Genomic DNA, 128,516 nt, shown 5'->3' with positions numbered 1-128,516 from the left:
GGAGGGAAGTTCCAAAGCCTCCCAGATGCAGATTCAGCTAGTGGGATCTTCTCAGAGATCAATACCTATTTTATTGTGTGTGTCCATTGCTAAGTTAGTAAAGAATGCATCTAATATGTCTTTTGAGGTGAAAAGGATTTGCCTCAAGGACTATTAGTTTCTCTAATGGAAGTTCAAAAACTCAAGAAGAGTTTATGTATCTTTGTATAGCATCGATAGAGTCGATTGATGGTCCATTGACTAGTACTAAGATGGGGAGATGGCCAAGTTGGCTAATCAGATTGTAGAGGAGTTCTCTGACTATTTTAGAGATGAGTTGCCTTATGGTTTACGTCCAGAGGGGAATGTTTAGCGTAACATTGAACTTATTCCAAGCAAAGGTGCGAAGACAATTGGTAGAATACTTCAAGCTGGGGCAAATTCAGCCCAATTTCTCACCTTTTGCTTTTCCGATGGTATTGAAGAAAAAGAAAGATGATACTTTTTGTCTTTGTATAGATTAGAGAGAACTGAACAATATCACTATTAAGCACATATATCCAATGGCTTGGATTGACGGCTTGCTAGATGCATTACATGGAGCCATATTTTTCAACAAGATAGGTCTTAAATGTGGCTACATCAAATCTAGATTAGAGCCGAGGATGTGCATAAAATCATTTTTAGAAGCAAGTTTGAACATTATGAGTTTTTGGTAGTTCTGTTGGGACTCTTGAATCTTTCGGGTACATTCATCATGCTTATGAATGATTTACTATGCTCATATATTGTAGTATATTTTATTGACAATATCCTTGTTTTGAGAAAAAGTGTTGCTTAACATCATGAGCACTTAAGAATAGTGTTTGGTACTTTGAGGAAATCTTGTTTATGTGTAAATAAAAAGAAAACTATGTTGTTCAAGGTAAGACTTGAATATTTAGGGTTCATTATTACTCCTGAGGGGCCAGAAATGGATCCAAAGAGAGTGGTTGTGATCCTAACCTGGCCTAATTCTCAGAGTTTGACCACTTTGCTAGGGTTTGTCCAATTTTATCGAAGGCATATCAAAGGATATTCTGAGATAGTATCGCCATTGACTGATCTAACCTCAGATAAAGTACCTTTTATATGGGGACAGAATCAACAAGAAAGTTTAAACGCCATAAAATAAGCTATGGTCTCAGGTCTGGTGTTGAAAATTGTTTATCTCCAAAAACCGTTTTCATAGAAATCGATGTAAGTGGCATTGCGGTAGGAGTAGTTCTCCTCCAAGAGGGAAGGCCAGTAGCCTTTGGAACCAAGAAGCTTTCTCTCTCTCAAATGAAATTTGCCAACTCATGAATTAGAGTTGTATGTTGTTGTCCATGCTTTAAAAATAGGCATTATTTGTATGGTTCAAAGTTCTATGTAGATGTAGATCATGATACTCTGAAACATTTTTGTAAACAACCTAATTTGACAAGCCGCCAAGCTAGGTGGGCAAAAATCATGCAAGAGTTTAACATGATGATTCAGTACCAAAGGAGGAAGGAAAATAAAGTTGTTGATGCATTGTCATGCATTATGCACAATATGAGTTTCACAGTATTAGAGAGTGCTCTAATGATCGAGATTGTAGACAAGTTCATCTAGAACCTTTGATCTAAGGCTTACATGGTTAAACTTGGGGAAAAGGATGACCTGGCATCTAGAAAAGACCAAACCTATGCACGATATACCATAGCGACCGGTATGCTGAAACAAAATGGAAGGTAGTAGTACCTATTCAAAATGATCTCAAATAGAGATTCATTCAATAGTTTCATGATAGCCCATGTGCGGGACATCCAAATGTCAAGAAGACATGATCTCATGAAGCAAGATTTATTTTGGCCAAAGATGAAAAAGCATATTCATGAATATGTGACACGTTTTTCGTGTCAAGTAAGGCAGAGCGAGTGAAGTCACTTGGCCTTTTACAGTACTTAGAAATACCATTAGGTAGATGGGAGAGCATTTCCATGTAGTTTATAGTTGGCCTGCGCACAACACAAGGTGAATATGATTCTATCCTCATGGTGGTTGATCATCTTACCAAGATGGCTCACTTCATTCCAACTAGGGAGTTTCTTAGTGCTCCGCAAGTTGCGGATTTGTTTATTAAACATATATTGCATCTGCATAGATTACTCAGATCCAAAGTGTCAGATAGGGATGTTAAATTTACCAGTCACTTTTGGATTGTAGTGTTTGAGGTACTAAGGAATGAGTTGGGAATGAGTAGTGGGGATCATCTTGAAACAGATGGTCGATTAGAAATAGTCAACCAGACTTTAGAGGATATGCCTAGAGCATATGTTTCATTGAGGCAACATATGTGGGACAAGTAGTTGCCACTAGTGGATTTTGCCTACAATTATAGAAAACCTTCCTCTACAGGAATGAGTCCGTTCGCGGTGAACTATGGTTATAGGCCAGCAAATCCAACTATAGTTGGAATACCTCAGAAAGTGCCTAGTGCCATGAACTATGTGGTTCAGATGCAAGAGATGCTAGCACTTGTGAGAGCTAAGATCCGCCAAGCTATGGATAGAGCTAAAGCATATGTAGATGAAAACAGATCTTTTAGAGAATTTAAGGACGGGGGAAAAGTTGTTCTCAAAATTCCTTCACGTTTTAAGTCTTTGATTGCAGGAGAGGGTGCTAAGTTATCACTCCAATATTGCGGGCCATGGTTAATTCTTAAAAGCATAGGCAAGGTGGCATCATAGGCAAGGTGGCATGTAAGTTGGAATTACCACAGGGTTGTAAGGTGCACCCAGAGTTTCATGTTTCTCATTTAAAGAAGTTTTTGCACCCAAGTGACTCACTAATCAAGGGTGTTGTTTTGTTTCATAAGATGAGGATAATGCAAGGTGCAAACCAATAAGAATCCTGCATGGAGGAACAATGCAAGTACGCAATCTCGAAAGATATCCACAGTGTTGGATGCATGGCATGGTTTACCTCGATTCGAGGCTACTTGCAAATCCATATACTAGATACAGAGAGCATTCCCAGATTTTATTATCGAGGATGATGATGCCTGAAGAGGGAAGGAATGTTATGCTCAAGCTGAAATAACATACCTCGGAAGGGTCAGTGGAAATTTTCCTTTGGGAAACCAACTTTCATATTAGTCTATTTTATTATTCTTTAAATAAACGATTAAAGGAATCGATGTTAAGGTCCTCAGTGTGGGTGACATGGCATCGACTAGACAAATCTAAGGTCAAGGACCTAGGTGCACCTAAATGTGTGAATTGCCAAGGGGCAAATGGAATTAATGTTTATCCCAAGAGGGGTAATAGGGTGCATGCTAGGGCTTCCAGCTTATTACATGTGGCATCCAGATTCGTCTAGGGAGATGAGGGATGTATAAAAGGTTGCAGGAGTGAAATCACATATATCTATTTTGCGCTTCCTTTTACAGAAGTTGGCTAGGTGGATTATCATTGTGCCATCACTTGTGATTTGTATCAGTTTAGTAGTTGGTTTGTTGCACTAAATGATGCCAAAACTTTATTTAAGCATGATGTCAGTTGAATGGGGTGGCTAATAAATGATCTCACCCATGCTAAAAGAAATGGGTAATGTGCTCTCCAAGAAAACAAATGTGCATGTACTCCAGTTATTGAATCCTTGATGCAATTGTCATTCTCATATGAAAGCCATAAATCTTTAGATGGCTACCATGGTGCACCATAGATCTTTGAATGAGGTTGCCAAGCCTAAAGTTTAGCCAATGCTAGCCCATGAAGGGTTGATAAATATGATGTGAAGCAACAAGAATGTGCCTATGTGAATCCCAAGAAAGGTTTATTGATGACCAAATTCAAACCTTTCATTTGAGACAAAGTAGTTTATCAAACCTTCTCATTCTTTAGTCTCATGTTAGTTTTCTAATCTAAATCTTTCATCTCACATTAGTTGTCTAATCAAAATTTTTTGTGGTACAATAGTTCACTAATCGAAATCTTTCAGTCTCACATTAGTGATCTAATGGAAATATTTTGTCTCACATTACGTGTCAAATCGAAATCTTTTGTCTCATTATTATCACCAGGCTGGCATGGATCAAAGGACACTATCTAGTCACTGAGCTGAGAAAACATTGCCCAAGTAAACTCTGGAGAAGATTAACAATTCAATAGATTACAAATAGATTACATAGATTACAATCTCAAAGACTCCTTCCCTTCATGCCACTTCCTCTTTCCTTGATTTTGAGCTTCCTAATTGTAGGCTCGACCCTTCACTCAAAATCTCACTTACACTCATAAGACAGGGCAACAAACACATGATTCTTGAGTTGCCATATTGTGAATACAAAGCTCAAACTCCTTGTGGGCTTGAGCCAAATTCAAGAGTAAGAAGAGCTCTGTAAAAATGATACAAAAGTAAGAAGAGATTCGTTGACATAGGTATTAATACCACCTCGACTTACACTATTTAGAAAATAAGAGAAAATGGAAGATACACACCTCTATGGATAGCTTTGGATCCCATACAAAACCTGTGTAATCTTGTGGCAGTGGAATTTAGTGCTATAACATTAAAGAGATGCAAGATAAGAAATTCCTTTGATGATGGAATTGATTGATTGGTTGAACATAAGCATGCATCCTGAGGCATGAAAATTCTTTTCATCTTCTTTAAGATGTTCTATTAATAGCATATAAAATATCTCATCCCACAAACCTTCAAGATTGTGTGTAAATGCATTTAGAAGCATCTAATTAGCAACATAGACAATAAGAACTAATGAAATGGTTGGAAGGTGAAGGCAATTAGCCATGAACATAGTATAACAAAGTTTCATTACAATATCACGAGTGTTCTACAAAGACTAAGAATACATATATCAAAAGCATGATCACAATCATTAAATCCCAATGAGACATTTCCCAAAGGGTGCTTTCATTGCATATGGAAACTTGAGTGGGCTAAAATCTCAAATTTGGAACAAGATGTTGCAGTACGTGTGAATTTAATTTCCTTGCTCACCATGAAGCCTTTTCTATTTTGTGAACAAAATGTTTCTCAATAATAGAAAAACGAATCAAACTATTCTCCACCCCCAAAACTAGTTCACCAACTTTCCACCACAATAGCTTAAACAACCTTATGGTTTCTAGAACGAGACAAAATATGAAAGAGTTCTATAGGAGAGAGTTGTGGTTCATGGAGACACATGTTATGGTTTATGTCAAGACCCAAGATCACTATGTAAACAAAGTACATGTGCTTGCAAGCCGTGAACTTCCCATTCTCAAACCTTTGGTCAAACTCCGCACAAGTGCATTGCAAAATACCAACTATAGTCACATTGTAAGTACTACCGAAGGAGTTGTTGCATAGCTTTCAATCTAAAAGACAACCTTCCTATTTTGGTTCATGACTTGCTCCCACACAACCACCAATTTCAAATCAATTGCTTTCGTGATCTTGTCATTCACTGTAGTAAAAATTATTCTTCTTTGTCTTCTTTTTTCCTTATTGCAAGCTCACCTATGTCGGGAGCACTATTTGACACCTCATTATTGGCTTGCACATCGTGGGCCTGCAACATGTACTCTCTTTTGTTCAATGCATCCATTTCCTCTTGACTTATATTAGTTCTATTGTCAACTGGCCATTGCTGTAGTGGCACTGTGGGTGGATTCACATCGTTCTTGTTTAGATGAGTCACATCATGAGGACAAAACTACATGAATGCAGCATTGTCTCATCCCTACTATAAGCCCACTTTCAAAGAATCTTGGGGCTACAATTTCTCCATTGCCTTACCCAAGGTGATGGCCTTCCCATATTTTTTCTTGCACCACCTCTGCCCATGCAACCTCTATGCATATGACTATACTACCACCAAGAATGCAGCTAATTGCCCAAAATGTTTTGTGAATCTACATCAATCATGTATCCATGTTTATACATAGAAATAGTGCATGCTTTTGATTAGAAATAATACAAAATGTACAATTGTTATACATACATAATACATGGTTTTGATAGCACTATCACTTTCAATGATGGAAGGTGTTACGGATGTCATTAACAAGTTGTGCTCTTTCACAAGGTGTGGTTCTATTTGTTATTGGCTTACAATTTGTACATAAAAGTATCACCCCCAAAGATGAGAATTCATGCCATTGAGAAAGTTTATTTGATTGAGGTAGCTTTTTTAACAAGTATTATGAATATACCTCATTTGTATCTTGTTATCCACTTATTGTGGAGCTAACAAGGATTGTACAAAGTTGATGCATGTTCTTCTTGGAAACTTCATGTTCACGTGCGAAAGTCATTTGTAAGACAAAGGTGTGGACCGAGGAATGTAGAATAGAAGGGCAGTTGTGTACAAGTCAACGTTTTAAAAAAAGAGTCAATGTTCTATGTCATAGAGTTCCTTGCCTAATTAGATCCATCCACACTACACTTCTCAAATGATCATGATGTGCTGATTCATGATAAAATTAAGGCACTCAACTTGACACAATAAACAAATCAAACATATTTTCTATTAAAGTTTATAGCATAGAAGTCTAGAAGGCATCAATAGATAGACATTATAAACAAATCAAACATATTTTCTATAAAAGTTTAAAGCATATAAGTTTAGAATGCACCAATAGATACACATAAAAAAGTACTTTTAGTTTGGTTATTGTTTGACCATGTTCATTTGTCCACCTAGCTTACTTTATGCTAATATTCCATGATTTTGTGCTAATATCCTTGTAAATGTGTCATTTACTGTGACTTGTCTTTCAGTATTTGTTACATCCTTTGTACTTTTGCACCTGAAGTGATAGCATGCTATTGTCACCTCTTGTCTAGAGATTGGACATCAGTTGCTCAATCCATAGGGCCCCATATGACTCTAAAATTGGTCGGAAATCCACCCTAGCCAGCTCAAAGTAACCCCAAGCTGGCCTGGTTGGAGACACTATGGGAACCATGCGGCCAAACCATGTCAGCTCTCAATCACCAGTCTCGGGGCTTCTTCCCCCACGCCAGTCATCTATGAGTTGTGTAGCTATTTACTTAAGTCTGACGGCTTGCAGGAGCACATCAACACTTGTTGCTCTTGTATTCAGCCTGCGTTGGGGCAGCTTCTATGCGATCTCCTTCTGTTCACCCCCTATTGTCTTCATTTTGTGAGCTATTTTGTGTGTACTAGTTCCTCTTTATGCATATGTGCATGGTGAATCTCTCCCACGCAGACATCTGAAATTTAAGCTTTAATAAAACAGTCGCAGTCCTATCTGAAAAGACCAACCAACAATTGCTGCCATGGGCACTTACATTGTCTATTATGTCATTTGCACTCCTGTCCTGAGTGTCGAAAGGTAGGTGCTTGTCACATATATATGCTTGGTCCACTTGTTGTTCATGGATTGTACACACAATGACATGAAGAGCCTCCAAGATGAAGAAGAAAACGAACAAAATGTACTCTTCACTTTTTTATTCAGCGTTGAATCTGGTCTTTGTTTTCTAGTGTGCCGTATGTTTGTCATCAAAAGGGAATCATATGTTGGAAAAGATGTTAAATTTGGCCATCTTTCAGGCAGCTTGAGGCAGGTTCAATGCACTGTGAAAGCCTAAAGGAGAACCTGCAATTGCATTGCTTCGAAGTCCTCATATCATTCATGATTAATATCATTGCTTAACAATTTCTATCGACAAATGAATGCAGCTGATATTTTGGCCTGCACAAAATACCCGGTCCATTGAGAATATGAGCAAAAGATTTTGGCCAGTAGTTTCATATTGAACTTCATCAGTCAACCATCTGACAAAATCCATAACAATTTACTTCTGATCACTCCCGCACAAGCTTTTCAACAATGCAACGGCAGTCCCCTCCACAACAAGAATCTTCTCGTCTTTTAACCAACAAGATGTTGAGAACTCAACCCTGTCACAAGGACAAGCCAATATGATGCAAATTAGCAGCTCTGAAAATTAGTTTCAAAAATGCAAGCTAATAGCATTTGTACTACATCACTTCTTCATAAAGGCTACAAAAAATAAAGGTGATTGTAAAATAGACTAGTATTACTGTCATACTTAACAATGGTCAAACTCACTGAATGGCAGAGCAGTGCGTTGATTAGCGTCTTGTATATGTTGAGTCCCTTCGCAACACTTGATTTGGGTGAGGATTAATTTACATTGTGAAGTTATGCTAAAATTCAAGCCTTTTGTGGACCTTAAATAGATGAGATTGAAATTTGAAAATCCTGCTGATCATTTTATGGGTGGCCATAGACTGCCTTGTCATTGTGTCTTTCTTATTTTGTTCTCATGTTCGCTTGCTTTGATTCCTTTGAGTCAAGATTTGCACGATTGAAGTACGCCTGGTGTGCTATTATATATTGTTAAATATCAATGCTCCACCCTCTAATATGTAAGGCTCTATGCCAGGACAGATTCTCAGACAACCAGGCTGATTCAAAGATCAGCCATAGGCAGAGGCATGCCACACATTCAGATGAGCTAGATCTATGCCTTAATCTAGAGCACCAGTGTTTGGTATCCTACCATGTGTCTTCACATTTAATGACAAGTTGCTTATGGCATGTGAGCTGCATGTCATCTGTTACTTGGCCTCAGGTTGGCTGAGTTCTCGGTCTGCCCCAGTTAGCCCTGGCTGACCCAAAAGTGCCAAATGTCTGGTCAACCAAGTGGTGAGGGAACTGACGCACTTCAACCCCAGGTCAGCCTCCTAGTTAACTCACGTAGAGGGCACTCCCCTCTAGTAGAAGCAGAGATTGCACCCTATGTGTTATGGACAAAGTAATAGGACATAAAGTCATTATTCTTTTTTATTGTGGCAGTTCGGTGGATTTGCTTAATGAACATGTGGTTGCAAAATTCCCCACAGAATGTCAGTAAAGGTGCTTTGCTTCACAATGCGTTCGGGCTCAACATCTTGTGCTGCTTCTCTGGTGTTGACTGGCTGCAATTATATTAAACATGTTAAGCAGCAAAGGATGTTGAGCCCTACGTCAATTGGATGGCAAAGAAGTGGACCTCAATTGTTACCGAGTTATGGTGTTCTTGGAGCACCTGGCTTGCAGACCACAGTGCAATAGTCAGTTGGTGAGACCATGCCATTACAGTGCAGGATAAAGTAAGGTCTCGGTGTGCTGCATATCCTGCAGCCTCCAGCCTGCTCCAGCCACTCGTATCCTTTCTGGTCCTGCTGCAGCAACTATGCATGCTGCCTGCATGGCAGAGGGTGGGTCTGCAGACCCTTTCTAAATACTTGCTGTATTGGACTGCTGTATGCTGTGGATTGAATAGTAGGCACTCGACTTGAAGGCCTTTTCTCTCTTTGGCTCATACCACCATATCTCATCTCTGGCTAACTTTGCATCCATCAAATCCTGCCACGTGTGATAAGATAGAGGTTGGTGTTAGGTCATCATAGACTGGCTACTCTCCTTGTGGGTAAGCTCAAGCACCGTCTGACTGGAGCAGAAGGCAGGTCAATCTGGACAGCCATATGACCACACAAGGGAGCATAATAGGTATAGCATGCATTGGACATAGTTGACAGACTGCTGGGAGCAGTCGGGTCAGTGCAGACAGTGTGCTGACGCACAACAATACCTCATAGATTAGACAGGAGCAGCAAGGGGGTCCTCAATCAGCATGTATACAGTACCTCACCATTGGCTGCAGTGCATAGCAGCAAGGATGTTTGGCAAAGCGGTATTTGAGACATTGAAGCTTCATAGGGGCACACAGGCTGACAGCTTTGGAGGTGCCAGAAGGAGGTAGAAACAGTTATGAAGTGCAAGGGATTTACATCTAGGCAATGCCCTGTCTGCTAGATGGTGGCACACTAAGCATACCTTTTGTGTGATTTTTTGTCCATCTTTGGAGCAATACATGTTTATGTTTGTACTCTACAGTGCATGGTTCAATATCCATGTCTGCATCTATGTCTATCTACATCTGTGTGCACAAAGAAAAAGAGAAGACTTGAATTGAGCACTGTGTGTTTCTTAGGCTACATTTCTGTACACATTCTCCCGGTGTGGGAATGTTGGCTACAGCAAGCAACCTCTGGCTCTGATTTCTAACATGGTATCATAGCCCTATGGAACCACAAGTACATGGAGCTTAGAAGTGAGAGCCTTTGGAAGGAGATCTCAGTTTGAGCTTGTAATAATCATCTCCTATGTCTGAGGGACAGGTACCTTTGCAAGAAGGAAGATGACCAATAATCATCTCCTATGTCTGAGGGACAGGTACCTTTGCAAAAAGGAAGATGACCAAGAGTCAAACAGGTGTGTCCTAGTGAGGGATTGCTTGTTGTTGTGTCAGTTGCATCTGTCTCGAGTTTATTCCAAGAACTTCAGTTCAGATGGCAGCACATCCGCCAATTCCAAATTTTGGAGAAGCAGACTACCCTACCTGGAAAAGCTGAGAAGCCACCTGGTGGCAAGTTGCCGAAGATAACGATGAGAGAGGATCTAAAAACAAAGTGGATGTGATAGGCTCAGTAACAAAACAAGATGACCAAGACAAGGTAGGAGTAGGAAGAGAAGGATGCTGAAGCGCTGTCAATTCTCATCGGAACAACAGTAGACGGAGTGATTCCGCACATTCAATTCGCGGTTACTTCGAAGGAAGCATGGGAAATCTTGAAGGACTTGTATGAAATGAATAATACGTCAAGGATCCTAAACCTTAAGAATCAATTATTCACCTTGAGCATGGAAGAGGGTGACTGTGCGGGACTACCTCACAAAATTGAGAGTATTGAGAGATCAACTCGGAGCAGTTGGGTCATGAGGTGGACCCAGTTTAGTTGACGATGCTCATGCTCAACATGTTGCCAAAGAGATTCAAGACATTTGTAATCGGCATAACATCAAGGGTGCTCACCTTTGAGGACCCAGAAGCCATGTTGGTATAGGAGGAAGCTAGGGCAAGAATCTATGATGAGGATGCAGCAAACATTGATGTCTAGCAACCAAGACTTCCGCTGTCGTCTGCTAGGAAGGTTTTCACCCCAAACGATTCCTTGTTTGGTGTATACACAACCACATCATATCTTCACCTGCGAGCTCCCTCCCTCCCCGTCGCTCCCCGTCTACCTCCCCCTCGCCGTCTGCGCGGCCCCTCCCCCTCCTTCCACTAGCTGCTGCCGCGCAGCCAGCCACCCCCTCTCCTCCACACTCCTTATTTCCGCCACGCTCCCCTCCCCCACTCCTCACAACCCCTCCGCTCGTCGCTCCCCACCCTCTCCGCTCCACGCCCCCACCCTCCCGCTCACCCGCTCCGCTCCACGCTCCCCACCCCCTTTCCGCTCCACTCTCCCCACCCACCCGCCTGCTCCACACTCCCCACCCCCTTCCGCTCCTCGCTTCCCCACCCACCCGCCTCACCCGCCCGCTCCTCGCCCCCACCCTCGCCGCTCAGCCCAACTCACTCCCTCTCCTCTCACCTCACCCGACGTCCTTTCCACTCACCTCACCCTACCCTCGCCTCACCTCACCTCGCCTCACCTCACCTCCCCTCACCTCACTTTTGTTTTTTTTTTTTTTCACCTCACCTCACTTCACCTCCCCTCCCTTTCCACTCACCTCACCCTACCCTCACCTCACCTCACCTCCCCTCACCTCACCTCACCTCACCTCACCTCACCTCACCTCACCTCACTTCACTTCACTTCACTTCACCTACCCTCTCCGCTCGCGCTTCGCTTCCCATTCCTCCCCCTTCATCTTCCTTTCCTTCCCCACCTTGGGAGTTCGCAGTTAGTCAAGCGATATGGCGGCTACGTGCCCGGAACCGGTGGCCCAGACAGACCCCCCCCCTCCATCAGCCTATCGCATCACTTTGACAGAGCACCAGGTCTCCTTGGTGAAGCAGGCCGCCACGGACTTCTCCCAGACATCAGTTTATGGGAGGGTCATTGGCTACTCCCCTTCACGAGCAGACATCAGGGACTGGTTGCAGTAGTCCACCCTCTACCTCGAGGACAGTCACATTGAGGAGGTTGCACTCATGGGACGTGGCATTTTCTGGCTTAAGCTCTCCTCAACACAGGCTGCGAGCGACATGGTCAGACGATCCCCTACCTCTGTGGGTGGGAAGATCATTCTCATGGTCCCTTGGTACAGGGGCTTCAGTGTAGCGGACTTCGACGCCCGCTTTCGTATTCCTCTACACCTAGTTACCCTTGTCTTCCCAGGTCTCGCAACCGAGCTTCGCCCGATCATCAAGGACCTAGGGGCGCACTTTGGTTGGCCTATGCACGACACCTACATTGATGCGGTGGCAGCCCAAGGGGTGCCACGTGTCAAAGTGGCAGTCCTTGATCCGCAGAGCATCCCCTCGGAGTTCGAGATAGAGACAGACACAGGTGTGGTGACACAGCGCATTCTAGTCACTGGTCGCCCAAACCAGTGTCTGAGATGCCACGGCTTCAGGCACCAGGCTCGCTCATGTCCTCGCTTCACGGATACAGAACCTCAGAAGACCCCCAGTCAGGCAGTTCAGGATACTCCGCTCCAATCAGCGACATCCCCTCCCGAAGGGGAAGGCTGGACGGAAGTCAAACGAAAACGGAAGGGCAACAAAGCAGGCTCCAAAAAACCTTCCCAACCACAGCAAGAGCCCCCTCAGATGATCCCTACCCATCAGCAGCCCGGTAAGGGGAAGGAGAAGGGTAAGGAGAAGGTCAGCCAGCCTCCCCCTCAGCCCTCATCCCGCCCTCCCCCCTCCTCCTCGATTCTCCGACCCCCACCCCCTCCAGGTTCCCCTCCCGCACCAGTGGCTTCTGCGCCTCTCTCTTCCTCGAGCAGATACAGAAGGAATCCCCCCCCCCTCCTCCACCTACACCACCTGCAGCCCCGAAGCCAGCACAGACCTCATCCTCGTCCATCCCTCCGGGCCCGACGACGGGGAGAGGCTCTTCCCCACAGGTGGCCAGCTCCCCTCCCTCCGGTTCAGACTCCTCATCTTCATCCCCAAGCCCAAGGGCTGCTCCTAGAGCTCTTCCATTGGAGTTCTACCGAGCAGGTCCTTGGGACTACTTGGATGCAGCAGGTATTGGCTCCTTTCCCGCATGCCTAGACATCAGCATCTTCTTCCTCCGCAAGGGGGCGGAGGGTAAGGTGTCCATTCTGGCTCCGCACGATGGTCCTAGCTATTCCTTCACTATCTCCAGTGAAGGGAGTGAGCAATGGACGAATGAAAATGTTTGGGAGACGATACGAGACCAGACCCAGGAGCAGGTGCAGGACTGGATTGGTAGCAGAGCAGCGGAGCTTCTTCAGCAGCAGTGGCGGGAGGGTGATGTTCGTCTGCGTTGGCGCCACAGTGCCAAACGTTTCCGACTCTTGGTCATTATTAGGCCACCGCTGGAGTGGGCCTACGCGGATGGGCTTCGTCCCTGGAGGACTTCAGAGGTTGCGGGTTTCTACGACATCTCCCTGGCAGAGGCGTCGAGCTGGTTAGAGAGAGCTTACCACCACGGGACGAAGGGCCTTTCCCCTCTGCTGAAGGTTTTAGAGGATGGGTCCGATGATCCGACATCCCCTTCGAAACCTTCACAGAAGCGCCTCCGCCTCCACACAGGACATCCCCCGACCACTTCGACCTCGACCGCAAGCAGACAGCTGTTTGTGGCCCACCTTCCCTCCTCATGAGTTTACGCATTATCTCTTGGAACGTTAACGGGTTCCACTCATCAGGCACCCGTGGCCCCAGGAAGATGGTGCTTAGACAGGAGCTCCAGCCAGCCTTGGTGGGAAAGGTAGATGTGCTCCTACTACAGGAACACAAGCTTTCGGCATCACAGACCAGTATTTGTGGGAAGGTCCTCACAGGACGCTCCCACACTTACTGGGAACCTTCGATTGGCGAGCAGGGGAGAAGCGGGGGTGTCTGCACCTCCATCGACGCTTCTCTAGTTCAGCATGTGTTTGGTTTTGGCACTTTGATCCCAGGACGTGCGCTTTGGGTGGGCCTGCATATTGAGAGATCCCGCATCGGTATCCTCAATATCTACGCACCGACTGATCTCAGACGTAGATCCGTTTTTTGGAGATCCTTGACAGACCTGTTGCCAGAGATGGAATCTTGGATTGTAGGAGGGGACTTCAACAACCTTGAGACCTTAGAGGATCAGCAGGGAAGGGGCCCAGAGTTCCTCAGTATAGCTCAGGCAGAGCAGGCAGATTGGGACTCCTTCCTCTTTGCAGTGGGAGGTCGGGACAGCTGGAGGGAGCCATCCTTTCGCAGATGGCCTGGGAGTCTGGACTTCTCTTGGGGCTACAGGAGGGAGGAAGGCAGACTCCTGGAGCGGCTGGACCGTTTTTATGTTAGTGATTGGGCGCTTGGCAGAGGAGGAGAGTCAGGAGTGGTTCCAGGGACGACACTTTCAGACCATGCCCCAGTCATCCTAGTCCTGGACTCGGCCTCTCAGTCCTCACCTCCACGCTCATGCCGGATCCCAGATTCCATCTACACCAGAGCAGCGGTTTACAGCAGGATAGTGGACCTTTGGGAGCAGGAGTGGGACCCCACCAGGGATTTGGCAGCACAGGTAGTTCAGGCGCTTGCTGAGTCTAGCCGCATTTGCCAGCAGGAGGCGATTCAGATCAGACAACGGTGTTGGGCACGGGAGAGGGGTCTCAGACGTGATCTCGCCTCGATTCAGAGGATGCAGCAGTCCTCTCCTGGCTCTGAGGAGCTCAGACAGCAGGAGGTTCGGGCCCGAGCCATGCTAGAGGAGATTACCCAGCGTCGATCAGAGTTTTCATTTCATGCTTCCAAGTCCTTCTGGGCTAGGGAAGGCGACAGGATGTGCAGCGAGTTCTTTAGGACTCATGGACAGAGGTCAGCAGGGGAGCAGCTCCGTTCCCTTAGGACGCAAGATGGTAGTGTCAGGACAGATCCAGATGAGGTCCGGGACTTGGCGACAGACTTTTACAGATCATTATTCCAGCAGTAGCCCCCAGACCCTCATGGCCGCATTTGCAGAGAGGAGGTGTGGAGGTCTATACCGAGACTCGTGCAGCCCAGCATGAGCGACACCCTTCTCGCTCCTTTCACTGTTGCGGAGTTGCAGGATGTGGTGAGTGCTATTAATGGGCAGAAATGCCCAGGTGAGGATGGCCTCTCTAGAGCTTTCTTCACCACCTTTTGGGAGCAGATCCACCGACCCTTGCTCGCAGCCTTCTAGCACATCTTCTCCAATGGGCAGATGCCAGAGAGCCTTGCGACAGGTCTGATTTGCCTCATCCCCAAAGGGGGGGACCGCCAGGAAATCCGACATTGGCGCCCAATCACCCTCCTTCCGACCGCCTACAAAATCCTCGCCAAGATGATCAGCAGTTGCATCCGCCCCCTGCTACACGACTTGATTCATGACACCCAAACTGGTTTTGTCCAAGATCGCAGCATCTTGGACAACATCTTCACTTTCTCAGAGGCGACGGAATGGGCCCAGCACAGTGGCCAGCACCTTGCCATACTCCTTCTCGACTTTGAGAAGGCGTACGACAGGGTAGACTGGTCCTTCTTGGAAGGTACACTCGCTCGGTTCGGTTTCCCGGACGAGTGGATCAGAGGTATTGCTAGCCTTTATAGATCGGCCTCCAGTCGAGTTATCAATAGCGGCAGGATGGGGGAGAGATTCACACTCGAGCGCTCGGTGCGACAGGGCTGTCCATTAGCGCCTTACCTTTTCCTTTTTTTTGCGGAGGCCATGACACACTTCCTTCGAGCTCGTACCACTGGTCTTCGCGGGATGCGTCTTCCTATTCGAGAGGATGCCGAGTTGTTGGACTCCGAGTATGCAGACGACACAACTCTATATGTGCAGGATGATGTCGAGTCACTAGAGCGAGTGAGACTATCCCTAGAGATTTTTTGCCTTGCGGCTGGGGCGAAAATCAACTGGCATAAGTCAGTTGGTTTTCTTACAGATCCGGGAGCCAGCTCACAGTGGGGTATTTTCTTGGGGTTTCGCTGGATCCCTAGAGGACAGACGACACGTTACCTGGGACTCCAGGTAGGCCTGGACATCACACCGGCTCAGCAGTTCTTGCCGGTCCTAGCCTCCATACGACGGAAGCTTGCTTTCAGGAGCACGGCTCGGCTTTCCTTGGCAGGCAGGGCCCTTGTGGTCAACCAGGTCCTTCTTGCCACTGCTTGGTATGTGGCCTCTTGTTGGTGTTTTTCGAGGTCTTGTATAGCCCAGCTGAGGAGATTGGTGCGGAACTTCCTATAGTCAGGTTCAGACGGTTCCGCACCACCAGAGCTAGGGTCGCTTGGCAGACGGTCATTCTTCCCCAGGCAGAGGGCGGCCTTGGCATTATAGATCCAGAGCTGCAAAGTCAGGCACTTCTTGGCAAGCTAGTCATTCGCGGTCTGACCCCAGGAGGACAGACGTGGAAGCTCTTGCTACAGCATGGTCTCAGTGGGTGTACTCCCCAGAGAGGGGGTGTTTGGCAGCCTTCCATTAGATGGATCTTCACTTCAGCTCCTTTGACTCAGCCCCGTTCCCCTTTCCTCCGTAGCCTCATCTCGGTATGGAGGAAGCTGCGACACAGCCTTTCTCAGGTTCCCCCTAGCTGCCGAGAGGAGACAGACAGACAGCCCTTGATCTGGAGCAGCCAGGTGACAAATGATACAGGTCGTCAGCTTGGAGAGAGATCCCATATCCCTTGGGCACTCTGGGCGCATGGGCCCGCACGCTCGTTCCGGGTTTGGAGAGACGTCTACAGTAGGATGAGCCCAGGCGAGCTGGCAGCAGCAGTAGGTACGGCACGTGGGATCCAGGCTCGGCGAGCGGAGATTGATGCTGCCATCCCTGCATGTTGGAGGATTCCCGTAGGCATCGGACAGCTTTTCTCAAGAGATGAGAGGTGGCTAGGACAGTTCACTCCACGAGGCATTCCTTTGGTGGTGGCAGGCCTCTTCTCGGATTCTTCGGTACATTTCTTCTCCATCACTGATGACAGTCGCCTACAGAGCAGAGAGGCCGTGATCGACCCCCAGCTTCCCTGGCAGCGCCTTCGCATTGTAGGGCTGCAAGGGAAGACTTGGCATATAGACCCCCTGATTATGCAGGACCAGGATTGGAGACTGTGGATATGGGAGGGCCGTTCCTTGTCAGAGGTGGAGTGGAACCCAGGGAGTGGCTTTGGCCACCGTCGGAGACCTCAGAGACCTCTACCCCCTTCTTTTCTTACAGTACACGCACGGGCCGGCGTGCTCTTAGGGCTCTCCAGCGTGGGCTAGCCACACAGGCACATAGGTGGTATGCCCAGGGGATATCCTTGGTCTTTCTTCGCACCTTCTGGAAGACTCTTTGGGCCAGTTGGCGTCCGAGGAAGATCTCCTACTTCCTTTGGATGGTGGCACACAAGGGGCTTCCAGTTGGTAGCTGGCTGAGAGAGATGGGGCAGGAGGGGCATTGTCAGATGTGTCTTCAGGAGGAGTCGTCCTTGAAGCATTGCCTTTGGAGCTGCTCACACGCGCAGACGGTTTGGAAGGGAATCATGGGGATCTTAGCTAGGGCTACACCCGAGCTAGGACCGATCACTTGGGGAGCCGTTTGTTGGTGCAGCACTGAGCCGAGACATCACTTGGCCTATGAGTTCTCTAGACAGGATCCCGTCTTTTTCATCACGCAGGCCACTTGGGCATACATGGACAGCTTCCCGTGGCATTTGACAGAGACAGATGCAGGAGCGACGCCTCGGCACCCAGTTTGGGAGATCATAGGGAGCATCACAGGCTGGCATATCTGGACTTCCACATGCGCGCAGACTGTAGGAGCTCAGACTTCTTCTACCACCCAGACCCTCGCAGATATCTGGAGCACGATCATTCACACGCTCAAGGGTCAGTGGGATCAGATTCAGGGAGAATCCCGGGCGGGGAAGGAAAAGAGACGACGTTTCCTTCGCGACTGGGACCACCGGGAGCTATTCTTCCAGCACTCCACTCAGAGTCTTCAGTGGCATTACGCCCCTCCACCGTGGCTGTTTGTCCACTCTCCGATGATTATGCCCTAGGAGGCTTGTATTTAGCTTTTTGACTTCTCGGGCTCAATCCGTTTTGTGATTACAGCCCGCTGGCCTTCAGGCCTTCTTGTACTCTCGCTTTCAAGTAATATAACTAGCACTACTTTTTGCGCAAAAAAGGAAGGTTTTCACCCTTTGATTTACTTGGCACCTGAGAAACACAACGCAAACACTTTGCCCATATCAAAGACACTATCTCTTCCTCATAATCTCTATTTCTACGTTGACACAGATCACGGGCGATGGCATTCAATTGTTCCACCCAGCCTGACTCTCGTGGATCACAGATATTCGAATTTTTTCGTTCCTTTTTTTTTCTCATGCTTATCCACGAGACCCTCATTTCCCTAGATAGTTCTCCTTGCCAAATGTCATCATTTTAGTCTCTCCACTTGGTGCACCTTTTTACCTCTCTCTTGGGCACATTTAAGACCACTTGCCCCTTGGCATTATTGCACATTTAGGTGCACCTAGGCCTTAGCACTCAGAACTACCTAGTCAATGCCATATCACCCTCACCTAGGACCTTGGCAGTTACTTCTCTTGACCATTTCAATTACGCACATTAACTATTACAAAAGTTGGTCTTCTAAGAGAAAATGCCCACCGATCTTTCCGAGGTCAGCTATCTCGGCTAGAGCATAACATTCCTTCCCTCTTCAAGCATCAGCGTCCTCGATGATAAAATCTGGGAACACTCTCCGTAACTGGTATACGGATTCCCAGGTAGCTTCCGATAGAGGCTGACCATGCCATGCAACCAATACCGTGGGTATCTTCCGATTTCGTATTTGCATTGTTCCTCGGTCCAGGATTCTTGTTGGCTTGCGCCTTGCAATATCCTCTATCTCCTGAAACAAAACCACACCTTCAATTAGTGAGTCACCTGTATGCAAAAATTTCTTTAAGCGCGAAACATGAAAAACCGGGTGCACCTTACACCCCTGTGGCAATTCTAATTTATAGGCTACACTGCCTATTCTCTTTAGAATTAACCACGGCCCACAGTATCGAGGTGATAACTTAGCACACTCCCCTGAAGTTAACGACTTCGAGTGCGAAGGAACTCTAAGAAAAACTTTTTCTCCTTCCTTAAATACTCTTATAGACCGGTTTTCATCCGCATACACCTTGGCTCTATCCATAGCCTGGCGGATATTAGCTCTCGCAAGTGCTAGCATTTCCCGCATCTGAACTACAAAGTTCGCGGCACTAGGCACTTTCTGAGGTACTCCAACTATAGTCGGGTTGGCTGGTCTATAACCATAGTTCAGTTCAAACGGACTGAACCCGGTAAAAGAATGTTTTCTATCATTGTAGGCAAACTCCAACAATGGCAACCACTTGTCCCATGTATGTTGCCTCAATGACACATATGCCCTCAGCATGTTCTCTAAAGTCTGGTTGACTCTCTCCGTTTGACCATCCGTCTCAGGATGATCCCCACTACTCATTCCCAACTCAGTCCTTAGTGTCTCAAATACCGCTGTCCAAAAATGACCGGTAAATCTGACATCTCTGTCTGACACTATGGATCTAGGCAATCCATGCAGACGAAATATATGTCTAATGAACAGATCCGCCACTTGCGGGGCACTAACAGACTCTCTAGTCGGAATGAAGTGAGCCATCTTGGTTAGACGATCAACCACCACAAGGATAGAATCATACCCTCCTTGTGTCGTAGGCAGCCCTACAATAAAGTCCATGGAAATGCTCTCCCACTTACTTAGTGGTATTTCCAAGGGCTGTAAAAGTCCGGGTGGCTTCACCCGCTCGGCCTTGCTTACCTGACACGAGAAACACCGTGTCACATATTCATGAATATGTTTTTTCATCTTTGGCCAAAAGAAATCTCGCTTTACGAGATCATACGTCTTCTCGACTCCTGGATGTCCCGCACACGGGCTATCATGGCATTGTCGAATGACTCTCTGCCTGAGATCATTCTGACTAGGTACTACAACCTTGCCATTTCTAACTAGCATACCATCCCTTATGGTATATCTTGCATAAGTTTGGCCTTTTCTGGATGCCAGGTCATCCTTTTCATTTTCCCCGGGTTTTAACACATGAGCCTTAGGCCATAAGCTCTGGACAAACTCGTCCACCTTTTGAGTTTCTCTGATCTCGATCATTAGAGCACTCTCTAATACCGTGAAACTCAGGTTGTGCATAATGCGAGACAACGCATCAGCAACCTTATTGTCTTTTCCTCTTCGGTACCGAATCGTTAGATTAAACTCCTGCATGAGCTCTGCCCACCTAGCTTGGCGGCCCCTCAAGTCAGGTTGTTTACAAAAATGTTTCAGAGTATCATGATCCACATCCACATAAAACTCTGAACCATACAAATAATGCCTCCATGTTTTCAAAGCATGGATAACAGCATACAACTCCAATTCATGAGTTGGCCAATTCCTTTGAGAGGGAGAAAGCTTCTTGCTTTCAAAGGCTACTGGCCTTCCCTCTTGAAGGAGAACTGCTCCTACCGCAATGCCACTTGCATCGGTTTCTAGGAACAACGGTTTCTGAGGATCAACTATTTTAAACACCGGTCCTGAGACCACAGCTTGTTTTATTGTGTTAAAACTTTCTTGTTGATTCTGTCCCCAAATAAAAGATACTTTATCCGAGGTCAAATCAGTCAATGGCGATACTATTCCGGAATATCCTTTGATATGCCTTCTATAAAACTGGACAAATCCCAAGAATGATCGCAACGCGGTCAGACTCTGAGGGATTGGCCAAGTTAGTATCGCAGCCACTTTCTTCGGATCCATTTCTACCCCCTGTGGAGTAATTATGAACCCTAAATATTCAAGCCTAACCATACATAGTATAGTTTTCTTCTTATTCACATAAAGACTCGCTTTCCTCAAAGTACTGAACACTATTCTTAAGTGTTCACGATGCTCAGTAACACTTTTACTGAATATCAAGATATCGTCAATAAAATATACTACGAACTTTCCGATATACGAACGTAGTAAATCGTTCATAAGCATGACGAAGGTCGCTGGAGCATTGGTAAGTCCGAAGGGCATTACCAAAAACTCATAATGACCAAACCTGCTTCTGAAAGCGGTTTTATGCACATCCTCGGCTCTAATCCGGATTTGATGGTAGCCGCACTTAAGATCTATCTTGCTGAAAATCACGGCTCCATGTAATGCATCTAGCAAATCATCAATCCGAGCCATCGGATACCTGTGCTTAACAGTGATATTATTCAATGCTCTGTAATCTATACAGAGGCAAAACGTATCATCCTTTTTCTTCTTTAATATCACTGGCGAAGCAAAAGGTGAGAAACTTGGTTGAATCTGCCCCAACTTGAGGTATTCTTCCAGTTGTCTACGCACCTCCGCCTCTTCAGTAAAACTCATTCTATAGGGAGGTCTATTTACAGGTTCTGCCCCCGGGATCAGTTCAATCTTATGCTGAACTTTCCGCTCTGGAGGTAACCCATAAGATAGTTCATCCCTAAAACATTCAGAGAACTCCTCTGTTATAAGATTAGCCAGCTTGGCCATCTCACCACTTTGCGTAACATCCGTGCTAGCCGAAGAATCATCAACTGGCTCTACCGATGCTGTGCAAAGGAATAAAAACTCTACTTGAGCTTTTCTGATTTACATCACGGAAACCAACGGTCCCTGAGGTATATCTTTTTCACCTCGCAAGACATAAAGCACATCATTCATCTTGAATTGATATACGTGCTTTTTCCAATCAATGGCTGGATTCTTCCTAGAATGCCACGCCATACCCAGGGCTATATCTGCATGAGCAAGCTTGGTCATTTCAAAATCAAGCTTCTCAGCATAGTCCTGAATCCGAAGCTCCAACTGGGTAACCCTTTGGTCCCATACTTCAGTTGAACTTCCATCTGCCATTCTGACTGTATATGCATAGTCAGATGGACTTGTCTTTAATTTCAGCCTCTTCACGAGCTTGGAGTTAATCACATTGTGAGTTGACGCTGAGTCAAACAACACAATGACATCATGACTAGCCACTTGCCCTTTCATTTTAATTAACTCCGTATCATTAAAGGCCGTATACCCCGTTGCTGCGGGCTTAGATAGGATGTTATCAGGTGCACTCGTCACTAACTTAGCAACAGATACACATAACAAACAAGGTACTAACCTCTGAGAAGGTCCCGCCAGTTGCATCTGCATATGTTCCGCATTGGGACTCTCCTGCATTTCCACGTCGCATTCAGATATTATCATATTAGCCGTGCGACGGTCTTTATTCAGTGGACAATCCTTCCACTAATGTCGCTGAAGGCAGCCGAAGCACAATCCTTCTTTTCTAGCTTTTTCTTTTTGTTCAGGGGTCAACGAGGACTTTGACCAAGCCCGGGCTGCCATTGGAGTTATTTTCCTTTTCACCCCAACGGTGGTACTTGTTTTTACTGGTCCCTCAACCGGCTTCACCTGCTTGGTTTGGCCACTTGGCTGCGAGACACTTGTCTTTGAAGTCCATTTCCTCTGAAATCCCCCTTTTTTCGGATACTCATACTGAGTCCCTGCCTGCACAAATCCACCAAATCTACCCCTAGCATCCTCATAGTTCAGGGCTACTGCAATAGATTCATCTAATGTAGTCACATATTTAGCCCGAACTTCCATTTTGATTTTGTCGTTCAGTCCATAGATATAGTCTTTTAACTGAACCGACATAGGGAGAGGGTCTGTTATTTTCATGACACATTCCCTGAATTTGTGGGTGTACTCTGCCACCGACAGACTCCTCTGACGAAGATTTCTATAAGCATCCCAAGCTCGGGACTCTTCATCAGGTGGAAGAAAGTGTTTCTTAAATTCAGCTTTAAACCCTTCCCAGGTGGTAGGAGCAACTTGATCCTTCTGTTGCTTTATCCACCATCTATCCGCTGCCTCAATAAACAGGTGTGTGGCCTCACGGATTTTCTTTAGATCGGATCTAATTTCACAAATGGCGAAGGCTTCTTCCGACTTGTGTAACCAAACCTCGATCACATCAGAGCTGCGCTCGGTCATCCGACCAGCGTACTTCTCCGGTCTATAATTAGCGATATTAGGCACTTTGACCCTTGCGCGCTCTAAGAAATGTATACTGGGCTCTGGCTCTGCTGGAGCTTTGCCCTTATCAATTCTAGACGGTCCAGCCGACAAGGCTTGTACCATCTCCCTAATCTCATTCTGACCAGCATTCACTTGAAGCTGCTGGTTCATAATCTGCTGTAAAGCATCTTCTAATATCGAAATCCTACCGATCAAAGTAGGTGATGCATGATGTGACATCTGTTGTGTAGACTGTACTCTAGACTCACTAGGATTCACCCTAGAATTCTGCCCTTCTGCCTCCATAGTTTCACAATGGAAAATGGTTTTTTTTTTTTTCCAGTCTTTTCTAAAACCCAACGGCGCTTTTCCCTATACTAGGGAATTTCCTGCAATCTGATCCCGACTAAAGCACACAGGCATAATCTGTCCCTGCTACAACATTAAAGCCTCATGCAGGCTGATTGCCATCAAGATCCGTCCATGAAAGCAAAGCATCGCCCGACTAATCGAGGAGAAAGGAAAAAAAACAAAACAAAAGTAATGAAGTTCGAAGAGAGCTCCCTGGTCGTTCGACTAGCGTTAACGAAAGAGGCGGCCAGATCCCGTGACCGTAACAAAATTTGCACGTGTCTCTGACTCCCCCGTCGATCCTCGTCCAACTGTGCTCCAGTCCCAATTGAGAAAACGTCGTCAATCGTTGACGACCTCCATCGAAGTAATCCAGCGCCCACGGATTTCGTAAGCCAATTGCGCGTCAGCGCGCTACGGGACCCCCAGGTCACCCCGCTAGCCTTTTACGTTGACAGTCCGAAACGCCATCGATCAGGCGTCGCCAACAGCTCCGTCACCGCCTCGTTTCGTCACGTAAGGTTAACTTCCCCACTGTCGTCGCTACCTTACGGGACCCCTAACTCCAGCCACGAACAGTCAACACTTCGTTGCGGAGCCTCGCTGCGATCAGTGCGTCGCCTACGCCAGTTGTCGTAGCAGAACACCAAACAAAAATGCCCGTCCACCTGGTCCCTTCACGCACAGCCTCCGTCACTTGTCCCTTGCTCTCTCAACAAGGCTCTGATACCAACTATCAAAGACACTATCTCTTCCTCATAATCTCTATTTCTACGTTGACACAGATCACGGGCGATGGCATTCAATTGTTCCACCCAGCCTGACTCTCGTGGATCACAAATATTCGAATTTTTTCGTTCCTTTTTTTTTCTCATGCTTATCCACGAGACCCTCATTTCCCTAGATAGTTCTCCTTGCCAAATGTCATCATTTTAGTCTCTCCACTTGGTGCACCTTTTTACCTCTCTCTTGGGCACATTTAAGACCACTTGCCCCTTGGCATTATTGCACATTTAGGTGCACCTAGGCCTTAGCACTTAGAACTACCTAGTCAATGCCATATCACCCTCACCTAGAACCTTGGCAGTTACTTCTCTTGACCATTTCAATTACGCACATTAACTATTACAAAAGTTGGTCATCTAAGAGAAAATGCCCACCGATCTTTCCGAGGTCATGCTATCTCGGCTAGAACATAACAGCCCAGAGCAAGAATATACATACTGTTGGATCCACCTGTTTGATTGTCTACTTTAAAAACAACTAGGTGCCTTCCGGAGGCATCCACAGCATCCATGTGTTCACAGTCCCTCTACTCTTCTGATTTTGCTATTGGAAGCCTTCCCAAGACACCTCCCTTGTGTAAGCGGTGTAAGCCTTGTTCTTTCAACAGCCATCTGAGCAACCATTGTTGTCCTCCACCTTCACAAAGGCCTCTTGTCCTCTAGCTCATCAGACCGTCTCTCAATGTCAGACATAAGGACAGTTACACCTATATCTGCACACCTAATTGTGGCAACACTCGGAGTCATGACCAAGAAATCTCTCCTATTGTCGTTACAACATTTGCTGCTGGTTTTGACTCCTTTGATTCTTGCTTGGGCTCCTGATGATCAGCCCTATTCTTTCTGTAGTCCCTTGCATAGTGTCCTACATGAAGCACTTCTTCGTTTCCATGCTTCCTCCACTAGAACAGTCCCCAACATCATCATTTTTTTAATCTTTCTTCTTGTTGGGCTTGCCATTGCCACGCTTGCTCTTTCTCGTGCCCTTGCTCTTGCCTTGTGCAACAGAGGCTGTCAAGGGCGAACCTGTTGAAGCCTTTACGGTGGAGACGGGGACATCTACAGATCGAGAGAGTATATTGTTGCTGGTGGGTTACTTAGTTGTGAGGTCATTTGGAGCCTATGGTCAAAGATTTCAGGAGAGACACGTTTGGCGATGGGAATCTACATAGATCACCCACAAGAATCTCATTGTTCAGGTGGTATACTGGTTGTGGATGGTGGGCATGATCTGTGTAACAAGATTGCTTGAGTATACCAGCATGTTCGCGATCGAGGATGGTGGTGCCATATTCTACTAGGATTGTACCTCTGTTCTGGGATGGCTTGCCTGAGTGGAGCTGGACCTGGTGGAGCATTTGCATCGGCGAGTGGGTGGTTTTTAGTTAAGTGTGCGTCGCGATTATTGTGGTCACAGACCCACTTGTGAGCCCCCAAATGAGGATGACATGGTGGACTCTACCAACAGCAAACTCTGGGTCTGAGAGAGGCCACGTGGGCAGGACTAAATATTGCCACATGGGCAGATCGGAGAGTACAGGCAATCTGCCATGTAGACAGCATGCATAAGTGCTGTAGTAGGACCTGCAGAGTATACCAGGCTGGTACAGAACTGGTATGGCTGCACGGAAAACAATACAAGACCGTTCATGCGCCTATACCTAGTCGACAGCAGCGTATGCAGGCAGCTGGAGCAAGCTGGAGGCTGCAGGATATGTAACAGATGACTAGAGCAGAAGGTGGGTCAATTTGGGACTGCCATATGGCCATGTGAGAGTGCTCTCAACGGAAGCAAGAACGGAAGAAGGAGAAAGAGAGAAACAGAGAGCCACACAAGTTTTGGTGGGTGCAAGACCACCCTAATCTTCTTTTTCATTCATTTATATATGTGTTTGAGTATTGTACATAACCGGGGTAAAGGCACAGTGACCTTTAACCCCCACAACCTCCCACTTAAAGGACAATGTGCCTTTAAGGGAGAACAACCAGTGAGCATACTATCCAATGCCCATCAATACACGACAATACTCAAACCGCTGACTAGGTAGACTCTTCGTCAGCATATCTGCAGGGTTATCATCTGTATGAACCTTGACAAGCTCTATGCGCTTGTCCTCAAGTACCTCCCTGATGAAATGGTACCTGACCTCAATGTGTTTGGTCTTTGCATGAAAGACCGGATTCCGTGGAATCACTATGCAATGTCGGTACACCTGTATGAATCCCCAAATCTCCCACTAGCCGATCAAGCCATATAGCCTCCTTGCAACCCTCTGTGGCTGCAACATACTCAGCCTCTGTGGTAGACAAAGCAACGCACTTCTGTGCGCGAGACATCCACGACACTGCACCACCTGCAAAGGTGAACACATAACTAGAAGTGGATCTCCTACTATCCACATGCCCTGCATAGTCTGAATCTGTGTACCCAAGTACACGTATGTCTCCTCTACCAAAGCAGATGCATATCTCCTTGGTACCCTTCATGTATCTCATGATGCACTTAACTGCCTCCCAATGCCTCTTTCCTGGATTAGCCATATACCGGCTAACAACTCCCACTGCAAATGCAATGTCTGGTCTAGTAGCTATCATAGCATACATAAGACTCCCAACTGCTGATGCATAAGGAACCTTGGCCATCATGGCCCTCTCCTCATCTGATTTGGAACTATCTGTGTGACTCAGTTTCACATATGGAGGCAATGGAGTACTCACTGCCTTCCCCCCCTCCATATTGAAACGCTGCAATACTTTTGTAACATACTCTTTTTGTGAAAGCCAAAGGAGTTTCCTACTCCGATCACGCGTGATGCGCATACCAAGAATATGACCTGCAAGTCCCAAATTCTTCATATCAAAGGCCTCATGCAACTTGGCCTTTAATGCATCTAGCTCATAAGTATTCTTGCTAGCCAATAGCATATCATCCACATATAGTGCTAGGATTATCAGGCTATTATCCTTAGCCCTTTTAGTATAGAGGCAGTGATTAATTTCACTCCTTCTAAAACCCTGGAACCGAATGAAAGCATCAAACTTCTGATACCATTCTCTAGGCGCTTGCTTAAGACCATAGAGACTCTTCTTCAGCTTGCAAACTAAATGCTCTTTGCTCTTTTCTTCAAAGCCTTCCGGCTGCACCATGTAAATTTCCTCATGCAAATCCCCATGCAAGAAAGATGTCTTGACATCCATCTGCATAAGCTCCATATCCTCTAATGCCACTAGTCCAAGCATGCATCTAAGTGTGGTCATCTTCACAACCGGAGAGAATATCTCATCAAAGTCCACACCCTTCTCTTGCTTGAACCCTTTAGCGACCAAACGGGCCTTGTACCTAGGCACATCGTCACCTGTGACCTTCATTTGGTAGACCCATTTACATGGCAATGCTTTCTTTCCATGTGGCAAAGAAACCAAGTCCCAAGTCTTATTCTTCATAAGTGAACTCATCTCTGATTGCATAGCATACTCCCACTTGCATTGATCCTCGCGCATCATAGCCTCTCTGTACCAAGAAGGCTCCCCGCAATCAGTAAGCATCACATAGTCTACCCCTGGAACAAACCTATCAGGCGGTCTAGACACTCTAGATGATCTTCTCAAGGGCATTTCAGCTTGCTGTCCCACCTACATATCAGCCACATTTGGCTCATCATTTCCACCAATAGATAATCCATCATTTACCCTTGATTGTATACATGTGGGAGTACTTGGTGGTACCATTTCTTGCACATTTGGTGCATGGACAGCTTGCTGTCTATCAACATATGCAGGTGGATTCACATCCTGAAAAGTGATTCTCCTCATTTCCACATCCCTCATGGGTGTCTTATGCATCTTCTTCTCATTGAAGACTACATCATGGCTGCGTATGATCTTCTTTGCTTCTGGATCCCAGAGACGATAGCCCATCTCTCCACTTTCACCATAACCCAGAAAGATGCATTTCCTAGACTTAGGATCTAGCTTCTTTCGAAGCTCTTTTGGCACATGTGCATATGCCTCACACCCAAATATACGCAAATGAGAGTAAGAGGGCTTCTTGCCACTCCATGCCTCTTCAGGAATACCGCCATCCAAACTCTTACTAGGTGATCTATTGATCACATGCACTGCAGTCTTCATTGCCTCAGCCCAAAAACCACCAGAAAGACTTGCATTGGAAAGCATGCATTGCAACCTTTCTTGAATGGTACGGTTCATCTTTTCTGCAACTGAATTTTGCTCTGGAGTACGAGGGGATGTGAGCTCCCTCTTAATCCCACGTGTATCATAGAAATGCTGAAAGTCATGAGAGAGATACTCTCCACCATTGTCAGTCCGTAGGCATTTAAGCGTTCTACCTGACTGATTCTCAACCAAGGCCAGCCATTTCTGAAATACCTGGAACACATCACTCTTCCGAGCTATAGCATAAGCCCACACTTTCCTGGTTGCATCATCAATGAATGTCACATAGTATTCAGCCCCGCCTAATGACCGTGTAGGCATGGGACCACATACGTTTGAATGCACTAATCAAGCTTTTCAAACTCTTTCTTTCCCCTTCTTTTATGGGCTGATTTAGTCTGCTTCCCATAGAGACATTGCTCACAACATTCAAAATCAGAGAAACTCTGCTGGTTTTCACACCACTTTTGGCTTTCAGAGTTGGAAAATTCAGAAGGGCATATATTTGGGTGACTCTCAACGGAGGGCTGATTTAGTCTGCTTCCCATAGAGACAGTGCTCACAAAATTCAAAATCAGAGAAACTCTGCTGGTTTTCACACCACTTTTGGCTTTCAGAGTTGGAAAATTCAGAAGGGCGTATATTTGGGTGACTCTCAACGGAAGCAAGAACAGAAGAAGGAGAGAGAGAGAAACAGAGAGCCACACAAGTTTTGGTGGGTGCAGGACCACCCTAATCTTCTTTTTCATTCATTTATATATGTGTTTGAGTATTGTACATAACCGGGGTAAAGGCACAGTGACCTTTAACCCCCACACCATGCAGGGTGGTACAACAGGTGCAACATGCATTGAACAAGTCAGCAAACTGTAGACGGTGTGAAGACTGACAAGCACTTGTCACATGGCAATCTTGGAGGTGAAAAGCCTGCTGCAGGTTGGTTATCACAGACTGAGTCAGCCCAGTTTGTGGCCTGCTAGCTAGGTTTACCCTGTATGGGTCAGCCAGTTCAGAGGGAATAAGGGCCCCATTGGGGACCTTGCAATGCTATTCAAGTGCCTCAGTATTGGCTGCACCTTGGAACAGCAAGGAGGCCCGGGATCCATAGAGTGTCTGCAAACAGGAGCAACAAGGAGGTCCAAGATCTGCATAGCAGCAAGGAGCCTGGCAAAGCCCACTGAAGCTCCATAGCGGCATGCAGGCACACAAAGTTTTGGAGGTGCCAAAAAGAGGTAGAAGACAGTTCTGAGGTGTCAAGGGCCCATGCTAGATGGTCCCATACTGAGCACAGCTTTTGTGTGATGTTTTGAGCAATAAACGTTTACTGTTTCTCCTCTAGTGTGCATGAAATAATATCTATGCCTGCATCTATCTCTGTCTCTATGTGCACAAAGAAAAAGAGTGAGATTTGAATTTAGCACTGTGTGTTCCTGAGCTACGTTTCTATACACATTCTTTTGCTGCGGGAGTGTTAGCTACAGCAAGCAAGCTCCGCCTCTGTTTTCTAATATGTGTAGGATCAGTTCCAGCCTTGAGGCATAGCCAGATTCTGCCATGAACAGCAAACCCTAGCCTCTAAAGTCAACAGTTCCAGCCTCTCCATTGAGGATCCAGATGTTGTATCCAGAAGCAGACTGACATCTTGGTGGGATCACAGGTCAGACAGATCTAGAGCCAGCCCAGCCTATAGAAGGCAACCAAAGCCTCCATTTAAAGGCATCATTCCAATGCAGCATTTCCGCCCCATCCTCAGCAGCAAGCAAGCCTTTCCCAAGAGCCCCTATAGACACTTCAGCATCTCCATATACAGTGCATGTGTGGGATTTGTTCCCAGCCTTCAGCCATAGCCAGATTCGGCCATGACCAGCAAAGCCTATCCTCTACACTCAGCAGTTCCCAGGCCCAATCATTTGAGAGAAGCCAACAGTTATATCAGCCATACTTATCCTAGAATAGCTGTAGTCTAACTCTGGCTTGTTACCAACACCCCGTTAAACAATACCCGTACACCTAGATTAAAATGGACCTTGATTAAAATGGACCTTAGATACGTCTAGTCCTAACCTAGAGCCCTACTTGTACGAGGTTAGACCAACAGTCCTTAGCTTCAAGGGTTAATTACCCTGGTTAGTACGTGTTACACATAGATTCTCAGCATCAAAACCAATGCTAGCTGAATGAAGCAACTGCCACGGCAGGGCAGGGAGGGGAGGGAGAGAGCGGCACGAAACGTGCTCTTGATAGCCTTCAGAGCATGCAAAAGCGCTTCCCTGCTGTAGGCGGGGGAAGCGCTATGCTTAGTGGGACCCTCTCCCTCCGGTCTCGGCTCCCTCCGGGACCGTTTAACTTACCCTAGGGAACCCAAGACACTTATGGGGGTTTTCTCTTTTTTCCCAATAGAAACAAAGGCAAGCTAAGGCAAAACGCGCTGAGGTCTGAGTGATACACGTTGATAGGACAGGTAAAGCAACAAGAAACTGCCTTTATAGCTGCATATACATGTCAAAGTTTCATATATTTCTTGGGTACAGAGCACACAGAACCTCTGAAAGTGCCCTAGTTAAAAAAACCACCCCTTCCTCACAACTTGCTCCCACAAGTCTGCACAGACTTCACAACAAACAACTGCTCCTCAACACATGAAACCTTTGGCATAAACCGGCAACAACCTGCAAGCCAGCAAGCTGCAAAAAACAACGGAAAACTCTTGGCACCACCAAGACGCTCCTCACTACAACAATTGGAAACCTGTGCCAACCTCGCAAAAAAACCACCCCTTCCTCACAACTTGCTCCCACAAGTCTGCACAGACTTCACAACAAGCAACTGCTCCTCAACACATGAAACCTTTGGCATAAACCGGCAACAACCTGCAAGCCAGAAACCTGCAAAAAACAACGGAAAACTCTTGGCACCACCAAGACACTCCTCACTACAACAACTGGAAACCTGTGCCAACCTCGCACAAAATCTCAACACCACCTGCCAGTCCTTGCAGAAGTGATAACTTTTGCTACAGAACTTGGATTGACACACTCTAAAAACCAAAATTGTAGCCCTTGAACTACTCTACAACTTTCTTTCAAATAATAGGTCGAAATTCGGTGCGTAAGTCCATATATGGTCGCTGCATCCCTCGCAAGTCTTTGAAACTACATGTATAAGCTGCCTTGGCTCTCTCGGCTCTCTTGTGCAACCTAGCTCTCAAAACCAGCCCCCCCAGGACCTCTCAATCAGTTGCCTCTTACAAAAAACGAACTCTCTTGGCTTTCGAGTGCCAAACTACTCTAAAAGCAGCCTCTACATGCAAAAAACGACCTACATCTCTATTTTTAGCTGGAGGGCACGCATGCAGACTCTACACCTCCAGTTTTGCAAAAGTATGCTTCAACTCTCTAAAGCATCCTTTCATAGCATCTGTCCAAACAATCCGTCTATACTTTGAAATGCTTGGAATTCCTCTCTCTCCTCCCTTTCAAAAGATTAGATAGTGCAACGTGTGCATATTCATAGATGAAAGTTCAAAAATTTTGACAATTGGCCTAATTATGCAAGTCAACTTGTTGGCCGGTTTGCTATCGATCGGCCGTTTCAAAAGGGGGCGAGGGCTGTCAGCCCTACATATTTACGTAACTTTCAAGCATCATCCCTACGCCAGACTGTGTGTCCTTGAATGTCGGTGCTGCACTAGCCCTCCTCCAAAATCGTTCATCGGTGATTGGAGTGGTGTAGTTGAATATGGCAATGGATGAAGAAGCAAATGTCAAGGGTAACCCTAGCGTGTCCAAACACCACCACATGGAGATGTCCCTACCCATTATGGCCGAGGGATTTGAACTCATAATGTCATAGTTGTGAGCCCAAAGCCTAACAACAGCACTACAACTTTGGGACAAGAGCCTTACTTTTATAGGGCATTCCTGCCATAAACCTAAACGAACAAGTTCATCCAACCAACTGACTAGATTTGAAACAGATCCAACCTACCATACTAAGCAGACTTGGTAAACCGTCTTGGTCAATGCCATGACCTGACCATCTAATTGACCCTACCTGTCAGTTTTGCTAACTGAACAGTTCCGTCCTGCACGCCTTCAAGGCGCCTCCATCTGCAACAAATCTATTCAAGATCTATTGCTCTTATTGGTTGCAATCCGCAACCCTAATGTGTTGGCAGTCATATCTGCTTGAGGATTGCATTAGTTTCTCATCATCCCTGCCTAACCTACTCCCTTTGTCCTCCTCATTTGGGGACTATCTCTAACATATGTTTCGGTAATTGTTCTCCTCCTCAAGGAGACTTTGTATATTCATGGCCATTATCTAAATGGAAATTTACTTACCATGTGCAACTCATATATAAGAATTTCAAAATTGAAAAAAAAAAAGGGAAAGTTTTTGTTGTTATTTCTTCTATTTTATCAAATACTATATTAAGGGTTCATGTTGCCATGTATATGTTTTTGAACTGCTTTTGCATCTCTTGCTTTAATTCGTTTTTCAGCTCGGGTGTTAACATCTTTATGAAAAAGGACATGCATCTGTGAAATGATTCAGCCTTATACAACATCCATTGTTAATTTTGGAGCATCTATTTCAATTATGAAGTCATCTTGAGCTACGGGTTCCCAAATGAGTTGATGAATAGATTGAGTATCTTGTGTGTGTGTGTGTGTGTGTAAATATATAGCTGTTTTATCTCTTTCATATCTGTGTTACTGTGGGCTCATCTACAATGTACTGTTGGGTGTGTTTTGGAAAGAGTTCGTGTTAGTTTTTTGCTGCGTACAGGTGCTACAGCGAGCGTTTGGCCTCTTACATGGTATTAGAGCCTTGTCTACAACTCTCATGATACAACCCTCATGAGAAAGAGGTGACTGTTTTTCCAGCAACATATGACACTCGTCAGTTTCTGAAGAAGTGTTCACTCTCCTCCTAAGCCTTTCACATCCTTGTCATGGGCAGCAGACCACCCATATCAAGCTTTGGGGACGTGGGAAAGCTTGATGTTACAAATTGCCCACTCTGGAGATGAAGGTTTGGAGCCATCTTGTGGTGAGGGTGATTTGGGAGATAACGACAAGAGTGGAGCTGAGGTCCTAGGCCATCAAGAATGTTGTCGGGGTAGTGGTGACACCAGCAGATCCTATTACTGTCAGAGATTCAGTGCTGCGTGGTGCAACGGCCCTAGCCATAATCATTGGTATGACTGTATACTCGGTCCTTTCGCATATTCAGCTTGCAAATACGACATTTTGAGCATTAACCATTTGAAGGACATGTATGAGATCAGAACATAGCGAGAGTCGTTGGCCTTGAGACAAAACTTTACAACATGAAGATGGACTAGGGGGACTTAGTGCAAGACCATATCATAAAGTTGAAAATAATATGGACCAGCTCTTGGCAATTGATCAACAATTGGATTCGTCTCAAGTAGCTAGGCTTTAACTTGACATGCTCCCCCGAAGCTACAAAGGTTTTGTACAACCATGATTGCAGGGCAACGGTCGGCGCTAGTTTCATTTGAAGAGCTAGCGCCCCTACTCTTATAGGAAGAAGCTCTGGAGAAGAAGTTGAAGGGCCAGAAGGGGGAAGAAGAGCAAGAGGGAGAGAGAAGACTCAAGTGTGCGGGTGTGAAGTGATGAGCCACACCACAAACTCATTAGTTTTATTAGGATTAGGTTTTACTCTATGACTGTCTTAAGACAGTCATAGGTGTCCTATCTTTAATAAAGGGGTGGCAATGTGCCTTTACCCCAACAACCTCCCACCTAAAGGCCAATGTGCCTAAAGGGGAGAAAAGAATAAAAATTACAGCAATATACAGTTACTGTACAGTTACTGTATACAAGACCATAAAATAAGAATGGTCTTATCCTAATCCCATGATGTGGCGGCAATGTGCAAACCGCTCTGTAGGCAAGCTCTTAGTGAGCAAATCTGCAGGATTATCATCAGTGTGCACTTTCACAAGCTCGAGTCGCTTGTCTTCCAGTACCTGTCTGATGAAATGATATTTCACATCAATGTGCTTGGTCTTTTGATGAAAGACCGGATTCTTTGCCAACATGATAGCACTCTGACTATCACAATGCAAAACTGGCATATCTCCTGTAATGCCCAAATCTCCCACCAGCCGAGTAAGCCATATTGCTTTCTTGCAAGCCTCAGTGGCTACAACATATTCAGCTTCAGTGGTTGACAGTGCAATGCATTTCTGCAACCGAGACACCCATGATATAGCACCTCCTGCAAATGTGAAAATATAACCAGTAGTAGACTTCCAGTTATCTGCATTCCCTGCATAGTCTAAATCTGTAAAACCATGCACCAATGCATCCTGCCTACCATAGCATATGCACAAGTCTTTGGTACCCTTGAGATACCTCAAGACACCTTTCACTGCTTCCCAGTGCCTCTTGCCTGGATTTGCCATATACCTGCTGATGACTCCCACCGCAAAAGCAATATCCGGACGAGTGGCAACCATGGCATACATCAAAGAACCAACTGCAGATGCATACGGAACCTTGGCCATTTCAGCCTTATCATCATCTGATCTGTCCTTACTGCTGAGTTTTAAATGTGGAGGCAACGGGGTACTAATAGACTTCCCCCCCTCCATTTTAAACCGTTGCAGTACTTTGTCAATGTACTCCTTCTGTGACAGAAACAAAAGTCCCTTGGACCTGTCACGAGTAATCCGCATGCCAAGAATATGATTTGCATCACCCAAGTCTTTCATGTCAAAAGACTTATGCAGTTGTTTCTTCAAAGCACTAATCTCATGCTGAGATTTACTGGCAATAAGCATGTCATCCACATATAGAATGAGTAGCATCAAACTGCCATCCTTTGCCCGTTTGGTGTACAAGCAATGATCGGTCTCACACCTATGATACCCTTGGGACTGCATGAAGGCATCAAACTTCTTGTACCATTCTCTTGGCGCCTGTTTGAGTCCATACAAGCTCCTCTTGAGCTTACACACAAGCTGCTCTGTCCCTTTAACAGCATATCCCTCTGGCTGACTCATATAGATCTCATCATGGAGATCTCCGTGAAGAAAAGCTATCTTCACATCCATCTGACATAAATCCATGTCGTCATGAGCAACAAGAGCTAACACTGCTCTCAAAGTAGTCATCTTGACTACAGGGGAAAAGATCTCATCAAAGTCAATGCCCTTCTCCTGCTTAAATCCCTTGGCAACCAATCTGGCCTTATACCTCGGTAAAGCATTTGAATCCACTTTGACTTTGTAAACCCACTTGCATGGCAAAACCTTTCTGCCTGCAGGTAGCTGCACCAAGTCCCATGTATCATTTTGAAGTAGGGAGTCCATTTCTGACTGCATGGCTTTCTCCCACTTCTTTTTCTCTGTTCTTCCAATAGCTTCCTTGAAGCTGGAAGGCTCACCACAATCTGTCAGCATGATAAAATAGCCACATTATTGGCTCCTGGAACAAACCTGGCAGGAGGCCGTTGTACACGGGTGCTCCTCCTAACAAAATGTTCCGGATTAGGCTGCTGTCCAGCCTGTTCGTCATGCATGACGGGTGGCTGTACCACCATATCTGGCTGTTCTACAGCCCCATCTGTTGGCATATCCAGTGGTGCATCATTGGCAAAATTATCTGGCTGATTTTCAGCCTGTATACCCCCTTGAACAGGGTTATCTGCAGCAGCCTGCTGCTGCATATAAATGGGCATTCTTTGCTGTCCAACATCATCATAAATAACCCTCCTGTAGTCCACAGGTTGCACGGGTTCCTTGTGTACACTATCCTCTTTAAAGATGACATCATTGCTGCGTATAATCTTCCGTTTAGCGGGATCCCATAACCTGTACCCCATTTCACCTTCGTCACCATAACCCATAAAGATGCATCTGATAGACTTTGGATCCAGTTTGGTGCGCAGTTCTTTGCGTACATGAGCAAAGCACTCGCAGCCAAATACACGTAAGTGCTTATATGAAGGTGGCTTGCCAGACCACACCTCCTCTGGCACTTTCAACTCCAAAGCCTTGTTTGGCGACCTGTTAATAATGTGAACTGCTGTTTGCACGGCTTCTGCCCAAAAGCCATGGGGTAATGCAGCATAAGACAACATACATCGAACCTTTTCCTGAATAGTTCGATTCATCCGCTCACTTGCACCATTTTGAGATGCATTATGAGGGGCTGTGAGTTCCTGTTTGATGCCCTTAGCTTCGCAAAACTGCACAAAAGCATGTGACACATACTCACCCCATTATCGGATCTGAGGCATTTCAGCCTACGACCTGTCCGATTCTCAACCTGAGCGACAAACTTCTTGAAAGCATCTAAGGCATCGCCCTTATGCTTCAAGAAATAGACCCACACTTTGCGTGTGGCATCATCAATGAAAGTAATAAAATATTTTGCACCCCCTAGTGATAACTGTGGCATCTCACACAAATCAGTGTGCACTAGATCAAGCGGTGCTCTATTCTGGGGAGTTCTCCCCTTATGAGGAGTCACAGAATGCTTGCCAAATATGCAATGATCACAAGTAGGCAAATCTGAAAAAGAAAGAGACGGCAGATAACCCAAACGTGACAGTTCTTGCATTCCTTTAACAGACATGTGTCCCAACCGGCTATGCCACAATGAAACCTTTGGCAGCTCGGTTATGGCAACAACATGATTACCCCCACTGGAAACATAAAGAGGGTACAAGGTATCACTCTTAAAACCCTCAGCCACTACACCCTAGCCATCAGTAATCACCCATTTGGAATCCCCAAATGTGGTGTGGTAACCACTGTCATCCAACAAGCCAGTGCTAATCAGATTTTTCTTGATTTGCGGCACATGGCGAACACCATCAAGCATAAATGACCGTCCATCAGGGAATACTATCTGTATACTGCCAATCCCTGCAATCTGACATGCATAGTTGTTCCCAAGATGAACAACTCCATGAGTACCTGTGTAGGAAGTAAACCACTCCCTATGAGGAGTAACATGAAAAGAAGCACCTGAATCCAAGAGCCAGGTGTGCATGTCATGGCCATCAATAACCAAAGTATGTGCAGTTACAGCAGAAGAGCATAAAACATCATGTATGTCACTGTCACTATCCTCTGCTGCAACATTCACTGCATCCAAGTCATCTGCCTTGGCCTTGCCTTTGCCTTTGCTTCCACTGCCTGCATCCTTTGTTTCAGCCTTCTTGGCTTTCTGATCCCGTATGAACTTGAAGCACTTAGACTTCACATGTCCCTTCTTGCCACAATAAAAGCATTCAATATCCTTTTTGCCACGGGATTGACTGCGGGATTTGGACTTACTAGCAGATCTCCCCTTCTGCTGAGTCCTGCCTCTATCCTATACCTGCAAGGCATTTGAAGACTTGCTGCTCGCATTATTCTTCCTGCTCATCTCCTCCATAAGGAGAGAGCTCTCTACATCAGCATACATAAGAGTGACATTCGAATTTGACAGGGTGGTCTTGAAAGTGTCCCAACTCTCAGGGAGGGTACACAACAAGAAAGTAGCCTTGAACTCCTCATCAAGGTTCAATCCCTGTGCAATAAGCTGTGTAAAGATGGCATTGAACTCACTCAAGTGTGAGGTCATAGCTGTACCTTCCTTCATGCGAAGATCAACCAGCTTCTTCAACCAATAAACCTTACTGGCTGAACTCTTTTGGGCATATAACTCTGCTAGCCTCTGCCATAGGCCATAAGAGGTCTTTTCAGCCTGAACATTGAACACAAGAGTATCAGAAATAGTAAGCATGATAGCTGCCCTTGCGGACAAATCAAGCTCTTCCCAGTCATCATCTGCCATGTCAGATGGCTTGACACCCTTCAGCCTTATGGGCTTAGAAATCTTCTTTAACAGAAGTACATTCAAACACTGTTCTGCCCATAATGCATAGTTGTGTGCTCCTTCCAATTTCTTTATGTTCAGAATTGAAGATTCACTTCCCCCTGATGCCATATCAGATAAGGAAAGTTCCTGTCTCCCTGTAAGTCAAAAAATGACTGAATAAAGTTCTGATTTCTCAGAAAAAAAACCTGCTCTATAAAGAGTCAGGAGCACTCACAATAGTGCTGTTTTTACTGTCAGAAAATCTGCAGCAAAACAGAAAATTCCCTCCAGTTACTGTACCTTCTGACACACTGTACCGTGCTCAAATAGGCATTAAAAAACAGTAATTTCAGAATGCTGCAGATGCTCCACAAGTGCTTTAACAGTGCATCATCAGCTGACAAAACACAAACACTGCTGACCTGATCACTTCTCCCACCTCAGATGAGGTATTGCACTGATTTAATATGCATAAACCACTTGGCATACACTGTTTTGTTCACCAAAAAAAAATCAGACACTTCAGCCTGTCACAAACCTGCAACAGAAAATGGGATAAATCCCAAGCAATCACCCTTCTGCCAAGGGGATAAAAGGCATCTGAAGATCTCTGACAGTAACCCAAGTGTTCTCAAGCAAAATCTGGGCAAAATCCCTTTGATCTGACACCTGAACCAAGTGAAGAACACCTCAACTCTGAGGTAGCATACAAAATGTAGCGCTCTCCTGGCACTTTCACCTGACAATGCAATGCATAAACAGCCCTGTGTGCACAATAACAACACAGATCCCAACGTACAGACACTGAAGAGAAAATCTTTTGAGCACTGTCAACGATGGACAGTTAGGGACCGAGTAAACTCGATGCGCCCTGGCCAAGCGTGGCTCAACTGAGATTTTCAAAAGGTGTCGTACACAAAATGTGACCTGCAAGAAATGTCACTGAGTACACTGCGGAAACAAGACTAATGTGGGCTCCTTGGCTCCACACTGCCTCAAGGCATACACTGCATAAGCTTCCAGGCAAAAGCCCTTTGATAATGTCACCCAAAAGCTGAGATTTCACTCAGCAAAGGCATAAAAGTCCTCTTGCAAAATCAAGGCATTACCTTCCCAGAACAAAATAACTGTGCACTCAACCACACACTGTGGTTCTGGTCACCTCAAGCACGAGGGAAATGAAGGTACTTGCTGTACTTTCAAGAAAAAACACAGTTTTTAGAACTGAAAAGATGATCCTGAATGAAGAGCAGAGTGCTCTTTCTCCTTCGCTTTCTTCCCCAAACAAAAAGGTGTACCTGCTGTACTTTCGTGCCTGTGTACCTGTGCAAAGTACAGATCCAAGGAGAAATGTACTCCTCTGACTCAAATCCCAAAAAAATGCACCTCCCTGACGCAAAAAAAAATCGGAAGCAGCTCCCTGCTCAGTTCCCTGTCAGCGTCCGTACGGTAGTCCGTACTGTACGGCAGAGGGCTGTCCGTACGGATGTACGGCCGATGTACGGATGTACGGCCGACGTCCGTACTGTTGTACGGCGTGTACAGATGTACGGCGCGAAATGGTGCCTGCACCTGCGCGTGCGCCTGCTGCACGCCTGCGAAATGGCGCGCTGCTGCGCCCCCCCCCCGTGCTGCCTGCTGCAGCCTGCGCTGCTGCCGCAACGCTGTCGCCCTGCTCCTGCTGCCCGCTCTGCCTCGCTACAGCCCCGCTGCCTCGCTGCAGCGCTGCTGCCCCTGCAGAGGCTAGGTAGAAGTCGAGGGGGTGGGTAGGCTAGGGTAGGGAGTGGAGAAGGAGGGTAGGAGAGGTTGGCTCTGATACCAGTTGAAGGGCCAGAAGGGGGAGGAAGAGCAAGAGGGAGAGAGAAGACTCAAGTGTGCGGGTGTGAAGTGATGAGTCACACCACAAACTCATTAGTTTTATTAGGATTAGGTTTTACTCTATGACTGTCTTAAGACAGTCATAGGTGTCCTATCTTTAATAAAGGGGTGGCAATGTGCCTTTACCCCAACAGAAGTTTGACGGATCTAGTGGCAGGGCTTTTCTGGCAAAGGGGAAGCCAAGGGTAAGCCTCAATCTAATGGAATCCAAAGAAGACAAGTTAGGAGATTCGAAGAAAAAGAAGAAGATAGGACACTTTGCAAAGGACTGTTGAAAAACAAGAAGACGGACAAAAAAGAAAGACTCTGACAAGTCGAAGGGAGAGACCAAATCAAAGGCCGCCAATGTCATTATAGAGGAACTCTTCGTAGTCAAATTATTGAGAACACTTGCAGTGACAAATGGAGGAGATGATTGGTACGCCGACAGTGAAGCCTCAAAGCACATGTCAAAGACAAGCCATGGTTCAAGAACCTGGCTAGTGTTAGTGTTGGATCATTTGTTACATTGGGCGACAATCGAAGTTGCCTAATCAAGGGTATTGGGAGTGTTCCATTCACAATGAGTATGGGTGAGGATAAGGTATTGAGAATTGTCTTGTATGTACCTAATCTGTGTAAAAAATTATTTTTTGTCATGTAGTTGGCTAGGATGAGAGTCATTTTTGACAAGGATGAAGCGGTCATGAAATCCCAAGCGATGGATAAGGTGATTGCTTGAGGCATTGAAGAAGAGAGACTCTACAAGACTAATGCAACAATGGTACAAGGAGACGTAGGGATGTCTAGACTATGGCAAGAGAGATTCAGGCACATTGGACACTCCGCTCTAGAACAAATACGCTTGCTTCTAGGCCCACGAGGACATATAAATAATTCTCAATTGTAAACGTGGATATATATCAAACTTCTGATACCATTCTCTAGGCGCTTGCTTAAGACCATAGAGACTCTTCATCAGCTTGCAAACTAAATGCTCTTTGCCCTTTTCTTCAAAGCCTTCCGGCTGCACCATGTAAATTTCCTCATGCAAATCCCCATGCAAGAAAGCTGTCTTGACATCCATCTGCATAAGCTCCATATCCTCTGATGCCACTAGTCCAAGCATGTATCTAAGTGTGGTCATCTTCACAACCGGAGAGAATATCTCATCAAAGTCCACACCCTTCTCTTGCTTGAACCCTTTAGCGACCAAACGGGCCTTGTACCTAGGCACATCATCACCTTTGTAGCTTGTAAAATGGCTATGAAAACCTCAAGGAAACATAATTGGCTATTGTAGAAGCTTCGAAGAATTCTTTCCAATTTCTTTCTCACTTAGAAACACTCGTAATCTCCTAAACCACTCACACAAGCTCAAACAAGGGATTTCTCTCACACTCGCATGGAAGCTCATTGTAGCTAGAAAAAATTCATTCAAACTCACAAAGCTCAATCATGAGAGCTCAATGCTTGCAATGCCTTAGAAGACGGGAGCTCCCAACCCAGCTGATTCTTTTGAGAAGTTCAGGACATGTCCTCTAAAGGAACATGGTGGAAAGAGGGAGAGAGAGAGGGTAGGCTAGGGAGAGATGAAGTGATACTCAAAAGGAGACATAATGAAATGGAAATGAAATGACTAGAGCAATGAACAAAAATGAGAATACTCACATGTAGACCAAAGAGCTTGTAGCTTGATACTTGATTGATTTGACACTAGACAAGTACAACTCTTATATAAGAGCGCACACACACATATGAACACCTATGCATATGGGATAACTCCCAATATGACACGCAGCATCCATAGGACACACTAGACTAGAACTCACACTAGAACACACATTTTTGACTCACTTTGGCTTCATATTCCAACACCCCCCCATGAAGACAAGATGAGAGACTACTGGAATGGAACCAAGAACAGAACATGACAATGACGGTCATCAAAACTGTGCATGCTGGTCTAGAACTAGACATGGCTCCCACACAATCTCAGAGGCAAGTGAGCATGGCTCAAAGGCTAGTGAGCATAACATAGAAAGATCATCTAGCATGGCTCAGAGGCCCATCATGCATGGATGCATGATCAACTCAGAGGTCTAGGAGACCAATGCACCAACATCCTAAAACTCATATGCCATGCCTGATAACTAGACCCTATCAATGCCAATACATGGCTCCCACAGTGCATCCCCCTCTTGACTCCAGGGACTAACTAGAAACATGGAGTCACACACCATAAAGAAATACATCACTTTAGGAGGACAATCCAAGGCAGAGGACCTTTATTAACTCTTCAAACATTCTTTTTAGAGGGACTACTACCTTAAGAGGAGAGGGGAGCTTCTATTTGCAAGCTTCTCTCATCCTCTAGATAGAGCAAGAAGAAGGGTAAGGTAGGAAGGGAGACTCTGATACCACATGAAGGAACATGGTGGAAAGAGGGAGAGAGAGAGGGTAGGCTAGGGAGAGATGAAGTGATACTGAAAAGGAGACATAATGAAATGGAAATGAAATGACTAGAGCAATGAACAAAAATGAGAGTACTCACATGTAGACCAAAGAGCTTGTAGCTTGATACTTGATTGATTTGACACTAGACCAGTACAGCTCTTATATAAGAGCACCACACACATATGAACACCTATGCATATGGGATAGCTCCCAATATGACACGTGGCATCCATAGGACACACTAGACTAGAACTCACACTAGAACACACTAGACCACACATTTTTTACTCACTTTGGCTTCATATTCCAACATCCTCCTCTACAGGTGAGGCCTTGCTGCCATAGTTGAATTTTGCTCATGTCCAACCTTTGGTCCTGCTTTGTGAGTCTGAACTCTCTCCTGATTTCCTGCCAATTCTTCCATCAGAAATCATTTTTGTGCGATAGTTGTTCCCATGTATGCAATCCTTTTTTAAAAAGCACCCATGCTTTAAATATATCAGTATCATTGAGAGGATTTTGTTTGAAGAAAACAGAAACCCAAATAGTGTCTAGCCCCATAAAAGCTCCCTTACCAGAGAATACTAGCTGACAATTTATTTGTTCAAAAGCATACCACCGGGATTTCCACAGCTGGATCCCCTTGGTCTGACAGGGCCTAGGATTGCAAATGGCCGAGTGTCCTTGGATAATTTTTCCATTTGGGCACTCTCCTGATTTCCTGCCAATTCTTCCATCAGAAATCATTTGTGTGCAATAGCTGTTCCCACGTATGTAATCCTTTTTTAAAAAGCACCCATGCTTTAAATATATCAGTATCATTGAGAGGATTTTGTTTAAAGAAAACAGAAACCTAAATAGAGTCTAGCCCCATAAAAGCTCCCTTACCAGAGAATACTAGCTGACAATTTATTTGTTCAAAAGCATACCACCGGGATTTCCACAGCTGGATCCCCTTGGTCTGACAGGGCTTAGGATTGCAAATGGACGAGAGTCCTTGGATAATTTTTCCATTTGGGCACTCTCAGAGGTATGACATAGTTGAAGTTCCTACGAAGGAGACCTGCCAACTCCAAAGCAGGTTGCAGTACGACTTTGATCACCCAAGTGGCAGCCGGTTTGTAGGCTACCTGTTGGATATCAATTACCCCCCAGGTTTTGGTCTTGTACAAAAAGACCATTTTACCTTGGAAATTCTCCTCCTAGTATCCGTACCTCCCAAAAGAAAAGATCTGCACAACCTGATAAATTTCTTGAAACCAGTTTTTGGAAGGGCACCAGCAAGAAAGATAGAAAATGGATATAGGGTAGATATGATGATTCGATACCACTCTTCTTCTTGCCAAATTAGCTTGGAAGCCTCTCCATCTCTCAAGTTTTCTCTAAATCTGTTCAGGAACCAATCCCACCTGTCTTTCATAGTGACATCAAAACCCCCAGGTATACAAGTCTGAAAACTTTACCTTTGGGAATTTTTTTACACCCTAGCTGCTCCAATATAGTCTAGTATTTGCCTGACAACTGCATACCCAGCTTTGGAATAATTTACTATGTTACCAGAGGCTAAACAGAAAGTGTCCAAGCATTCAAGGGCCAAAGTTGAATCTTGAGGAGAATTCCTCAGAGTAAGGTTTGTGTCATCTGCAAATTGTTGATTAACCAGTTGTTTGCCAGATGGGAGTTCAATCCCCCTAAGAGACCCCTCGTCACCTGCTCTTGAAGAAGCCAGCCCAATGCATCAACAGAAATTGCAAAGAGCAAGGGGGCTAGGGGACAGCCCTGTCTAATTGATCTTTTAAGCAGAAAGGGTTGGGTCATTTCCCCATTAACATAGATTTCGGCAGATGCATTGCAGAGGAGTAATTTGACAAAGGAGGTGAATTTCTTGCCCAGTCCCATCTTGCAAAGATTGAACTAAGTAGTCCCAATTCAAGCCTTGTCAAAGTCTATATTAAGAAAGCATATGTCCTGATGTGTTTCTTTTGCATACTCACAGCCTTCCCACACATTAATGATTGCTTCAAAAAGTTGTCTCCCTTTAATAAATCCTTTTTGCTCCTGTAGGATCCATTTGTCCATTTTGTTCTGAAGCCTCAGAGCTAATGTTAGAATTATTGCTATAATTTAGCAGTGACCAATGTAATGTAATAAGTAGGTTAGGGGCACTTTTCCCTCACTTAGAGGTTTTTCCCCCTAACCACAGTTAGTTCACTAACTATGGTTAGTGAAGTGATAAGGTTTTGTCACTTAGACGAAACCCATCACTCCTTTCAATTGTAACACTCATCTATTTGCAACTAAGCTTTCAGCTCTCTCTGTCTCCCGTTTTCAATTCTCACCTTTGCTCTCTCTCCCGATCTCATATTTGGTATCAGAGCCTCGTTGAGCTCTTGCCTCCAGCCCAAGCTCCTCGTGCCCGTACAGTTCATGCTCCTGCTGCTACATCCCGTCCGTACAGCTCTGCTTCCGTACCATTTCGTACAGTCTCCGTTGGCTGCATCGTACGTCCGTACAACTGCAGCGCCGTACAGCTGTAGCGTCGCCAGCCGTACATCGTCACCAATCGTACACCTGCAGTTCGTCCGTACATCCCGCACGTGTGGCGCCATACAATCTCTGTCTCCGTACAACCGTACAATCCACGACCATAGTTGGTCGTTTAGCAGGTACACTTTGCAGGAAGCCATTGATTGGATTAGAATGATTTCGGTTTCAGTGGGCTCTCATAAGAGGACAAGCTGGATGGTACCAACTACTCCCTCTGGAGTTTTATGGTACGCAATATTCTGATTTCTCGTAATTTGTGGGACTATGTAAGTGGGGATGAGTTCCGGCCAGCAAAATGTGGCACCTAATACCCCTCCCCAAAAAGGAGGAGGCAGAGGTCGTGCACAGGGTACAGCTACAGCACAAGTTATTGGTGCAGTTATACCTACCACTCCAGAGCATAAGAGATGGGATTCACGTGATGCTTTAGCTTTGTCGTGTATTTCTCTTTCAGTGAAAAGATTCATCATTTCGCATATCCGGTCGTGTAAGACCTCAAAGGCAGCATGGGATATTTTGGAGAGCATGTATGTAGCTCGGAATGATGCCAGGGTGTCTTTTTTAAAAAGAGAATTGTCTCATACACATATGGAAGAGGGTGACTCCACGTCAATGCACCTCACAAAGCTACAAGACTTACGAGAGCAGTTGCTGAATATTGATGAGATCCAGAGATGATTACCACTACTCTGAATTCTCTTCCTGAGTCTTATCTCAGCTTTCATACCTCACTGAATTTGTCTTTGAGGGGGGGTGCAAATCCTCTCACTTTTCATGAGTTGATAGGACTTCTGCTGCAGGAAGAGCAGACCAGGAAAAACATGGCTTCACGAGCAAGTGAACATGCCATGCTCTCAAAATTCAAGCCTAAAGCAAAGGGACAGGCAAAGACTTCAGCAAATCAGCCTTCCAGTGGTTCAGGACAGCCTTCCCAAAAGGCTAAGGGTGATGCAGGTAAGCCCAAGAAGAAGGGAATATGTCATTACTGCAAAAATCCAGGTCACTACATTGGAGAATGCAAGAAAAGGCTTGCAAAAGAAAAGAAAAACAGCTCCGGTATGGCTGTCTCAGATTCAGCTCCTCATGCATCTGACAATGAGCAAGCTACAGCCAACTTTGTGGAGCACGACTATGCCTTCTTGTCTTGCATTTCAGACTCTCAGTTGGCTGCTCGAGATAGTACAACCACTTGTAATGATGACACTTATGCTTTTCTGACATGCAGTTATGATTCTTCCAAGGATGCATCAGCTTTCAGTGTCAATGAGACACATAATACATGGTATTTTGACAACGGTGCCTCAAAGCATATCACTTCCAGGAAGTCTCTCTTCACATCTCTGCATCCACCACCCGTTGGTAAAAAGGTCACATGTGCCAACAACTCCTATTCAGTTCGTGGTACAGGAGAAGTTGAACTTACAGCCATTGATGGCTCAACATTCAGAATTTCTGATGTCTTGTATGTGCCTGGTATCACAAAAAATCTACTTTCAGTGTCCACTCTTAACAGAGCTGGATTTCATGTCATTTTTGAAGATGACAAGTGTGCAGTCCATGATAGAGAGCATGACTATGCCTTGAGATTGTCTGGCACTCTGTTGCGTGGTCTTTTTCAACTTGACATGTATGAGAAAAGACCAGCACATGCTCTTGCAGCATCCACTCCTACTGCGGCTATGCAGTATGCGGAGTTATGGCACGCGAGATATGGACACATGCATTATGGCAGCTTGATGACGCTTCAAAAACATGCCATGGTTGATGCATTGCCTCCTCTTGAAACACCTCCTCCACATGCCTGTGAAGGGTGCATTCTTGGTAAAATGCACAGATCTCCTTTTAAGAAGGATGGATCAATTAAAGTTGTTCGAAAATTACAGCTTATCCATAGTGATGTATGTGGTCCCATGAGGACTCCATCATTGGGTGGTCATCTTTACTTTGTCACTTTTATAGATGACTACTCCAACTACACTTGGGTTTATGGGCTGAAACGCAAATCAAAAGTGTTTATGGTCTTCAAACACTTTGCAGCCATGGTTGAAAATGAATCCGGACTCAAGATACAGACATTACGCACAGATAGAGGAGAGGAGTACTTGTCTGCAAATTTTGATGCATTTTTGAAAGACAAGGGCTGTACATCAGCTTACAGTGAGGCTAACTCCTCAGCAAAATGGGAAAGCTAAGAGAAAAAAATCGTACTCTTATGGAGATGGATAGATGTATGCTGAAAAGCAAAAAATTGCCTCATAAATTTTGGCTTGAAGGTCTCATGTGTGCCAATTATGTTTTGAATCGGGCACCCACAAAAGCTTTGAAGACCAAGACTCCCTATGAAGTTTGGCAAGGGAGAAAGCCTTCTGTGGATCATTTCCGTGTCTTTGGATGCCTTCTTATGCTCATGTGCATGTTGAGTTTCGGCATAAGTTGTTTGATAAGGCAATCAAATGCATTTTTGTTGGGTACAGTGCAGAAAGCAAGGGGTACCGTCTCTACAATCCTGTCACACGCAAGATCATTGTCAATAGAGATGTAATATTTTCAGAAAACACTCAAGCTGAATTTGATATGCCTTCTTCTTCCGATGATGTCTTTGAGGAGTTACTACCCATTGCCTTGGGTTCCCCTGCTGATATATCTGATGAAAATCAGAATTTTCAGATACCTCCACATGCTCTGATTCAGCCACAGGATGCCATATCACCTCCACAAGCCGTGGAAGAGGTTGTTCAGCAAGAAATTGCAGATATACATGCAGCAAAAACAGTCCCAAATTGGCTGTTACAGACTCTCAGGGAGAGTAAAATTGATGCTCCATTACCTGGCAGAACTCGGAGTGCAATAAGGCATGGGGGATGTGCTCTTTCAGTTGAATCAGCTTATGCAGGTACTCTTCTTGATGAGGAGGAACCTGAGACATTTGAAGAGGCACAGGATAATGTGCATTGGATGAATGCCATGCACGATGAGTTGCAGTCCATTAAGAAAAATCAGACATGGGAAGTTGTCGATTTGCCACCAGGTAAACATGCCATAGGTACACGGTGGGTTTTCAAAGTTAAAAGAAAGCCCGATGGCACCATTGACAGGAACAAGGCAAGGCTGGTCGCAAAAGGATATGCTCAAAAAAAGGGCATAGACTATGAGGAGACTTTTGCTCCTACATTCAGAATGACAACCATCCGGTCAGTCATAGCAATGGCTGCAAATTTTCAGTGGAATGTTCATCAGTTGGACATAAAAACAGCCTTCCTTAATGGAGACTTGTTGGAAGAGGTTTATGTCAAACAACCTCCAGGCTTTGAAATTTCAGGAAATGCACTTCAGGTATGCAAGCTGAATAAAGCTTTGTATGGGCTGAAACAGGCCCCACATGCATGGTATGCCAAGATTCATGCCTTTCTGACCAGCAAGGGGCTGCACAACAGTCCAACTAAAAGCACCCTCTACATCAAGAAGGATGGGGGGGATATTTTAGTCATCATTCTTTATGTAGATGACTTACTGCTCACAGGGTCAAATGAAGATAATATTGCAGATTTTAAAGCTGAATTGCAGACCACTTTTGACATGTCAGATTTGGGGCTGCTACACTTTTATTTGGGGATCCAATTCACTCAAGAGCAAAGTGGCATTGGTATGTCTCAATCCAAGTATGTGCAAAAACTCTTGGACAAATTCAACATGCAGGATTGTAAACCCATAGCTACTCCCATGGAGCCGGGGCTGAAGCTTACAATGCATGAAGCAGGTGAATCATTTGATGTCACACTCTACAGTCAGGTTGTTGGATGGCTCATTTATCTCTGCAATACACGACCTAACATTCAGTTTGTAGTTTCTCAGGTGAGCAGATATATGCACAGCCCAAAAACTGCATTGGCAGGCTGTAAAACGCATCTTCCGTTATTTGCAAGGTACCAAGTCTTTTGGCTTGATGTTTCTCAGGGGGGGTGACTTGCAGATGCATGCCTATAGTGACTCAGATTGGGCTGGAGATTATGACACTAGGCAGTCCACAAGTGGCACTTGTTTCTTTTTGGGTAAAGCTTGTATTTCTTGGTTGAGCAAGAAACAATCTACAGTGGCTACCTCTTCATGTGAAGCTGAGTACAGGGCAGCTTTCACAGCGACAGTTGAATGTGTTTGGCTGCGTCATTTATTTGCTGATCTTCATCTTTCATTGGAGGGTCCTTCTCCAATTCTCACTGATAGTCAGAGTGCTATTGCAGTGGCAAAGAATCCTGTGTTTCATGCTCGCACGAAGCACATTGAGGTTCACTATCACTACGTCAGAGAGAAGTTGCATGCAGGAGAGATCAGCATGATCTATGTGTCAACACATGACAATGTTGCAGATGTTTTCACCAAAGCACTTCCACGTGAAAAGTTTGAGGCATTTTGCAGTGCCCTGCACTTATCTCCTTTTGGTGATTGATCTTTTCCTTGTACATGACATTGGCACTGCAGGGGGGTGTTAGAATTATTGCTATAATTTAGCAGTGACCAATGTAATGTAATAAGTAGGTTAGGGGCACTTTTCCCTCACTTAGAGGTTTTTTCCCCTAACCACAGTTAGTTCACTAACTATGGTTAGTGAAGTGATAAGGTTTTGTCACTTAGACAAAACCCATCACTCCTTTCAGTTGTAACACTCATCTATTTGCAACTAAGCTTTCAGCTCTCTCTCTCTCCCGTTTTCAGCTCTCACCTTTGCTCTCTCTCCCGATCTCACAGCTAAAGCTCTAGCAAGTATCTTGACTGCAATTTAATACTATAAGAGGGCTCCAATTTCTTAACTCAGATTTATCCCCCTCTTTAGGTATGAGTTTAAATGGAAAGGGAGCTGTTCCATAGTTATAATTTCATTCATAGACATAGACCTACAATGTCCCAGAAGCACTTATAAAATTTGCTTGGGAGTCCATCTTCACCAGGTATCTTCCCATCTGCCATGGAGAAAACAGCTTCTTTGAGTTCATGTAAGGACAAATCATTGTCCAAATGCAATCTATCAAAACTGGGTACTGTGTCCTTTCTAGCCTGTTTGCATTTACTCCTTGCCTCTAGAATTATGTCATTGTTCTCAGTAGTTGTACTAAGCAAGCCCTGGAAATGTCGAAAATGATTTCCATGTTCTCTTCATTGGATCCAGCAACTATGCCATTCCCTTTTTTTAGGAAAAGAATTTCCTCCTGGATTCTTTTCCTTCTAATGCGCTTGAAATTTTCTCTAGTTGGTCTATCAACCTTCCCTGCCCACCATTCTCTGAAATAGATTTTAGCTTGCCTAATTTTGATCTACTCTTGTTGCCTTGTCTCTCTCTTTTTTTTCCAAAAGCAAAATCTGGGCTTCAGTATCCTGTTGTCTGGCTCTTTTTGTTCCAAAAGTTCCAGTTCATCTCTGTGTTGATCCATCCTCCTAGCACGTAGAATTGCCCTATTTTTTCTGGCATCCTTTAGTATTTTTTGAGTGCTGGAAATTGCCACCAACAGCCAAGCCTTTGAAGTAGAAGTATCAAAAGAAAAGCCATGTATCCACGCTCTGGTGATATCTTGTTGTACTACCTGTAAAAGAGATTAGGGTCTGCTTTGAACCAAGAGGGGCTTTTTTTCCCTAATCCAAAATCAAAGGTAGATAAAACTGGTTTGTGATCCAAAATTGTTGAGGAGGCCATTACAGTACACTTGTGGGAAATGACCTGGTCTAAGAGACCCTCAGGAATATAAATTCTATCTAATCTTGCTTCCCTCCTAAGTTCTCCCACCTATCTATTGCACCAAGTAAACACGCCTGGCGAACCTAAATCGACCAATTATAAATCCTGTTTGAGATCCTTCCAAGAGTGGAGCTCTGTGCCGCTCAGGCAGAAGCCCTTTTTTGACCATCTGTCATCTGCATGTTCAACCATATTGAAGTCCCCAAGCAAAATAGTGTTGAACCCCAGAACATTTAGTGAATTCCAAGTACTTCTTCTTGATTGTGATCCAATGGGGACATAGACTGAAGCTACTGTGAAAAGATTCTTAATTTTACATCTAACTGCAACCCACCTACCTTCTGTCTGTCTGACTATCAAGAATGCCTTTCTCGTAGTGAGGCAGTACACCCAAAGCCATACCACCTCTACCATCCTCATGTTTGGTGAGGAGCCATACCCTTCTGTTGTCAACTGTCCTCAGTCTTTGTTCTCGAAGAGCATCTGACTTTCCTTCTTGCAAAGTTAGAAAAGTGGGAGAGAGAGAATTTTCTCTAAGACAACTTGAAAGTTCATGACCTCTCATAGGGTCAGTGAGACCACACACATTGAGTGTGAAAAAAGATATGAGCTTACTTATCATTTTTATTTTTTCCCTTTTTAGCCTTGGGGGCAGGGCTTTTGGGGGGGACACTCTGGCTATAATCTTCTTTTGTTGAGGACAATAGCTTGAGCTTTCTTCAAGTGAAGTCTTTCTCAGGTGTCTCAGCTAGAGGGGGGAGCTCCTCTTCATAGTTACAAGCTTTACTCTCACTCATGATGGTATCCTGCTGGTTTATTTCATTTCCAAATTCCTGACACCAACCTGGTTTGACATCTTCCTCTTCGTGGCAGGAGGTCTAGGACCAGGAAGGAATCCAATGAAATGCATACGTTGACAACCAATCTATCAACTCCTCATGCATATCTTCGTCCAGCAGCAACCTTACCTTTAGAATATGGTGTTGCGTCCTCCTGAGATTCCTCTCTCTCTTCAGATATCTTTCATGGAATCTTTTGTGATTCGGTTCTACGTCCACTCGATTGCTCATTTCGTTCGTAGCCGGCTGAGGCGTTGCGTTTGTGACCGGCTATGGTGCCTCATTCCTGGGGATACTTGACTCATTCAGTCCCTATTGAGATGCATCACCTTCCGACATGGTTGGGAGAGGGGGTCGTGGTCTTTGAACAACCCTCTTCTTCCGAGGTCTAATGACTCGTCGCAGCAAGACTGCCCGGTGCTTCACTAGAGTGTTCAGCTTCACCTTTTCTTCGTTGAGTTTCTCCGTAGCCTCAATGTCCGCCTGTGCCTTCTTCATTCGCGGTATTCAAGCTGCAAGCTTGAATACCGCGAATGAAGAAATTTTTCCAAGGCTCATCCCCAAGCATAAGTCCTCTAACCACAAACTTGCAAAGCAAGGCCCTGCATTGCAAGTCTGGATCTATGATGTTTAGACCCCCCTCCTGTGTGGGAAGGATCAAGGTGTACACCCCTCTGAATCCGCCCCCCAATCTGGAGTGTCATCGTCACAGATCGAAAAGCCTTTGGAATTATTCCAATTGATGTGAGCACCTGCTGCAGTACAAAACAAATCCAAAGCTGTCCTGAAGGAAGTGAGAGTCTGAGGAGAGGCCTCCAAGAAGATAGCAGTGTCATCCGCTAACTTGTAATCCACAAGGTCCTCTTCCCGTCTGAGCGGAAGCCTGAGCCCAAGAATGCCAGCTTGAGACTTAATAAAAACGCTCATAGCCTTAGGCACAAAGAGGAAAAGAAAAGGGGCAAGAGGGCATCCCTGATGGACTGATCTGGAAATCTGAAACCTATCTCCCCTAACCCCTCCTATGAGCACCAGGCTGTGGGCTGACCTGTACAAGGCTGAAGCCTGAGACCCCTCTGATCCATGCATCTGAAAAGCCAAAGTGATGAAGGGTGCCCTCCAAGAAGTCCCAATCTACCTTGTTATAGGCTTTTTCAAAGTCCAAAGTAGAGTAGCAAGCTTTTGACCGCTTTGCATGGCCCACTTAGAAGCTTCCCAAAAGGAGAATATATTATCAAAAATGCTTTTGCCATGAACAAACCCTGTCTATGTATCATGAATAAGATCAGGGAGTAAGGGATGCAACCGCGGGCAAATTGCTTTTGTCAAAATTTTGTAACAAATGTCCAATAGAGTGATGGGTCTCCACTGCAACACTAAATTTATGCACCATCCTTTTGGGATTAAATGTATGAGACCCTCCATAAGTGAGCCAAGCATCTCACCGGACTCCCAAACGCCTTGCAGGGCTGAGGTGATGTGATCCCTAATCATATCCCACAAGATCAAGGAAAAGGAGGGTGTAAGCCCATCTGAACCTGGGCATTTACCCTTATGAAGGGCAAGAAGAGAAGTCTTGAAATCTAGGTTGGTAAAAGGTGCGTCAAGAGAGACTCACATATCTCGACCTAGGAATACATTGCCAAATGGCCTGTCTGGCATCATCTGCAGCCACACTACCAGGATCTACTAAAAGAAGGGAGGCATAAAAATTTGTAGCTATGTGCATGACGGTGTTTGAATCTGTTTGCAAAACTCCATCTGAGTCAATAAGCTGAGAGATCCTCTCTCTACTATGTCTAGGGCCATGAGTAGAGAAGAACTACTTATTGACTCTGCCTCCCATCTGTATCCAGAAGAACACTCGTGCATGAAAACCAAACTCTGCTCTCTGATCCAAAAATTTTTGCTGATGAGCCCTTGCTGCAACAAGGCACTCCTGATTCCAAGCATCAAGTGGCCTACTCTGCTCTTCCCTCTGCGAAGCTGCCAACTCCTGGCGAATACCAATCTCTCACCTAAGATCTCACGTCCCCTGGTACTAGGAACTAGATGATAAAAGTCGCTAATATCACAGAGGGCTGCTGCCATATGTGAAGGGGAGGGCACTCCACCTTGCACATGAGAAACCCAAATCCGTACAACTACCTCTGAGAGGTCCTCCTTTGCATAAAGGGTATCAGGAATCCTAATGCCGACAGACCGTCCTCTCAAATGCGGCTCAGAAACCATCAAATCATCAGAAAGTGATCCAAAGTGGAAACCCCAGGGGCAATGCAAACTGATCCTCCTCTATCCAAGGCCTAATCATCAACATAAAATCGATCAATCCGTGCATGGATAGGCATATGCGGCCTCCTGTTCAACCAAGAAAATAGGAGTGACTATGACTGAGTGTGAAAAGCATCGTCAAGCCAAACATCTTTGTCACTACTAAAACTAAAAAGAAAGGCATCCCAAGCTGCCCCCTCCAAAGAATGGATACCGCCCTCTTTGCCACCTTTTTTATCTGAGGTAATTCTACCATGTTGAAGTCCCCTCCTACAACCCATGAATCTGCAACGGGGGCCCATGAGACCAACTCCTTCCAAAATAGTACACGATCTCCTCTGTTATTGGGGGCGTAAAGGTTGAGGAGTCCAACCTTGCGACCCCTAATCAAAAGAAGAACCCACTGGGCTCTAAAGAGTAAGATCACACCATGTCCGACAACCAAGGGTAGAAAAGAATCCGAAACTCAAATACAAGTACTTCCCCTAGTACTAAAGGCCGGTGACCAAAAGATGTGACCTGAAAGGCTGAAAGTAGCTTGCTTGAATTTGTACAATCATTGGCATCAGGTTTGTGCTCTTGCAAGAGTAAAACGTCAATAGAGCCACCTGTAACACCTGGATAAAGCTGATTCCGAATCAGTTGTCTGCGGCGCCGATGAGGGACGCCACCAAGGCTCGGTATGTACCTGCCACCAATCCTCAGTGGCGGGAGGATGTAGAATGGAGCATCTTAACCGACCTAGTGGCGGAAACAAACCCCTCAACAGGGGAAGACCTCCTGTCCAGCGAGGGGGGGGATCTCAATGACCATACCAAAGTGCTCCCCAATCCCATGAAGAAGGCGATGGTAGACCTAGGGGAACCCTAGAAATCTGATGAAGAGAGAAAATGCCTCCTTATCCTCCTCCACAGGGTCGAAGCCTAGAGAGAAGGCAACAAAGAAAATCTTTCTGTGTCCTAGGTAAAGAAAGGCTTGGAGCACGGCGCTCGAAGCCTTTGGAGAGTCAAAAACAACTTGGAAAAAACCTTGTCCCCAAGGCAAACATCTTTAAATCGAGGGGTGACGTCTGGGGGAAGCGCCGCGAGCATGCAATCTCTAGCTTGCGACTTGGAAGGGTGAGACCCATGGATGCGTGCGATCAAAGTGGTCCAGCATTCAATCTCTACATCCTTCTTGAGCTGCTGCAACTCGTCTTTTGAAAAAGTGTGAGTTTTCGCGGCCCGTGGAGGCAGAGTAGGATTGGTTGAGGAAGGATCCATCGCCAATCGAGGTGACAAGGCTGACTTGAACCGAAGAAAGCTCCGTCTGTTCCAGAAATGCTGCGGGAAGGGAGAAAGGCGGAGAGGGGCAGGAAGAGGAGAGAGGAGGAGAAGGGGTCTGAGGAGGAAGCAGGTAGGGAGGGAGGTAAGAAAAGGGGGAGAGGCAGGGGAGAGGGGAAGGGGGAGGGAAGAGAGGCGAGAAAGGCCGGGGGGAGAAGGGGCTGAGAGGCGGGGAAGGGGGCGGGAAAAGGGGAAAGAAGGAGCAGGGGTGGAGGCGAGGGCGGGGGAGGAGGGGGGGAGTGAAGGCACATGCTGCAGTCGACTTGCCTCTATTGTTTCCTCCAGTGCACCTGTCCACAGCTGCTCCAGCCAACCTGTACCTGCTAGAGAGCCTATCCAAGCCCACAACACTGCGCCATCTGCTCCAAAACGTCCACGTCTCGATTGCACCTCTGCTCCAGCTGTTTGCAGGTATTCCTGCTCCCCTACCTGTGGAGCAGTCGTGAACTTGCTGCCTGACTGCCGGTGTGGCAGCCCTAATCATTGTGACTTTGTCTGGCTCTGCTCTGACCATCAGATCATCTCTGATCAGCTCCTGCTGGCTCCCCCTTCTGCTGTGCATGTTGCCCATATGGCAGCCCTGTCTTCTTAGCGTTGCCCCCACGGCATCTCTGAGATGTATATGGTGGACGTCCCCCATGCCCTCCTCATTTGGGGGCTCATAGATGGGGAGGTACTCTCATATTGTTTTTGGTTTCCTTGGTCCCATAGGCATGGCCTTACTCAAACGCTAGTAAATCTTTCTTTCTTTCTTTTTGCTTTTGAATGGACATGCACTCATTCTCAAGGGATGGAACAGGAGTGGCAACCAATCACCATCCTTAACAGAGCCTACAAGACCCTATCTAAAGTCTTGTGTCTATGTTGATGCCCTCCAATAGGATTCTCAGCCGCTCGAGACCCTCCTCGGGGATTCAAGAATGCCTATGATAGGCCTGACCGGACAGGAGTTTAAACAAACTAGACTTCTCAACTTAGTGGATCATATAGGCAGCTCCAACCAAATTGCTCATTGCAGACCACAAAAGGGAGGCCTTGTGGCTCACGAGTCACAACTCAAGTGCAACAAGAATGTCCACTAATGACTTTTCTACTTCTTTTTGTCATAAAGCCTCGAGTTACTTTCTAAGATCATAGGGGGAAAGTCTGGTAGGGATGTGTCCTCCAATTTCAGGAGCTAATAGACTTTGAATTTGCAAACAACACAACCCGTCTTGTGGAGAGATCCGCTAACAATCCATAGAGGGTGTGTCTTTGGAAGCAGTAATGCTTGGCCTCATAGATGTGAATCAACTAGCACAAGGCAATGGGCTTCTTCACGGAAATAAAAAGTTCTCTCGTTTAGCTTGAAACCCTAGGTTCTCATTGGATCCCCAAAATGCAAATTGCACTTTATTTAGGGTGCTAGGTCAAGATTTTAATCTCAAGCTGAGCATTATGTGGCATTATTGAACCTAGAGATGTTCACCATAAGCTATTGTATCAACAAAGCCCCATGGTCCACCAAGCTCCTGTTTTGCAAGCAAAGCATTAGTGTTAAACCAGGTGATGTTGGCCGCGGCTTGGTACATTGCATACTAGTGGTGTTTCCACAGAGGATGCACAAGACACTCCACAATTAATCCCCAACTTTCTATGGACAAGACGAGATGGCACTGTCATGACAAGAGAAATGATTATTTAGTTAATTAATAGTCATTAGAACTTTATTATTGTTAGGCGCCAATTTGATGGTGCGGTTATATGTTTGTATTTATGATCGATCAAGCGGTGTAAATAGTACCGCCAAAACTATGTAACATTGGCCAATGATTAGTAATAAAGATGCGCACACACGTGTCTAGGTCCTAGGGGCAATAGGAAAGGGAAAGGGTGCATTAGAGTGCATTGAATGGTAGGTGCATGGGTCATAGGCTAAGGGTAGGTGTAAATGGGAAGATGGAACTTGAGTGATCTCAAGGGACATTAATGAAAGGGTATCACCCTTTCATTGTGAATCTCACGTAGCATTCTTTCTACCACATTGCATTCATCCGTCATCTCTCTCCCACCTTGCATGTAGGTCGAAAAAGAAACAAGTACTCTCACGAGGGCGCTCTTCCCCATTGGAGGGCCAATCGGCATTCAAATTCTGCATGCATTGCACACATTTGCATTTTCGAAAAGTGTGGATCTTCACATTTGGTATCAAAGCGGCGACGATCCACGAGCGGGACGAGAAGAGGGCGACAGTTGCGAATGACGGAAGTCGCAAGAGAGGTTGGCGGAAAAGGATCACGACTGACCGATCTCGAGGTTCTGAGACAAGGGATTTTTCTGAAAAAAATTCTGGCCTTCAACGGCGAACGGCGATGTGAATGTACCCTTAAACCGTGAGAAAAAGGGATCCCCGTTCTACCCAAACGGGAAGTCGGATCGGAATAAGATTTTAAGGGAGTGATCCACCCATCAAGTACCCCCTATAACGGTATCTAGAGCTCCAATCCACTCAAAACAAGTAGCCCAAACGGAGCGTACCAGTTTACAGCAGAAATACAAGAAGAAAAGCTTGAAAAAGAAGGGAAAGGAGGTCATTTTAAGTGTCTTCTCAACACAAACGAAGCGGGAGTCGGATAAGTACCACCACCTCTACAACACTTGAAGTTTGTTGTAAAATAAACCTTCTTTTTTGAAATTACAGCAAGACATTTTCTCTCTTGTATTAATAAAAGGAAAGAATGGAAGGGGAAGGGACATATAACAATGAACTTATTCCTTTTCCTCCATTACCCCAAGGAGAGAGAGAAAGAACACCTTCACCCTCTCTTGAAGAGGATGGATTAGGTGAGAGTTATACACATCTTGAGTATGATAACCCACAAATAGATTTACAGCAGTCTCTCCTTCAAGAACCTACTGATAGGGAGTTCTCCTTTCGTAATGAAAGAAGAAATGAGACCAGCCAAGAACAAGGTGATGAGTTCACGCCTTTAACTCAAAACTCAATACACATGGATTCTAATCCAAGTGCAAGAGGAAGAGAGGAGACTCCTGTTGATAAGCTGGTTTTCCAGCTTAGCAATATGATTGAGCAGTCCATTATGACAAGATTAGGGACTAAGAGGACTTTAAACTTCGGGGATGAAGAGTTGAGTAACCCTTCTAAGAGGTCCAAATTCCAACCGCGAGAGAGAATTGAGTTCCCCAAATATGATGGGGCAAGGGAGGCTGACAAAATCCTCAATTGGATTCGTCATTTTGAGCTATACTTTGCCCATCAAGACAAGACCGAGCAAGAGAAGCTTGCTCTTGCCACATTGCATCTGCAGAAGGATGCTCTAATGTGGTGGTCCTTGTCACAAACAGGAAAAGAGCCTATTCATGAATGGGCTAAATTTGTGGAGCAACTGAAAACCACTTTCATGCCACCGAGGCATGAAGAGAACCTAACCTTTCGTTGGGAGAGGTTTAGGCAGTTCGATAATGAGAGTAATGCAGATTTTACAGCCAGATTTTGGAAACTCTCTCTAGAGTTACCCGAAAAGAGTGAGGAAGATAGGAGAAAGAAGTATTTAGCAGCTTTAAGCCCAAAAGTAAGGTACGAGGTTGAAATGTTTAACCCGACCACGCTTAAGGACCTCACTAAGCTGGCTGAAATAGCCGAGAGAAAATACCCTCCTGCTTGGATGCCTTGGCTTTCTCTTTTACTAAATTCGTCTTGGCAATCTTAGCCAAGAGAACGGGACACTTATGCCATACGTGCCCTGGCTTATGTTTCTTACAACCGAAACATTTTCCTTCCTTAATCAACTTCCTCTTCTCTTCGTCAGTCATAGAAGGAAATGGCACCCATCCAGGACGTGATTGGCTGTTCACATTCCTTACAAGAGCTTTACCCTTCCCTTTATTATTCTTAAACCGGTTTGGTTTCCTAAAAGTGGGTATATTATTGGTCTTAGATGATGACCCATACTCCTTATTGAAGGGTTTACGAGGATTAGGCTTCTACCTTGTCACCCTCGAAATCTATTGTGACTATTGAGCCAATAGTGAATGCTGTCCATTGTCCATTCAGCCAATACCTTTGGGCCTCATGATCTTTTTAAGGTGTATGGATTCGTGAATGGACAGAGAATAGTGGTTCTTCTAGATGATGGATGTAATTATGACTTAGTAAGTGATAGATTGGCAAAATTACTCCATCTTAAACCAGAACCTATAAAAAACATGTCGCTCTCAGGAGCTTTTAGGGGACACAATGAAGAAGACACATCCATAGTACGAAATATTCCTTTGGTATACAAAAATATAGAGATCGAAGGGATTTTCTAGTAGCCCCTTTACAAGACGTTGACATGATTCTAGGTAAACCATGGCGGTATGATTTTAACCCTGCTATTCATCCTCATACTCATCATTGTTGCTTTGTACATAAGGATCGTAGGGGATCGGGACGTGTATACAATTCCATTGATTACTCCTACCCAAGCGAAAAGATTGGTAAAAAGAGGGGTAGATTGTAATCTTGTGTATATACGGGATTCACAAGATCTTCATATCTCAAAAGAAGATCGGAAGAGAAATGAGTTCCTTAGAGCTTATGAGGATCGATTTTCAAGAGATGACTCATTCGAATTGCCTATGGAGAGAGAAGATGATCATGCCATAGATTTAGAGCCAGGAGCTTCTCCTCCATGTAGAGCCCCATATAGGATGAACAGGATAGAAATGGAGGAGGTAGAAAAACAAATTGAAGATCTGTTGCAAAAAGGCCTGATTCGACCAAGCAGTTCTCCATTTGGAGCACCTGTATTATTGGTTAAGAAGAAGAATGAATCATATCGTATGTGTATAGATTACCGTGCTTTGAATAAACTTACGATTAAGAACCGGTATCCGATTCCAAGAGTGGATGATTTATTGGATATGCTTAAAGGTGCTAAAGTTTGGATTTGAAATCTGGTTATCATCAACTTCGTATGAAAGCTAGGGATGAACATAAGACTGCTTTTCGCACTCTCACTAAACATTATGAGTTTTTGGTCATGCCTTTTGGCCTAACTAATGCTCCAGCCACTTTTAGTAGGCTGATGAGAAGGGTTTTGCGACCCTACTTGGGAAAATTTGTCATAGTCTTTTTTTATGACATTTTAGTGTTCAGCAAGAATGAGGAAGAGCATAAGGATCACCTTGCTAAGGTAATGGAGCTCCTAAGGAAGGATCGATTGTTCCTAAATATCAAGAAGAGTGAGTTCTTCAAGACAGAAATAGAGTATTTGGGACACATTGTGTCTGCCGAGGGAATTCGGGTTGACCCTAAAAAGGTCAAGGCCATAACTGAATGGCCAATACCCAAAAACATACATGAGCTGAGATCCTTCCTAGGGATGTGTAGTTATTATCGCAGATTCATTAAGAATTTTGCACGTCTTGCTTCCCCACTAACAGATTTGTTGAAGAAGCATTCCTTGTATGAGTGGGGAGAGGTTCACCAAGTAGCTTTTGAGGAGCTTAAGAGAACATTAGTGACTGCACCAGTGTTAACACTTCCGGACATGGACAAAGAGTTCTTTGTTGTATGTACGGATGCAAGTGGTACCTCGATTGGGGCAGTGTTGATGCAAGGAGGGCATCCCATTGCTTATGAGAGTAGAAAACTTCAAGGGGCTGAATTGAAATATATCACGAATGAGAAGGAGTTATTGGCAGTCATTCATGCTCTAAAGTTATGGAAGCATTACTTATATGGTTCTGCTTTCAAGATACTCACCATCAAAGTATCAAGCACTTATTTTCTCAACCCATTGTCTCTTCAAGGCAAATCAAATGGGCTGAATATATTCAATCCTTTGGGCAACCAAATATCGAATATCAGCCAGGAAAGGAGAATTTAGTAGCTGATGCTTTGAGTAGACGGCCCCAAGTTAATCACGTTTCTGTGATTAAGGAGAAATCATTAGGAGCAATGGTTGAAGCTTATCCTTTAGATGAGGACTTCGCTGACATTTATGGGAAGATTCAGTGTAATGAGGTCGGGGATTTAGAGGCTTATTCCATCGTGGAGGGATACCTATTTTTGGGACGTGCCATATGTGTACCCAAAACATTTCGGTATCTAGTCATGAGTGAGTTACATGCGAGTCCATATTCTGGACATAGAGGCATTAGAGGGACCATTGACAATATTGAGAGATACTTCCATTGGCCTAAACTTCGCAAAGAAGTTTCGACCTTTGTTCAGCAATGTGACGTATGTCAGCGCATTAAATCTGACACAAGTAAGACTGCTGGTCTTTTGCAGCCTTTGCCTATTCCTTCAGAAAGGTGCGAACACATTACAATGGATTTTGTGTCTGGTTTCCCCAAGGTTGGTCAGTTTGAGCAGATTTTCACTGTTATAGATAGGCTGAGTAAACAAGCTCATTTTATTCCCTGTAAAAAAGAGTTGTCTGCTCCTGAAACAGCAAGGTTATTCATTAGGGAAATCTTCAGGTTACATGGGTTACCGAAATCCATTGTATCCGATAATGATGGCCGTTTCATTAGCAACTTTTGGACAGCTCTATTAGAGAATCTCGGAACCAAACTGAAATTTACTACAGCCTTCCATCCTCAAGGAGATGGACAAAGTGAGAATGCCAATCAAACCATAATTACTTTACTTCGAGCTTATGTCCATGACCAACCTAGAAGGTGGCCAGAGTTCTTACCCATGTTAGAGTTTGCTTATAATAACACTGTACATACTTTCACCAAGAAAGCCCCATTTGAAATCATCTATGGGCAATGTTTACCCACTCCAATAACACACTTGGGGGAGCGAATTTTTGCTGCTGACCAGTTTGCTGAGGATATGTCACAGGTTATTGAGCAGGTAAAAGAACATATTAAGAAGGCCCAGGTTCAACAATCCAAGGCAGCCAATAAAAAAAGAAAAGAAGTTTATTATAAGGAGGATGATTGGGTTTTATTGAAGATTGATAAAAGAAGAATCAAGTCAGTGAGAGGAAGTACCAAACATGTCAAGCTAGCACCGAAGTTTTATGGTCCATTTCAGATTTCAGCAGCTTTATATCCAGAAGAAGGATCCAGAGCGTATGAGCTGAAGTTACCAGCCCACTGGCGTATGAAGAACATCTTTCATGTGAGCAATTTGAAGAGATACCATGGCGATACTTCTGCGTTTTTATATCTCAGCATCAAGAAGAACCTGAACTTGAAGATGGGACTGAAGTTCTTACTCCGGAACAGATCGTGTACCATAAAGAGAAGAGTACTCGTGGAAAGAAGAGAGATATGTATTTACTGAAGTTTAAAAACCAGCCAGCTAGTGATGCACAATGGATGGAAGAAGAGTTCTTTACAGATTTTCCACAGATACTCGCAGATTACAAAGAGGCGATGCAATGGCAGAAGTAACAAGAGAAAGTGCACATATAAGAGGAAGAGACAAGCAATAATCCAGAAGAGGACTTCTGCTCATTCAAGCAGGAGGGAGTGTCGTGACGAGAAATGATTATTTAGTTAATTAATAGTCATTAGAACTTTATTATTGTTAGGCGCCAATTTGATGGTGCGGTTATATGTTTGTATTTATGATCGATCAAGTGGTGTAAATAGTACCGCCAAAACTATGTAACATTGGCCAATGATTAGTAATAAAGATGTGCACACACGTGTCTAGGTCCTAGGGGCAATAGGAAAGGGAAAGGGTGCATTAGAGTGCATTGAATGGTAGGTGCATGGGTCATAGGCTAAGGGTAGGTGTAAATGGGAAGATGGAACTTGAGTGATCTCAAGGGACATTAATGAAAGGGTATCACCCTTTCATTGTGAATCTCACGTAGCATTCTTTCTACCACATTGCATTCATCCGTCATCTCTCTCCCACCTTGCATGTAGGTCGAAAAAGAAACAAGTACTCTCACGAGGGCGCTCTTCCCCATTGGAGGGCCAATCGGCATTCAAATTCTGCATGCATTGCACTGCATTTTCGAAAAGTGTGGATCTTCACAGGCACACAGGAGACCAAAGCTCAGGTGGCTTGGCAAACGTTCATTCTTTCATAGCCCATGGGAGACTAGTTATCATTGATCTAGAGATGCAAAGCAGAGCCTCCTAGGCAAAGCTTATACTAAAAGGCATCACCCTAGACTCAGAGCATTAGAAGCTCCTTCTGCAGTATGGTCTACTTACGACAAAACAAAGACCAGGGGGGCATGGCAGCCCTCTTACAGACTTTTTTTTTTTTGGAAGCTCCCCTCAACTAGGAAGTCCTTCTGCAGTATGGTCTACTTATAACAAAACAAAGACCAGGGGGGCATGGCAACCCTCTTACAGACAAGTTTTTTTTGGAAGCTCCCCTCACCTAGAAGAGCTCCTTGATGATGAGGAGCTTCATGATAGTATGAAGGCACATTTGCACACATCTTACCCAGACACAGACCTCCATGCAGTGAGGAGATAGAAGCAAGCACTCATATGGCGACCCATGGTTCGTGACCAAAGCGGGTCATCTTGGGCTCCAAGAAGTACATTGGTGGGGTGTATTGGGACAGCGGCCCAGCCATGTTCATGGGGACATCGAGCGGACTACCAATGTTGCCCGATACAAGTTTATCAGGGCCTCGCAAATCAAATCTTCCACCTTACACAATGACCCATGGATGACCAGCACACTCTCATTTTAATGATGTAGCATATTAACAATGTTTGCTACAAATGAAAATATGTAGTCTGCAGGGATTGGGGTTCTAGACATTTGTGTTTGTGTGACAGAGAAAAGGCCCGGCTGAAAAAACAAGGAGCCAAACCTGAGCTAGTTCATTTAGATCATTGGGGTACTTCAATTCTTAACCTTCAAAGGTAGTCTTTTAGCTCCTAGTCAAAACACAAGACAGGAGGACTCTACACTTGCCCAGTGAGAACACAAGGGACTCGGGCTAGGGGATCTGCCATGGGTAGTACTCTGCTGCAGTTTTGTAAGCCAGGAGAAATCTTGACACCCAAAAATTGTCACCGATAGTCTCTAGAGATCCAAATTTGAGCATATTGGAGGCAGAAGGCCTTACCCTCATTGGATCAATTGAATGAAGGAGAATGGCTTGGCATAAAAATGGAGAATTAAAGGGGCTAAAATTCTGTCTGATGTGAAGGAGGAGGCTATATGAGAGTCCCACATACAGTTGATTATATTTGTTATCTTAAGATGTAATGTGCAGCATTGGGGACTTCAGGCATCCTAGTAGTCATGCGATGATGTCTAGGGGGCCCGCCGCCCCATACGTGCAGCTTAATTATGGGCAATGTCTGGACTTTTTGTGGTATGGCGCTCTCCGAAGCTAATGGAGCATGAGGTGTAAAGTGTCCATGGTGGTAGTACTGGTGGCTGATTGCATTTGATATCATAGTATAAAGGCCTTCCACCATTTGTATGTTACTAGTCCTACCAAGATAACAGCTCTGAGCTCCTCATGCTTTTACAGATCATAGGCCTGGCTAGAAAACTCTTGCCTTCAATCTGTCATGCAAAACCATAACCTTGTCCCCATCTTGCAGAGCCACAAGCTCCTGCTCTGGCCTGCCAAATCTTATCTGTCCTGCAAACCACAAATCACCTGGCCTTGCAATAATATTGCTGTTGCCAGCCTCGTGAGTTTTCCACCTAATTCCTCTTTGATATGTTCAAGAGAATCCTCATCTTGGTTGTTAGACTTATAAGCTGAATTTTATTATACATAGCAGGATGCATAATATTGGGCACCATACCCTAACAGCTAGTTTAGTCCAGATTACATGATTTGATCAAGCTGTTTAACAGGGCAGACTGTCAGAATCATATGCAGTTAGGAATTCTTAGTCTTAATGCTATCCTTACATCTACTCCATTCTGAGGTTTTCAAAGTGCATGACTTCATCTTCAAAGTTCAGATATGTGTGGTTTAGCTGTAGATTTGGAATCCTTTTTCCCCTATATTCTGACATCCAGCAAAAAACTTGAGAAGCTTATGTATAAACAAACAATATGTCTTACTTCCCTCATGTTCACCTATGTATGGTTTAGCTGTCAATTTGAAAGCCTTTTTCCCCTATATTCTTCCATCTGACCTTTGTTGTGTTGCCCATGCCATACAAAAAGCTATGTCCATGAAAAAAGCTTAAGAAGCTTGTGTGTAAACGAACATTATATATTTAAGAAGGCACCTGTACTTATCTCGCACATGTCTCAAGTTGATTGCTTTGACTTCTGCAAGAAGATGCTGTCCCACAAGTACTGTTTGTTTAAAGTCCAAGCTCTGTGATACATATATTGATCCTGGCTGTTACAAATCATAAAATTTTCAGTATCATGTAAAATCAAAAGATTTCCTGTATCATAAATAAATCTCAACATGGAAAGATTGCTTATCTAGGATTTGCACATCCATTCTTCACATGTAACCACTCGCTTGTTACAAGCATTATGACGATAGAGCTTAGGCCATGCTGTTCTCCACAACAAACTGAGAGGCACGATGGATGTTACCAGCTAAGGTTAGGATTGGTTAGGAACTTACATCTTGACCCATGCTAACATATGAAATGTGCATTAATATAAGATAGATGTAAATCACCAATCATGCTTCATCATGCAAAAACAACTTGATTTCATGAGCCCTTACTTAACCAAGCAATACAAATGATGGTGAACATGCATCACGCATCATCACATAATGACAAGTTCTCCTATAGCAACTAGAGATCTTTGGATGGAGAGTCTGCATATGCTCAAGGTGGAGCACGCGGGCTTAGAGATCTAGATGTATCCAGCAGAGAGTATAAGAACCTTTTGGTAAGATCAGAGGACCACATCCTAGAGGGACTCTGGATCTATCTTTTGTATTGTGTCCATAGCTTTGGACAAAAACATATTCTTTTGGTGGTTCTATATCTGGCTTGGTTCACTATCTATTTGCTAGTCTGCATAACACATCTATGTGAAGCACATTAAGTAAAGAAGTTTGTGATTCCCACACCACACACTGTGTGAGCTCCTAGGTTATTCTATCAGTCTTCCGTTGTGTGTACCCTCTATTTGTCGATTTTTAACATGGTATTAGAGCCCAGATAGGAGGCTCATAAGTGTGGGAGCTTGAAGATAGGGGCCTTGCTCAAGGACGACCCTAATTCAACGCTCTAGGGAATCGACTTTCAGTCTGAAGGATTGTGCTCTTGCGAGAAGGAGGACGACTCAGGTTCAGTCAGGTGTGTAAAGAGTTCTTATCTACAGATGGTGATATTTGTTTTTTATTTTGTTGTGTGGTATAGTAGCAGAGATGTCGATTTCAGAAGCCTCTTCAGCCACTGCTCTTCCTCCAATCGAGTTCCTTATTTCAACATCCCTAACTTTGGAGAGTCTGGGAAACTAGATGGGACCAACTATCCTACCTAGAAGGTGAAGATCCGGAGTCATCCAGTGGCTCGAGCTGACAACGGGAGCGGAGGCGGAGGATGTGCTGGACAAACAAGGGAGGATACTTGTACCGCTAGATGGAGATGAACTAAAAACGTGGGAGGAAGATAACCATGCTCTGGCCTTGATCATAGGGACTACGGCGGACTCAGTGATTCCTCATATACAGATGATTGACACGTCAGTAGAGGCGTGGGCCATTCTGAAGAATCTATATGAGACAGATAATACATCCGGGATCTTGACTCTTCAGCATCAACTCTACAACGTGGATATGGATGAGGGCGATCCGGTACATGACCACTTGATGAAGGTCAAGGTGGTGATGGATCAACTAGCATCGGTTGGTCAGAAGGTAGACTCAAGCCAGTCAGCCTTAATGGTACTTGGGATGCTACCATGGAGTTTCAAGAGCTTCGTTACGATTGTGACAGTAGGACAGAGGACCAAACCGTTGACCTTTGAGGAGTTGGGTCCGTCACTGCTATAAGGAGAAGCTAGGGAGAAGCTCTATAAAAAAGACAAAGAAAAGGCGTTGCTGGCAAAGGACGCCGAAAAAGGACAAGGCAAGCCTAGCGGTTCCTTACCCAAGGAGGATGATCTGGAGATGAAGAGGACACTTCCAGTAAGAAGAGGAAGTAGAAGAAGTGCTTCCCTTGTGATGACCCAGGCCATTTGCAAAGAACTGCAAAAAGAAGGTGGATCAAAAGGAGTCCGGCTCAAATTTAGATGGTAAGACAAAACCTGAAGCTAAAGTGGTAATCGAAGAACTGTTCTTGGTGACATCTCCATGTGTTATCGAGGTCAGATATGCAGATCTAGAAGTCATAGTGAAGATGCCTAATATTGAGAAGTGGGCCGACAGGGAGTCAAAGACCTTTGTGAAGGTGAAGGACAGCAAGGAGTGCTTGGACTCTTCCAGGTGTGTGGCTGTTGATACTAACATGAGGGTGGATTCCATGGAATGCCCTAGGGTTTCAAGTTCACATGGATGCTGTAATTCAGAAGGGGGCATTACAGGATTACACAAGTTATTGGTATGTTCCTCCATGAGGTGCATGGTTTGCTTTCAGAAAGAGAGAGAGAAAGAAAGTCTATTAACGTCCACGGGAGACCAAAGGTCTCTGGGACAATAGAAAAGCCATCCAATACATCAGCTTAGGGAGGGCACATGACAGCTCCCTAAGAGTGCATGAAGCAACTCCATTTATTTAGAGTACCTAGATTATGCACTAGAAAAAAGCATATAGTCAGCCATACATCATTTTAAGGCTGAGAGTCTTTTGGTTTTGATTTAAGCTCCTTAATGAGTGCTATTCCTCCACGGTACACTGCCCATTTCTGTTTGGCTGTTCGTATTTCATCAAGGACTAAATCCCCAGCTCTGGAGACTAACTGGGGTTTAGGGGGGAAGCCTTACAAGACTTCACAATCTCATCAATCACTGCCTGTTTGCCAGGCCCTTCTAGAACCTCGAGTCAAGCGTTTACTTCTGCCAGCTCTAACCTTAACTCTCTGAGTTGCAAGCAATAAATCTGTTCATGTTGCCCAATGATGGGTCGCTTTGAACCTGCTTGTTGGTAGTTTTATGCAAATGGAGAGGGCGTCATGGCTGTCACTGTTGCATATCATGCCTTAGTGGAAGTTGCAAGACAAAGTTCTGGTATGTACTTGATGTCATTAATTTGTGCCATTATTGTTTGGAGTGAACACAAACTCAGAATTCTTACTTATGGAATGAAGAAAGATTAGGTCCTTAAGTAGGCACCTCTTACATGATCACTGACATCACTGATGACCTCTGAGCTCCACAATCATCTCCTCAATCTGCTCCTAGATTCTCTCAATCATCCTATGTGGCTTCTTTCATCACCTAACTGTGCTTATGGGCACCTAACTGTGCCTCTAGCACACACACATAGAAACCAAGGTGTGCCTGAGGCATACACCTTGAGATATCCCAACAAAACCCCCCCTCAAGGGAATGTCTCAGGCTATGTCAAGGATACAGCTAGCACAAGGTGTCACATGCCATCTCATGGTGGTCATGGATCTATCAATGGCTAGGATCTCAAGCTAGCAAGGGTTCCCATGGGTGTAAGGTAAACAAAAGGGATACAAGAAAGACCTTCCAATGGTTATCTCCCCTGCATGTACATGCACACAATGTCTCAAGGAGGTACCATGGAGCAAAAACACATACACATGGCCTACATCATATGGTGACCAGAGGTGTTTACAAAACACACAATAGTTTATTTCATTCATTTTGGAGGACTATCCAGACTGAGTACCTTGACTCAACAAAAAGAGAGATCTGGAGCATAAATGGAGATGATTCAAAAAGCATAATCTTTAAAGGATGCCTCATCTTGTGGAGGCACATCAACTGAAAGTAGATTGGCATTTTCTATCTTTGAAGTTGCTTCCTTTTTCGCTCTACAAAACTTTTCATGATGATTGTTTTTGCCACAGTGTTTGCATGGATTGATCTTGAAGCAGTCTTTTGAGAGGTGATTAGTCTTCCCACAATGATTGCAAGGTGAAAACTTGCCCTTCATCTGCCATGTGTGAAAGCCCTTTCCATTGAACTTATCTATATTCAATATGGTAGCCATGAGAGGGTCTAAACCAGGAATTGGGCACTGTCTTCTCTCTTACAAGGCTAGAATAACAACTGAAAAGCTTCAAAGTATATAAATTTAATGTAGCAAAGACTTGTGACCAAATTTCAATCAATGATGCTTTCACTTACATGCTTCACAGAGGTGGCTAAATGAAAGCTTTCCAATCAAATCCAGGTATAGCAACTTAAAAGAAAGTTGTAGCCACAGTTGTACTAATGCTTTTCAAAACTTCAAAACCTCAGAAATGCTAAAGTAGCATCTAATGTAGCATCACATTCACAACCTTGTCAAAACTGTCAAAAACAGAGGCCTGAACTTGGAGGGCTTGTATCTCACTCTCCAAAGCAAAGAAAAAGGGGCTTTCTGAAGCAAAAGAAAGCTCTTATACCAGAGAAGATCCATTGAGGAGGAGAGGCGCAATTCCGCGTCAGGTCGCCATAGCTAGCTTCTTCAAAGTCGACTGGTTTTTTTCTGTTTTCTCCTTGAATATGCAGCCATTGCTGCTCAGATTTCAACAGCAACTTTCCCTCAGTGTCATCCAGCACGAGCTAAGAGGAATTTGCAGATAGATAGGTACACAGGCGGAATTGCGCGAATTTTCGTCGATCAGTGTGAGTGTTGGCATTTCACGTACAATCGAAATTTCACAGTAAGCTTACAGCTGGAAGTTCGCCCATACAAGAGGAGTTTGCAGCTCAGAGGGTTTGGGCAAAGGTCTTTTGTAGGCAGAGAACAAAGCTCTCAAAGATTTGGGGAAGGAGGAGGAAAATGGAGAAGAAGAAGATGGAGAAGAAGAAGATGATGTGGCACAAATGGGCTCAAGGGGGATCAAAGGGCTCTGATATCATGTTGGTAAACTGAAAAGAAAGCATGGAGTGAACACAAACTCAGAATTCTTGCTTATGGAATGAAGAAAGATGAGGTCCTTAAGTAGGCACCTCTTACATGATCACTGACATCACTGATGACCTCTGAGCTCCACAATCATCTCCTCAATCTGCTCCTAGATTCTCTCAATCATCCTATGTGGCTTCTATCATCACCTAACTGTGCTTATGGGCACCTAACTGTGCCTCTAGCACACACACATAGAAACCAAGGTGTGCCTAAGGCATACACCTTGAGATATCCCAACAATTATAGCATGCTGCTGTGGAGAGAATCTGCTCTTCGTTTGTCTCAGGTAATGCAAGATTGGAAGGAATGTGCCTTCTTCGAAGGCAGACGGGGAAATGTGGGTGCTTCTTCAAATCTCGGACACAGATTGTTGGTAGGTGATTATGGACAAGGTGTACTGAAGCCATAAGAGTACTTGCTTGAGAACTCAGTGAGAGTTCATGGTCTAGGTTATCTGGAGATATTCTTAGGATTTCATTTCTCGAGATGGTTCTTTTGTTGTGGACCTTTGGATGAACTTGTGTACCAGGATGGTTTGCTTGAGCAAGACCAGACCCGGATGAGCCAAGCTAGGAAGCGGAATCGACACTCGATTGTTCCAAAGGGTTTCACCATGGGAGCTGCTGGGCAACTTCATCGATGAGTTGGTTGGGTCAAGATGTGTCGGTCAGAGGGGGTGTTGGAAAGGTCACCTCCCCATCTGTAAGCCCCCAAATGAGGAGAGCATGGGGGAGGGAGACCTAGGGAAGTTATGCCCAGAGAAGAGAGAGAGGGGGCTGCCACATGAACAGCACCTCACAGCCAACAAAGGCTGCATCAAGAGGAGCTTATGTGCAAGAAAGATGGCAGGGCATCTAGCCTTGGATCTGGCCTGGCAGGAGGCAACTGAAGAGCAGCAAGATGGCACTGATGGATGGCGACACATGGCAGGAAAGGCGCCTACCTAAGGACAGGTTTGTGGGCAAATCTATGGCCTGCAATAGACCATAGATTTGCCCACAAATCTATAGCAGGTATGCAGGGCATCCAGGTGGGCAAGTGGAGCAGCAAGTGGGCTGCTTATGGGCCGGGCTGGCTGATCGGCTGGCCAACACACAGCCCCAAAAAGGGGTGCCCACAGCCCAATATATAGGGCCTTGTGGGGTCGGTTGGGGGGCCAGCAAAGTCGGCCAGCAGCCTGCTGGTCAGTCAACTTTGAGGAAGCATCTGTCCCTATAAAAGGGGCCCCTTGGGGGACATAACATCATCCAGCATATCAGAGCAGAAGAAGCACCAGTAGCCTCATCCCTTAGGCCTACATCTAGGAGGCAGAGGAGGCCCGGACGTGCTGCAGACTGAGCTCACTTAGGGCTAAACCCTAGGCTGTCTACCAGGGCATCAAGGTGCTGAAATCTTTGGACAGAGAGCCTACATACACTCGAGGTGGAGCACGCGGGCTCAGAGATCTAGAGGTATCCGGCAGATAGTAGAACCTTTTGGTAAGATCAGAGGATCACATCTTGGTAGGACTCTGAATCTATTTTTTGTATTGTGTCCATAGCTTTGGATGGAAATACATTCTTTTGGTGGATTCTATATCTGGCTTGGTTCACTGTCTATTTGCTAGTCTGCATAACACATCTATGTGAAGCAAATAAAGAAGTTTGTGATTCCACCCAACACCACACACACTGTGTGACCTCCTGGGCTATTCTATGAGATTGCTGGTGTGTGTACCCTCTGTTGGTCGATTTCTAACAGCCTGCTCATCTTGTTCACAGGCCCTTTACAGCTTATCTAGCTGCTTTTTCCACAATCTGCAGTCCTCCTTCTGATGACCTTCTTTCTTGCAAAAGAAACATGCAATGTTAGCATCCGTCCGTCTGCCTGTTTGATAGGGCCTTCTACCCTTCCGCTCTACCTGGTGGAACTTTGCAATCCTTTTGCTTTTGTTGGACCAGCACTCTTTGATCATGTGACTCGAACGATTGCATATGCTGCAGTAGCTCCTTGCCGACATTCGTTGTCGTTGGTATGCCATCCACTTTGCACTCGGTGCACCAAAGTTTACTTTTTCTTGCACACAAGCGAGAACAGGCTCTAATAAGAAACCTCGAGAGGGGCGACTCCCATCTCTTTGAGAAGCTCTTTCTATCTTTGCTGATTCTTCATCCAATTGTCTCACCCAAGACTCTAGAAAAGCAGCTGACAAACGAGAGCCATGCAAAATCCTAATTAAAGCAAGTGGTCTTATGCCAAGCCACGGAATCATCATGAAGGTCCTCATCACACACTGCAGCAACCTCGAGGAAGTAAACCATCTGCATGTGCATCATTGCTATGTCCTCAATTGCCGTCTGCTACAGATGCACCTCTATTTGGGGCGAGGGGACTCTTGAGTAAAATCATGCTCAGTTTCCTTTCCCAAGTTGCTCACAATCTCGCGCTGCTGCTCTCTGCTCCATCCAATTTCCTTGTCAGCCTCTTTCTCTTGGAAGCCAGCTACACTGCAATAGGATAAGAGGCCCTGACTGGCATGCCAGGCATGGTTCCTGAGGCTCCTTTTGCTCTTGCATGAGCCATGATCGATAGCTGCTGGCTTGGTAAGCTCAAAAGGTCTTCAAAGGGATGTTTATTTGTTGGCCATATTCAACGAAGAAGACCATGCAGACAGAACAGGATATCCTTTTGCTCTTGCATGAGCCATGCTTGATAGCTGCTGGCTTGGTGAGCGCAGGAAACTCAAAAGGTCTTCAAAGGGATGTTAACTTGTTGGCCATATTCAATGAAGAAGACCATGCAGATAGAGCAGGATATCGAAGGTGGCCCGCTGTAGTGTTCCATGATGAAAAAGCCTTGCATGAGATCTCCCATCAGGGGGAAAGATGAAGTCAGGGGTATGTGCACGAACAATTCCATCATTGTTCTCTCCCATCACCCCAAGTCTTGTAACTTACAATTTAGTCTAAAACTCCAAATGGGCTCTATTGCTATGATCGATGAAAAGACATTTGCATGACTCTTAAGTCTACTAATAAAAATTACGAAGAGTACATAGGTCAATCGTTTAATGCCAAACAAACATTGCTTTACAAGAATTGACTCGGGTTTCTAAATACTCACAAAGTGTGTCCCTATTATAGCAGGGAAGAGTCCAGCGTATAGCAATTCAGGTACTATAGAATCTGAGAATCCTAAGGCTTTCGCACTCGCAGGTTGGAAGTGGATTGGATTTGTGTTTTTGCAAAGCTGACAAAAGGATCGCACGTCATCCAGACTGAAGACACGCTCTTTCGAAACAATTTTCCCTTCATACAGCTCGTTTGAGCGGCCAGCCATCGCATTCTTTGAGTTACATTCTGTACAAATATTTGTTAGATTCCATCCTGCTGCGGCCCGTCCTGGAGGAAATCCACAAACCCATATTCATTATTAAAAATTATCTCGTGGTCGTTTACTAATATGGAATCAGAAGATGTAGTACCACCATCAAACGTCCCAAGATGTCTTTACAAGCATGGATGAAGATTTTTTTTTCATTTCCGCTCAGCAGATTGCATGCCTTTAAAGAATTCTCTTGTACATCGAAATGCCAGGATCGCACGAAAGGCACCTGCAAGTCTTATGGCTGCCGGCCCGAAAATTTTGGGTCGATTCATCGCGATCTGTGACAACAAAGCCCGAAGCGAAAGCTGGGCTTTTGATGCTTGGAAGGTCAGACTGCGCTTCTTGATGCATTCGGTAGGGAATGTCAAACAATTTGGATTGTGGGCTCACGTCATATTCTGCTATGTGCTGTGACTCTCGTCCCTGGTGTTCTGTTCCTTGTCTATCCAATACATTTCACGGGCACCAAGTTTCTTTTCCCGAAAAAAAAAACCAAATTTTTATTAAAGAGAAATATGTACACTCAACGAAAAGAACAAGATAAATTTTATTCCTGTGGCCTGCCGAGAGCGCGAGAGAGAGAGAGAGAAGAAGAAGAAGAAGAGAGAAGAAGAAGAAAAAAAGAGATATATATATATATAGAGAGAGGGGGGGCTTGCGTAGAGAGAAGAAGAAGAAGAGAGAGAGAGAGAGAGAGAGGGAGGGAGGGGGGGAGGGGGAGGGGCTTGCCTAGAAAGAAGGAGAGAGAGAGAGAGAGAGGGAGAAGAAGGAGAAGAGAAAGGAGAGAGAAGGAGGAGGGAGAGAGGAGAGAGAGGAGATGAAGGAGAGAGAGAGAGAGAGAGAGAGAGGGAAGGCCAAAGAAGAGGAAGTTACTAAATGCATGCATTGAAAGCCTCTTACAAGAAACATACTTGGACCAATGACCTTAAAATAACTAGGGTGTGGTAGGCCGCCTAAGGTGAAAGAGAGCAATGTAGAAAATATTGATTCTAAATTAACGATGAAGAAATGATTTTTTGAAATAACGGGAAAAAAATATTAAACTAGAATTATAAATTGTTAATGCATAAATCGTAATGTTAGCTGTAGAATAAAAAGTGGAATTTGAAATTCTATATTTACGAATATTTGAAGTAATTTCATTTATATGAGTGCGTAGATAAATTAAAACAATAAATAAAGAAGAATAATAATAATATGAATTGTATTATGAATGTTTGGAAATTAAGTCAGACAAATGATATTGTTGCTTAAATCAAATTGTTCCGCTTTAAGTAGTAATATTTTTTCGTGCTCGCAAGGTGTCCTTTTATATTATTGTAACCCTTTGAGCTCGATGTTGTGTCCATTCGAGCAATGTATTGACGTTCTAAGTTATTCGCTTCCACTGTATTTAGTGTTGATGCCAAGACCTCCTCGTTGAAGTTTTTTTCAAATGGTTTGTACTTGTAGACATCATCGATCATTTTAGATGGTGGTTAGTTTTGTGTCGTTTCATACGTGTTTCAATGTATGTAGTTTGTCCAATATATTTTTTCCCATTCCGTAGACAAGTGATGCAATAGATAAATTTTGTTACCGATGTGGTATTGTTATAGTTCCTTCTTTGTGTCTGATGTTCATAAAATTGAATAAAGTATGAGTGAAAGTTAAATCTATTACATGGAAAAAAAAATATTATTCGAAAGGATGTTTTATATTGTCGGTAGGGTTTTACCTTGATTAGGCTGCTTCTTGGGTTCTAGGAAGATTGTTGCTAATGGCCCATAGTTTTTTTCTGCAAATTCCGGGTCAATTTTGTATGCTATCTTGTCAATGGTTACCGGCCATTCGCCCTACTATAGATTGTACGCATCCTTGAATTGTTGTAATATGCTGTCAGCTGCTTGGTTTTCAAGATCGGCAAGCTCCTCAAGTTCGACGTTGAAGGCAAAGTGTAGAATTGTTATGCAAAAGATTGATATTCCCTTGGTATGTCTATCAAGTATCACTTGTGCTTTTGTGCATGGCAACAACTCATCCATGGTATCCTGGCCATTGGATAGCTTTTGTATAATGTGTTTTATCAATCCATTTGCGAGCTCGTTGCTTCCTCTAGGTCTATCCTTCAGAACCTCCGTTGCTTTTGCCATCAAGGGATGGTATTTCTTGTATGAATCAAATCCAAAGATATATTCTTGTGGTTGTATGCCTGCCACGTTTGCTCTTCTCATTTGTTTATCATTAAAGAAAATCTTGCTTTCTTTTTTCTATTTTTTTTAAGGCGCGTTCTTTGTCTTCCTTTTTTTCTATAGCTTTTCATTTGAACAGTTGGAAAAGTTGAAAAATGAGAATAAATGTATGAATAAAATTGTAGATTGATGTTAAATAGAATGGTTTTCTCGAAGAAAATAGTTAGGAATGCATACATACCTCTTTCGTAGTAGCCATTTTTTGAGTAAAAAAGAGGCATCCCTTTTGTACGATCTACCAAAATAAATAGTGACTGAGTTATACAATGAAGAAATGTAGAATGTTTGATCGGCTTCAAAGCACACGTCTGAGATTATATGCTGAACTGTATATTTAGCATTTGAGTTTTTAATTAATAAAAATGTCGTATCGATTAATGGATGGTGAATGGATATTACCTTTTTTAATTAGATTGTGGGTATACTATATGAGGCATGGGCACAAAGTTAGAAGGTTTTATGCTATGCAAGATACGAAGATGTCGCCGGCTCGTGACTCGAGACAGCATGATGTACGTTAATCCTAGAGCAAATGATTCACGTATGACGATTAATGTCTTTCCAAGTAGTGTCAAGCCTTGTGACTTGTGTCCGGTTATTGCATATGTGAGCGTGATTGGAAATGTTGTCTTGTGGTACCAAGTCCCGTTCAGGAACTTTCGTGTGTGCTTCAAGCATCTGAGTGTAATAGGCTCGCATGTGGAAGAGATGATGGCATGAATCTTTGTCAACATGCCTATTGTTTCATGCCACTCCAGGTTGTGAATAGTTGCTATTGCCCCATTGGCAGCTCCTATTGTCAAATTAATATTTTCTGTTAGCATAATCCTAGCACCAATCGCTACGTGGTGAAGCTCGTGGAAATCCGGATCGATTATCCAATCTTGTAATTCTGGAATGTTATCTGCATTCGATACGACCTGTACTCGCATGATGTCAGTTATTGGAAATTGCGATCTCAAGATATTGTCATTATATCGTTGTGCATCCTGTTTGTGTGTGCACAAGACAAGGGTCTCTGTGTCAATGAAGCTTTGTGCCTCCTCGTCTGTGATGATTGTCCAAGTGAGGTATTGTTTGATCTGATCTTTTGTTGGTGTTGCAATGCAAATGATGTTAAGAAGCTGTTGAAATCTGGATCTTCTAAGTGCCAGATTGAGGCATGCATATAGTGAAATGTAGCAATTCTCCAAAAAGGTGAGTTGCTGATGTGACACTTATGACAATATTCCTTGGGAGCAACTCTGCATTTGCATACTGGCAGGAGCTGTTGCATGTTACCAAAAAGAATTAGCTTTTTGGAGTGGAATGGATCTAGAGTACTGCTGTTGCAAATCTCACACATCTGTTGGACTAACATGTTCATCATTTGACATGTCATCATGGATATCTCATCGATGATGATGGTGTCTGCAGCGAGCAATGCATCGTCTAATTTGGAAAGTGTGCTATAAAACATCTCATTCTTCTTTGGAAGTGCGAATTGATGATGGACTGTTGTCGCAAGGCGGCTCAAGCATAGTGCTGCAGCACCAGTCGTTCGCTGACAAGACTATGGACTTCTCGTGTAGGACATGATGATAAGTTATGTACTTGATCATGAATGTCTTTCCTGACCTAGGTGTGCCACAAACAATATGCAGCCCTGTTGGTGTCTCAAAAATGTTAATGTAAATAGCTCTTTGATCTTCGGTTGAGGTCGAGGTCTGCATCTCCTTGAACTCGTCTAGTAGTTGCAGGATTCTTATGCGGCTGATTTCTAGTGTGTTGTCGCTTGCATCTTTGCAAATGGTGAGGGAAGTATCGTCGAGCGCTCGTAAAGGACTCTTCTGCAATATCATGTTAGTCAATTGTTGTCGGACATTGTTGTCGGACACTATACACATTTTTCAAAGAAACCAAAAAAAGGTTTATGCATTCCAAGACCGAGTTAGATACAAAGCAGCTCCTTGCAAATAACATAGAACAGGTTGTGACTCTGGTACCAAAACTTTGTTTTGCTCTTTGCCTTGGACTTCAGAAGCTGCATGAACAAGGTTGGATCCACAATGATTTGCACAGTGGAAATGTCCTTCTGGACTATGTAGCTAATATGCAAGTGCGGATTGGTGTTTGTGACTGGGGACACGCTACATATATAATAAATTCAAAGGAGAACTTATTAGCCATACATTCTAGTGAGGAAGATACTAAGTACAAGGGAATCTGTAGATCCGTAGACACATTGATGGATGTACTACTGACCCAACCAACAACATCGGAATGTGGTCCCATACCATGTTGCAGTATTGCTATTATGGCAAGGACACATGAACATTCAGAGAATCACAAACACCAACCTCTCATACTACTTGCTAAAGTACGCCATGAAGACGGAGCCTGTAGGAAATCTAAACTTGAATATTCAAGATGCAAAACGATTGGGCCTTGAGACACTTGATCCATTAAAGCTGAATATGGTTGCCGCATACGTACTATCCAAGCCAACATCACCAACCAAGGCAACATTGACGTGTTTACAAGTACCCACTATTCATCGCACAGCGAGGCTATATCCTCGGTCGACTCCTCACCACCTGAGCTTCAACAAAGCTACTTGTGAAACTACTGTGTCACAACAATCCATCCTATCAATACATATTGTGGGCGTCCAATCGTACTAGAGCAGCTCACGTTTTATGAATATTGGAAGTCATTCACACCCCAAAAAGAACGAAGGTGCAATACAACACAAGGAACAATGATAGACTCATTCAACAGCTATGTATATCCGAGCACACGGCTCATCTACTTCACTGACTACCATCCAACTCACCACTTTGAGGGCTTCTTCTTCAATCAGCTACTTAAAAGGATCCATTTCAGAATTAAACATGAACTGCTCTCTCCATCCAATCGAACAGGATCGTACTTTCTCGAATGTCACATTCGTGGAATCGTCCAAATGGAGCAGGACATCGAGATGCTCGTCTCAGCTTTCTATAACATTCATATGCTAGTTGAATAGAAGCATTGTGCGATGTATTTATTCTAGCATGTGCATTTTCCTCGGTTAGATTTGGACCAATCTTCTTCTTAGCTAGCGTGTATAAATTTGCTCGTATACCATGGGCTTTCCTTTGTTTCCACATACTATGCCAAGCCAAACACTTCTCATTCAAAGATAGCCATTCATCTATATATTGTGCATGATATGTGATGTTTCCTATGATGGTCGTCACACGCTTTTCCAATTCTTCTGACCAAGTTACATCTTTCACTATGTCTTTTACTTGATCTTGTATCTTTGACACCTCTTTGATTTTATTTAGCCTTTGCATCAGATGTTGTTTGAATACATTTAACAGAGTGTCATCGTCCCCAATTTTTTCGATCATTGCCTTGTCCATGTGTGCAATGAATAAGAGTACTTCTCTTTGAATATACTCGAAAAGCCTCTTTAATTGTTTATATCGTTCCTTGATTGTCATGTCAATACATTCAACACGTCCTAAACGAAAGCAAAATGCAAAGACATAAAATTTAAAATTATGTGACAATATTATAATTGCAAAGACAAGATCATGCCAATATACCATATGAGTAGATCCTTGCGGAAATACCCCAAGGTACAAAGTTGATATTGTATAGTGAACTCAATAAATATTTTAAAAAAATTATGTTGGAAACATGGTCAAACAATATTCCATTTGAGCAAAACTTTATGAAAATACTCAAAGGTACAAAGTTGACAGCATGTGTAAAAACATTATCATGCATCTGTAATCTTTTTCATTAAATCTTCTTCAAGAGGCGCCCCAACCTGAAAATTTTCAGCTAGCATATCTATTTCAAGGGTCTCCCTTCTTATGCTCCTTATGGCAACAAATATAAAAACATTATCATGCATTCATAATCTTTTTCCATTAAATCCTCTTCAAGAGGCACCTCAACCTGAAAATTTTAAGCTAGCATATCTATTTTAAGCATTCAGGTGGATTAACGTGAAGGTTGCAAAGTTTATCCTTTTTCTGCATGGCATGCGCTTTTATCCATATACCATATGAGCAAAACCTTATGGAAATACTCCAAGCTACAAAGTTGACAACATGTATAAAAATATAAGCTTTAAGATCATGCATCTATAATCTTTTTTGTTTATGAGGTTTCAAGGTAATTAAGACAACATCGATCAATATACCATATGAGTAGATCTTTGCAGGAATAACCCAAGGTACAAAGTTGATATTGTATAGTAATAAATATACCAAAAAATGAAAATTTAATCATGTTGAAAACATGGTCAATCAATATACCATATGAGCAGATCCTTGCGGAAATACTCCAAGGTACAAAGTTGACAACGTGCATGAAAATTTTACAAACACAATCCACGTTACGTTATACGAAGAAGCCTTACTGGCTTTTCTGAGCCTAGGACATATGCATATATTTTTCACTATGTAGGCCTTATGTTGGTCAGTAAGGCTTCTAGATATACAAATTATAATCACAACATGTCCTAACTCTTATTTGCATTTGAGACCTTTTCAATTAATAATTAACTAATTAGTATGCCTCTCTCATAGTGTTAATTAATCTTATTACGGTAAGCCTGACTATTGGATTCTTCCAACTCTCCCCTTCCCAGCACCTCCCTCTACTCTCTTCACCTCGCTCTCACCCACCCCGTCGCATTACCGCTTTGCTAAATTCTCTCCCGTGTAGCGCTCTCTTTACGGTCCTAGTTCTCGCCGCCTCTAGCATTAGCTGTAAGTGTGGTTCGATTCATGCCACTTAGATATCCAAGGAAGGTAAGCCACATCAGCTCTCAAGCGGATCCACACTCCTAAGACAACTCATCGACTATTTCAGCAGCTCTTTGAATGTGAGACCAGCTACACGGATCTCCTCCTTTTTTATTCATCGTGTTCTTTTTCCAGCTTCTAGCTTTGTGGGCGCTTTTTCCTTCAAAGGATGAGTGCAAAACTTGAGCTGAGTGGCGAAAAAGCTAGGTCTAGGAGGTGGAGCATTCGAAGCTCTAATTCATAATATCGCATGCTATCTATTGTACAAGTTTAATTCAAAGGGTTGGCAATTACATGCTGAAGCTTTGGTTGTGTGCGATATCAATTGCCAATGCTGAATGGTGTAGCGGAGCTAGGATCAACAGACTTGATCTACGAGAACTGGAAGCTCATTCACGAGATCAAGGTCTCTTTCACTGACGATGTGTGGGAGCAAACCAGAATCAATCCTCCGCTTTTCCTCGGCGTCCGAGGTTTTTTTTTGAAGAAATCTTTCTATTCATACACTTTCACCTATGGAAAATTCACCGCGCAATCAAGCACAACATATTCTCACCATCTTGCTCGATATCACCCACCAATAATGCAGCATAAACATCCACAATGTGATGCACATGTAGCTCGAACGATCTTATTGCCTATCAAAAGCATCTAAGAGCGAACTCCGTAGGCTGCGATCATAGGCTACTTGCCCAAAGTGGATGGCCAAGAAAAATGAGACGCCAGACCTCGGTGGGGCGAAAACTCTCGGGAGGCAACTGAGAATGTTTGAGAAACAAGCCTTAAGATTCATCATCAATGACCAATGTCATGAATCGAGGTTAACAAAAGACAATTGGCGTACACAACTATGACAAAGTGCAAGCGAGTTGAGGAAAAGGAGGACAGGAAGGTCTTCAAAGGGAGAAGACTACAAGTTTTGGTCTATCTATTAAGACCCTTGCCCTCATCGCCCCCCTCCATGACTCTGCGCTCAATCCCTTTCCTCACCCTCACCCCCGTCTTTACTCAGAATCTCTCCTATGACCCAGATCGCAAACTTGCCGCCAGCCACCCTGTTTGCAAAGACAAGAAGGTCGCAAAGGCCGAAAGAACAGAAAAAGCAATGGAAAGGATAGAAAAGAGATGTACCTAAGCAGATGTGTTTCGACACAGCCTTTGGTCTTGGAATTTCTGAGCATTAGGAGGTTGGAGCGACTCTTTCTTGTCGCTGCACTTTCTCCCACAAATTCTTCTTACGATATTCTTCACAATGAGTCAATCACAACAAGTTGTGCTCTAGCTTCAAAGTTGGAACGTTTATATAGATTTATCATCAAAAGCATGTGTATGTTTTTGTGGTTACACTGAATTAAAGTAGAAAGCAAAGCGCTCCTCATACACTCAATTAAATTAAAAAGCAAAGCTTTCCCAATCCGCACCATTAGATCTAGAGAAAATCAACGTATGAAATTGAAACAAATGGCTTCATCAGAGCTCTTGAAAAAGCTTTCCCAATCCACACCATTAGATCTTGAGAAAATCAACGTATGAAATTGAGACAAGTGGCTTCATGAGAGCTCTTGAAAGCCAAACATTCCTTTAGGCTGCCTACCGTAAAAATAAAAAGAAATGTCTAAAAAATACCTATTTTCCCTTTCTTATCACACATCTTCATTAAGGCCTTCCTATGGCAAGCCAAAAAGATCCGACTCCTTTGCAACACAGACAGGGGCTTTACAGTTAAACTTTTTTAAAAAAATAATAAAAGAAGAGTATATTTATAGGGGCTGGTCAAGCCCAAAAAAAGACTGACTACAAGGGTAGAGGCCCGCAGCCTATGCTATGCCAGTAGAGGAGCAAGGGGTTACATCGCATAGCATATGGAGTGCAAGGCATGGCTGACCATGGGGTCTTTGGAGCCCATCATCCACCCAAAGTCTTTGAGATAGGATTTCACCATGCAATACAGGTGGGATTCCCGAAGCCCAAATTCATTACTCGAATTGAAGGCAATCCGATAGAAAAACTGCGGCCCGAATTGATGGCCAAGCATGGACGGTAGGTGGGGCGTGTCTCCCAGCAGCACCATCCTCCATCTCGCTTTGATGTAGAATTTTGTCTCATCAGCCCCGCTTTTCTGATGGCCACTTCTACCTTTATCCAGACTTCGTGGGTCATAAGGTAGCACCAAAATAGATGCTTAAGTGACTCTAGGGCCTTCCCGCACATTGAGTAGATTGGGGATATTGGGATATGTTTGGCCAACCTGCCACGGACGGGGATCCAGTGGTTGAGGATCTTCCACATCATGAACTTGTCTTTCCCTGCCACACATAGCTTCCAGGCATCCCTGAACCTTTTTTGCCATCATTGATTCCCCTCCTTAGCTTCCATTTCCTAATGAGGACCGCAGTGATTGACCCTACTTGGGATAAATTTTTGTAAAGACCTTCGCTGAGATGCGGCCAATCTTGGTTTTTCCACACACCCACTCGCTCAGGTAGCCCTCCTGGGATGAGATGCAATTGGAAGGCCACTCTTGCGGGATCCTGTCGATCACTGCTTGCATCAGGTCCTTCTCGCTCAATGTAAGTGCGAATTTGATCGTGAGATCCTCCACGAAGAGCCAGTCACCTTTGGAGGCATCCCACATGTCCTCCCATTTTTTGAGTCCTTTCCTATGCATACTGCAGGCTTGGGGCAGATCATGCAGTGCAAACGGGTCCTTCCTAAAAGCCATGCTCCACTAGAGTTATTCCAAGAGACTAGTATCTCCTCGCAGACCTAAATGACCCTTCCACACCATACACCCAACACATTCCTTCCATGCAGACACCAAACCACAACTTAGATCAGACCCTACAGTCTTGATAGGGAAGCCAGAACATAGCCGATCATACCACTGAAGATTTGTCTAGGTGCCAATGCCTTTCGCCTTCCCTTCGTTAACAAAGAATTTAGTGATCTCAACCTAGGGGGATTGGCTTACGAATAGACGTGGCAATCACTCACCTATTGGGGCCACATTACATCATTTGATCTCCGAGAGGCCAAGGACTCCTTGGGCCTTAGGTAGCTTGAGGGTGTCCCATGACATATGGTGCATTCTCCTTTTATCTCCTTCCTCGGCCCAGAGAAATGCTCGAAACAGCCTCTTCACCTCCAACCATTGGCATTTGGTGACATGCCACAGATCGATGCCATATATTTTTGTTTCTTTCTCTCTTTCTCTCTCTCTCTCTCCCCCCCCCAAAAAAAAAAATGATGCCAAGTCACGCAAGAGACAAAAGACAAGCACACAACGAGCACCCATCGCACCATCATTGCTACACCATAGCGCCAGGCTGCCTCACAATGCCCACAACTATGCCCCAAGATATGCTAGATGGCAAGAGTTATTGCATTCCATCCAAGGAGTTCTTGCATTCCATCCAAGGCTCATGCCGTGCTAGGTTCTCAATTTAGACTTGACCCTTTCTAGGAACCAAGTGAACCTCTCTCGCTTTGTGAGGCCCAAGCCTATTGGTGCTCCTAGATATCAGATGAACTCCCCTTTCTTGACAACCTGCATTTGTTTGTCAGCGAACCAATCAGGAAGGGGGCCATCAGCCACCCTTACCAGGAAAGTTTTTTGCCATCTACACTGGGAGACAGAGGCTTTGCAGAAGTGATCTAGGATGTAGAGGAGGACTCTCACACTGTCGAGGTCTTCTAAAGAGAGGGCAAGGGTGTCATCAGCAGCAGCAGCCAGCAAAGAGTTGGAAGCTGAACTGATTTTCAGACGGGAGCTGGAGGCCCTAGAGAGATCCGCCGTCCCTGATGGCTGTTTTGACTCTGTGGATCAGCGGTACCATCCTTATGGCAGATAGGAGCGGCGCTAATGGGTAGCCTTGTTGAATGGATCGTTTAAGATCAAAGCACCCTACCATGCCACCATTCATACACAGGATGGTGGAGGCGTTACCGAAGAGGGCTGAGACCATCTTGCAAAAGCCCTCATCGAAACCCAATTTTTTCATCTAGCCTTCACAGACTCCCTTCTACGTCCAAAAAACTTCATGGATCTTCTACTCTCTTTAATCGCAACTTGCGCTAAGTACTTCCTGTTTCTATGTCTATTGAAGACTACATCATTTCTGAATTTCCACACCACCATGAGAACTCTTCCAAATCCAAGTTGGATGCTAAATTTCAAGTGTAGCTGTTTTGGAGGGAAAACCTGGTTGCTGTCCGAGCCCTTGCTTGGCCAACATTGCTGTTCATCCTTGATAGGGACAGGGTGGTTTGGCACACCACCCCTCCTCCTTGAGTAGGGCTCTTAGAAACAAGAAGCTCTGCACCTCATTTTAAGTGATCATTCTTCCTTGAGTTATCCTCAAAATCTGGCATGATATTGATTTAAGGCATACTTAAACCTAATTTCACCTCTCGTATAAATCTTGCATGATATTGATCCAAGCCATACTTAAACCTAATTTCACCTTTCCTATCAATTTCAATTAGCTTTGGTGTGCAGAGGCTTAATTGACCTATGTTTATCTATGGCTTAATTTATTTATACTTTAATTAAGCTATGTTTCTCTATGGTTTAATTTATTTATGCATGTCTTAATTTATTTTATGCATAGACTATGTGCAAGGGGGCTGCCCCAAAAGATTTAAACGCAAAACCTTCCTTTGCCAAGCTCATTATCCCGACCATCAGGCTACTAAGTAATGTTATATTCCATTTTCCTTATGATAGTATTATAAAGTCTCATTTCCCTATGCATACCCTTGATAAGTGGTCCCCCTTCTTTAATGCCCTTCCTTATTTAATTCAACATCTCCCCTCCCCACGCGTGAGATTGCCCCTCCCCTTCCCCCCTCTAATTATTGCCCCTCCCATTTCCCCCTTTATTTAATTCAAGCCCTACCCCTCCCCCCATTATCCCACTCCCCCCTCCCCCACAAACTAATTAATTAATTGCCCCTATAAGGTATGACACATTACCATTTGGAAAGTACAAGGTGCATTCTTTGAGCCAAGGGGCAATACAAAATAAGCATAAATTTGGTTGCATTCAAATTTACACAAATTTAGTTCTTTTTAGGCACTATTATTGTCAAGGAAACCCATTCCATGTATTCTATTTCATAAATAGGCCCCACAACCACAAGTTTCTACCAACTCTCCTTAGATTTTGGCCATGTACTTCACATTTCTATTGAGAAATGACCTCCACATCTGTGGTTTTCCTCCTTTTCTTAAAGGGATGGTATGGATTCCTATGTAAGGAGACATCCTCTTCATATCTATGCTATTATAGGCAAAAAAGTATATATATGTCATTGACAATCCCCTTAATGCATTCTCCTCCTTTAGGTTTGACTATTTTGATATGTGCATTCTTTTCCTTTAGGTTTAACTATTTTGATACGTGTAACAATCTCTTTTCCACTTCCATTACTAACTTTATCATTCTTATCTTGATTAGCCCTTCATACATTGCCTCCACCACTATAGATTCATATTAGTTGGGATTATGATCATCCTTTTTGTGTGCTCACAGTAGACTAATATGACCATGTCATCTATAGAATTTTAAAATACTATGGTAAACCTCTAGATGTACCCTATCATTTTATTTTGTCTATTGGCTTTGACTTAGTTATTTACTTTCTAGTTCTAAATTTTCATATTTTGGTATTTATATCTAAAGGGTTAAAGATTCGATTAGGTCATTATTAAACTCATTTTTATTAAATGGAGAGTAAGAGAGAGGAGTGCACAACCACAATGGGCTAATTTACCTTTGGTTTTGGATATGGATAGTCACTCCATAGATGCTTATCAACAATGCTCCTCTTAAGGTGAACCAGATTTTCTTGAAGCATCCTATTTTCCATCATTTTATGTTGCAAGTGTTACAACACTTTTGAGGCCATGTACTATCCCTTGGAGTGTCAAATTTGGAGTCTTGTCTATTCAATATTCAAAAGCTTTCTCACCAATATGGGATTCACAATGCACCCTATTTTAGGGAGAAGTTGGAGACCCTTGAATTATTGCTGGTTGATTTGAATTGGGCGATTCAAGAGGATGCTTCTTGCCTCAACATTGAGCTCACTATGGATTGGTTGTCCCATTAGGTTGCAGCATTGCACAAGAATAAACATGTGATATATAATCTTTTTGCTTGCATGGATGCCCTAAAGGATGCTAATTGTCATTCACATGCCTTCTTTGCTTGTTTACAACAAAAGCATGCAAGTGAGAATATTGTTAGGATGCAAGATAGGCAAGAAGTATTGATTACCAATCCTGCTTCTGTTTTAGATGTGTGTATGCAGTTTTATCATGACTTGTTGGGCCACTGAAAGTCATATCACCTGATTTCATTATAGCTAGAGAATCTTTTTTCATTTGTTTCATACCAAGTATCAAAATCCTCCTGCCACTAAATTAAAAATAGATATTTTTCAGGATGAGGTGGAAGATGTGTTGAAGCAATTGCCAAAGGGCCAAAGCCCAATTTGGGATGGGCTACCCAATGAGATTTTTACTAGGTATGCTGATGAATTGAAGGCCCTTCTTAAGGGAGCTGATCTCCACTTGAGATTCTTGATACTTCTTGTCCCATGCCTAGCTCATAACTCTTTTTTTTATCAAACAAAAGAGGAATATTTACCTAATTTCCTTTTTTAATTCTAGGGTGTGGATTATACCAAGATTTTGTGACCCTGGTCTTGGCTATCTACCTCCCGATTCCATCTTAAAGCACAAGGATGAAAGGATGAAAAAGCACCATGATCAGCACCCAACATGTGAGTGCCATAGACCTCTCTTTGCCATCTAAGCCATCGTCTGTCAATTGGATTTGCCGAAGCCTGCTTAGCATTATTTGCCAAATCTTGATAATGGAATAGAATGAGTGGTCCAATGGCCACCTTGGGTTATGGATTGAAAAAAGCAAAGGGTCACAAACCTCAGTTTTCAAGTTCAAGGCTTCCCAAGTATCCCACAACATGCAAACCCTATTTTCATCTTGGATGATATTCGGGGCTCTACCAAAACCTCCCCAAAAGTATGCATAGCCAATGGTAATAATTCCACATAGTTGATAAAAGTTCTACAACCTCTCCTAAAATAGATAAAACCTACTATAACATATTGTGATACTTTACCATAGGGTGCCACGGTACCACATACCAATTGTCCATCCAAAAGCTTTCTACAAAATCAAATCTTGAAATTATTTAGATGAGAATAGAACCTCATAGAATCCCTTGGGGCCATCAAAGATTTTCTCCACAACATCACCATCTACTAAATCATGGAGCCAACTTGTAATCCTCCATTAAAAAAGAAAATTGTAGCCCTTTTATGAAAGGATTCAACTTGTGTTGCAAACTGCCATATTTCAACTCGGGCCTTGCTTGGGAAGTCTTGATAGGCCATCACATATGGCTACAAAATCTTATTCACTTGTGCAACTTCAATTGCAAAAGCCACCTTAGGATTCTTTACCTATGGGGCATCCAAAATCAAGGTATCCTAAAGAGCCAACCAACTGATGTCCCACCACATGCATCGTCTATCAAGCACAGTCTTTTAGCATGATCATCTAGCATTGTTGCTAGTTCTCCATCCTTAAAACTTTTGTAACCATCAGGTGAAATATGTAACCTAGAAAAAAACCTGTCAAAACTCAAGCAATCACGAGTGTAGTGACTACGTGTGGCCTCGCAAGAGAATTGGTGCCTTCACCCAAGAAACCTTAAGAAAGTCCTACTACTATGATTAAAAAGTGATCAGATTAGAAAACAAATGCCACTTCAACTGCCTTTGAAAAACTAGGGCAAAACCTTGAAGTGAGATGTGGCCCCCCAATGTTGTTACAAGCACCAAAAGTGAACTGCCAATCTTCCCTAGTACTGCAACTAGCAATAAAATGAGAAAAAACAAAATTGAACCGCCCAACCTTCCAAGCACTAAGTCATTCCAACGAATCCCTACTATAAGTAACAAAATAGAACCCTCCCAGTTGGTTAGTGCTGCTATGATCAACAAAAGTAAATCTCCAATGACTCGGCATTGATATAATCAACAAACTTTTTTTGGAATTGAAAACTACTAATGAATAATTTGAAGGATTTTTTTGTAAGTAGATCCATAAGTCACATGCATATTACCTAAGCCTTTGATTGCTAAAAAATAAGAATAAAAGGGCTAGAAAATGGAGACCCATTGTATAGAATCTACATCACCTTTAGATATTTCAACCTCTTGGAGTTGTAAAGGTATGGCCTCTTACATCATTATTTTAGGCATTCCTCTTTTGGCATGATTTCTTTCTTTGACATAGATAAATAGTGAGCTCTTAGTTAAGCCTAAGAAGCATTAAGAACCTTATGCTCTTGAATATGGAGTAGCCTAATGATGCTGCAAATGTGTTTTAGGAAAGCTACAATGTAAACAATGCTTAGCGTGAGCATAAAAACTACAACCTCTGCAAGCTGATGTACGTGAACTCATGAATGATGCTACATATAGAAAAGCCAAAATTTTCTAAATTTCACATATTTTTTATCATTTCATGTGGCATTCAATACCGTGAAGAAAGAATATTACACATTGTTGTATTGAGCATAAAGCCTTGTTTGGGATCCAAATGAGTTACAAATTGAAGATACTTAGAATCCATTGAGGCAAAGAGCATACATTACATATTTTCAAGGCTTATTTAAAAGAGCATAGGACTAGTATGCCACGATAGAATGGTGTTTGTGAAAAGAAAGTTGACACATTCAATACTAGACCAACTTTATGTGTAAGCACAAGCAATTTTCAAAGGCATTTTGGGAAAAGCCTATAATTATAGCCACATATGACACCCATATAGGCATGACTAGATCAACATTCATAGATAATCAAGACACATGCAAAGAACAAATGGTTTTGTCATTGGGTTGCATTTCTTGGCTAAATAAGCTAAAACCAACGAATGCGCTTTCCTCAACCATTTAAAAGTCTCTCCACATGTAAAGACCCTTTCAATCTTTAATAGTTCCAATTGATTACAATCATGCGACATAAAATTCATATGGATATGTGTGACAAGTATCAACAAATCTTTTTAGATTTTGAAAATCCATGTTTTCAACATGATCTAGATTTGGAAACAAGCAGTCTTATCATCAATTAATTATGGGCTCATTATGCGACTATTTTTGACAACTTGCAAGAAATGCACAACAACATGTATCATCAAGATACAACTAAATCAGTGGACTTGGAGAGTAGACAACAAATAGCATCATCAACTTTCAAATATAATTTGAAAGCATAAAAAATCCTATGTGAGACTATGTGAAGGACATCATATCTAACAAAATATGATTATACTCCACCTATACAAACATCATCTTTGTTATAAACAAATAATCTAGCAAATATACATTCGGTCTATATGAGTTGTTATACCCACATGAATAATTATATGTAAATCCTCTTTCATGTTGGTGTAGCCACCATGACCACATATCTTGTTTTTAAACTTGAGTGGAAAACACATTCTAGCGGAGCCGATCTATCCCATCCATAATAGAGTGAGGTGTAGAGGCATACTCTAAGAATTCACATGCATTTAAATTGCCTAATATAAAGCCAGGCTTAGCATGGCACAAGCACAATAAATAGTCACATAATTGTGAACATTGTGCCACACCATTAGGTGCATACAATCCCAATACCCATAATGTTTCATCCATAAACTCCACTTCTACAACAAGGAACTGCCCTTGTACATCTTGCATAACCAAATTGATATTTCACAATAGCAATTATGACCCTTGAGTGTGTAGTGGGGTGCCCTCTATAAGACACATGAAATTCTTTTCAATCATACACCCATTCATCCATGTAATGCTGAATATGTTCCACAGCACAAAACATATCCCATTGGCCTTGAAACACTATATGCCACATGCAATAATTCTTAGATGGTATACATAGACATTTGACATTCCAAAGAACAACCTTCATAATCTATCTAAACAAAGGGCCAATCAGTGAAAGGTACCACCTTTGGCCTATCTTTCCTTAATACATTACATTAGATACTAAGTGCCATCTCTCTCCATCTACTCCCATACTCTATAGCAAAAGATCCATCCTACATGATCAGCTAGTCAAAAAGGAGATTGACAAGCTATTAAGAGTTGGTTTCATATATCCTCTGACACATGTCACATGGTTATCTCCTATTGTCATTGTTCCAAAGAAAAATGGGAACTGAGAATCTGTGTAGACTATAGAAAGTTAAATGCAGCCACTATCACTGATCCATTCCCACTACCATTTTGTGATTCATTACTTGATGCTGTATCTGGACATGAAATTTACAACTTTTTGGATGGTTACTCTTGCAAAAACAATCCTATGCTCTTGGTTTTTATGGATATGACCAGCGGGCATTCGTCCCTTTCCATATTATTTTTCATCAATGGAGACCAAGCACATTGATCGGGGACATGTCTAAGATCTTTGTCTTAGCCAAGTGGTTGCAATACTTTCTTTGTACTTTTGATTCATCGTAGGTAATAATGGGATATTGAAAAGACTTATGATCACATTAGTTGGTCTTTCCTTTCATGGCTTATGCAAGCTATAGGATTTGGGCCTCACATGTTATCTTTTACTTACACTATTATCCAACGTGTAGTGGCTGGGCTTATGATTTATGAATGTTGGCTGATTGAGTCCATTGACTTGACGTGATTGATTAGGCAAGGAGAGGAGGTGAAGTTGTAGGGCTTACACTTCCCAATGGAGAGTAGATAATGAGACAAGCCTTAGTAGATGATTTTTTCATATTCCTTAAGGCTCAAAGAGAGAATTTTCAAAATAAAGTAGATTATTGAGAAGAGACTAATGTTATAATGGTTGTTACAGCTTGTTTGCAAAGGAAATTCACAAAGGAGATGGCTACAAAATTTATTCCAGGGATGGAGGTGATTCTATGTCTCTCCTTGAGTGATCCAGATTGCCCGCATATCAGCTAGCTCCTCCTTCTCCACCCTGTTGTGCCTTGGAGCTGCCTCAAATGCATAAAAATTTGTGACACATTGTTGTGCCCAGTCAGCCTTTGTATTCTATGGTATGGTTGCCTCCTCCTGCACTTTAATCTATCATAGTAGAGTCTCTTTGTGTTGGTGCATCACAAGCAGATTGAGCCCAATTTTGACCTAGTCATGAAAGTGGTGAAGGAATTCCGATTATCACAAGTACTCAAAACAAGAAGATATATGAAGCTGAATTGATATTGCATGAAGGGATTACATCTTGGAAGGGACTCACACTCATAACACGTCCTTGCCACTGACTGATAAAGAAACTTGCTTACACTACAATTGGCCTCAGTCGTAGGAACTAATGAGGTTTGGAAAAGCTTGAAAGAACCACTTAAGCATCTCTCGATTCTCAAATAATTCTTAAACTGGACCAAATACTTGACATAAATATTTTTCTTTTCTTTTTAGATTGTGATCAACGATGCATTCAGGTTTAGGTATCATCATTGAGATGGTCAAAAGTATCATTAAAAGATCTTAAACTCTCTCGTTAACAAAGAGATACTAAATTTGCTTACCTTATACTAATAGAAATTAATATACCACATTCATTCAATGCCCATGTTGCTTGAGGTATAAGCCCAAGCATTACATTTGTCATATTTCTCAACATCCCTACCATCCCATACTAGTATGATATTGAGAAAAAATAACAAATATAATACTAACTCTTTAAGTCTTTTCCTAACTATATGAGTAACAATAAGTAACATATGTTAATCTATGGCTAGCAAAAAATACATGTACACCATTGTCTAATCACACTTCAAAGTTTTTAAATCTAACTTGGTAGCTAGTAATGATCCAATATGTATTTTCTCCAGCTGCTAGAAAATGTATAGAAGACATTATCTATTTACCAACTATTGTTTCATTATCAGTCACAAAGAAATTATGAAATCTATATTTCTAGCTAACATTCATGTATCCCCCTCTTGCTTAACAAGAATTTCATCATGTTATCTAAACCAACCATATGGTTTTTCTTCTCTTTACTTTTCTCCAATTTAGTTGAAAATTTTCAACAAGGTGTACCATACGTGTCATGCAATAATAATTTTATTGCCTAAATTTTGAGAATTCAAAGTAGTATTTTTCAATCTTTAAAAGAATAATGATTATTAAATCATCAAAGTTTTAGCTCACCTAGATAATCCTATATTATATTGTTTAGAATAACATATTCTATTCTCCCTTTTTTTATACTTTAATATGATCTATCACTCTTTATCACCCTTCAACCTCCATTCTTTCTTGTCTCTATATGAATAATTCTAAGAGAGAATGAAAACCTATATACTAGAAGCAAACAAAAAAATATGGAGGAAAGAATGCATATATCCTTTGTCATGAAGAGCTATTCAGCATGCTTTCCAATTCATTGCTCGGCGAGTTTATAACTTTGAATTACTCCTTGATTTGATCAAGTCTTCAATTGCACTCTTCACCTTCATTGAGCAAATACTTTGTCGAAGTAGCTTCGTAAGTCTCACGATTCAAAATAGTTGTGCAAATACATTCTCCCTTGAAATTCTTTTAGGATCCCCTCTATTTCTCCCCTCTATTGCGATTTTCAAATAGAATCCATGCTTGAAATCACATGATGCTACTTTTTCTTCAAATTTCATTCATTCTATAAAAGCATAAATCTTTTTTCCCCCCTCATGCCCTAAAATTAAGTCATCTTTGGTCATGGCTCTCCATCTTCCTATCTAAAGACTACTTCTACCAATTTGTTGACAGCAGGTAGTGAAGAGAAACACCATAGCTTAGGATAGTTATCCATCCCCAACTACATCACACAAAGCATCCACTAGGACCCCCTCCATGTCCAGTGGACCTGCATGGAAGACTTTGTCATTGTCACACTTGACTAAAATAAAATAATATCCATAGCAAGATATATTAGAAATACAATTTCTGTAACAAGAGGTGCCTGTGTAATGAGTCTGTGGCTAAGGCTATTTATATTTTGAGTGAGTTTTTTGATAATACAAGCATGTTAATTTTTCATCGTAAGTTCCATTCTATTTATGTAACACTTGTTCACTCTTGCATACTGTTATCGTGGATGGCTTCTGGACATGGATGTGTGCTACTATTTTTGAGATTAAGATTTTCTTAAGTTTATTGACATTGAATTCGTACTCAAGCAAATGGCTCAACACTAGGAAAATGTCTCTATTCAAAGGAAATGATTGAAAGAAAGGAAAATCATCATCTAGTGTAGCCATAGTTTATGCAATCTGATATTCCATAGCATTTAGAAGACTTGTCAAGGAAAATTCAAGAGCAAGTGTGGCAACTTTTGTGTGGAGGTCTCAACTAAATGTACTGATGAGTCACTGTCTAGAGGGCTGAGTCAGCTCGATGAGTTGTCTTCATATGGTTCACCCATGTAGCACAAACACTTGTGTTATTTTTCTCTTGATGTTTAACCCTACATCCTGAGCAACAATTAGGCAACGCTTGTCAAGAAACCCTAGGTGTGCAAGAGAGGGCCTCTTCTTGTCTAACACTAAAAACTCACATTGAGCATTGGCCATAGCGTTCACTGGTCGACTAAGGGGTGTAACACAAACACTATAAAAATTTTGCAATCCTTCTCAAGATAGAAATGCTAAAAGAATGAGTGGGAAATTGAGTGGATTAAGCATAGTAGCCTTGAGACTAGTCGTTCATGGTGATGGGTAACAAGCTACAATAGCTTCTTAGAAAAGTATATTACTATAAAAAATATCTTTGAGTGTTTGAAGACGATTGAAGACTTTGAAGGCTTGTGTAAAAAATCTTGTCTAGACAAAAGAGTGTTCTAAGATAGTCCTCAAGATTCTTCAATCCTTGATTGATGTTTGGTTGGGTATCTACAAGGTATGCAACAATATGTCAGTCTTGATAGGTATGCAGCAATATGTCAGCCTTGATGAAAATTAATCACACGCACTCAAATGCATTCATTATTCTTATGTCTAGGTGAGTCCATAGGATAGGTGTCATCAAAATGCTTCCACCTCTACTACATGAAGGTGACGCTAGGTGACTAGGTTGCAAAAGTCCAAGTCAGGTCATAGAATCAACCCCCATCTTTACTGAGAAGTAGGTCACTTCACAGAAGTATGCCATATATGCACAACCACCTAGGAGCCCTCTACTAGAAGAACATTCGACATAGAAGGAGTCTATTTCTACATTAGGCACTCTACTAATGTATGCATAGGAGCATAATCTAAAATATGCCTCGCCCACTACATTAGCACAAATGCTGCCTTGCTAATGCCATGTTGTCATGTTATGCTAACGCTCACCACTAACACTCCACACATACGAAATAGCTAATACCATGCCATTGCATTACTCTAATACCCCATTGTCATGCTGTGAAAATCTATACAAATAGGTCTTGGGACCCTCCCTCATCGTGCCAGTAATTTGGTCCAAGTTCCATCAAAATTTCTATAGAAATCTTGCCATACTTTTTCAAAACTTTTAACCAACTTCTTGCTTCCTCAAATGTCCTCTAAATCTTCCATCTCCATTGATTCCCTCATCAAAAGTCTCCCTTTCCGTTTTCCCTATGAATCTTGAGGAGGATTTTGAATTTGAAAAGGACATCCCCCAGTCTGGGCCCCAATACATTACTTGCCACCACCCCTACCACAGATACCGCCACATTGCCATCCATGTCCCACCCCGCATCCATTAGGATGGCATCCCACTTCCAGGTTCCAACCACATCCATTAGGATGCCATCCACCTCCTTGGCCAAGGGAAAAGAAGAAGGATGGAAGATGCTGAGGAGCCTCAAATGGACACATAGTATTCCATTGTTTGAATGACGGTGGGTGCCTAGGTGATCATGCCATTAATTCTAGATATAAGTACAATGCAACAGACGAGTCTCTAATATCATGTGGCACCAAGTTATGAGGCCCTCCATGACTTAGAAGTGCAACCACATCTACAAGCTTTGGGACTTCAAGGACCGACTGATCTTCTACATGCTACATAGATATGTCACTCATCACAGAGTTTTTGGTCGATTAAAATGCTACAATAGATGTGCCCTTCATCCAATATGCACATGGTAAGCTTATCCCCCATCACCTTGACATTGACACACTGCAGGTGATGTACCATCTTCTAGTCATAGGCGGAGGGGTATAAGAATGTCTGCATTTTAGACACACAACTCAGGGGGGTGGTTGGATACACCACAGAGAAGCACAAGGGTGGTGTACCTTTTGATGCGATCTAGATCCCAACCTTGGTCAAACTCGCACGGGCATTTCAGCTCCTAACCAAGGTGGATATGACAGACCATCGCAACAATATTACCTCAAATTTATTGGCCCTCCTACATAAAATCTCAGCCCACTATCTAGGCTATGTACTTCATTAAAGCACTCTGCACCCTCTGCTCTCATCATAATCAAAAGATCGGCAACTCAATGATTCTCCTGCCGATCATCTATCATATGATGAAGAAATACTTCCCTTGTAAAGATTATGGCCTAGCCACCGAAAATTTTACCCTTGCAACCTTGGAAGTCTTGCATCTACCTCAAGGCTCACCAAAAAGAAGAAGGACAAGGCCACCAAAGAAGAAAAGGTGGTAGAGGATAAAGTCACAGAAGAAGAGATCGAGGAAGACTACAAAGCCGACATGGAGCCGTACAAAAAAGTTAAAGGTAGAGTAGAAAGTGGCCAAGTTGCATGTAGAGCATGAGGCTAAAAAAGAAAAGGCAAAAGGCAAAATGGTCCGTGGCCCAAGCAAGAGTGAGCTTCATGATGAATAGCAAGATGTGATGGAGTCACATGATGAAGTCATCCTTGGTGCCTAACACGAATGGGCCTAGATCAGCAGGGAATCTTAGCCCTCTTCAATTCTCTCCAAGGAATTTTATAGCTCCCATAGCCTCAACTTGCTAGCCCATCGACTGTGCAGCAAATTACTGACCACTCAACTGCTCAGCGCTCTACACAGTCTACCCATCCAACATTGATTGGCTCGCAACATAGGAAATGCTTGCCTTCTACTCCTCAAGGCTGAATATCAAAGTAAGGAAACATACAACGCCATGCATTCCTAGGATTTCTACTAAAAAGTAGAACACATGGACGAGAAGGTTATGTTGTTGTTGATCTAGCACTAGCAGATGACCCTCAATGTCTTCCATAGATGTTGCAACACACAAGTAGCCACTGCCATTGCTAGCGCCCAACTAATCTTGGCCAATCCCCACAAAAAATGAGTTCTAGCGAGATGTAATTGCCAAAATGCATAGGGTAATTGCAACCTAGGTAGCAAGGCAAACAAGACTTATGGTGGCAAAAAAGTACCAGAAGCAAGCAAAAGTGCTGCAAGCCCACCTTGCATAGGTCGAAGCCCAACTAGCAGAGGAGTAGATTTGCATAGAAAATTTGTCCCAAAGGTGCCTTGCCAATGAGTAGCTTCCCTTGACATGGCAACAAGAGTTTGAAGAGTACCAAGTAGCAGCTAAAAAATGGCAAGTGGAGCACAATATTCAAATCACCACCCTATACATAGAAAGAAATAGTATTTGAATGCTATGATTGGATATATTCTTGAAATAAGAGACCCAGCTAGAGTATTTTTCCTTGAACCAATAGCAAGAAGATAAATTTGCATAGCTTTCACACGCCAAGGTGGCCATTTTGTCTTCTCTCAACCACCCACTCTAAAAATACCTTGTCCTATAATCCTAACCACCAACCTGCCTCCCCATTTGGCACTTACATAGATAACACTCCACAATACACTCATGCTACATGCACACACACATACTCTCCACCTCTAGGCACTTCATGCCTTTGACCACCCCCAGCCTTACACCGCACAAACTCTCATCGATACTCACACCAAGATGCAAGATGTGTTGCTTGAGCCTACCAATGCAAACTTAGAGATACCAATGGATAATAACTTGATCAAGCAAATACTTAGCCTCGATCTCTTCACTCATGAAGCTCCTCAAACCTATCCATCTTTCAAAGAGGAGAAGCAATTTCCAATCAGCAACAAGGAAGACCAGCCCCCCTTGGCAAAGCCTCTTTGTCTCCTAGACTGGCATAAGTTGCTTGAGCCTTTCCATCCACTTATTGATCTAGAGGCATCCACCATTTAAAGATGCCACTAGATAGATAGATTACACCTTTGACTGATTGATGTAATTGAGGTCAAGCCACTCACAACATTTATTGAAAAGAGCACACCATCCACATAGGACCTATGGTGTCTACAATGACCCAAACCTCTTCAAACCTTCATTACAAGATGCGGATGTTGGGCTATAGTTGTCCTGATGAATCCCCTTTTTGAAGCCACCAAAATTTTGGAAAATTTTACCATAATTGGCCATGCAAGCATGATAATGGTTTTCCTCAACTATTGGAGGTTAGTAGCTTCTGTATGTAGAGCAATAACAATTTGTGTATCTATACGTAGAGCACCAACATTGTAGACTAATGTAGAGAGAGCGTCAAGCTCTTGGAAGATGGGCTACCTCAACTATTAAATCATGCTTTATCTACCATAAAGCTATAATTAGTGGCTTTTCACCTCGATTGGTTTACTCATAGGCTATAGTAGAGAGGCCTAGGCTAGAGGTATTATTTAGGATGGCATTAAATTTAAAACTTGAAGGTCCAAGGCCTTTCTTGTCCGATGAGTCATGCCATCAATGTTGTAACATAATGTTGAGGTTGAGCAAGTCTCTTCTTGGAGCAATGAGATATATGCAATTGGATTTAGATGTCTAACACACAAAGAATCTTGGAGACATAGGCTATCATGATGGTTGTACATGGCCCTAGGGAGCCACAATAAACAATACATTAGAGGCTATGAGAACATGAGGACAATAGATGATAGGGCTATAGGAGGTTCTTGAAGAACTAGGTAAATGGTTGAGATGACAAGTGTTCCTAGTATGCTCCCTACAACCTTGAAACATAGTGCAAGACTTGGAATAAACTTGAAAAATCACAATTGAAGTACCATGGGAATGATGAAAATCCCAACTGAAGTACTTAAAAAATCACAACTGAATCACCATGGGAATGATGAAAATCATCTCTACACATTTTTCATTGCTTCTCTAATTTTCTCTGTCCCTCAAGATCTCTCTCTTGGAGAGTCTTGCATGCTCTATTCTTCTTTCATAAATACAAAGTCCATTACAAAACATAAAAAAAGTTGTTACAAATCCAAGGAACATTACACCCATTAAAATTTTATGATAGCTTTGATTGAAGACTTTCTTAAAATAAAAAACATCATTACAGCTCCCTTTACATCATGGGAGTGAGAAAATATGAGAATGGAGCCTTGCAAGCTCAAAAAAACATGGAGGTGGTATCCATGCACCATCGATGGAGATGGAGATGCTCACATAATGTCATGTTTTAGAGGCAAGGATGTGATAATGAAAGACACAATACCTCATTGAAAAGTATGAACACAAAGCAAACTCAACCCCATCCAAATCTCAAGAAGCATAGACTCTGTTGGAAGGCATTAATACTATGTCGAAATGGAGGATGAGAGAGAAAAGTTCAAAACCAAAATGAGATAACTAAACATTAGATTACATATGATGTAAGATGAAAATGAAATGTTCCTTTTTAGGGTCCTCTCTAGACCTTAGTCTATGGAGCAATTTACACCATTCTTAACATACTATACCTATCCATCATCTTGGGCTGTAGTTTGTGGCAGTATTGGAAAATGATTCTTACCTAACAAGAATATAGTCTCCAACCCCCTAGGCATATCATTCATCTTGTGCGCTCTTGTTGACCATTTTGATTAAAGTTTCTTTTCCTTTCTCTCTTTGGCCATTTTGCAACTCCTACATGGTGGCTCATCTATTGGATTTGATTCCATTGACGTGTATACTACTCTAAGAGTTTGTACTATCAACTTGCCGATTTTCACAATATTTTTCTCAGGCTTGAATTTCTTTGAATCCCTCTCAATTTCAGTGGCATACAAGTCAAAGCATGGGTTTTGTAAACCTCATCCCATGTTTCTTGCTATCTCTTTATAGTTTCTTTGGTTGTATGTTAACTTTGACTTTATCAAATATTATTTTAATCAACTATGGCCAATGTGTCTTTCTTGCTATCCCTTTGATAATTTCTTTGGTTTTATTTTAACTTCCGCTTCATTAATCTTACAGTAATTAACCATATCTAATGAATTTAGCCGATTTTAAATATTGGTATCTATGCTAGGAGCTGCACACCCATGTTTATTTGATGTCTTTCTTATAAACATCTCAAGTCATATCAACTCCCTTTTGAAAGAGGTTGTTTTGATCACTCATGTTGTAGTGTTGATTTTAATGTTGTATGCTTATTTTGTATTGTTATCAAATTTGATTCATGTACAAGATTGGGGTTTCTTAGCCTTGTCTTACCATCTCAAGGCTTTGAATGCGTCGGAGCTTTGGGGTGGATACATTACCATGAATTATACTATTAGAGCTAAAACCCAACCACCTTAATGGGCACACCTTTTCATATTCCTCATTGGCTCAACTCTAGATAGATTGACAATTGGCCAATTTGATTACAAAAGGGGATCTGGTAAGAGGTGTGAATTCCCATTGTTTATATGATTCCTTTGGTGGAATGTTGACTCTTTAGGTGCCATCAATGATGTGGCCTCATGAGAGAAGCTTTTATACTATGTGGGCATAGTCACATTAGTAGCATCGTATTCGCACATAGTATAAAAGCTTCTATGCCATATAAAAGCTTCTCTCATACAAAATCACATTGTATGCATAGAACTTCTTCATGATTCTTATCTCTTTGATTATGGTTGTGGTTGGTTCTATAGGCCTCGTTTTCAACATGGACTCTATTTTTACACTTATCGAAATGGTCATTCTTGGGTTTCCCTTGGTTGATCTATTAAAAACGTTTTGATCCTTTCTCAGCTCTATTTGGAAGAATACCAAAGGCTTGGGCTATTCCTTAACACCACTCTGAAAGGCATAATCACATGAACAACCACCAAGAAGGTTGCTTGGGCCAAAATGTCAAATAAATGTAGTCTCAAGTACTATAGAGACTTCTACAGATATCTATTGTTGGCTCACCCACTTGTCTATCGAGTACCAATCATCTTACTAACTAGTCCAGTCAACATTGTTGCCCTAGGGCCAAACCTAGATCAAGGTTTAACCCAGCCAGATTGCTTACTTGTAGTCTATCAATGTGAAGATCTAGTTTGGGGCTACCAAGCCTATGAATAGGCAACATTTTTGTGCTACATAAAACCATATTTCTACTCTACAACTAGCCTAAATTTACCCTAGCCTACTTCACCTTAGCTCTCCTCATATGGGGTACACAAGTGGGGTAGTGACTATTTCTAACACATCTCCACTCCCTCCTTAGAGAATTTTATGTTAGAATGTAGGAGAGAGAGAGCTCAACAAGGATGAAGAACACTCACATGGGAGAGCAGAAGGTAAGGTGGAGTGGACATGAAAATATATGAACATCATATTGACTATTAGTCTTATGAAAGAAGGGCTCCTAATGTTCAACACAATATGTTAAAGTATATGGGTCATTGGGCTGGTCTCACCCATGTATATATGGTTGTTCATATGATGTATAGATGGGTAGATGGTTAGGACCATAGAGTTCTTTAGAGGGATCCTATGTCCTTGTGTGAGGAGTCCTTATGGACTTAGGGAAACCCACCTAGGGTTTTGTGTATATTGCATCATCTTTCTCTTTTTGGGCATGACATAGAGTGTACATTGTGTTAGGCAACTGTGTGTGTTTCCTCTCTCATCTTCTCTTTGCTATGTGCTTAGAGTGTTGTGTTGGGAAGTGGGAGAGGAGGAGGACATCATGGAAGAGAGTATGGGAACCAAAGATCAAAATGTTTTATTGATTTGAGAGGAATCCATCTCTTTTATAAAATGGGAGAGAGGGTGGCCTATATCATAAGCACCTCTCCTACATCAAAGGAAATAAATCCCGACATCATATGGACTCCTAAATCTAAGGCACCTCCCCATGTGGGGGCCTTTGCATTACATCACTTATGTCATGGTCTAGACACATCTCATAGTGTTGGAACTTGGGGAGAGAGGAGAGCTTCATCATGGAGGTGAGTGAGAACACATGAGATATAGCAATAGGTATTCTATTCATTGTGAGAGGGAAGTCCCTCTTTTATAAAAATGGGGAGAGGGTGGCCTAAATCAATGGCACCTCTCCTACATCAGAGGAGGTAGCTCCTAAATCATAGGAACTCCACAATCATAAGCACCACCCCATTTGGGGACCTTTGTATTGCATCATCACATGTATCATGGTCTATGGCACTAAGTGTGCCTCTTCTACACACACACACACACACACACACACACACACACACACACAACCATATGATTGCTAGTGGATGCACACATGCACCTAGCAAGCCCTTGATCATACTTATCCCAACATACCCCTCCTCAAGGGTTTGCCTCTTACAATGTCAAGGATACACCTAGTCTCATAGTTTCTTATGCCATCTCATGGTGGTCAAGGATAAATCTATGTCTAGGATCTCATGCTAGCAAAGGTGCCCAAGGGTCAAGGTTTACAAAAATGGGATAGACCCCCCCCAAATGGTTCTCTCTCTTGCATGTACAAGGATTAATCATAGGACTTTGTGCGAACCTAGTTTCTCATGTCTACAAGAGGCACCATGGGAGCAAACATCATATGGTGACCAGAGGTGATTTACAAAGACTATATGGACTAAAGCAAAACCATAACATTCTTTTTGGAGTACTAATCCAAGCAGTGAACCTCAAAATTGACTACATGACCAAATGATGATAATAAATAAAATTCAAAAAGACAAAGTGCTCAAAAGGCATAGTCCTTGTCTTCTACCACAAAGTTTGATTCTTCATTTGTTGATGGAGTCTTTGCTTCAGCAAGATTTTCTTAGTTGTTGATGCAACTCTTCTTCACATGAAATGCTTCATTCTCTTGGAGATGTAGTGGGAATCATTCCTCTCCTCTTCTTGGGCTTGTCTCTTGGAGAGCAATTGTAGAGAAAACCTTTTCAAGTGGCAATACTCCATAGTATGATTGGGTACTCCACATAAGGCACATATCTTTTTCTTGGTGTTCACCTTGATGAAATATTCACCATTACGGGGCTTGTCTTTCTTCATGTCATGTTCAATGGTTCACAATAGAAGTAAATATCACTATTACCCCCAAATTGAGCAGCCTGAAATTAGAGGGTGCAATTGAAGCTGAAGAGAAAAGCTTTGAGAGGGATTTCAAAGGCAAATGGAAGCTCTTAGTGAGGACTACATCTAGAAGAGAGGATTGTCAAAAAAGACGCGCAACATTGCTCATGACAATAGTGCCTTCTCCGACCAATCTTTTCCTTGTTTCTCCTTATTCCCGCAAGCATTTGAGCTCAAAATTCATGAGCAAGAAGCTCATAGTATCGCCCACTCAAGGCTAAGAAGAATTGGCGAAATATTGAGTTAGTAGGCAAAATTGCTTGAAAGTTCGTCGAGCAGAGATCGTGTCAACATGAGCGATAGAGGGCATCTCTTTTTAATTGCTTGGTGTTAAAGGTGCACCCTAAGTAGAGGAAACTTCAACTCAAAGGGCTCTAGGAATGGACACTTAATGGAGGAGAATGGAGCTAAGCAAAATTTGGAGAGAAAGAGGACAAAAATGAAGATGTTGATTTTTTTTGCTAATGCTTTGTTGTGTGTTGTTGGGGCCTTAACTTCCTCTTGTAGAATTAGGATGTATGTTTTTCGGGCTAGGGGTTTAGGAAATCCATATCTACATCTTTTGGTTTTCTTCTTGCAACCCTTGTGATGATGATGTGTCTGGGCGCTACACAAAGTGTCGTCAAGCACGTTCCCATTGACCGAAATGATGGTGTCAAGAAAGGAAGTTATATTGATGACATAGGAGCATGGTATACTCTTTTGTCACTGAAGAATAGGTTTGGAAAGCACAATGCCCTTCTGATGGCACAACATGCACCACAATCACTGTAGTCAACCACTTGCTATGAAGCATAAAGCTCATGGAGTAGCATGTCTGCTGCTTTCATCTTGATCACTAGCACTAGTCCTAGATCTAGCACTTTCCTTCAACAGTGCATGCATTGAGTTGATGCGATCGACCCAATCGTGGTTGAGAACCACTTCGCTTTGTATGTTTAGAGGTTTCAATAAGAGTTTGTGAAGGCCTTTCATAGTTAAGAGGGGATGCACCAAACAACTCATATAACAATGCTTGTGTTCTAGTTTGCGTTCGATGCCCACTAGCAAGCACGCATCTTCATTCAAGAATCATGGCAATGCATGTTGCGCTCTTTTGACACTTGCTATTACATTTATCATGCTTCCTCAACACACCACACTTGCCATTACATTTATCATGCTTCCTCGCAAACCATACTAGCCCTTATAATTAGTTCTCAAATTCGTACAAATGGTATTCGTATAGACACAAGGTGAGCCTCGACTGCATTTAGTTTTGAGACACTCTCGATAGCATCATTCAGTTGCAATTTTGAGGTTGCAAATAGCTCTCTGGTAACTTGTTGGCATTCAAAGACCTTGCACATTTATGACAATTTTGTCGCTTATGCTTGGGTTTGATGATGAATGGGAGCGTGTGCAACTGCAAGCATTGTGGTTGTAGTTGAAGATGCTACTTGCAATTGTCTCATGAAGAATAAGTTCTTACAAGAAGCACAAACATTAGAAGAAGTGTCAGGGACATGTTTCAAATACTGAAATCACACTTGCTAGCCCATGTGTGGAATTTCTGATATTGTTGTCCATATGGGGCTGCCGCTGCTTGAGAAGTGGTGCTTGTTTTGCTACACATGCGATAAAATTTTGATTAGATTTGCTTTTATGACATCGTTGTCAACGAGCAAAGCCTCTTAAATTTTGCAACAATGCCTTTGCTACTATGGGGTGTTTTGCTTGCTAGGCAAGCCATTTAATAAAGTCCTCTCTTGTCCTTGACCATTGGGCTTGCTTGTGCTGGCAACGCACAGTTGGTATTGCAACAAATGCAAACCATCCATCTTGAACCATGTGGAATAGCTAAATAGATTTGGGACTACTCATCTTAGATGTTGGATTGTAGGTTGTGCTACCTACTTCTCTAAGTTGACTATAGTTCGACGTCTCCAAGTTCCAATTGAAAAGCGCTACAACAACGCTAGGAATGTATAGTTCAAGAGCATGTTGGAAATGGGTGATGTGTCCAAGAAGTTCGATATTATTTCCATTAGGCTATCATGATCAAGTGTGAAGTTCTCTCTTTGGAGGAATAGAATTTCAAAGTTCTCCAATAAGTATTATAAAAAGCTATGTGAAAACTTTGTTTTGATTTTTATAAGTAAGGCAAAGAAGAATGTGTTTCAAAACTATGAATGTAATAATAGAATATACAAGACTAATTAGGAAAAAGTTAGATACTTTTATTTATTTGAGAAAAAGATACATTGAGAAAATTGCTTACAAAATTTTCATCAAACATTTACATATGTTTGGAAAAAATGGAAAAAATATAACTTGTCAAAATTGCAAATAGTATTGCTTAAGCAAAGAATATAATGTAAAGAAGAATGTGTTCCAAACCTAATACAAGTTAGAAGACTGACTGAAGCTTTTAAAATTCTTTCAAATTGACTCAACTTTAATGCTATCTAGCTTGCAATTTGTAGAGTACCAAAGACATACAAAGAGCATATGAGCAAGTGGTAAGTTAAGAGCATGAAAAGTAAAAACATATGCGAATTCAAGCCCTGAAAATTACCGGCTTTCCATATCCCAAATCTGAAACTTGTCTAGAGAAAGCATCCACAAGTCACTGCCTCAATTAGATAGCTGGTACAAATGTCAAAATTGTCCCATCCAAAATAGACAAGGTGCTGCTCTTTTGCTTCCAAACACCTATGCTATACACCACATACATTGCTAGCCCCTTTTGTTGGAACTCATCAACCATATGGTGGTATTCATCGTGCCTCTCAAGGACAAAAGACAATTGGAATGACAACAAAAGAAAGATGCAATATCCAAAAGAAACTACAGAAAGCCAAAGAGAAGGCAAACTTGGGAATGTTTACAATAGCTTTGTCTGTTGATAGAGGTCCATTGACAATTGTAAGCTGGTTCACTTGGCCTCAAACAACATTTGTCACAATGTCAATGCTGGCAAACTGCAAAGGCAATTGTTGCCATCTACAAAAGCCATTACCTTTAGGGGCTGTTGCAACCTCTCAAAGAAATTCACTGATTGTTTTTTCTGGCAAGAACTTGATTTCACAAGGAAATGGCTCTACAGGGATAGATCTCAAGTTCTCCAGTCATTTTGATTCTTTGGTCACAAAACAAGTCCCTCTATATGAAAGTCTACTTCTATAGCATTTGAAAACCTGGGTAAGAAGACCTCTGGAATGACCAAATTGATGGTCTCTTCTGCTGTTTGATCAGTAAGATCAATTTTCAAGGGCTTTAGTCACAGGCCCTTTGCTGCACGAAATGTGTCATACTTGACGTACCTTCAATGGAAAATCTAAGCTCATTGTTTTGAAAGCTGATTTATTTTTAGAATAGTAAGTGCTTCATATGATTGCAGAGCATATGTACTCTGAACACTGGCTGTGTAAAGAACAGTTGGGTCACTAGAAGGTTGGTCAACTTGCAATTCTCCAGGATTGATGTTCGATTCTGCTGTACATTTCACAGTTCTTGCACATGTTCTAAGTCTACATAGCAACATTAAGGTTTATCAGTGTAGAAGTCATTGCTTACGAAAGTTTCAGAGATGCACCTTCCTTTATTGTACCATGTCTTTCATAGAAAGATGCAACAAATTTCACAGCTCTCCTATATCTGGGGTAGTATCCATCTCTATTCTGACAGCATCTCTTTGAAGCAAGCTTTTGAGGAGTTATTGGATAAGTGGAATCTACTTTTGGAAGTGTAGATTCCAATTTGAAGACAACATAAGCTTCTGCACTTATCTTAGATTGAGTTGTTATGAACCCATCAGATTCGGACAAGACAAGTGCTCATATGTAAGTTCCTGGAGTTCGTAGTCTGAGATAGGCTTTCGTATAAGACCAGAAGTACTATTTTTTATTCTCTAAGAAACGTACCATAGTTTATTTCCATTGACTAAACGTCGTTAAAGATTTCAGCCTTTTCTGCGACGTAACCTTCATCTTTTTTAGCGTCGATAAAAAGGAAACTGCGAGGAGTGCATATATTGAAATGGATTCATTCTATTATCTAATACTGAGTTGTTTTCTCACTTAGCTTGGAAAGTCTTACACGTAAAATACCACCACTAAGATTGCTCAAGGCAGCTGCAAGAAATTATCATTTTTTGCTGTTCTTTTCAAAATGAACCAATCAAACAAAAAGAAGTGCTCCTACAACAATTCGCATCCTACCATTGTGCCATTTTTTGCTGTCCTTTCTCGTAGCAATGACTCAAACAAAAAATAAATGATCTCTGCAACTACAAATGTCATTGTTTCACATACAACGAAGCAAACAAAATGAACTGCTTCTACAACAATTCACATGCTACCCTCGTATGATTTGTTTCCAGTCGTTCTCAAAGAAAGTACTCAAACGAAAAAGATATGCTCCCACAACAGTTTAGATACTGCTCTTGTTGAAAAATAACCAACACTGGTTCACACACTCCTGCGATAGTTTAGATCCTACACTCATGTTCTTTTTAAGATCTTGCCAAATATGCAAAGAAATATTGAAATCAGTAAGCATTCATTTCAGGAATAAAATGTACTTTCAAAAAACCTTTTCTCCAAAAGCTTTGCAAAAGTCGCATTTAAAAATGCGTTTGCCCATAAAAAGTCGGAAAATGACTTAACAATCCTCAAAAAGAAAGAAGAGACTTTATTGGTCGATACTATTTATTGTTCCTAATCCGGAGAGTATGACTACTTTCAATAATCATGCGCAATGGACAGACTGGCCCTTGTAGATCGTGAATCATAATCCACAGCATGTGGACCTCAAAGGTTATATTTTGCCATAACTAAAAGCGCAAGCAAAAGAGAAGCAGAGAGAGTAAGCTTTTGCATTAAATGAAGCAAAGTCACATCTCCAAAGAAAACTGACTTTGCAACTAGTAGAAGTGAGCTATGAATTTTGAGAGCAGTATTTGCCACAACCGAAGCAGAAGATAAGACCAGGTAGATGTCGAGTTTCCTCTACGAGAAGCAGCAGATATGCTCGTCGTCTCCAGCAGTCTTATTAGATAGACGAGCACAAGCATGCAAAGAATGTAAGGGATCATGCAAAGGCTGTCACGGAGCTGCATTGCATGCTACATGCAACACCTACAACTTAGTGGAACGAACACCCGCATGCAAGGTCTAATGCCTAATAGAACGAAAATCCAAGACCCACATGATTTCTAGGTGTTTAGGAAAGAAATACGCAGCAAACCGACTGCAATAACCTTATGCTAGCCAACGTGGCTGGGCCGAAACGCCAAGACGAGAGTGAGAAAAAAAGGATAAATTGAAAGCTTTTAGATAAGTGAAGAACCCGAGGGGTCGGTAGGTCTACAAGAAAGAAACACACAGAAAACCGTCACAGAGCAAAGTGACAGCAATAACCTTATGCTAGCCAATGCGGCCGGGCTGAAAGGGTAAGGGCAGATGAAGAGTGAACGCAAGAATCAAAAGCTCACAGACAGACAAAGAGCAAAGGGGTCGAGAACGAAGGAACACAGATACTACCCTTCGTCTCCAGAGGCATTCACGTGATCGCATAGAAGCCGCTCACACAGCTGCCGCAACACAGACTCCCTCTAGTTGCACAGATGAAAGCTTCCACAGAGGCATCTCGAGGGAGGAAAACTTATGTAGGAGCAGCTGTAGAGACAGGTCTCGCGAGAGGTAGTCTAAAAAATCCCTTCCCTTCCCTTATTCTCCCTCTACACATGGACTATTCTCTTCCCACGTTCTCTATAGCCTAATACCAGCAATAAAATCTTCCATAAAAAATCCCATCCCACTGTGCCAAGAATGATAGCAGTGAAAATGAGAAACAATCACTTAGGCTTTTGCCTTTCGCATGCCAGCAACCACATTGATCGAGAGGAGAAGCTCAGTTTCAAGGGCAAGATGGGGTGCAGTAGCTCTCAACACGGGCTTCTGACAAAAAGGTAGTTGTGCTTCCATGAACTATTTGACGCGACAATTTGGACGAAAGCTTGAATGCCAATTTGTTGCACTCTTCTTCGCCTTCACGCTCCTCTCTTCAAGCTCTCCATTCTCCTTGCTTCACGCATTTAGTTGCCTCTTCTTCTCTCCAACCCGAGCTACTAATCCCACTTGTTGCTCCTTGCTACTAGATTTGTTCAAGATCTTCACAACTCCTTGTCTCTTGCAAGCTCTCTCCTAAGCTCGCGGTGCGCATGACCACCTTTGCAAATGACTTATCATTAGCTCTTTCACACTGCTCCACTATTGATCGTGCGTTCTTCTAGAATGAGAGCTCCTTGGCTATTATTCGAGCTTCCACTTGGGTGTTTTGCTTGGTGTTAGAGCTATAATTTCCTTTACTAAAGCTCTCTCTTTGCTAGAGCTCTCCATGAGCTCCTGGCTATTCACATGGCTCTAATACAATGCCTGCCTCTCTGCTCGAGTTGATGCTCCCTTAGAAACCTCTGCAAGGTTGGCTGCTCCACAGCCTACTCCTTTGCTTGCTTCCCTCCTCTCCAACAAGGCTTCACTTGCACCTCCACATTGAGCTTGGAGATGCTCCTTATCCCTAGGGCATAGCAGCTTTCCCTGAGCCCTCCCCTTTTTTGTCACGTGTCCGTTTGAACTTCCAAGGTACAGCCTCCTTATATTTAAACTTCTCCTCTTCCACCCCACGTGAGGTGTTTAAAAGGCTCTCCTCCCATACACAATAGGTGGAGGGTCCCATTCTCCATAGGAGCACACAGGTGTAGTATTTTTTGTAAAGGGGAACTTCAAAGACAAAATCTCTCCACATGAAGCCGTCCTTTCTAATCATCATCAATTATGATGATCAAGAGGCTTTGAGGACCTTGTAGTCTGCCATATATTGAAGCCCTCCAAAAGCCTCTCAAATAAAAAAATCCAATCTCCAAAGAGAACTTTCAAACTCTCAAAATCCACATTTCTAATCATTGTCAACGATGAGTAGATCTATGCTTTGAGACATTAAATTTATTATACACTCCCAGGTGCTTCAGGGAGAGCATAACTTTTTGCTCATAACTCTAAACTTGGAATTTCCTTAACCAAAACAGAGAGAACATTAGGATCTTTATTGTGCATTACTCATTTGGCATTTTTAGAAAACTTGGTGGGAAGCAGCATTAGAATTCCAGGTGTCAGTGCTTGATTCATCATAGGATGACATCCATGGGAGAATTTTGTGTGCTGGACACTCCTGTGTTTGATGGAAACAACTTCCACATCTGGAGATGCCACATAAAGAATCTATTTGTTAGTAGAAATTTGTGGACATTTGTTGATGACAAAATGACACCTATAGTAGAGAAGCACAAAAGGATGCCCATGATGAGTTGAATGCTAAGGCAATGGGTATTTTTACTATATGCATAAAGAATAGTGTTTGCCCAAGTGATGCACATGACAAAAGCATTTTGAGGTAGGGACTGGGACTACGTTGACATCCATGTATGAGGGCAAAAAAATGGTTACATGCCTCAATTAAAAGACATAGTTGGAAAATATTCATATGGAAGAAGGTGATGCCTGGTTGGAACATTTGAACCAGATGAAGATACTTAAGGAGAGATTGATCGAGAATGGCTTATGCAGAGTTTGTGGGAATAATATTCTAAAGTTTACCCCCATCCTATGGGAGCCTCAGGATGGCAGTGATTGCCAGAGGCATGGCTATCAAGTCAAATGGACTGATAAGCATGTTGCTTCAAGAGGAAGATTGAAAAAAAGGATTGAGGGATGACCATGTTGAAGGTGCACCAATGGCAAAGATGCGCAATATGCAACTCAAAGGCAAGAAGCCTCAAAGGAATATATAGCATGGTGAATGTTCTAAGTCCAAGCTTTGATCACACAAGAACAATCAAAGTCAATAAAGTTAGCATTATTTTGGTAAGCAGAAGCCATCTACAAAGAGCAAAATCAAATGTTATGAATGTGGCAAGTTGGGTCACATTGCCAAAGAATGTCGTAGGCCAAAGGCTAGGCCTGGAAATAACAATGGAAAGAAACCATGGAGGCCACATACATCAGAAAGTTGGGTATGCTTTTGCTAGGTCAAAAAGCGATGATACCTCAGGAAGAATGTGTTGTGCGAGGACACAGATGCTTATTGTCAAAAATAGGGCATGCAACGATGTATACATCAAGGACATCAAATTATGCACAACATAAAGTGCATCGAAGCAAACTAATCGAGATGTGTGGATGGTGGACTTTGGTGCATGACAACATATGTGTTGTAGACACGATTGGTTCAAGACACTTGATCTGGTCAAGGGCGCTCTAGATGTTCATCTAAGAGATAATCATCCACTTCCAATCAAAGGATATATTCATTCACTTCTAGTCAAGGGCACTCCATATGTTCATCTAGGAGACAATCATCCAATTCTAGCTAAAGGAATTATTGACATACCAGTTCGCTTCCAAATGGAAGGATAAAGTTCATTTGTGATGTTCTTTAAATGCCAAGACTTGCCATGAAATCTATTGTCAGTTATCCAATGTGCTAATCAAAAGATTAGTTGAAGCTTAGAAGCATGCAAATAGCCTATAGGTGTTGCTAGCTTGGGTGAAAGAGCATGTCAACTTCCAAGAGACAAAATCCAAGGAATGGGTCGATGCCATGGAAGAAGAGTATAATGGAATTCTGAAAAATGAAGTCTGGGAGTTGGTAGAACCACCCAAAGGAAAGGATGTCATTGGCTGCAAATGGGTCTACAAAGTCAAGCAAAAAGCTGCTAGGAGTGTAGACAAGTATAAAACAATACTGGTGGCCAAAGGATATGCTCAACAAGAGGGCATTGATTATGAGAAGACATTTACACTAGTCACAAGGATGAAAACAATCCGCCTTCTTTCTCTTGCTTGTAGTATGGGGTTACACTTGCATCAGATGGGTGCCAAGTTTGCTTTCCTTAATGGAGAACTACAAAGAAGAGATATATATGAGACAAATAGAAGGATTTGTGGAAAGAGGATCTGAGCACTTGGTGTGCAAGGTGAAAAAAGGCACTCTACGATCTCAAGCAAGCCCATAGGCTCTGTACAGCAAGATTGACAATTATTTCAGGCAAGAAGGCTACTAGAGAATCATGGGATGTATGTGAAGAGACATGCAGATGCTCCCACAATCATTGCACTCTATGTGGATGACCTCATTATAACGGGTAGCAACAACAATTGATCAAGGAGGTCAAGGTCAATCTTTGTAGATAGCTTGAAATGCATTTTTCGGGAATCTTGCATTATATTTTGGGTGTTGAAGTAGCACAAACAGAGGAAAGCATATTTTTGAGCCAAACAAGATATATTGACTCTATGTTGGAGCAATTCGGGATATTGGATGCCATACCTCTGAGTACACCAATTGAGATCAGGCACAACATGCTGAAGTTGTAGAGTGTAGAATTTTCTACACTTTACCGACAAGCAGTTGGTAAGCTCATATACTTGATGACATCAACACGACCTGATATTTGCTATGCAGTAGGTTGTTATGGCAAAGCCATGTGTCCACCATTAAAATGGGATGAAGTGGATTTTTAGATACCTTAATGGGACAGCCTATCATAAGTTGGCATACCTCAAAGAGAGCCCATATGCAGAACCACAACTTAATGATGAAGATTGTGGAGGTGACCCCAAACTCAAGTCTATCTTAGCATACACATTTATGCTGAATACTCATTGTGTATCTGGTCTAGCAAGAAGCAAACCACCGTGGCATCATCTACAATAAAGGCTGAGTATATATCTCTTGCACAGTGTGCATGTCAAGAAATATGGCTTCGGAGGCTCGTGGAACATTCCAAGATTATGCTACCATGATCTTTTGTGCCAAACAGAGTGCAATTGCACTGGCAAAAAAACCAAAAGATCATGAGAGGTCAAAGCACATTGAGATCCGCTACCATTTCATACGACATGAAGTGGAAGAAGGAACTGTTTAGCTAGTTCATTGTTTCTCCAAGGACCGGGCAACATATTTATTCACAAAAGCCTTGCATTTGGCCATTCTCACACATGCACAGAAGATACAATGGCGTATGTGGTTGGTTCTATGGAGTTTGGCTTATATGATCTTATACGTTTTGGTATAAAAGCACTAATTATGCTCACGAATTTCAGAGCATAGAGTTGAGTCGATGTTTTATGTTTGATAAATGTTAAAAAGGATTCTCTGTGGGATTTACATCATAATGTGTTAGTGGTAGTGTATTGACGTGTTTTAGCTAGCTTGGCTAGTATCTCTTTAAAGGCTTCAAAGGCCAACGATTTTAGTAGATGGTATTCAAGACAGCTTAGGTTGCTATGATAAAAAGTAATAAGTCTTCAATGCTATTTATATGGAACTCGAAGCAAAAAATTATTTTGCACCATCTCCTCTAAGAACATCAACGGTGGGACATTGGGCTGGTCTTACCCATGTATATATTGTTGGATATATGTCCAAATGATGGTAAAAGGGTAGATGGTTAGGACCATATAGTTCTAAGTCCTTGTGTGAGTAGTCCGTATGGACTTAGGACAACCCATGTAAGGTTCTGTATATATTGTATCATCTTTCTCTTTTTAGTCATCATAGAGAGTATATAGTGTGTGTGCGCTCTCTCTCATCCTCTCTTACATAGGGTACCACCTATTTTATAGGCTACCACATCCATATCCAAATCCTATCCAAGGTCCACATCCTCCAATCATCCTAATGTACAAATCTGAACGCTTTCCCTCAATATAACACGAGAGGAGTATTGTACTATCATTGAGTGATATGACATGGGAAGAAGCCTTTATCAACAGGCTTATTACAAGGTTTTGGATTTTATAGAAGATGTGTTGTTAATTTGACACAACACACTACATGCATGAAGTAGTGCTTGATTAATGTAGATGACATTGTGAAATTGCTTGATCTTCTCGAACTTCATATGCGTTATAACTTGTCCATCCTCACACAATGACCAGGTGATTTGCACATGGATACAATCGGATTCCACGAACATGCATGGGGCTCTCTGCATACCATACCTCCAATCCAAGAGGATAGCAACACCTCCTCTGTATGGCAATGAGGGCATTTCAATTGAGTGATGATGGATGTATAAGAAAGAAGGAAGGGTCTTACCGCTTACCTTTCACAAAGGTCAAGGGCAGTGTCTACTCCTATAAAAATGTAGAGAAATGATAAGCATGTCGCATCAAAATGGGCATAAAAAATAAAGATAAAAGTATAATAAGAGTCCAAAAACAAAGTCACGAAGATAGTGATCCCTCCAAATAATCCCATAAATAGTTGAGACCTTGCCAAAATCACAGACAACTTTATTATTTACATGAAGCAAAATGAAAGCATGAGCTCACTCATCTTCCTCTAAAAGAAATGCACTCTTCAGATCAAATGTTCTCCCATCAAGATATGGCAATAAACTCGACTAACAAGAGGTTTTAAATAAATGTTAAACATATTTTAAAGCACTTGCCAGTAAAAATCACGAGGTTTTAAATAAATGTTTAACCATATTTTAAATAAATGTTTACCACATTTTAAATAAAATTTTGCCATATTTTAAAGCACTTGCCAATTAAAAAACACTTGAGCCATAGAGCCCCAAGGAATGAAGGAAATACTGCCATTCTCAATGCACAAAAAAAAAGCAGCTCCCCAACACAGCTGCAAATGCTGCTCAGAATAGCAAAATAAAGAAATGGTCTTGAGAGACAAACGGCGATGAAAAACAGCAATGTACTTCTAGGAACAACCTGACACACAAAAAATATGTAAGGAGCTCCTGGCAACAAACTCTTAGAACCTGTCCATGCGAAGGGGGGAGTTGCAAACCAAGAATTTGAATTTAGGTTCATTTGGAGGGAAAACCTGGTTTTTCTGCTGGCCCTTACTCAAGAGGAGGGGCTCAAGCAGCAACCAGTTACCGATAGGGACAGGGTCCTCCTGCGTGAACAGGCTGTTACCCTCCACAAAATTCTAAAGAAAACAATGCTTGCAAGAATAGCTGCTGTAAACATAGCTTCTCAAAGAAAGTGACGGGATACAAAAGAAACTTTCTGGTACAGAAGAAACAACAGCATTAAAGCTTCCAGCCCTTACACCAAAAAATCTCTTCTGATGAACAAAGGGACTATGACAGCGACATAGAGCTTTCAGGATTTAAAAATGCCTTCTCAAAAGAAATGCAGCAGCAGCAGTAAAACCAGTCTCTTGGCAACTGAGTCACACAACACCTTCTATGAAAACATTACTACAAGGCCTTCTACAATCAACATATAACAACTCCTCCAGGCAATAGTATTGCTGAATAGGTTGCCAGGCCTAAACTATGGGTAGCAACTGCATACAATGGCTACCACAAGCACATCTTCTACTTTCTTGAAACAACAAAAATATTGCAGCTTTGACAATCGAGGCAAGAAGCAGAGGCACAAAACTGCCACAAAATGTCGAACTGTTAGTTACGAAGGAGGCAACTCATAGAAAGGCTACAAACAGCAAGGTTAACTATGAATGGCAAGAGTATAGAAGGAGAGGGAGAAGAGCACAAGGCTCTGATACCATGTTACGTTGATTTCCTAGATGCACGTTTTCATTCCCTTCGAAGGGACAAAGCAAATGAAGGGCCATACAAATGAAGAATGTAGGAAAGAGAGAGTGCTCAATAAGAAGGAAGAATGCTCACATGGGAGAGGTGGAGTAGACATAAAAAGATATAGCCAACATATCAAGGTCATAATGACTATCAACTTTATGAAAGAAAGGTCCCTAGTGCTCCACACAATACACATAGGATACCACCTATTTTATAGGCTACCAAGTCTCCACATCCACATCCTATCTAAGGTCCACATCCTCCAATCATCCTAATATACAAATCTCAATGATTTAAAGGGACCAATCTCTCTTTGCCGTACAGAAATTATGGATTGCTAAGAACTGTCTTGTTTTTTATAACAAGATCACCTAATCCTCCAATTTATTTGGTGGTCTTGGTTTGTCATGACATGAATCACTAGCTGTTTCGCTCAGTTGCAAAACAGATGTTACCTCTACAAGTCCGTCTCCAGGTTCTTTTAAAAGAAGACTGCTTTTCCACGATTTGAGGATCAGAGAGAGGAAGTACAATAAGATGTGTCCTTGCTTCTACAGATTATGGAGGCCGCTAGAACCGGGTTCTTGGAGTCACTTGTTTTCAGGATTTGAGAATCACTTGTTTTGGATTTTGATTGTACCTGCTCTGAATTTCAATTTACTTGGTCCGGGTTCTGTTCCAAGTTCATAAGCTCATTTGTTGTTGGTTTCGGGTTCACCTATTCCGAGTTTTCTGTTCTGATTTTCAAGCTGTGTTCCAGTGTTCCATCTTTCAGGTTCCACATTCTGTGCTTAGGGTCTTGTGTTTTGTGCTTTAGATTCAAAATGTTCCAGGTTTACTTGCTCCAAATCTGCTTGTTCTGGGTTCTGGGATCACATGATATACGAATCATTTTTTGTCTCGCTAAAGAATTGGATGGAATCTTTACGAAAGTGTCCACCTCTGTATTGTGATATGATATCATATTCAAATCATTTTCTGCTTCGCCAAAGAATTGGATGGAGTTTTTACCAAGAGGTCAACATTTTGAAGATTTTTGGGCACAATGGCAAAGTATTCCTCCAACACTATTCTTTTACCAACATTTGACATCATTGAACGGGGACATATCTATTCAATTTCAAAATTCTCAACATATTGCAACTCAACTCCTCTGTGTTCCTCGCAGTATCTTTCATAGATTACAGGCTTCAAAGAGAGGAAATTGTCTGTTAAAGGAAGATCATTCTCACAATCATAGCTTCCTTGTATTGTAAGCATTCAACCGATTGTTGAGAACATACAGCTGAAAATATGTGCCTCATGTCATCAGACTACCGATGAGGGAGAACTCATTCCCCATATCTCATTCCGAGCAACCATACGGTCCGATCTTAATCATTATATATATATATATATACCTTTGTACAACTAGAATATATCCAGTTGTATAAATTTAGAAATTTTGATGTTCTAAAGTCGAAAAATCTACGCAGAAAATAAAAGAGAAAACATTAATGATCCTAATCATCTTATTCTATTCGAATGTTGGGTCTAAAACCAAGTCCAATTCTGGCAGATATCCTTCCTTTTTCATCAGCCTACCTGATGTCTTCAATTTCATATAAGTTTGAGCCATATGGGCGTAACTCGAGCCCCCAGCAATAAATTCATGCACCTTGCTGTCGATCTCAATATAGGCCAGCCCTGGTTTCTTCCATACACCTGCACACCTTCTCAACTGCAATAATTTTTTAGAGTCCTGCCACATATGAGCACTAGCATACATGTTCGACAAGATCAGAAACCCTGAAGCATCATTAGGATCCAACTGAACAATTTCATCAAAGCATCGTTTTCCTATCTCTGCATTTCCGTGAGTTTTGCAGTTAGTGACCAAAGATGTCCACATAATGACATTTGGCAGGATTGGCATAGTTTGGAGCAAATCTTCAGCTTCATACAGGCATCCTGTGCGTCCAAGCAGATCAACCATGCAGCTATAGTGCTCCATACTAGCTGTGATCCCATGCTCATCCTTCATACCTTGGAGGAAACAAAGACCTTCCCGCAGAAGCCCAGCATGACTGCAGGCAGTAAGGATAGTTGTGAACATCGCATCATTTGGCTTCAAGCCTTCTTGTTCCATAGTCTCAAGACATTGTGCTACCCAATCAAAGTTGCCATACTGGGCATATCCTGCGATCATTGCGGTCCATGCAATCACGTCCCGCTTTGGCAACTCATGAAAAACTTTAGATGCTTCTTGTAGGCTCCCACACTTGCTGTACAAATCAACAATCGCAGACCCAATGACCACATCCGATCTAAACTGACCTCTGGCAATCTTCTCATGTATGAGCCTGCCCTGCTCCAGGGCACCTAAGCTAGCACACGCCTTCAAGATAGAGAGCAATGTTACTTTCTCTGGTTCTATGCCATTTTGTTGCATTTTCTGAAAGAGTTCAATGGCAGAAAAACTATGCCCATGCAGTACATATCCAGAAATCAGAGCACCCCATGACACCACATCTCGATTCAATAATGTGGTGAAAATTTTGTGACCCTCAATGAGGCACCCACATTTGGCGTACATATCAATAAGGGTATTCCCAATAAAAAGATCCAACTCCAATCCACTTCGAACAACCTGAAAATGCATCAGCCTACCCTGCTCTAAGGCTCCTATGCTGCCACATGCTCTTAAAACGCACAAAAATGTGACTTTGCTTGGTTCTATGCCTTCCCCTTGCATTTCTTCATAAAGTTTAAGAGCAAGGACTCCACACCCATGCAGATTGTAGCCAGCAAGCATTGCACCACACGATATAACATTTTTATCTGGCAATTTGTCAAATACTCTGCAAGCATCATCTAACCTGCCACATTTGGCATACATGTGAATGATAGTGTTCCCAATGGCCACATCTAATTCGAATCCACTCCCAATTATCTCATCATGTACAAGCCTACACTGCTCTACAGATCCAGTCTGGGCAATTGCTTTTAAGATGCCTAAGTATGCAACTTTGTTTGGCTGTATGCCGTCCTGCTGCATTTCCTTGAAAAGCTGAAGAGCAGCCCAACCATTCCCTTGGAGGGCAACGCCTGTAATCATTGCCCCCCATGACACCACATTTCGAGTTGGCAAAGCATCAAACACACTGAGTGCCTCTGAAAGATGCCCACATTTAGAATACATATCAACAATGGCACTCCCAATTACAACATCTGAATGAATTCCGCTCCTAATGATGTGGTCATGTACTAGTCTTCCATGCCCTACCGCTCTTAGGCTGCAACATGCTTTCAAAGCACATAGAAAGGATACTTTATCTAATTTAATGCCATCCTCCTGCAATTCGTGATACAACTGAAGAGCCCTCTCACTTGCTCCAAGCTTTACATGTGCTGATATAATTGCATTCCATGTGTAAACACTTGGGTTTGAGATGCTAAAAAATACAACGTTTGCTTCCGCTAAGCTACCGCACATTGTATACAAACGGATAAGGTGGTCCCCCAAAATGGTTAGTGAATCAAGTCCATTGCTGACCATCAAAGAATGCACCAGCCTGCTAGCTGCCAAATCCTTTCTTGTAGTGCATGCCTGCAGAAAACAATAAATGATGTCCCTTGATATTGGAATCCCTTGCTCAAACAGAAACTTCACGTCATGAAGGTCGTCCTCCAGCCGTCCTACCTTACACAGTTTACTTAAGTCTGCTACAGATTGACGAATTCCAGCATAACCTATAACCCTTTGTAGGTACATTAATCGCTAGGAGGGCCACTTAAAACCAAGCTTGAAGAAATCACAGTAAACCAGACCCAAATCTTCCATAGACCACCATGATGTCAATCAACGCTAGAAGGCATGGCACCCAACATAATGGATCCATGTGACAATATGAGACTGTATGACACAGCATCCTCTGTCCCAATGTACTCGCCATATATCGTACTACCAATTGAATCCTTAATGTCCAACCACATAAAACGAACAAATTACTGGCGGAGAGAGGCTTCTTGTAGTTTCCCTTCACAATCTCCAACGAGTGCAGACTGATGTGACTTATACACCAGGGAGAAGGAGATACAAAAAGCTTCCGCCATGATGATTTTCGTGTCATAGCGATGGATGCCGCTGCCGGTACTGCCGTCATTGCGAGGGAGTAAGTGTTACGGGCACAAATGAAATTGTAAAGCAGAAAGTGGCTAACATGAGCCTGGTAATGACTTAAGCGTTTTAGGGGTAATGATATGGTGGGAAATTGGGAACAAGAGAACAATCAAGAGGCCTGCCTGGCAAACTGAAAGCTGAGATAGAGAGGGAGAAGAGAAAGCTTAGAGAGAGAAGAAGAAGAAGAAAGAAGAAGAGAGAGAGAGAGAGAAAGGGGGAGAAAATGATGGCCAAATTTTTGAAATTACTATAATCAGTTTTAGCTTCTTACAAAAATCCCCATCAGCCAGGGGCAAGCCAAAAAGTAATATTTCCCATCATAGGAGATGTGGACATTCCCGAACTGTGCAAGGTCCATTACGAGCGGGGATAGAAGTTGCAAGAAGGGAGATAGAAATGGTCGAGAGGGATAGTTTGCATGTCATAAGGAGGAGGCCCTCACTCTTCTCCCACAAATACACCAAGGTCAAATGCTTGGGGGAAAGGTGGGAAATTACAACCTTCCACATTGGATTAAAAAACCCCTTTCAACATATACAATTTCCCACAAAACCCCTCCCATGTCATAAGGCCTTTTGGCTCAATTAAGGATGGGTTTGGGAGATGTTGAGCAGAGTTGTGTAAAAATCCACGCCATATTTTTTATTAAAAAAATACAGTTGATTGGGTCGAGATGTGGTTCATTCCAAGCAAAGAGAGGATTTCCCGTTAGGGGCAGATGCTCTAGCTACTACAAACTTTCTATTTTTTGCCCCCTTTGAAAGCGGAACAATAGCTACCACTCGGGGGCAGTGCTCTAGGCACGTGTGCCTCTTGTTTGCATGGTTTCACTTTTAAACTCCCCCTTTAGCAATTGACACATGGCTTTCATCCGCGCTGCATGGGAGGGGAGTTTATTATTGGCACTAGCATGTAGTGGCTTCTTTTGCTATCATGTCTTGCTCGTCTCAGTTGGTTCATCAGAAGAGCTTTTGCTCACTTCGTGGGTTGGCGCCATCAGTTGGAAGGTGGTTGATTTGTGATTCGTAGACTCTTGCTCATGTCCAAAAATTCGTGGGTGATCAGTTTATAAGTGGAGTTGTTTTGAGCGCTTAGTAGTACGTGGGCGACTGACTTGAGTTTGTGGAGCGGCTGATTTGGGTTTGGCAACTTTGGCTCACCTTTGGAAAGCCGTAGATGATAAGAAGTGTTGTTGTCTTGATTCGAAAGGCAAGGGGCTCACTCCAATGTTCGCAGTTGTGCAACAGAGAAGGCGGGTTTTTTCTTGCTCCAGTGGTCGAGAGTTCATGGGTAGTTTTGGAGCACCAAGAGATCACAAGTGGCTGAAGGAAGTTGGATCGTGGGTGGCTACTGGTGGCCTTGGTTGTGTTGAGAAATTACGAGAATTAGAGAAGTAGTGCAACGAACGTGTAAGAAAGGACGGCAACGATCGAAAAGATGCACAGAATGAGTGTTGAATTCGAGGTAATCTTGACGAAAGATGCAGAGTCCAGACAGAAAAAGATGAGACTGTTGTTTTGCGAAGCATAGATTCTGTAGCAGGAAATTTTAATACGAATGATGGTTAGATGAGAGATTGATTGTAATTAGTCAGATGTTGGCTACAGCTAAGAAGAAGATGGTGATCATGATGTCGGATGATGATGCACAATCAAAGTAGAACAAGAAAACAGGCTGGAAACTACACAATAATCTATGGTGAAACAAAACAAGCGATAGATGATGATTATACAACCGTAACTTCCAAGAATCGCAACCTCAAATTCCTGTATTTGCCTATTCGCATCTACACTCCCTATCTATTAATTAATCTACACTCCCCCTCGCATTCGCTAGTTAACCTATCTACACTCCCGCCAATTAACCTATTCTATTGCTTAATTAAGCTGCTTTCTCCCTCCTGCTCCCGCTTTCTCCTTCCCGTCACGCGACCTGCTTTCTCCTCCCACAGCCCTCCTGCTAGTCCCGCTTTCTCCTTCGCTCCCTCCTTCGCTCCCCACTCCTCCTCCTTCGCTCTCTCCTTCTCCCCACTCCTCATCCTCCTTCACAACTCCCTCCTTCTCCCCATCCTTCTCCCCACTCCTCCTCCTTCCTCCTTCCTTCTTCTCACTCCTCCGCTCCCTACTTCATCCTTCCCACTGCTTTCTCTCCTCTACTCCCCTTCTTCCTCCTTGTTATGGGAGGGCTTCACAGCCCCCCTGCCTGTTCTCTATGCCTCCCTCCCCCTTCCTCTTATAAGGCCAGGTGCAGAAGTTTCTCGAATTCTGTCAAACTTCTCGAATTCTGTGGCTTCTTTAAGAAGCCACCGACACTACACTTAATTCAACACACCCCTTGCCTTGCGTTAATCAATTTGACCTTCAATCGAAGCAATAAGACCTTGCATTAATCAACAAATGCGCCCCCCTCCTGTCGATAATACCCCGAATTCAATCTAGGGGTGCCTATTCTTGCCAACACAGAAATTCCTAAAAACTCAAATCACTTGAGCTTTCGAGAGTTGCATGATTTTTAGCCACGGCCGGAGATCACAAGATGACCAGTTCATTAATAGAAACCAAATGATTCGCAATCTTAATCTTTGTCATTTTTTCCGTCGTAATTTTCCACATGCCAAGAAGGAGTCATCCAAGAATTTCTTGCGATCTTTGCTTTTCGGAGCTACTCATTGCTTCAATTTCCCGTTGTGAGCATCCCACTACTTCCTTGTCATATTTTTCTGTCTATGAAGAGAGATCGTTGAGGTAGCATTTGCAAACCTATCTTTCTGCACGGTATATGTGTTAAAAGAATGTTATTATTTAGGATTAGCTATTGGAATTAATCTCCATAGAAACTTTGGAGAAAACAACCAATGTGTGTGAAAGGCTTGTGGTGGATGTGCAAGCCTTGATTTGCACTATCGATCCAATCATTGGCTTGGTCAAGCTCCAAAGTCTTGAAAAGGCTCCTTTCGATAGGCTCCTAAGTCACATCTCATTTCTCAAGGCTGCACGTAATGAGTCATTGTACGTCGATATTGAAGAGGTCTGACAGAAGACCTGTGTGATAATAATGGAGGGGCAACTTGGCTTTACAGTTTACTTCAATGACATCACATTGAGAGTTCCAGCATTTGAAGCAAAGGAAATGGACCCAGCATAGGTGCCATTCAGCCAGACAAACCACTGTGTCCAACTTAGACAGAAACCATCTGGAAATAGACCTCTCCCTTCAGGAACTTAAAGAGGCTGCTTTTGCAATGGTTGATGGCAAAACACCTGGGGAAGATGGGCTACTTGCAGAGTTCTACAAGTTCTTGTGGGGCACTATTGGACCCTCCTTACTGGCTGTTTCGAGAGAGAGTGCAAAACAGGGCTTTCTTCTAGAGAATTTAAATGGAGAGGTCATTAAGCTTATACCTAAGGAAGGGGACATGACAGTTTTAAAAAATTGGAGGCCCCTCACTATATTAAATTGTTCCTACAAGATATATGCCAAAGCAATTTCTCTGAGACTAAGATGCAAAATGGAAAGTGGATTCTAGAAGAACATAAAGGTTTCATAAAGAACAGGCATCTGCTGGAAGCAATCATCAACTTATGGGAAGGGTGCACTCATGCTGAAGAAAGCAATCAAGAGATCTATCTAATTAAGATAGACTTTAATAAGGCTTATGACAGGCTTAATTGGGAGTTTTTGCTTCAGTCACTTAACAGTTTGGGACTGGGAATCAAATTCATATCCTATGTAGCTCTTCTACTATCTAATGCCTCTACAAAGGTATGTGTACATGGAGAGATGTCTCAGAGCTTCATGTTGAGAAGGTCCATAAGACAAGGTTGCCCTCTAGCACCTCTCTTATTTGCTATAGCTGTTGATGCTTTGGGATGGCTGATAAAAGAGCAGGTGACTGCAGGTGAAATCAATGGTATAGAGCTCCCCTCATGAAAGCAGCTTGTAAACCAGCAATTTGCAAATGATACTACCCTAACAATTAGAAACACAGATGTAGACATACAAAGAGCTATCGATTGTATGGATATAATCTATAATGCATCTGGGTCAAAAATAAATCACTCCAAAATAGGTTATGCATTGTTATCTGGTGACAAACAAAACCTTCTAGATCAGCTTGGTTGTAAGAAAATTCCCCATGGGCAGATATTCAGACGGCTAGGTATCCCTATGGGTTTCAATGTTAAGATGAAAGATAGATGGGAGTGGTTCCTAGAAAAGTTCAAAAAGAAAATAGATAGTCTTAGGGGATTGCAGGCAAACTTGATAGGAAGAAGGGTAGTACTAAACCACTGCATTTATTTAATTGCCATATTTTATCTCTCATGCTGGTGTCCTTCCAGAATAGGGTTAGAAAACTTCATAAGGATCTGCATATCCTTCTTATGGGGTTGGAGTGACACTAGAAGAAGGATAGCTAAGGTTAAGTGGGCTTTTTGCACCAGACCAAGGAAGGAAGGAGGCTTAGGTGTCATAAATATATAACTGGCAGCCTTTAAATTAGCAGCTACGTGGATAAAAAAGCTATCACTACTGAAAATGATTGGGCTAACCTCCTTCTCAAGAACTTCAAGCATGTAAGGCCTCACAAAGCTCCTAGATGGAAGGATTATCCCCTTTTAGCAGCCATTGGGAACCTAGAACCTTGCACTACTAAAGGGAACCAGCTGTGGAAAACCCTATGGGAGGCCTTTGAATAGATAAAAAGCCACATCACTCTCTCTGGGAAAGGAAGCTATATGGCTTTACATTCAATCTGGGTTTCTACTTTTTTCACAAAACAACATGTAAGTGACAATGACTTTATGAGGGCATGGCACTTAGTGAAAAAAGGGCTACCTTGCTGGGGTGATTTATGGGACAAGACCAATCTCAGATGGAAGAACTGGTCGGAGATAAGAAGAGAATCCAGATTGCACAATGTAGACCAAGAGTTGATAATGGGCAGAATTCAGTTGTGGGAGGGGGACATCACTTGAAAAGGGGGCAAAATTCTTAATTTTCCTAGAGAGTTTGGATGGGTAGGCAGCTCAACTCTCCTACCTATACCCACTCCATCTGAAGGCCTAGAGGAGATTATTGCTAAACTTAACTCCAGGTGGAATAGTTCTGTCAATGAAAGAAAATGGGTTATCAGATTTGAGCTGATTTGGGACAGAAGAATTCCTAAGAAAATGTCCACAATGTTATGGTTAATTCTACACAAGGCTGTCTGGACCAATTGTAGAAGTTTCAACATTGGTAAGGGAGATGGCACATGCAAACATTGTGTGGACACTAAGGAAGACATCTTCCATCTTTTTATAGCTTGCCCTAGAGCAAGAAAAGTTTGGAAATATGTGCAATTAAGAATAGGTGAACCTATAAATTGGAAGTCTATTCTCTTGGGAGATGGTCTCAAAATACCTTATGCTACGTGGGCACACATCAGGGCTTATGCACTATGGTTTATTTGGATATCCAGAAATGCTTTTCAATTCAATGATGAGGTCATGCATGCTGAACAGATCTTTGCTAATTGGTATGAATGCTATGTTCTTACTAACTGATCAATATGTGCTATGGTCTAGGCCAAGTTTTTATTGGACCAAGAATATCACAATTATAATGACCAGGTATATCAACTCTAGGCAGAGCTAGAAGAACACATACAGGAGACAGGGAGATGCTCCAACTCAGGAGTGGATATGCAAGCTCAACTCCTTCCATCCCTCTTCCCAGTTAAAATAGAACCTGCTGATTAGAGTTCCTCTACTAGCTACTGTGTCTATGTGTCTATGTTACTACTCATCTGTTCCCAGGTCCTCTACACTAATGTTGGATACTAGGAGTGATGTAGCCCTGTTAACTGCCAGAACAACAGCAATTTTGTGGAGCATAAAGTCATCTGTAGCACATTGTCTCTTTTTAGAATAGACAAAGTTGCACCCTGGGTTCAAATTATGTGGCACAGTCAGCCTTCAACAAGCATATCAACACTTGAGCAGATTTTATTATTTAAAACTATCAAACTAGAGGCTCATATCTATTTTTGGTACTAGTTTTGATGTCTGAACATCTTGTCAAAATTTGACACCATTGTACAAAGTATATGATTAGAATATAATCAACTTTTCTTTGCCTTAAAAAAAAAGAAATGGACCCAACAGGAGCAGGGGATAGCTTCTTGGTTGGGTTCTCACAGCAGGTTTTTATCAAGGTTTACCCATTGAGAAAGTGACTTTGATGGGCAATTATTTTGGAACCCTGTATGTGGGTCAAGTAGGTGTAAGTTTTGGACTTGTAGGTATGATTGTTTTAACTATTCTTTCTCACAAAATTAGTTTGAAATTTTGAATGTTTAATACAAATTTGCTCCTTGATTTTGAACTAATGTTTAATATGAATTTAATTTGTATCCTGGTAGGCAATTTCAAATTCCCATCTTTAAAAATATACAACAGTCCCCATGCATGGTGTGACTAGTTACTTTCTATGTTAATGTAGGAGCATTCATCTCTACATGCTACATTTGTGAGAAATTGTTGCTTGAAGAACTCTTATTCCAAAAGCTATTTTCCAAGAACTTATTTTTGAAAAACCAAGAAAGCTATTCTGTTCGAAAGAACCAAGGATTATTTCCAAAAAACCAAGAAAGCTATTTGGTTCAAAAAAACTTTAAACTATCCAAAAAACTATTTTGAAATTTAAAAAGCCATTGCCTAAAATTTTTTTACAAAATTATTATACTAAAACAAGGTGAATTATATTCACTAGGCCTACCTAGTTTTGGATGTTTAGAATGTATTATGTCTATTGTGTATTATCGTCACATTGAATGTTTGTGTATAAAAGGGAGTGATCGGACCAGTAAACGAAGTTTGTACCTGCGAAAGTGGAATTGTTAATTTTGTTTTTCCAAATGTGGTCAATACTTGATCTGTTTATAGTTGTTATATAATTTCTTTGGTTCATGAATTTATTTAGTTTTTGGTTGTTGTATGTACAATCATGTAAATTTATGTTGAAGTTGCCTATGATTGTTGTCGGTATGTTGTTGTTTATGTGTTGAAGTTGTTTTTGTAGTAATTCAAGTAGTGTTGTAGTTGTTGATAGAGGTGATTCGTATACATTAATGATTGCTATATTTGTGGAGTTCTTTGTTTGAAATATCATGAGATAGCATTCTGAACCATTATGTTCTATGTAATGATCTCCAAGTAGGAGTATTTCGTCTTTGTAACACATTGCTATACCCACACCGGCTGATTTCCCCAAGCATGTAAATCTTGGCAATGGAAGTTTTTCTAAGCTGTTGTTATGCAACTCTTGGAGGCAAAGAATTGTAGCGCTCATGAGGCTTTTGTTGCTCACTATGTTTAATTTGTGAGAGAAATGCATGTGTGTTCAAACATTGCAATGTTTTTTCTTTTGTTGTGGAGAAATTATGTTGTGTGGTAATCCATTTTTTGTTTAATTAAAGGTGTTCAATTTCCTTCAAAACATTGTTGTCTACTTTGATGTGTTTTTCATGGAGTGGTTTAATAATGTAGAGGTTTTCAAGGTTTCTAATTCTTGACAGTGCTGTGTATGTTAGTCCATGTGACTTGATGAGAGAAGGGTCAAATACAAGGTAATCCATGGATAGTCCTTGCAAGCGGTGGATTGTTTTAGGAGCAGTTGGTTGTATAGGAAATTGTCTTCTAGACACGGTATTGAAGTTGTTTTTTCCTATTTGAAATTCTCTTGTGATTTGATGTATTGGTGTCCATGTCTTGTGAATGTTTTCGTCATACATGGAGGAGGTTGTTGTAGCCAGCTTTCTTGCCTATTGTTGTGTTGTTGAATAAGACCCAAACAATGCTGTGGTCATGGTTGTTGGTTGAATGTTGGAATATTCTATCCGCTCCATTCACTAAACCGTCGAGGATGTCAAGATTTCCAGAGCAAATTTCAACTATCATTCCAGGCTTAAGATGAAGTGTCTTGTGCAACCCAACTGTGTTTCTAGGGTTAGGGGGGATATTTATTGTTTTGCTACATGTCTTGTGTCTTTTGTCTATTGCTTCTAGAATATGTGGTTCATGTTGGAGCAATTGAAACACTTCTTTGTTATGTATGTCTTTCAAAGCATTAGTGTAGAATAGGTGAGGAATTCTTTCTTTTTGTATTGGTTGTCTAAAGTAGTTGTTGTTAATGTATGAGATGTCGTCTTGTGTTTGTTTCCCAGTTTGAATTCTGTCGAGTATGTCTAGGAATTCTTTGTTTGTTTGACGCATTGGAGTGTTTAGTTCATATATCAGAACGTTTTCTTTCCAAAAAGTTGTTTGCATTGAAGAATGGGCTATTTGGCTTATAAAAACCCATGAGTCCTTTGTAAGACTAGCTTGGCAAAGGTCTCTGCATAACAAAACATCAAGACCACCAAATGGTTGAAGATGGTTATGCTTGATTTCTCTTAAGCGCATGTCTACTACTATCAATGTCCTTTGTCCTATCAAAGACACCTTGTCAAAGACAACTAGTTGGAGGTCTTTGTAGAGTTTGGAAAGTTCTTGGAGCTTTTCTGTAGAGAGGCTTGTGTAATGTGATGCCATGAGAGGGAGGTGCAAAGCACAATGTATTGTGGTGCCTCCAATGTTGAAAGCTGCTTTTCCTATATATGCTAGTAGAAGAACTTTGGTCAACTCCACATTATCAATCTTGTTGTGAGAGTAGTTGCG

General features: G+C 42.8%; 2 protein-coding genes across 6 annotated transcripts; both read right to left on the bottom strand.

Annotated features, from left to right (window-relative positions):
* Window positions 1-6,858: 6,858 nt before the first annotated feature.
* On the bottom strand, window positions 6,859-74,123 carry LOC147898608 (3-hydroxyacyl-[acyl-carrier-protein] dehydratase FERN, mitochondrial-like). Of its 5 annotated transcripts, none has more exons than XR_015541552.1 (5): window positions 73,848-74,118; window positions 73,358-73,635; window positions 65,483-65,598; window positions 7,309-7,924; window positions 6,859-7,230 (listed from the first exon to the last, which is right to left on the bottom strand). XR_015541552.1 is itself a non-coding variant. In XM_087379371.1 (4 exons), exons 1-4 carry the CDS (start codon window positions 73,891-73,893, stop codon window positions 7,819-7,821), a joined length of 534 nt encoding a protein of 177 aa, XP_087235497.1. In that variant the 5' UTR covers window positions 73,894-74,123; the 3' UTR covers window positions 6,859-7,818. The 5 variants fall into 5 exon arrangements, 2 of the variants coding, with proteins under 2 accessions (XP_087235497.1, XP_087235495.1); XR_015541553.1 differs by having other exon boundaries at window positions 6,859-7,144; XR_015541554.1 differs by having other exon boundaries at window positions 6,859-7,133.
* Window positions 74,124-117,171: 43,048 nt separating this feature from the next.
* LOC147898607 (pentatricopeptide repeat-containing protein At5g27110-like) lies at window positions 117,172-119,409 on the bottom strand. The gene has a single exon (XM_087379204.1). It carries the CDS (start codon window positions 119,407-119,409, stop codon window positions 117,172-117,174), a length of 2,238 nt encoding a protein of 745 aa, XP_087235330.1.
* Window positions 119,410-128,516: the final 9,107 nt, after the last annotated feature.

The sequence above is a fragment of the Dipteris shenzhenensis genome, chromosome 9 (genome assembly GCF_047967505.1).
Source record: "Dipteris shenzhenensis isolate YYH24624 ecotype China chromosome 9, Dip_SZ_1.0, whole genome shotgun sequence".
NCBI classification, from domain to species: Eukaryota; Viridiplantae; Streptophyta; class Polypodiopsida; order Gleicheniales; family Dipteridaceae; genus Dipteris; species Dipteris shenzhenensis.
Note: the sequence above shows the minus strand (reverse complement) of the source record. Positions and strands in the feature narration are given on the sequence as shown.

What these genes read in the sequence shown, in the direction of transcription:
- LOC147898607 (XM_087379204.1), bottom strand. Translation starts at nt 119,409, where the DNA reads ATGTACCTACAAAGGGTTATAGGTTATGCTGGAATTCGTCAATCTGTA.
- LOC147898608 (XM_087379369.1), bottom strand. Translation starts at nt 73,893, where the DNA reads ATGAATCGACCCAAAATTTTCGGGCCGGCAGCCATAAGACTTGCAG. An exon ending in GGCAGCCATAAGACTTGCAG is followed by an intron (nt 73,636 to 73,847) that starts GTGCCTTTCGTG and finishes GATTTCCTCCAG; the next exon opens with GACGGGCCGCAGCAGGATGG. An exon ending in CATGTGCGAGATAAGTACAG is followed by an intron (nt 7,925 to 65,482) that starts GTGCCTTCTTAA and finishes TCCTTGTGACAG; the next exon opens with GGTTGAGTTCTCAACATCTT.